This window comes from Bos taurus, chromosome 23 (genome assembly GCF_002263795.3).
Source record: "Bos taurus isolate L1 Dominette 01449 registration number 42190680 breed Hereford chromosome 23, ARS-UCD2.0, whole genome shotgun sequence".
NCBI classification, from domain to species: domain Eukaryota; kingdom Metazoa; phylum Chordata; class Mammalia; order Artiodactyla; family Bovidae; genus Bos; species Bos taurus.
The window spans coordinates 22,171,822-22,294,275 of record NC_037350.1 but is presented as its reverse complement, the minus strand read 5'-3'; the positions used below and the strand labels follow the sequence as shown (position 1 = coordinate 22,294,275).

At 38.4% G+C, this 122,454-nt stretch overlaps 2 protein-coding genes across 5 annotated transcripts; one reads left to right on the top strand and one right to left on the bottom strand.

Annotated features, from left to right (window-relative positions):
- Positions 1–13,531: 13,531 nt before the first annotated feature.
- Positions 13,532–31,185, bottom strand: CENPQ (centromere protein Q). Of its 2 annotated transcripts, NM_001078065.2 has the most exons (9): positions 31,101–31,169; positions 26,345–26,484; positions 25,488–25,542; positions 24,026–24,152; positions 20,619–20,687; positions 18,745–18,874; positions 15,748–15,867; positions 15,510–15,584; positions 13,532–14,456 (listed from the first exon to the last, which is right to left on the bottom strand). In NM_001078065.2, the coding sequence occupies exons 2-9, from the start codon at positions 26,444–26,446 to the stop codon at positions 14,325–14,327; spliced, it is 810 nt and encodes a 269-aa protein (NP_001071533.1). In that variant the 5' UTR covers positions 26,447–26,484; positions 31,101–31,169; the 3' UTR covers positions 13,532–14,324. The 2 variants fall into 2 exon arrangements, with proteins under 2 accessions (NP_001071533.1, XP_024839499.1); XM_024983731.2 differs by lacking the exon at positions 25,488–25,542 and having other exon boundaries at positions 24,026–24,117; positions 31,101–31,185.
- Positions 31,186–31,327: 142 nt separating this feature from the next.
- On the top strand, positions 31,328–72,592 carry MMUT (methylmalonyl-CoA mutase). Of its 3 annotated transcripts, none has more exons than NM_173939.2 (13): positions 31,328–31,472; positions 38,505–38,929; positions 39,765–40,132; positions 43,182–43,339; positions 44,082–44,253; positions 46,267–46,515; positions 57,062–57,173; positions 57,846–57,961; positions 60,631–60,746; positions 62,471–62,602; positions 63,982–64,129; positions 66,373–66,540; positions 72,131–72,588. In NM_173939.2, the coding sequence occupies exons 2-13, from the start codon at positions 38,545–38,547 to the stop codon at positions 72,257–72,259; spliced, it is 2,253 nt and encodes a 750-aa protein (NP_776364.2). In that variant the 5' UTR covers positions 31,328–31,472; positions 38,505–38,544; the 3' UTR covers positions 72,260–72,588. The 3 variants fall into 3 exon arrangements, with proteins under 3 accessions (NP_776364.2, XP_005223430.1, XP_024839143.1); XM_005223373.4 differs by having other exon boundaries at positions 31,342–31,448; positions 72,131–72,592; XM_024983375.2 differs by having other exon boundaries at positions 31,342–31,452; positions 72,131–72,592.
- Positions 72,593–122,454: the final 49,862 nt, after the last annotated feature.

The window sequence follows — 122,454 nt, the reverse complement described above, 5'->3', positions numbered from 1 at the left end:
TTCAATCTTTGGTCAGATAAATATGACTCAGCAAGTGCATCCAAAAAAAAAAAGGGAAAGTTGCCCATGGAGGCAGTACAGCCCCTGGCAGAGGTACAGAAAGTCACCAGTTCAAGCTATTGTCAGTAACTTCTTAGATACAGGGGCTGGGATGATGTTAGTGCCATTGGAGACAGGGATGTGGCGCTCCAGGACAAAGCCAGAGCAGCCAGTCACCTTGCAAGGGTTGGGTATGGGGCTTGTCAGTCTCCCCAGTAGCCTCACTGCATAGGGATAAGGGTGTAATTCTTTTTTTTTTTTTTAATTAGAGTGTAATTGGTTTACAATGTTGTGTTAGCTTCTGCCATATAATGAAGTGAATCAGCTGTATGTATACATTATCCCCTCCCTCTTGGACCTCCCACCCACCCCCTCAATCGCACCCATTTGGGTCGTCACACAGCACCAAGCTGAGCTCCCTCTGCCCTACCTCAGGTTCCCAGTAGTTATCTATTTACATATGGTAGTGTATATATGTTGGGCTTCTCTGGTAGCTCAGCTGGTAAAGAATCCGCCTGCAACTGCAGGAGACCCCAGTTCTATTGTTAGGTCAGGAAGATCCCCTGGAGAAGGGATAGGCTACCCATCCCAGTATTCTTGGGCTTCCCTGGTGGCTCAGATGGTAAAGCATTTGCCTGCAATGTGGGAGATCTGGGTTCAATCCCTGGGTTGGGAAGATCCTCTGAGGGAGGGCATGGCAACCCACTCCAGTATTCTTGCCTAAAGAATCCCCAGAGACAGAGGAGCCTGGCGGCCTACAGTCCATGGGGTCACAAAGAGTCAGACACCACTGAGCAACTAAGCACAGCACAGTGTATATATGTCAATCCTAATCTTCCAAATCATCTCATCCTTCCCTTCCCCGCACTGTGTCCCCATGTCTTTTTTCTACCTTTGGGTCACTAGTCCTGCCCTGCAAACAGGCTCATCTGTACCATTGTTCCTTTTTAAGATTAATTCTGAATGCCAACTTCCCCTGAAGAGGGAAGAAAGAAAGAGAGAAGGAGGCCCTGGAATGTGTCAATCAGAACCACTGGAAATGGGAAGTTCACAAAACTGGATCCTGGGGAGATGTGAGTGTCTACACTGGGTTAAGCCCTCCATTACACATGTTCACTGTACTCTGAATTCTTCCTTCAGGACATGCCAGCAGTTGTAACTTTATATTTATTTGTGTTTTCTTTGGTATAAGCCTGTCTTAAGTAGCCTGTGAGCTGCATGAAGAAAGGCCCATGTCTGCTCTGTGCTCCACTGTATCCCCAGCACCTACCACAGGGCCTGGCATACAGTAAGGGTCACTGAAAGTAGTTGTTGAATGCATGGTATGAAGCTCAGAGGAAAGTCTTAGGTTAAGTAGGGAAACTTCTTTTCACAATGTGGGGCAAAGACAAGAGAAAAACTTGAGTGGGTCAGGTGGTTAAGAGGAGAGAAATACCTAGCTTAAAGATGAATCAGATGTGAGCAAAGGCTGAGGCTCATTTTAGTCCGATAAAATTAAGAGATGTAAAGGGCCTAAACATAATGTATGCAACTCCATGCATTCTTATATAATTGCATTTTGTAGATTTTGAGGGCTCTGTCCCATGGCTTTTTGTTTCCAAGAAATTTCCCACCCCCCATATTTACAGTCAGGTCTTGACTGAATTAGAGAAAAAAAATTTTTTTAATTTTAATTTTTAAAATTTAAAAATAGTGTGATAGAGCTTATCCAACTTATTCTTGTTCCCTACCCTGAGCAGCCAGGCACTTGGATGCAAAGATAAATAAACATTGAGAACCTGGGCTTCTGCTGGATTATGTCTTTACATTTTCCAGACAGAGAAAGCTACTTGACTTCTCTATGTGGCATCTCTGTGTGGCTATGAGATACTCAGAATGTATGATTGTGGATTTATTTAAAATCCATTGTCATAAAACTCTGTCATATAGTTTATGTGAGTCTGAACTTCTAAGAAGCATGTTTCTTATAGTCCAGCCCCCTGGGCTCCAGTCCACTGAGTGGTATGTCTGAAGTGTTTGCATTCCCAGCAAGAGTCGGAAGAGATATGAAGGATTAGACTTCCCTGGTGGCTCAGACGGTAAAGCGTCTGCCTGCAATGCGGGAGACCTGGGTTTGATCCCTGGGTTGGGAAGATCCCCTGGAGAAGGAAATGAGAATCCACTCCAGTACTATTGCCTGGAAAATCGCATGGACAGAGGAGCCTGGTAGGCTGCAGTCCATGGGGTCTCAAAGAGTCGGATACGACTGAGCCAATTCATTTCACTTCACTTCACTTCAATGCAGTCAGCAAATCAGGCTTCTGGGCCTTAATACTCGTAGTCTGAGCCAATATTAGAAACTGAAAAGAGGAAGTTTTCAGAGTTGAGGTTGAACAGAGCAAGAAGTATAGCCACTATCTCATCCTTGTATCTGCTTGACTTTTCATTCACTCACCTCATCTCTAAATGCAATCTTAAGTTCTTAGTAAATCCTTAGGTTAAACACATTCACTATTTCTAATTCAGTGTCTTTTGCGAGAAAATGAAATGATTTTAAAAGGAAGTTGATCATATTTCTCTCACTAGGTTTGATGTTCAGAGATCTTTTTGTATACAAATATGTAGTAAGGTCGCTAGTGCAAAGAAGAGGAATTCTAAATATTTGTAGCTGATTTGCTTATTAATTGCTTGGTTTGTTTCCCGAAGGATTCAAAACCACTTATACACACAGGAAAAACACATAAAAAATTAAAATAAAATAAAAATTCAGGCTACCGGAAACACAAAGTTACAAAAGAAGTATGGAGTTACAAGTGAAGTAGGCAGGCAAGGCATATAGAGTACAGTCTTGCATGTAGGGTTGATCCTCTTTATTCATGGGTTTCATATTTGTGAATTCACCTACTTGTTAAAATTTATTTGTAACTTCAAATCCGTACTGACAGTGATCCTGAAGTCATTTGTGGGCATGGACAGGGCAGTGAAAAATTGGAGTCTCCCAATGCAGCCGTGAAGAGATACCCCACGCCCAAGGTAAGAGAAACCTAAGTAAGACGGTAGGTGTTGCAAGAGGGCATCAGAGGGCAAACACACTGAAACCATACTCACAGAAATCTAGTCAATCTAATCACACTAGGACCACAGCCTTGTCTAACTCAATGAAACTAAGCCATGCCCGTGGGGCAACACAAGATGGGCGGGTCATGGTGGAGAGATCTGACAGAATGTGGTCCACTGGAGAAGGGAATGGCAAACCACTTCAGTATTCTTGCCTTGAGAACCCCATGAACAGTAAGAAAAGGCAAAATGATAGGATACTGAAAGAGAAACTCCCCAGGTCAGTAGGTGCCCAATATACTTTCATTGGAAAAGACTCTGATGCTGGGAGGGATTGGGGGCAGGAGGAGAAGGGGATGACAGAGGATGAGATGGCTGGATAGCATCACTGACTCGATGGACGTGAGTCTGAGTGAACTCCGGGAGTTGGTGATGGACAGGGAGGCCTGGCGTGCTGCGATTCATGGGGTCGCAAGGAGTCGACATGACTAAGTGACTGATCTGATCTGATCTGATCTGAATGCCCACATTTTCAATCAGTTGGAGCTGAAGAAGCTGACTTCTTGCTCAAGCTCTCCTACTGCAAACAAGTCCTTTATACGTCTAGTTAGTGTCGTTTTTTGTTTTTTGTTTTTTTGTTTTTTTTCCAGTTAGTCTTAGTTGGGATTTAGTTCCCGCACCAGGGATGGAAGCTGCAACCCCCTGCATTGGAAGCATGGAATCTTAACCATTGGACCACCAGGGAAGTCCCAGTGCCGAGTTCTTTTGCATTTTTTGCTTTTTGTTGGCCATTTCATTGTTTAGAGTGGCCCCCAGGCATAGTGCTTAAGTGCTGTTTAGTGTTCCTAAGTGCAAAAAGGCAGTCATGTGCCTTCCTAAAGAAAACACGTATTGGATAAGTTTCTTTTAGGTATGGGTTATAATGCTCTTGATTGTATGTTCAGTGATAATCTACAAGATACATTAAGCAATGTGTCTAAATGAAAATACACGTATAACAAGGTTATGTATTGATCTGCCGATAAAAACCTTGTGACCAGAGGCTTGCAGGAAAATAATCTTGAATTTTCCTTAGGAGTAATGGTTCAAAAATAATTAAGACAGGTGACTTTTTGAACCTTACCACGAACAATGAAAATCAACTATACTTGCAGGTATGGGTCCGTATCGTACTCTAAGCTTTCTAGCAGCTAACACAAAGAGAAATCAACATGATTAGTTACATGATTCAGACTGCCCATAAAATCATCCTTATACTTTTTACCAGAGCATTTGCTCAAATTTCACTTATTCATTTCTAAATTAAGTCCAGTTCTCTAACTTCTATATAATCAAAACCTACCTTGATCTGGCTTCAGTTTGTCTTTCTAGGCTAAGCAGCTCTTTTGATTCACAAATTTTGCAGGGTCACAGATTGGTGACATTAAAATCAGAGAGACAGTTCTCCCATAGGTTCACACAACAAGGATGCTGTAATTAATATACAACACTAGACAATATCCTTTAGTGAAAACAGTGATAAATTTCATAAGGATCTTCCTTTTGTTAAAGACGAAGATAAATTTTAAGGCTCACAAAAAAGAAAACAGAAATTCTCAGAGAATGAGAATGAAAAATAGTCTCATAAAATATTTTTTAACATTTGGAATCCCATTAGAAAGTCATAATGACAACTATTAACTCTGAAAAGTGTAAGATCAGAATGTTATATCCTCATGACTCAATTATAAATTCCCTATAATAAGCAAATGTTCTTTAAAAAATTATTTTATTGAAGTATAGTTGATTTATAATGTGCTAAATTCTGCTGTACAGCAAAGTGATTCATTATACATATATGTACAGTATTTTTCACTATAGTTTATCACAGGATGTTCAGTATAGTTCCCTGTGCTATACAGCAGGATTTTTATCTGTTCTATATACGATAGCTTGCATCTACTAATCCCCAACTACCAATCCATCCCTCCCACCGCCACCTCTTGGCAATCACAAGTCTGTTCTCTATGTTTGTGAGTTTGTTTCTGAATAAACACCTGTTCTTGAATAGGAAAGTAAAGGTTTGTACCTCCTGTAGCCAAAATTTTATCACTAGCAGAGTCACTGTCTCAAGGAAAATAATTATACTCACATAAGTTTTAGGAACTGAGGTTTCTTAAGGCATTTAGGTGCCCATCAGGACACAGCAAGCAGCTAAAATAAGTTATTAGTATTAATCAGACAAGGAAGGCATGACACGCTCCTAGAATTCATTCTTATCAATAAATAAAACATAAGGTCTCTGTTTTTATGATGTAATATGCCATTTATGGGCTTCCCTGGTGGCTCAGACGGTAAAGAATCTGCCCGCAATGCGGGAGACTGGGTTTAATCCCTGGGTTGGGAAGATCTGGAGAAGGGAATGGCAACCCACTCTAGTATTCTTACCTGGAGAATCCTATGGACAGAGGATCCTGGGATGCTACAGTCCGTGGGGTCACAAAGAGTCGGACATGACTGAGCGGCTAGCACAGCACACACCATTTATAATACAATAGTGAATGTTTGTTTGTTAAGGAGGAAATAAAGAACTTTTTACAGTACTTGTAATCCAATATACTGATTATTTTTCAGATGATAGGTTTTCTGTTTAGGCTTGTCTGTTTCTCTAGTGTGCCCATGTCAAAATGCAAATACTTTTATATTTTGTAGGGCTTTTTTTCCTCCATAGCAAAACTTAAGAGAGCAAAGAAACAAAAGCACCCCCAAACCCCAAAACAACAGCAAGAAATTATCTTTTCCTGTAAACTTAAATATAGTTTGGTCTTCCTATACAATGTTGAATTTCATCTCTCCTCTTTCTATGTCTCCCATTTCTGCTTGTAGTTATAACCAGTGACTTGATACTTGTTGTTTTAATGAATAAATGCTTACCTAATGTTGAGAGTTCAGTCTGCAACTGAAGTCTTAAACTGTGTGGCAGTGCAGTGTCTCCTTCTCCGTCCAAGGCTGGTTAATTCTTCAACCCTATCTTCCCTAATTAGTTCTACGCGGAAAGAGGAGGGCAAGAGGAAGACAGGGTATCCACAACAGGAGGAAGGGAGGAGTTTATGACGTCAGGTGAAAAAAATCACCACGAGTGTTTTCATTCCTCCTCTTTCTACCACATTTAGTTTTATGGTGTGAAAGGCACTGAATACTCATCTTGATTGAGAGATGGATGTTTTCTAGACACAAAACCTATCTTTCTGACATATCGGATACAATGGAAAAGAATAAAAAGGAATGGGACCCAGACAAATAGGATACAATAGGAAGACAGTACTGACTTTATATATTTTTATCTATTCTGAAGAAAATTATTTTGCAGCTCTCAACTTCCAAGTCCGAAAGAGCGTGATCTCTAAGGAGGCCCCTCATGGAACAGAGTGTTTTTTGAGAATTTTAATTCCTTTGCCTTGGTCTTTCAAATGAAAATTCATTCAGAATTTACTTGGCTCCATTGGCTGCAATTTCAAGCACCATGGGCATCTCAGCACACAATACCTGAGCCTTAGGATAATAAACAGTACGAATGTCTCAGTGGTTTAGAGAGAGAACGTCAATGTGGTCGCTTGGGAGGATACTGTTTACCATGTTTAAGTCTGACAAGGTCAAGATCAAACCTAGAGACGTTAGGGCATTCTTATTTGAAGATGTTGGTTTAAGTAATACAATGGGTAGTTGGTAGTTGAAAGTGACCGGAGGAAATTGTTTTAGAGGACAATTCCTGGATGTCAAAGTAAGAGCATTTTTGATCCTACTATACTGATAACTTTAAAAAACAATGTTACCCAGGGCAACCTATACCCATGCATGGTCCTAAGGGACCTATATAAATCTAATCTTTCCTGTACATTATTCGAGGAAAATGGATTTTAAAAAATGAACAGAAGCTGTTATAGAACAGAAACCAATTTAGGTATGAAGTATAGTATCAGAGAAAACCTTAAAAAGTCAGGGGCCAAGTTATTTATGGACTTGGAGGGACATATACCTGTCTTCCCAGGTTTAGAGTACATGTTCCAGAACAGAAACTTCTATTCTTTTTACAAAGTTCTTTGCTCTCTATTAAACATATGAACTAACTAGAATAGTAGCTTTTTGCCATAGGAAAAATAGCTAAAAAGGAAAAATATATCTTTTCCAGGAAAACTGCATTGGATGAAGATAATTAAACCTGAAATAGGTTCATCAAGTTAATCTAAACTTTTTTTTTTTTTTACTTTATTTCTGTACAGTCATTAAACAAGTAGAACATTAAAGACAAATTTTAATGCAGGTTATCTGAAGCAGAAGCTAAGTGATGCAATCAGAAACAAGAATGGGTAAAACAAGATAAAAAAAAATAAAAATGAAACATTGATCATAAAATCCCACAAAATGTGAGAATTTGGGTAAATATATATATATGTGTGTATATATATATATATATTTGGATGTAAAGAAAATTTTTTTCAAATACATTTAATTCTACAGTGGAATGATAGGTTACCATATATCCATTGCCAAGTGAAATAAATTTTTTTAGATTAATTGGAGGCTAATTACTTTACAATATTGTAATGGTTCTTGCCATACATTGACATGAAATCAGTCATGGGTACACATGTGTCCCCCCATCCTGAAACCCTGACCCACCCTAACCTAAACTTTTGACTCTTGAAATTAAAAGGAAAAAAAGAAAAAAAGGGGGCAAAAGGTTTCTAATGTAAATTTAAGATTTTCTTCTAGAAATCCAACTGAACAAATTCATAATACATATTATCAAATATTTGTACATTGCTGTATTGGGATTCACTCACTAGCTTCAGAACTACCTTTTATTTGTAGCTTATCAGCAAATTCCTAAGAAGTCAAAATTATATATTTTTTTCACGTTCTAGCTCTATCACTTACTATTTGAGTGATCTCAGTTACTTAGCTTCCTTTGCCTCAGATTATGCAGGATGTGAATAATGCTGATTACTATGGGGTTTGATCCCCATCAGATCACATTAAATCAGATCAGTCACTCAGTCATGTCTGACTCTTTGCGACCCCATGAATCGCAGCACGCCAGGCCTCCCTGTCCATCACCAACTCCCAGAGTTCACTCAGACTCATATCCATCGAGTCAGTGATGCCATCCAGCCATTTCATCCTCTGTTGTCCCCTTCTCCTCTTGCCCCCAATCCCTCCCAGCATCAGAGTCTTTTCCAATGAGTCAACTCTTCGCACGAGGTAGCCAAAGTACTGGAGTTTCAGCTTTAGCATCATTCCTTCCAAAGAAATCCCAGGGCTGATCTCCTTGCAGTCCAAGGGACTCTCAAGAGTCTTCTCCAACACCACAGTTCAAAAGCATCAATTCTTCAGCACTCAGCTTTCTTCACAGTCCAACTCTCACATCCATACATGACCACAGGAAAAACCATAGCCTTGACTAGACAAACCTTTGTTGGCAAAGTAATGTCTCTGCTTTTTAATATGCTATCTAGGTTGGTCATAACTTTCCTTCCAAGGAGTAAGCGTCTTTTAATTTCATGGCTGCAGTCACCATCTGCAGTGATTTTGGAGCCCAGAAAAATAAAGTCTGACACTGTTTCCACATCTATTTCCCATGAAGTGATGGGACCGGAAGCCATGATCTTCGTTTTCTGAATATTGAGCTTTAAGCCAACTTTTTCACTCTTCACTTTCACTTTCATCAAGAGGCTTTTGAGTTCCTCTTCACTTTCTGCCATAAGGGTGGTGTCATCTGCGTATCTGAGATTATTGATATTTCTCCCGGCAATCTTGATTCCAGCTTGTGTTTCTTCCAGTCCAGCATTTCTCATGGTGTGCTCTGCATATAAGTTAAATAAACAGGGTGACAATATTGGTATAAATACATGTATACATGTAATGGGCTTAAAACAGTGCCTGGCATGCAGTACAGATCAATAAATATCAGCCACTTTATCACTGTTATTTTTGTTATATAGCTTTCATTCCATTTGAAAATCTACCTTAATTTTAAGGAACTCCTTAGGGGTGGAAATGATTAAAACTGATTTTAAGGCACATTTGTTTCTATTAGTTAAGAAAAAGTTCATTAAAAAAAAATAATAGTTTTATTGTTTATTTTTTGGCCTCGCCATGCAGCTTGTGGTAGCTTAAACCCCTGAGACGTGGAATGGAATCTGGGCCCTCGGCTGTGAAAGCACCAAGTCTTAACCACTGGACTACCAAGGAATTCCCACTTTGTTGTATTTGGAAAATGTCCCTCCTTTATGTTCCTCTTTGTCCAATTTTAACAAATATGACCAGTGTTTGGATATGGTTTCTACAAGCAGCAGCCACTTTAATGAAAGTGGTTGTGTGGTGGTGAATGGCAAGAAATATATTCAAGGACAGCAACTTTTTGATGTTTTAATTTTTATTAGGGTATAGTTGCTTTGCAATGTTCTGTTAGTTTTTCCTGTATGATAAACTGAATCAATCAGGTATATGTATACATATATCCCCTCTCTTCTGCATTTCCTTCCCATTTTGGTCACCACAGAGCACACCCCAAAGTTCACTGCATTACTATTTACAATAGCCAGAACATGGAAGCAATCTGAACATCCATCAACAGAAGAATGGGTAAAGAAGATGTCATACATATATACAATGGAATATCACTCAACCACAAAAAGGAACGAAATTGGGTCATTTGTAAAGATGTGGATGGACCCAGAGACTGTCCTACAGAGTGAAGTTACTCAGAAAGAAAGGGCAGCAACTCTTAAGAAGAAAACTAGTTAGGACAGAAAAATCTATCAGTCACTTTAGAAAGAATACAGTGCACATGGGAACTGTGAATTTCTCTGTTTTTGCTTTCCTTCTTTCTTCCTTAAAGCTGAATATTTCTTGACAGTGAATGAAATCTGAGAGGATTTAGGAGACTTCTGTTTGGAAACCACGCCAATTTGAATGACTCAAGTATTAATTTTGACAGGTGCACCTGCATTTATTTTCAGCAAACAATGCCAAGATATTCTATCCAACCAAATAAAAGAAAGCAAATACTTTAATTTTAGGTCACTGAGCAGGTGTCTCATATTTAGGCAAAACCTGTTTGTTAAACATATGCCCCACTGAAAGTTGTAAGAATGGATGAATTAATATAAAATAATGACTTTAAATGACTGACAGTAAACTGTGTTTCTGTTAACGTATCTGTACAGGTTGCACTCCCCCTGGCCCCCACCAAATGACATCATTTGCCCTCCTTCCTTCAGCAGCAATACTGGGTACCCATTTTCCTATATGTTTGGCAACTTTCCTTTTCAGTCTTTTTCAATCTTTTCCAACCCAATAGTTGAAAAGTTTTGTCTTCATTTGCATTTACATGATTTTTAAGGTTGAAAAATCTTCCAAGTATTGATACTTATTGACTACTTATTTCCTTTGAGAATTGCCCATTTTCCTATTGGTATTTAACCTGTTACTGGATTTTAGAGCTTTATGACTAAAAATACTATGTTTTATATATGTTGCAGATATTTTTCAGTCTGTGTTGTCCCTTTGGCTTATTTTTAAAAAAATTTTATCTTAAAAAGTTCAGTCTTATGTAGTGATCTACTGATTTTTTTTCCTTTATGGTTTTATCTTTGTTTATATGTATAATACAGCTGCTGCTAAGCCGCTAAGTCACTTCAGTCGTGTCTGACTCTGTGCGACCCCAAAGACAGTAGCCCACCAGGCTCCCCCGTCCCTGGGATTCTCCAGGCAAGAGTACTGGAGTGGGTTGCCATTTCCTTCTCCAATGCAGGAAAGTGAAAAGTAAAAGTGAAGTCGCTCAGTCGTGTCTGACTCTTAGCGAACCCATGGACTGCAGCCTACCAGGCTCCTCCACCCATGGGATTTTCCAGGCAAGAATACTGGAGTGGGGTGCCATTGTCTTCTCCGTGCATAATACAGGCATAACTCATAGATTCTGCAAGCCCAGTTCCAGATCACTACAATAAAGCAAATTTCACCACAAAGTCACACCAATTTACTTTACAGCGAATATAAAAGTTCCATTTGCAGTATACTATAAGTCTATTAACTGTACAACAGTATTATATCTTAAAAAACAATGTAGACACCTTAATTTAAAAATAACGGTATTCGGAAAATGGCATCAATATTGCTCGATACAGGATGGCCACAAACGTTTGTAAAAAATGCAGTATCTGCAAAATGCAATAAAGTACTATAAGAGGAGTATGCCTATAGGGGTTTAGACACACTAACATCAGTTATTCATTCATAAATCCTTTTTAGTTTCTATTTTTTTCATTTAATTTTATTTACTTTGAATCTATCCTGTCATAAAGTAGGAATATTTACCACCACCACCCCTCCACCCCCTGGGCTTTCCAGGTGGTGCTAGTGGTAAAGAATCCCCGACCCCCCCGTCAATGCAGGGGATGTAAAGAGACATGCGTTCGATCCCTGGGTTGAGAAGATCCCCTGAAGGAGGGCAAGGAAACCACTCCGGTATTCTTGCCTGAAGAATCCTTTGACAGAGGAGTCTGATGGGCTACAGTCCATATGTTGCACAGTCAGACACAACTGAAGTGACTTAGTACGTATGTACCCGTGCTCCAGCTCTCTCCCCAGTGGAGTTAGCTAGTTTCTTCAAGATCATTTACTGAATATTTTCTCTACATTTTATTTGATATGCTATCTTTGTCACAGGCTATATTTTTATACCATATATCCTTTGTTCCAAAATATTTATCTTTTAGAATTTAAAGTTTCTGCCATTGGTACTCATCAGTCACTGAAGAGAACGTGTATCATAGTTGGCATGGCCTTTGTATGTGAGAATTTAGACAGATAATATTTCAAGAGGATGACCATCTGCATTACTGGGACCTTGTGTAGCTGAATTTCAATTTTACTTGGGTCTGTTACTAACTCTTAAATTCTTCACAAGAGTACACACCAAAATTCAGCCTTTGAAGAAAATACTGTATATTTTGCCTACCTGCCAGAAGATATTGTAGATATCTCAAAATTAGATCATGTACTTTTTTAAGCTATGCATGCATGCACGCAAAATAGCTTCAGTCATGTCTGGCCCTGTGCGACCCCATAGATCGCAGCCCACCATGCTCCTCTGTCCCTGGGATTCTCCAGGGAAGAATACTGGAGTGGGTTGCCATTTCCTTCTCCAATGCATGCATGCATGCTAAGTCGCCTCAGTCATGTCCGACCCTGTGCGACACCATGGACGGCAGCCCACCAGGTTCCTCTGTCCACAGGATTCTCTAGCCAAGAATACTGGAGTGAGTTGCCATTTCCTTCTCCATTTCTAAGCTATAAGAGGGTAATCTAGTCAAGGCTATGGTTTTTCCTGTGGTCATGTATGGATGTGAGAGTTGGACTGTGAAGAAGGCTGAGCGTCGAAGAATTGATGCTTTTGAACTGCGGTGATGGAGAAGACTCTTGAGAGTCCCTTGGACTGCAAAGAGATACAACCAGTCCATTCTAAAGGAGATCAGTCCTGAGTGTTCTTTGGAAGGACTGATTCTAAAGCTGAAACTCCAGTACTTTGGCCATCTCATGCGAAGAGCTGACTCACTGGAAAAGACTCTGATGCTGGGAGGGATTGGGGGCAGAAGGAGAAGGGGATGACAGAGGATGAGATGGCTCGATGGCATCACGGACTCAATGGACATGATTTTGGGTGAATTCTGGGAGTTGGTGATAGACAGGGAGGCCTGGAGTGCTGTGATTCATGGGGTCGCAAAGAGTCGGACACGACTGAGTGACTGAACTGAACTGAACTGACTGATGACCAGTTTATGTGTGATAAAGAACTACCCCTTAGCAACAATGGTGAACTGAAATTCTTGTTGACTTTCAATCACCGGTTAAACAGACATTCTGACAGAACAGTAGACTTAGTAACTCCTTCATCCCACCAAAAACTATTATAAACATCACGACTAATGACAAAAATCAGTGAGTTGGGGCTCTCCTAGCATTCTAAGAAACACAAGATTATTTCCCAGGTTTTTGAAATTTTAAGACATTTTGTAAAATCTTTTTCTTTTGGTTGCTTTTCCTAGCACGTAGTAGACCGTCCAAAGCATATACAACCATGTTCTCTTTAAATGCTGCACTACAGGTTTCCTTTCTCGAAGACCTTCCTTCCCTTAAAATCTATTAATGTCCTTCCTGACCATTATTTCCTAAGAGGATATCGCTTCTGACCCTTTTGCTGAGCTGTCCAAGGTTCCCAATGACTACAGGGAGCACTAAATCCAACTTGTTTAACCCAAGCTGTCTTCCTGGTGGTCTCAGCCTGGAGGGCATTACCAGAATTATTGCACCTTCTAAATTAACTAACTAAACATCCTAGGTTAGACAGAAAGGTAATTAAATGAGTTATTTTATTCTACAAATACTTAAAAGCAACCCAGACGATATCCTGTGATTGGTTAAAAATGATTTTTAATGTATTTAAGTGATAATTTCTTCACATGTATATGCATATTATCATGAGGAAAGGTTTAGAAAGAATGGATTTTTTGTTGTTGTTGTTTGTTTTGGCATTTATTTTAAGGGAGTAAATGAGCTTGGGTTTCTTTTTAACAATTTTGTGAAGTAAAGTTACGCTCTGATGAGAGTAGAAAATAAATTTTCAGCATCTATTCACTAACCTAAACAAAGAAACAAAACTTTCATGCTGCCTTTAAAGTTAAACACACCTGACAAGTGATAATGATGCCACAAAAATTCTAGAGTGTTGTGTAAAAGAGCAAAGGCATTTGGGGATGTTGTGAGTTCCACATGACCAGACAGAAAATGCAAGTCATCAGCTAAAGAACAATAAGGATAGCAAATGCTTATGTTTTTATGTGCTAGGCACTATAAACAATTTATATATATTAAATCATAGTATCATACTTGCTTTGCATTAAACAATAAACAAGCTCTATCCAACCATTAAAAACCATCAGATTGTGGCTATTCTCACTTTATGGTTATGGGCACATAACTGGAGATACAGTAACATAAATGTGAGTTCCTAGACTGGTGAACTAATAAAAACAGTCTTTAAGGCCTACATTAGATGCTAACGGTAGATCTATAGAGGTTAATTTTAAAGTGCGTATCTGAAGAAGCCTCAGCCTCTGCAATATCACATAGATTAATATTTTTACAAGTTCATAAACATTAAATTAATATGGGACAATCTACAAAAAAACAAAAACAAAAACAGCTCTTTAAGAGGCATCCAGTCTTTTATAGACTTCTTCAATGAAGGTGAACATGTGCTTCATCTGGGATGAATTATGGAGAACTTCCAAGTCCTTCAGAAGACTGTTTTGATTTGGAATTAGCGTCAGAATTTCTCCCTGTGGGCATGATAGAATAATTCATTTTTTAAATTTTATTTTTTTATTGATATGTAACTGACATGAACATTATATTAGCTTCAGGCATACAACATAATGATTTGATATTTGTATACACTGCAAATGATCACCACAGTTAAGTCTAGTTAACATCTATCACCAAACATGTTACAAATTTTTTTTTCCTTGTGATGAGAACTTTTAGATCTACTTTCTTAGCAACTTCCAAATATACAATACAGTATTAACTCTAGTCACCAGCTTATACATTACCTCCCCATTACTTATTTATAAGTAACTGGAAGTGTGTACCTTTTGACTTTACCCATGTAATTAGTTTTTAACCTTTCACTATGAAAAATGTTATATGTATTGATATGTTATTTAGAGAGAATGATATAATAATAATCTTATATAATCACTCAACTGCAATCATCAACTAATTGCCATTCTTCTTTTAAATCTATATTATTCTGTTTCCTCTCTGCCCATTCCCATTCCTCTCACCCTACGTAGATTTTAGATAGGAAAATTTTTGTTACTTTTTGAGAAAACATACAGACTTTCTACTAGGGTAAACAATGACACTACAGTATCTATTGGGGTCCTTTGAAAAAAGATAAGTTATCAGTGTGCGGCCTACTACAAATAGGACATAGTATACTATTTTAGGAAAGGTTACATGCAATTATTAGAAGCATAAACAAAGCAACTGTCAGAATTTACTTCCAGAAATCTACTCTACAGCCATTGACTATACAAACGTGTAATAATGCATATACAAAGGTGTACATAGCATTACCTGTACTAGAAAAATTATTTATTTCCAAAATCTCCACAAATTATATTATGGCACATCTATATAATGGGATGTTATACAGCAACTGACAAGCATGAGATGTTCAAACTATACCATCATATGAGAAACATAATTTTCCCTTACAGTGTATATCATAGATTTCATTTGTTTAAAAGAAGTAGCATATAATGTTTTTACATATATGAAATTTATAACTGGTGATGCAATTAATATGGTAAACTGTAAGTACTTACCTGAAGGATGGGTGCTCTGAGACTCTTTTGAGAAAGTTCAGGAAGAGAGAGTACCCCATTATCTATTTGAAACATCTAAAGTAGAAAAATAAAGCTATAGATTATTTTGTAAAGCTAGACTGTTTCAAAAAGTTGATTTCTCTTATTACACTCAAAAGCTGTCTGGGTAAAATCTAATAATGAAAAATTATATCCATATTCTAGTAATAACTGTTTTTATTTTTTTTGGAACAATTACCTGTTTTATCTTCTTTTCTTCTTCTTCTACCTCACTTGTCAGAACATGAACTTTGTTCTTTAGGCTGTGAATATCCCCAGTCATTGATTCTATGGTCGCTACCATTTTATCTATTTCTTCCTGCATCAGAAAGAGAAAGCTAATCTTTTAAATTAAATATACTATTAAGTGAAACCCAAACATTTTTAAAAACATCTTACATATTGAAACACTTCTGGAAGAAACTGGTAATTTTCATTTTTCTTTCAAAAAAGTCTCCCTAGAGATTGATTTACCAATGGAACAAAGATGTACATGAACCTTTCCTCAAAAACTTACTAAAGCTGCTGGTATCAGAGATCCTGGAAGACCTATGTGAATTTAGCAGAACCCAAGGATTCACAGCAGCAGGTATAGCAGCATTCCTTAAGCAGTATGTAATAGCAGAGAAACTCTAATTTAGGAACATCTGAGTGCTATTTTCATTTGCCAAAAGAAGAAGTGCTGAACATTAGGGCAAAGATAATAACAGAAAATGAATGGCAGTTTCTCACATAGAAAGAACATAAAACGTACTGAGGAAAGCAAAAGAGAAAATAAGTGAATGAAATAAATACGGGAATACCAGGGGTGTACTGACTGCAGGCCACATATGGAGTTAGCCAGCTTCTGGGTTTCTAAATGGTATTAAATACTGCATTGCTTTCAAATCTAGTCCTAGCAACAGCAAAGGACAGGGCAGCCTCTGGGGATCAGGGAACAAGTAAAGAAGCCACACAGAAGCCACACGAAAGTAATGAAGTAATAACTCTGAAATCCTGATGAGCAATATGGTTGGTATTTACATTTAACATCATTTTCCAAATACTGAAAGCAGAGCTGTTACTGTCAATTATAGTAATCTTCCTTAACAAATATATTATGGCTTCTAGAAACCATTAGAAAGGGTACCTGCAGAGGTCTGCAACTGCTCATGGGCTGTTTTTGATTGGTTCAAGAGCTATGAATGATTTTTACATTTCTAAAAGATGTTAAAAAAAAACAAAAAAGATCGTGCAATGAAAACCAATGTGACTTATACAGAGCAAGATGTTTATCATCTGACCCTTCAGAAAGGTGCTGATTCCTGAGTACCCAAAACCCTAGGTCTGTGAGCTCAATTTACTAGGCCAAACAAGGTCACAGGATCTGACACAAAACATGGAGAACAATGTATTATATAACTGAAATCTGTATTATATAACTGAAAGTAGAACTTAAATGTCCTTACCAAAAAAAACAAAACAGTGAGGTGACAGATGCATTAATTAATAAGATGGGGGAAATCCTTTCACAATGTATATATATATTAAATCACCATGATGTACACTTTAGATATCTTACCATTTTGCTACTTATATCTCAAACAAAGCTGAAATTAAAAAAAAAAAAGCCATATTATGCTGCCCAACTGTTCATTAAGTGGGGGAGCTAGTGACAGTACTGAAATATACTCTTGCAAAGTAACACTGTAATGAAAGTTAAATATAATCTCACACTATGAAGAAAGTGAGAAAACCACTAAAAAATACCACTCTATAAATTTACAGTAGTCATGTATGGATGTGAAAGTGGGCAATAAAGAAGGCAGAGCTTTTGAACTGTGGTGTTGGAGAAGACTCTTGAAAGTCCCTTGGAAAGCAAGGAGATCAAACGAAATCAACCCTGAATACTCTTTGGAAGGACTGATGCTGAAACTGAAGCTCCAGTATTTGGCTGCCTGACGCAAACAGCTGACTCACTGGAAAAGACTGTGGTGCTGGGAAAGACTGAAGGCAGAAGGAGAGGAATGAGATGGTTGATGGTATCACCGGGCAAATTCCGGGAGATGGTAAGGGACAGGGAAGCCTGGCGTGCTACAGTCCATGAGGTCTCTAAGAGTCAGACATGACTTGGCGACTGAACAACAACAACGTAAATTTACAGTATATATAAATTTACAAAATATATTAAGTTTACAATATATTTACAGTATATAAATTACAAATTTATAAATCTGTAATTTATAGATCTACAAGTAGATCTGCTGCTTAAAAATAAACCCTTCCATTTTTATTCTCAATCACATGGAAAAGCTGGAATGACCTATTTGTGAATGCTGACTCATTGGGGATGCAACCCCTGTTTAAACTACCACCACCTTGTAACAGATTAACAGACTTATTACTTTACAAAGTTGAACTGCTGACAAAGACCAGATCTACAATCTACTTCAAAACAGCAAAGGGATATATGGTCCAATCTGTTTTAGTTTTAATAATTATTTAATAAGCCCCTTAAGATTGCTTTTCTTAATTGCTAAAGTATCCACTAATTAAAAGCCTGTTGTTTATCCTAACAGCAAATATTATCTCTCACTACCTTCCACAGGATAAAGATAAAAAATCACATGCCCTAAAGTTGGACTAATAGGACTGCATCACAGCTGTGAGCAGTTTGTCTAAGGTTCAGCTAAAAGTGCCAATATTTCTCTTTTTCACATTTATAAAACATGAAATATAGTGCAAGCCTCTTTAAGTCATTAATGGCTATAACTGAAAAGTGCTTAGAACAGTGACTAGAAGAACACAGAAGGCTCTTCTTACATGTTATCTATAATGATTATAAAAATAATGATGATGATTGTGTTCTTCTTGTCAATAAATAGCACTGAAGGACAGAAAAACTCATGTTTTGAAATTCTATAGCATTTAGTGATGAATTCCTATAACTTGCTAATCAAAAATAAGACAGTTCACTATATTTAAAGTCTGATAAAAAAAATAAGGCTGCTACTTAATTACAAATATATTAGACATAGTCTTAACTTTAGAGGACCAAAATTGAAAGGTTTTGCTTTGATTAAAAAAAAAAAAGTTAATAAAAAACCTTGTCCAAGATGTAGTACTAGTTACTAGAAGAATTACATAATTTTTAAAACTTTAAATTAAATCTCTTCCCCTTTCCCCTAATAATGAATTCCCTTTTCAAACTTCATACCTGCAATGATGCCAGACCTTCCTCATTAGCTCTGTGCTGTGCCCTTTCCATTTTCAGTAGACTTGACACACGAGATAAATCTTGCAGCTTTTTGGGAGGGACTTTCAGGGTTTCACACAGTTGCAGCAATCTTTGGGACAGAATAAAAACATAACTGCTTATTTTTGAGTACCATTAGTATTGTTTCTGATTTAAAATACTGTAGTCCCCTTTTTCTTTCCCTCATATTTCTAAAGGCTGAAATATTCTTTTATTAACAGCAGCTAATCTTAGCAGTAAGCCCCCCCCCACCCCACCAAAAGCCCTGACAAATCCTCATTAAGTCTTTTGATTGATTAACATTTACCACAAATCATGGGGTACCTAGGTTGCTTTATAAAAGGAAAAGTTTCTATTTTACACATTTAACAATTGATTGTTTATACACAGTTTAAAATATACTAAAAATTTCCTTGTATCTTCTGAATATGTTTCCTGGACTATTACAGTACATAAGTCTATCATTTAATGTGAATTTCTGGTAAGAGATGAAACATTATTCTGTTAGTCTTAACTATGACTCTGAACTTTAAATCTCAGTTGTTTCACAGAATGTGACCAATAAAAGAGAATGCCTGTATTAGTTACTCTAGTGATTTTTTCCTAACTAAAAAAAAATCCCCTTCAAATCTTATGACTAACCTCACTTCCAGCAGACAGCAATACAGCTTTCCCAGGTTTGATTCTTGAGTTCCATGAGGAAGAAATCAAGAAGCAAAATCTAAATTTGGTTCCTTCTGTCTAGTAACAGTGTATCTGGATCCTAAAAAAAATCCTACTACTTGAGATTTGCAGGCAATTAGAAGAATAGTGGAACCCAAGATTTGTCTTCCAGGTATCTTACTCAAAATATTAATTTTTATAAAGAAAAAAGTAGGTTGTTTAAACTCTATCAATCATACTTTTCACTAAACTGTCAGGATAAACTTCAGCTATTCCCCAAATCATCATTAGCCCATAAGAACAAAACCTGTCTGAATGTTTGGTTTAAGTAAAATAAAGATTCCCTTTATAAACAGTTTTTTTCTAAAACTTTATCAAACCTGTTTTGCATAAAGGTCATTTACCATTCCAAATGTTCTAAATTTGTAGGTTATTCTACAAAATCTTATTAAACTAAAAATATAACCAGTGTTTATCATGTTACAATATACCTATCATAATACTATGTCAACAACATCTAAGCACCATTTACAACATTGTATATCTATAAGTCAGAATTCCCCAAAATATGTTCCTTTAGAAAGTGTAGTGGCTAATTTTTATTGACTAGCAACTCTATTGTTTCATGACAAGGAAAAGCATATATGATTCAATCTATATCAATCATAACAGCTCTTGTCACAAAATCAGTACAAGAAGCAAATCACCCAAGCCAATCAGAATCCATCACCCAGAATATTCTAACTGAAGCTAAGAGGCTAAGAGCTTTCTTTTGCCTCTTTCTAAACAGGAAGATATCTATATATACAGTTCTAATCTACTGAGGACAACTTGTCTAAAAGAATGAAGACAACATGCAGACAGAAGCAGAGACGAGACTAATTACAAAATAAAGAGTTCCTGTGGTAAACACTAACTTGGAAGATGCTAGGTTGGGAAGATCTCTGGAGAAGGAAATGGCAACCCACTCCAGAATTCCATGCAGCAGCAGCTTAGGGTAGAATACATATTCCCAAACCATTCATCTTCTTAAAATGACAACAACAAAAGAATGAAAACCCCAAATAAAAAACTTTTATATTCCATAAATATCTGTTTTGGTAACACAAGAACAGACTGGATTTTAACCAATTATGTTTCAACTGTTTTTTTTAATTGTGTGACTATATTACCTTTTCTTTAGGAAATTCAGATGATATTGAATTTGTTTATTTTCTCTAATACTGTTACTCAGAATTGATCTAGAAAAGAAAAAATAGGGATTGAATAAATATTGGGATTGAATAAATATTAGTTTGAAAATTACTAATATAATCTGTTTACTTTTTCTAATTTCTTTCAAGTGCCCCTTCTTACTAACCAGGCAGAAGCAATCACTTTATTTTATGTCAAGGGCATTTAAAGCAGAGGAATAATCTAAGTGAACTAAGATGGACTGGAACGGGTGAATTTAACTCATGACCATTATATCTACTACCGTGAGCAGGAATCCCTTAGAAGAAATGGAGTAGCCATCATAGTCAACAAAAGAGTCCGAAATGTAGTACTTGGATGCAATCTCAAAAATGACAAAATGATCTCTTCGTTTCCAAGCAAACCATTCAATATCATGGTAATCCAAGTCTATGCCCCGACCGGTAACGCTGAAGAAGCTGAAGCTGAACGGTTCTATGAAGACCTACAAGACCTTCTAGACCTAACATCCTCAAAAAAACGTCCTTTTCATTATAGGGGACTGGAATGCAAAAGTAGGAAGTCAAGATACACCTGGAGTAATAGGCATATCTGGCCTGGGAGTACAGAATGAAGCAGGGCAAAGGCTAATAGAGTTTTGCCAGGAGAATGCACTGGTCGTAACAAACACCCTCTTCCAACAACACAAGAGAAGACACTACACATAGACATTACCAGATGGGCAACACCGAAATCAGATTGATTACATTCTTTGTAGCCAAAGATGGAGAAGCTCTATATAGTCAGCAAAAACAAGACCGGGAGCTGACCGTGGCTTGGATCATGAATTCATTATTGCCAAATTCAGAGTTAAATTGAAGAAAGTAGGGAAAACCACTAGACCATTCAGGTATGGTCTAAATCAAATCTCTTATGATTATATAGTAGAAGTGAGAAATAGATTTAAGGGACTAGATCTGATAGAGTGCCTGATGAACTATGGACAGAGGTTTGTGACACTATACAGGAGACAGTGATCAAGACCATCCTCAAGAAAAAGAAATGCAAAAAAGCAAAATGGCTGTCTCAGGAGGCCTACGAATAGCTGTGAAAAGAAGGGAAGTGAAAAGCAAAGGAGAAAAGGAAAGATATACCCATTTGAATGCAGAGTTCCAAAGAATAGCAAGGAGAGATAAGAAAGCTTTCCTCAAGTGATCAAAGCAAAGAAATAGAGGAAAATAATAGAATGGGACAGACTAGAGATCTCTTCAACAAAATTAGAGATACCAAGGGAACATTTCATGCAAAGATGGGCTCGATAAAGACAGAAATGGTATGGACCTAACAGAAGCAGAAGATATTAAGAAGAGGTATCAAGAATACACAGAAGAACTATACAAAAAAGATCTTCACAACCAAGATAATCACGATGGTGTGATCACTCACCCGGAGCCAGACATCCTGGAATGAGAAGTCAAGTGGGCCTTAGGAAGCATCATTACAAACAAAGCTAGTGGAGGTGATGGAATTCCAGTTGAGCTATTTCAAATCCTGAAAGATGATGCTGTGAAAGTGCTGCACTCAATATGCCAGCAAATTTGGAAAACTCAGCAGTGGCCACAGGACTGAAAAAGGTCAGTTTTCATTCTAATCCCAAAGAAAGGCAATGCCAAAGAATGCTCAAACTACCTCACACTTGCACTCATCTCACATGCTATTAAAGTAATGCTTCAAATTCTCCAAGCTAGGCTTCAGCAATATGTGAACCGTGAACTTCAGATGTTCAAGCTGTTTTTAGACAAGGCCAAGGAACCAGAGATCAAATTGCCAACATCCCCTGGATCATGGAAAAAGCAAGAGAGTTCCAGAAAAACATCTATTTCTGCTTTATTGACTATGCCAAAGCCTTTGACTGTGTGGATCACAATAAACTGTGGAAAATTCTGAAAGAGATGGGAATAACCAGACCACCTGATCTGCCTCTTGAGAAATCTGTATGCAGGTCAGGAAGCAACAGTTACAACTGGACATGGAACAACAGACTGGTTCCAAATAGGAAAAGGAGTACATCAAGGCTGTATATTGTCACCCTGCTTATTTAACTTATATGTAGAGTAAATCATCAGAAACACTGGGCTGGAGGAAGCACAAGCTATAATTAAGGTTGCCAGGAGAAATATCAATAACCTAAGATATGCAGATAACACCACCCTTATGGCAAAAAGTGAAAAAGAACTAAAGAGCCTCTTGAGGAAAATGAAAGAGGAGAGTGAAAAAGTTGGCTCAAAGCTCAACATTCAGAAAACTAAGATCATGGCATCCAGTCCCATCACTTCATGGCAAATAGTTGGGAGACAGTGGAAAAAGTGGCTGACTTTATTTTTCTGGGCTTCAAAATCACTGCAGATGGTGACTGCAGCCATGAAATTAAAGGATGCTTACTCCTTGGAAGGAAAGTTATGACCAACCTAGATAGCATATTGAAAAGTAGAGACATTGCTTTGCCTACAAAGGTCCATCTAGTCAAGGCTACGGTTTTTCCAGTGATCGTGTATGGATGTGAGAATTGGACTATAAAGAAAGCTAAGCGCCGAAGAATCGATGCTTTTGAACTGTGGTGTTGGAGAAGACTCTTGAGAGTCCCTTGGACTGCAAGGAGATCCAACTAGTCCATCCTAAAGGAGATCAGTCCTGGGTGTTCATTGGAAGGGCTGATGTTGAAGCTGAAACTCCAATACTTTGACCACCTGATATGAAGAGCTGACTCATTTGAAAAAACCGTGATGCTGGGAAGGATTGAGGGCAGGAGGAGAAGGGGATGACAGAAAATGAGATGGCTGGATGGCATCACCAACTCGATGGACATGGGTTTGGGTGAACTCTGGGAGCTGGTGATGGACAGGGAGGCCTGGTGTGCTACAGTTCATGGGGTTGCAAAGAGTCATACACGACTGAGCAACTGAACTGAATTGAATAATCTAAGTTCTTTTTATCACATTATATCATTGTAACTAATTTATATGCCTCTTCTCATGGATTTCAGTGCCTTGATGCCCGAGTCTTATCTCTGTATTCCTGCTAGCACTGCTTCCATATAAAGTTCAATTTGAGCAAACTTCTTCCTGAAGTATCCCTTTTGACAGAAAAAAGTTTTAAGTTTACAGACAGCAGATTAGGCCATGTAGATTTCATTTTTATTTCAGCGATAAAATTTCAAGTTTCTGACATTAATAAAGGCTTTTTTTAACTGAAGGCTAAGGCCATCAAAAGACATTAAAAAAACCTTCTCGCGAAAGAGAAAAACACCGTATCACCATAAAGTAGACAACAATATTTAAAAGGATACTGTTTGTAGGAAACATAAGTAGAAATGAAAACAGTGAAATGGAAAATATTTCATACTCACATTACTACAGATTCCATCATAGTTTGCAAATGCTCTCTGCTACTCTTCGAAAGAGGCTGCCAGGTTTGTCTCTTGTTGGATGCTATCTTTACCTGTTTTAGAGTAGTATGCTTTGTTTGTCTTGTCACTGGTCAAAGAAGAGACTGTGGTTAATCTAGAAATGTGTATATTTTTATTTATAAAGTTATTCAAGGACAAGTTTATCTAAAAAGAGCCAATGGAATTGTGAGAACCACAATACTATAAAGCTGTATTAGCTGTTTAATTTCTTTTTTTACTGCATAGTCATAAAATGCCAGGTGTTGAATATGTTGTTATTGTGTTAACTTAAATACTATTAGCTGATACTGCAGACAGAAACGCCAAGACAATTTTAAATGAAGAACCAAGCTGCAATTATTAGGATTCAGCATAAAAGTCTGGTTCTCAGAAATGACCTGAATTAAAGGACTTATTCGGAGAAGGCAATGGCACCCCACTCCAGTACTCTTGCCTGGAGAATCCCATGGATGGAGGAGCCTGGTAGGCGGCAGTCCATGGGGTCGCACAGAGTCGGACACAACTGAGTGACTTCACTTTCACTTTTCCCTTTCATGCATTGGAGAAGGAAATGGCAACCCACTCCAGTGTTCTTGCCTGGAGAATCCCAGGGACGGGGAAGCCTGGTGGGCTGCTGTCTATGGGTCGCACAGAGTCAGACACGACTAAAGTGACTTAGCAGCAGTAGCAGCAAAGGACTTATTGAGAAGACTAGGAAAACGCTTTTTGTCATATGTTGGATGGCAACTGGAACAAAGGAAATTAACCAAACCAAGAACAGATACTGAGTGTCTGGTAGGTTACTGACATTGTTCTGCTTGTAATAAATAAACAAAAGAGATACACTATTGGCTTACATGAAAATTCACTTTGGAGAGAAGGGAGATTAAATAATTACAGTTACAGGTATGCAAAGCATTACAAAAGAAAAAACACTGTTCATTATGTAAGTACAAAACCAGAGGACCTAACCTGTTCCTGGGTGAGGAGGTAGAAAATTCTTCCATGATGAAGTGATATTTAAGTAAAGATGTTCACTCCAAACTAATTTACTCTAGACAAACTTAGCTCCAATCTAATCTAAACAGTGGTAGCAGAACAGGGTATTTGTCTCAAAGAGAAATCAGTAGGTGTGTCTCTATATCACAAATCAGAGTAAGTCAGACTGTTGTATACTTTGAATTTCTCTAGTTCCTTTCAATTTAGAAACCCACACAGTATTTTGCTAGTGGTGGCAAGTAAAATTTTAGCTGACCTAGGTATCTGACTAACCAGCACTACGTATTCTTGCAAAAATGAGAATGCTACCATTTATTACTATGTTTCGCTTATGCAGAATTCATAAGCAAGATGCTGAGAACTTTTTCATAAATAGGTATAGCTTGAGAAAGATATGGTGAAACAAAACATAGAAAAGAAATACCTTCAGAAGAGAGATGTTTTGGATGATTTTTATTTTTTTTCACTGTGTTTCTAACCTAGAGAGAAAAACACACAAACATGCACGCACAATTAAGCACTAGATAAAAAGATACTGCTTTTGCAATAGATTTGTCATGCATGTTGGAGGGAATTCATACACCTTCTGGAAAGATGAAAAAAAGTATATTGCTATTTCTACAGCAAAAGGTGTGCATTTATCACAAGTGGAGGATATACTAAAGCAACTTCTGAACAATGGTGATAATGTATAACAGAATTTCATATGGTGCTAAAGAATGTTTTAAAGAAATCATTACTTATTTTGCCTGGGAAATAGTGTTAAATACGTTTCCTGCAAAACAGAAAAATATAGGCATTACCTAATACAGAGAAAAAAATGCTGATTATTTCTTTTATAAGAGAGGGACAAAATTATGGCAGGAAGAAGCTAATTCCTCTCTGACTAATTTTTCTCTATGTTAATAAAAATCTCTTCCACCTACTGACAGATTCTCTTGTCTTTTAATATATGAATGCCATATTCACTTTATTACACTTTATTACCAGTATTCCCATTTGAACACCTTAGCGATGTCCCATAGCATCTTCCCCAAAGAATTTTCTGATTAATATTTTAGAAAAGAAGTAAAAAATCTTTATCTGCAAGTTTTTATAAATCATGTTGCAGCAGCTCCCACATAACCATATATATGGAATTTGTAGTATAATATATATAGTATATATATAATTTGTAGTAAAGCTGACCTTTAGTCTTCACATTCTCCTTTATACAGAACAGATGATATTTTTACCAGAGTCCTGAATGATAAACTCTTTGAATAAGTCCTGAATGATTACCTTTTTCCCTGGTAATTCTGCTTCTTCATCATCAGTTTTTCTTTTTGGATTTCTTTTTAACTGTTGAGACTTTTTCTTGGAATTATTTGCTTTGCTAGACATCTTGATTTAAACAGAACAAATGTAACAGTTTTTCAAATCTGTAAAGATGAAAAGGACACAGAAAAATGCTTAAGACTTGTTTTATTACAAATATTTTGTTAAAAGGACTACCTATAAATGTTCCAAGTTTGCCTTTAAAAAATCAGAATGAAAGTTTTGGGATAGTATTGTGTGTTTTTAAAGCATTTAAACATATTTTAAAATAAATAATGCTGGTTCTCATTAAAGATGTCTAATTCAATTTCATTAAAAAATTTCTGCCATTTGTATGGCCTTAAAAAGTCATATAAAACCACTTTCACATTTCTTTATACTCCCCCATACAATAATGTTATCTCCATGCTGAAATCCAAGAAAAGGGAAATATAAAGTGCTGAATTGTTTTTTTCTGGTCACAGATTATGTCAACTCAGAGTAACATTTAGGTCTTACTTTAGGCTTAACGGATTCATCATTCTACGTGACTCAGCACACACACAGACAGATTTTTGCCAAAGATGGGAGGAGGTAACTTGTAGGATTATACCATGAGTCTACACTGTAGAAATTCATGTGGTAAATTCCCTCTTAAGGATTTAGGCTATAATTCTTGCTAGGTTGCAAGAATTATAACAAAGATTCTTCACACCAAACTCATCTCTGCTAAAAGAAACAGAAGAATAAAATACTCATTTCTGCATTAGACCATAAGGAGTAGACAGTTTAGAGTTAGGTACAGTATGTGGACATGCACACACACCCCCCCCCCCCAAATATGTGCGGTATGTACATTACACACACACACACACACAATTAGATATATAAATAAATCAGTCACAATTTCTTTTCTAAAAATTCAAAGTTAATTACATTAACACAGTTATATATGCAGATTTAGAGACAGACAAAGAAGTTACTCTGAATAAATCTATTCCCTCAAATTTTAAAAGGAAAAGTTCAAGCTTTCCCCCCACCCTCAAAATGGTGGGAAAGAATCAACTGAAAGATCATGAACTATACTTAGGGACTACATATCAAATCAGTTACAAAATACAGTTCTTCAGTTGCTCAGTCGTGTCTGACTCTTTGCGACCCCATGGACTGCAGAACGCCAGGCTTCCCTGTCCTTCACCATCTCCCGGAGCTTGCTGAAACTCATGTCCCTTGAGTTGGTGATGCCATCCAAGCATCTAGTCCTCTGCTGTGCCCTTCTCCTTCTACCTTCAATCTTTCCCAGTATCAGGTCTTATACAATGAGTCAGCTCTTTGCATCAAGTGATCAAAGTATCAGAGCTTCAGACTCAGCATCAGTCTCTCCAATGAATATTCAGGATTGATTTCCTTTAGGATTGACTGGTTTGATCTCCCTGCAGTCCAAGGGACTCTCAAGAGTCTTCTACAACACCACAGTTCAAAAGCATCAACACTTCAGTGCTCAGCCTTCTTTATGGTCCAACTCTCACATTCACAAAACACAGTGGAAGCTAAAATACACTTTACTCTGCTCTTGAACAATGTGGTACCTTATACTATACCAGTCTCCTCTGCTTCATTCTTGAAATGTCTAATTCTCTTAACTGAACACTCATGCCCTTTACTTCCCCTACTTGGAAACCAATCTATATTTGCTCCAGGACCTCTCCTGGAAGGGCTGCCATGTACAGGAGTTCAGGCTGTTCACTAGAGAAAAGCATCCAGGTGAAGGAACCATTGAGGGCAAAGATTTACTCCTCATTCCATTCCATTCAGGAGACTAAAAATGGTACAAATTCCTTCTCACTCCTGTTATTGAGAGGTGTAGTCTATGTCTCCTTGTCTTAAATCTCATAGACCCTGCAGTAGTTTAAGTGGTAGAATATGGTGGAAATGATGCTGTACCAGTTTCCCGGCCAAACATGAACAGATTAGTAGCTGCCACTACCCCTTGCTTGGAATATTTGCTCTTGAAACCCAGCTAACACTCTATGAGGAAAGTCAACATAGAGAGGAACTGAGGACCTAGCCAAAAGCCCCAGCTAAATTTCCAACCAATAGCTAGCATCAACTTGCCAGCCTCGTGCGTGTACCTGAGCCAACAGGCTGCAGCTGATACTGCATGGAAAAGTAAAAAATCAACCCTACTAGCTGTTTCCAATTCTAAATTCAGTAAGAAAATAAGTGATTTCTTTTTAAATTAAAAAATAAAAACCCTTAAATAATACCCACCTCATAATACCAAACTCTTTACCATGACATTTGCAGTCCTCAACAACCTAGCCTTGCCAAGCTTTCCATACTTCTCTCCCACGACTCCTCAAATGAATCTCCCTCTCCAGCTAGACTTGATTTTCTGAACACACTGTGAATAATGCACTAGTTCTACCTGAGCTCCACTCTGGTGTCTGTGCCCACCCTCCTCTCAGACTGTGGGCCATCTGCTTCTGAAAACCTTCCTAACCACTTTCCCTCATTGCTCTCTAAAGTCTGTAGGCTCTTATGGTCTCTCTCATTTGGCACTTGTTTATAGTTTGGTTTTGTTAATCATTTTTCTTGATATTCTTTATTCAATAACATGTAATTCAGTGCTACAGTCCTTTTAAGTACAGAAATTAAAAATGTTCATTTAGAAACTTTTATAGCAACTTGACAACAATTTTAAGAATGTTCGGTCTGGTCAAAAAATAACTGGCTTTATTTTTTTAAAGTTTAATTTTTCTGGTAATTCATTTAAAGAGAGACTTTTTAAGATAAGTTTTAGAGAAACTAAGCAGAATTTGAATATAAAATTTGAATATATCCACCCCACCTTCCCTACTATCAAATCCCTTACCAGAGCGGTGCATTTACTACAATCCATGAACCAACAATGATACATATCACCCCAAATTTATGGCTTACACTGGGGTTCTTCCTTGTATGTTTCATGGATTTGACTAGTAATTTTTTTTTATTGTATTTTACAAAAGTAGCAGTTGTGGTGACGGATTAAAAATTAAAGCAACAATAACAAAAAAATTGGTCATTTACCACAGACCATCTGGAAAGCTCTATTTTCATTGATACATACTTGAAGCAATAAGCCATATAGCAAAGAAACTAAAGAGGTTCCTGATGAGGATAAAAGAGGAGAGTGAAAAAGTTGGTTTGAAACTTAACATACAAAAAACTAAGATCATGGCTTCCAGTCCCATCACTTTATGGCAAACAGAGGGAAAAAAATGGAAGCAGTGACAGATTTTATTTTTTTGGGCTTCAAAATCACTGAGGATGATGTCTCCAGCCACGACATTAAAAGATGCTTGCTCCTTGGAAGAAAAGCTATGATAAACAGCCTATTAAAAAGCAGAGACATCACTTTGCTGACAAAGGTCCGTACAGTCAAGCTATGGTTTTTCTGGTAGTCACATATGGATGTGAGAGTTGGACCATAAAAAAGGTTGAGCTCTTTAGAATTGATGCTTTTGAACTGTGGTGTTGGAGAAGACTTTTGAGAGTCCCTTGAACTGAAAGGAGGTCAAACCAGTCAATGCTAAAGAAAATCAACCCTAATATTCATTGGAAGGACTGATGCTGAAGCTAAAGCTCCAGTACTTTGGCCAACTGATGTCAAGAGCTGATTCACTGGAAAAGACCCTGATGCTGGGCAAGACTGAAGGCAAAAGAAGAAAGGGGAGGCAGAGGATGAGACGGCTGGATAGCATCACTGACTCAACAGACACAAATTTGAGCAAACTCCAGGAGACAGTGAAGGACAGGGGAGCCTGGTGTGCTGCAGTCCACGGGGCATCAAAGAATTGGATGGTCACGACTTAGTGACCTAATAACAACCACAAGTGGTAGTAGGCAGAGACAGATATGAAAACAGTTTCCGTGTATAGTCAATTATACACAGTGCAACAAATGTTAGACGAGTGCATATCTCAAACTGGTGTGTGCATGGGGGGATATACGGTACTCAGAGAAAAAAAATAGTATATGAATTACACTTTGAAATATTTAGCCAGAAGAAAGGGAAGTAAAGTAGCTGAGAGGAAAAAAGGCCCATTGGCAGGTCAAAAGAAGTCAGTCTGTTCAGGGAAAATTCAGAGAGGCTTTGACATGTGCAGAGGCAACGGGCAGAAGACTCGAACTGTAGTTTGCGGCCAGACTACGTACTGCAGTAAAGAATGTATTCTTTACCCTGTAGGAAACAGGGAAGCATTCTAGGTTGTCTTGTTTTTCTTTGTCAGCTTGCTGAAACTCGTGGAAACCACCAACCTAATTCTCTAAGGTACAATAGGTGAACACGACATCTGCCAAAACTTGCAAATACGCAGTGTTTACTTTTTGCAACTGATGCCTCGGGGTAGCGACAGTGCCAACCGCAGTTTCCTTAAGGCGCAAAGGCACTCATCACTAACGCTGCACTTCGCTCCACGACTGACTGCGGGCAAGAGTAAGGAAGCAGGACGAAGATGAGGATGATTCGGGGAAGGGAGGGTGGAAACATGCGTGGCTTCACTCCCTGTTTGCGAATCAAACAGTACTTTGTTGATCCCTGGCTGCGAAAGGCAAACCTGTTCGGATCTCCCCCTCTCCTTTTGAAACACCTGAAACTCCTCAAACACAACCCGCCAAGTTTGCCACAAACGTGTTGGCCGCAAAACTTATCTCCCAAACTGGAGCCACCGGCGAGCGAAGCGCTTTGACTACTCACCAAAAACTGATCCTGGAATCCTTTCAGGAGCTGTGCTCAGAGCATTTCGCGCCCAAACCATCCAAAGCTGCGGAAGCCCGGAAGTGAGCACATAGAAACCGGAAACGCCTGGGGGGAGTGGCGGGCATCTGTCCACGCCCCCAACGTCATCAGGAGCGCGCCCTCGAGAGCGTGACGGGATTGGTTGGAAAGAGGGCGGTCGGCCGACGCCCCCATCCCATCCCATCCCGTTGGCCTTTGCACTTGCTTGGTCCTGGGCCCTGCTTTGGGGACTTTTGATTTGCAGAGCTCGGGGTGCCTAGGTCCAGCCGTCTTCTTCCAAGGCTTCGGTCTGAGACAGGCCGACCCGTGAGTAAGACCGTGCACCTCGAGGCACGTCTGCCTTTCAGATCCCTCCATTTTTCAGGCTCCTCCCCACCCTTAGTTGTCCCCGGAGAAAGTTGTCCTTTCTCTCTTCCCAACTCCCAACTTCCTCCTTCTTTACTGCTGAGAAGGGATCCCACGCTGCTCTACCCTCTTCTTAGGTTTAGATGCTCCACTGTCCTCTCTCTTTCAGTGAGGTCCGTGAAAGTTCGGAGGTACTGCAGAAAAGAAGGTGCTTTTAATGTCCCAGAGGCCATATTGCCGTCTTCCCTGGTTACCCAGGAACCCCGGAGTTCCTCTGGGCAGAGAGCGATTATAGGGTTCTAGAGGGATATGCTCTCTCCAGAGCTGCCTCCTTCGAGGCCGCGGTGGTTGTGAGGGTTTTTTTTTGTGTGTGTGTGAGAGGTGGCGGAATTGGAAGTTTCTTTCAGTGTACAGATGTAGGTGATGGGGAGAAGTGGAAAGACAGGTCTAAACGTACACGAAAGTGTAAATTGCTAACTTGTTCTCGTTTTTATCTGGAAAGAGAGCAATCTTTTATACGCACCAAACTCTGAGTAATATATTTGTGTGTGTTAAATTTTAAATCACTTGTTGATTTTTCTCCCAGTATTTTATGTTTAAAGACTTATTTATGCTGATACTAAATTTAATTTGCATGCTCTGTGTTGTCCTCTCTCACCTAAGTTGGCCCAACATTGGAGGCGGCTAGCTGTTAAAGTAGAATCCCGTGTAAACAAATTTGAAAGGGATTTGATTCAGAACTGTATGTAGGTGTTTTACCCGTATTTTTTGAGGGTGTAGCAGATGTTGCTTCATCATTAGGGCAAATGTTGCTTCACTGTTGATCTTTCACACATTTTAATCACTTGTAACTTATTATATTTGCTTTGCATATTATTTCTTTGGTTGCTTAAAGTGTCTGTTGATGGATCTTTTGAGAAAATTTCAGAAATCCTGTTTCCATCAGCCAAAGTTGTGTTCTTATCTAAAAATGATGTCTATTTCCAGTCTTTACCAATTTGCCATGCAATTTTCAGGAACTCACCTACATAGGGCTGTTTCCTATCATTTATCCAGGTTTAGGAAAGCCCTACCTGCATTTTGTAAAGCTCTACCTGCAACAGTGTAAAGAGCAATATTGCATAGAAACCTGGAATGTTAGGTCCATGAATCAAGGTAAATTCATCTCTGTTCAGTTCAGCCACTCAGTCGTGTCCGACTCCTTGTGACCCCATGAATTGCAGCATGCCAGGCCTCCCTGTCCATCACCAACTCCCGGAGTTTACTCAAACTCGTGTCCATCAAGTCGGTGATGCCATCCAGCCATCTCATCCTCCGTTGTCCCCTTCTCCTTCCGCCTTCAATCTTTCCTAGCATCAAGGTCTTTTCCAATGAGTCAACTCTTCGCACGAGGTGGCCAAAGTATTGGAGTTTCAGCTTTAGCATTAGTCCTTCCAATGAACACCCAGGACTGATTTCCTTTAGGATGGACTGGTTGTAAACTGGAAGTGGTCAAAAAGGAGATGGCAAGAGTGAACATCAACATTTTAGGAATCAGTGAACTAAAATGGACTGGAATGGGTGAATTTAACTCAGATGACCACTGTATCTACTACTGTGGGCAAGAATCCCTTAGAAGAAATGGAGTAGCCATCATCGTCAACAAAAGAGTCTGAAATTCAGTACTTGGATGCAATCTCAAAAACGACAGAATGATCTGTTATTTGTTTCCAAGGCAAACCATTCAATATCACAGTGATCCAAGTCTGTGCTCCAACCAATAAGCTGAAGAAGGTGAAGCTGAACGGTTCTATGAACACCTATAAGACCTTCTAGAACTAACACCCCCAAAAGATGTCCTTTTCATTATAGGGAACTGGAATGCAAAAGTAGGAAGTCAAGAAATACCTGGAGTAACGGGCAAATTTGGCCCTGGAGTACAGAATGAAGCAGGGCAGAGGCTAACAGAGTTTTGCCAAGAGAACGCACTGGTCATGGCAAACACCCTCTTCCAACAATATAAGGGATGACTCTACACATGGACATCACCAGATGGTCAACACTGAAATTAGGTTGATTATATTCTTTGCAGCCAAAGATGGAGAAGCTCTATACAGTCAGCAAAAACAAGACCGGGAGCTGACTGTAGCTCAAATCATGAACTCCTTATTGCCAAATTCAGAGTTAAATTGAAGAAAGTAGGGAAAACCATTAGACCATTCAGGTATGACCTAAATCAAATCCCTTACAGTGGAAGTGACAAATAGATTCAAGGGATTAGATCTGATAGACAAAGAGTTGCCTGAAGGACTATGGCCGGAGGTTCGGAGGTTTGTGACATTGTGCAGGAGACAGTGATCAAGACCATCTCCCCAAAAAAGAAATGCAAAAATGCAAAATGGTTGTCTGAAGAGGGCTTACAAACAGTTATGAAAAGAAGAGAAGCTAAAGGCAAAGGAGAAAAGGAAAGATATACTCATTTGAATGCAGAGTTCCAAAGAATAGCAAGGAGAGATAAGAAAGCCTTCCTCAAGTGATCAATGCAAAGAAATAGAGGAAAATAATAGAATGGGAAAGACTAGAGATCTCTTCAAGAAAATTAGAGATACCAAGGAAACATTTCATGCAAAGGTGGGCACAATAAAGGACAGAAATGGTAGGGACCTAACAGAAACAGAAGATATTAAGAAGAGGTGGCAAGAATACACAGAACTACACAAAACAGATCTTCTTGACCCAGATAACCACAATGGTGTGATCACTCACTTAGAGCCAGACATCCAGGAATGTGAAGTCAAGTGGGCCTTAGAAAGCATCACTACGAACAAAGCTAGTGGAGGTGATGGAATTCCAGTTGAGCTATTCCAATCCTGAAAGATGATGCTGTGAAAGTGCTGCACTCAATATGCCAGCAAATTTGGAAAACTCAGCAGTGGCCACAAGACTGGAAAAGGTCAGTTTTCATTCCAGTCCCAAAGAAAGGCAATGCCAAAGAATGCTCAAACTACTGCACAATTGCACTCATCTCACATGCATGCAAAGTAATGCTCAAAATTCTCCAAGCCAGGCTTTAGTATGTGAACTGTGAACTTCCATATATTCAAGCTGGATTGAGAAAAGGCAGAGGAGCCAGGTATCAAATTGCCAACATCCACTGGATCATCGAAAAAGCAAGAGAGTTCCAGAAAAACATCTGCCTCTGCTTTATTGACTATGCCAAAGCCTTTAACTGTGTGGATCACAACAAACGGCGGACAATTCTTCAAGAGATGGGAATACCAGACCACCTGACCTGCCTCCTGAGTAATCTATATGCAGGTCAGGAAGTAACAGTTAGAACTGGACATAGGACAACAGACTGGTTCCAAATCAGGAAAGGAGTATGTCGATGCTGTATATTGTCACCCTGCTTATTTAACTTATATGCAGAATACATCATGAGAAACACTGGGCTGGAAGAAGTACAAGCTGGAATCAAGATTGCTGGGAGAAATATCAATAACCACAGATATGCAGATGATATCACCCTTAAGGCAGAAAGTGAAGAAGAACTAAAGAGCCTCTTGATGAAAGTGGAAGAGGAGAGTGAAAAAGTTGGCTTAAAGCTCAACATTCAGAAAACTAAGATCATGGCATTCAGTCCCATCACTTCATGACAAATAGATGGGGCAACAGTGGAAACAGTGACAGACTTTATTTTTTTGGGCTCCAAAATCACTGCAGATGGTGACTTCAGCCATGAAATTTAGAGACGCTTGCTCCTTGGAAGAAAAGTTCTGACCAACCTAGACAGCTTTTAAAAAGCAAGACATTACTTTGCCAACAAAGGTCTGTCTAGTCAAAGCAATGGTTTTTCCAGTAGTCATGTATGGATGTGAGAGTTGGACTATAAAGAAAGCTGAGCATCGAAGAATTGATGCTTTTGAACTGTGGTGTTGGAGAAGACTCTTGAGAGTCCCTTGGACAACAAGGAGATCCAACCAGTCCATCCTAAGGGAAATCAGTCCTGAATATTCATTGGAAGGACTGATGCTGAATCTGAAATTTCAATACTTTGGCCACCTGTCGCGAAGAACTGACTCATTTGAAGAGACCCTGATGCTGGGAAAGATTGAAGGCCAGAGGAGAAGGAGACGACAGAGGATGAGATTGGATGGCATCACTGACTCAATGGACATGAGTTTGAGTAAACTCTGGGAGTTGGTGATGGACAGGGAGTCCTGGAGTGCTGTAGTCCATGGGGTCGCAAAGAGTTGGACACGACTAAGCGACTGAACTGAACCTGCACTTGGCATGAAATGATTGTGATATTATCTTCTGCAACGTACTCTCAGGCAGTTTTCAGATTACTTTTTTAAAAATGTATTTTTTATTGAAGTATAGTTGAATTACAATGTTATGTTAATTACTGTGTACTCTGCATGTGTGCTCAGTCATATCCTACTATTTGGGATGCCATGGACTGTTGCCCACTAGGCTCCTCTGTCCATGGGATTTCCCAGACAAGAATACTGGAGTGGGTTCCATTTCCTTCTCCAGGGATGAAACCCACATTTCTGTGTCTCCCACATTGGCAGGCAGATTTTTTACCACTAGGGTTACCCTGAGTGTTAATTACTGCTGTACAGTGAAGCCTCTCAGTTATACATACATGTACATTTTTTCATGTTCTTTTCATTATGGTTTATCACAGAATATTGAATATAGTCCCACATGCTATACAATAGGAGCTTGTTTTTTATCCATTTTATTAGATTACTTTTTATAACATTACTACCCTAGTAGTTCAGTTATAAATTATTTCTTCTCATCGGCCTTTTAAGCTAGTACCTGTAGTTTATGGCTCAGAAGAAGATGGAGGTCTAGGATCCCATGAGTTTAATAGAATAAAAGGCATACTAGTTTAAAAAAATAGGAATTGTTTTTGTTGTATTTGCAATTTTTACCTAGGACACATCTTTTAATGCTTCTTGAGCCTATCTCCTTTTTAAAGACACTGTGCATAACATTTTAAATTTTAACTTATGTATAGTATGTTGTGTATAATATACTTATAGGTAAATGCACATATCATATTTGTAAAATTTGATGAATTTCCACAAACTGAACACATCTATGTAATAGGAATTCAGATCAAGACCATCACCCTAGAGCTCCTTTCTTTCTTCCTGTCTTAACTAGTCACCACACATAACCACTCTTCTGACATCAAAGATTAGTTTTGCCCAATTCCTAAACATATTTTTACAGCTACATAAAATTCTATAATTTTTAAATACTGAATTTATTTATTTCTTCATTGATAATGTTTCTTAGTTTTCCTAACTATAAGTAAAACCACTAGGGAATGTGTATTTTGTCTAATAATTTTCCCAGGAGTAATGATCCTCAGTGGAATGGCATGATCATTCAGAGATTGTGCATGTTACCAATTCGCTTTTTTACATAGTTTATCTCAGTTAATACTCCCACCAATTGGATTCCTTTTTGTTTTATAATTCCCTAACAAATGTTGGGTATTCTTATTTTTGTTTAAAATTCACTAAATTGATAGATGAAAAATGGTATGGAAAATAGAATTTTGAACTCACTTTACTTGTTTTATGTATTGTAGGGAATCATGAATATATTAATAAAAATTTCCACTCAAAATCCTTTTAAATACTAGGCTCTACATGTTGAGACTGTATGACTCTGATAAGCATTAAATAATTCAGAAATTTCAGTACTGCTTTTCTGTATGGAATTTTGATAAGCTACTTTATTTCTGTATTTCTTTGGACTTTAATTTCTACGTCTGTAAAATGATGAAATTGGACTTAGTTATGTAGTATAAGACTCTGGGTAATTATCAAGAATATATAGCTCTGATATTAGATCAGTTTATGGAATAGAAGAGAATATATATATATATATATATATATATATGAAATTTTATATACATATATTTTGTATGAAACAAAACATAGAAATATATCTTATATGAACATAAAAAGCAGTGTTCTAATCTATTGAAGTGTGTTATAAAGAGGGAAACAGAGCTCTGTGGTATGGAATACTGAAGAGGCCATTTAATCCAGCTTGTAGTTTCAGGGACAGGCTGTGAATGTATTAGTTAAATACTTTGCTTTCCAGGATTAAATACTAGCTCTTCTGTGCCTGAGTTTCCTCATCTGTAAAATGGGGATAATATTAGTATAAATTCCTATTTCTTGGTGGTGTTTTGAGGATTAAAATTGCTGCTCTACATAAAGTCCTTAAACAGTACCTGTCACATAGAAAGCCCTGCATACCAGAGGTTATGCCGTAGCCAAAGTAGTGCATTCTAGGTCAATGGAAGAGCAGGGGCAAGTCACGGAACTTTGACACATGCAGGGCACTGTAGGTAATCCAGAACTTCTAGAAAACAAAATGTGTAGAGGTCAAAGAAGTGAAGTGAAGTCACTCAGTTGTGTCTGACTCTTTGTGACCCCATGGACTGTAGCCCACCAGGCTCCTCCATCCATGGAATTTTCTAGGCAAGAGTACTGGAGTGGGTCAAAGGCAGAGGTAATTCTGAAAGATAAGCAGGGATCAGGGCATAGGGGGCTTAAATGTCTGTTTTATTCACCCCTGTTTTCTCCAGCATCCAGTACAATGTCTGTCATAATATACATGTTAAATAAAAACCTTCTGAGTGAAAAATTAATTAGGAGGCTATGCTGCATCCTCTACATGATGGAAAATCTTTGGAAAATGTTCAGAGAAGTGTGACATGATCATCTCTGCATTGGTGTCAGTGTGCAGAATGGATGAGAGGGGCCTAAGACTGGTCAACACAACCACCTGAGAGGCTCTTGAGGAAGAGGACTAGACTAGAACAATGATAGTAGTTGTGGACACGAGGGACCAAAGTTATAAAATATTACGTGTAGGGAACAGAAAAGGAGAAGAGATGAAATCATACTCATATACTCTTTTTTCTCTTTTTCTTTCTCACCAGTAAGCTCCTGTTTTGCCAGTCTTGCAAATACATATGCACTGTGCTTCTTTTTCTAGGTCAGTTCTTGTTCTTGTTTGGCGTGTTCCATGTTCCATCATGTTGAGGGCTAAGACTCGGCTTTTTTTGCTTTCACCTAATCACCTGAGGCAGCTGAAAGGGTCATCAGGCTCCAGGCTTATCTGGCAACGACTTCTGCATCAGCAACAGCCCCTTCATCCAGAATGGGCTGCCCTGGCTAAAAAGCAGTTGAAAGGCAAAAACCCAGAAGAACTAATATGGCACACCCCAGAGGGGATCTCCATAAAGCCCTTATATTCCAGCCGGGATACCAAGGACTTCCCTGAAGAACTTCCAGGCATGAAGCCATTCACACGCGGACCGTATCCCACCATGTACACTTTCAGGCCCTGGACCATCCGCCAGTATGCTGGTTTCAGTACTGTGGAAGAGAGCAACAAGTTCTATAAGGACAATATCAAGGGTGAGATTTTAATTTGAGACATAGTATTTATGGTCAAACATAACACTTCCTCATCTTGGCTTTTTGAAGGGAGGCTAGTTAATCTCTATAGAGCTAATAATCACTGTATAATCTAGAGGTCAAGGCTATACTCTCAAAGAAAAAATGTTTTTCAATTTACATGGTCAAAAAAATAGATAACCCAGAATAAAGTGCTCAATTCTTGAAAGAAAACAATACCTAAATGCACGTTGTATAAAAGGAATTAGGTGAAGTTATATGAAGAAAACTCTGAGATATTGGCTTTGCCTTTGAAAAGCTTTTAATTAAAACTGTCAGGATAGGAATGGGAGGGGAAAATGGTTTATGAGATGACCAAAGAAAGGAATAAACAAATAATGTGGTACAGATTTTAGTTTTTTGAGTGGTTTTTATAATTCTATTTCCCATTAAGTTTCAACGGCCAAGACAAGAGCAAAAATAAATGAGCATACAAGTACTAAATAATGTTAACTGTATATAAACAGCCATATCTTCCCGTGAATCTTAAAAATATTTCTATCACGAATTGTTAAGATAAAAAAATCCTCAGATGGACATGAGATCAATCTGTTTTATTCCTTCTATTCTTTATTATAGTGAAGTCTGGAATTCACTTTGTGTGTTTTTTAGTACATGGGAAACAACAGACTCTTAGGAGCTAAAGTCTCTTTATGTAAGTTTGTTTTGAGCATAAAGATTGTTTATTATCAAAGTAGACTGTGATGAGATGAGTCAGGACTTTTAGTAGTGTTAAAATCAGTTTACTTTGATGCCAGACTGTTTAATCCTACCTTATTTTTCTTTATATATTTAGCTGGTCAACAAGGATTATCAGTTGCCTTTGATCTGGCAACACATCGTGGCTATGATTCAGACAACCCTCGAGTTCGTGGTGATGTTGGAATGGCTGGAGTTGCTATTGACACTGTGGAAGACACCAAAATTCTTTTTGATGGAATTCCTTTAGAAAAAATGTCAGTTTCCATGACCATGAATGGAGCAGTTATTCCAGTTCTTGCAACTTTTATAGTAACTGGAGAAGAGCAAGGCGTACCTAAAGAGAAACTTACTGGTACAATCCAAAATGATATACTAAAGGAATTTATGGTCAGAAATACTTATATTTTTCCTCCAGAACCATCCATGAAAATTATTGCTGACATCTTCCAATATACAGCAAAGGTATCCTTTGTTATTATAGGTTTTACTATAGTTCTTAGAATGTAGGAATTTTTATAAAATGCCATAACCTAATTTGAATTTGGTAATTGAGTCTGAGTAGTAGTTATAGTATAGTCAGGATGTGGGATTTGTGTTTGTATGTATATTGTTAGTTTTTATTTTTTAGTCTTTAATGTACTAGTTTTATGGTCTGTCATTACCTATAGGAGTCTGAACAGTAGGCCTTTATTGTAGTTTCTTTATTGTTAAAATTTTTATTCTCTGATAATTGTTAGAATCAGGGAGGGCTCATTATTTACATTTCTTTATTTCTCTCCAGATTTCAGAATCAATTGTGAATAGACACTGGTGTCAGATAGATGAGAATCAAAATAGCAACTTTGTTTCTGCAAGAAAACGGGATTAGAAGATATCACTTGTATCTGCAACCACAATAAGATCCCTAATATTTCACCCCTGAAGTAGGTTCATTTTCCCCAGAGTGGTAGGAAAAGAAGGTTCTTATAGTATTTCTATATTGGCAGCAATCCTTCCACAGGGAAACATAAAGCTTCATTTCTTCTAAGTAATTCATTTATACTTTCCCCCGTCATTCACACTTTACTTTTTGGTGACAGTGCTCTTTTCTTATCTACCTTAAAATTAGACCATTATTTCACAGTAAAGGGCAAATTATTATGTCATCAAATGTTTTTTATTTAAATCTCTTTACTTCTTATAATTGCCATTCTCTCAGTACCCTTGCTAGTATTGCCTACTCTCATTTGATATTTAGCCTTTACACTTTTCCATTTTGTTTTTTTTTTCATAGATTCCATCTGCCCATGTGAATTGTTTAGAATTATACATGCCTATCACCTTTTTCAATTTCACAGACATGCACAGGAGGATTTAGTTGAGCAGTATATGACAAACACACACACAAATAGCAGTACCTTTAAGTAAATGAAGATACTAAGAGAAGTTCTCTTTCATCTAAGAGAAGTTGGAAGGTAGGCTGTCAAGGTCTTGGTTATATGGAAGCTCCACAGCCATAAGGATTCCTGTATCCTTTCATTTGGCTTTCTCCTCTATTTTTAGTGTGCCAACTCATGATTAAGGAAGTAGGGAGGTGGACTTTGTTTGAGGAGAGGGACTCCACCCCTCTGGTTAAAGGTGAACTTCCAGAAGGAAAAAACCAAACTTCTATTTACATCTCAGTGGACACACAGAGAGGAGATTGGAAATGTAGAACACATTGGCACTCTGACTGCATGGTTCATATACAAGAGGAAAGTGGAGAATGGTTCTTGGGGTAGATAGTAGCAATCTGCTATCATGGACTTGGACTTTTAACCTTGTGAAAGATTCTAATGTCACCTGCAAGTTCAAGATTGCTTTATATAATTCTTCATGTAAGTGATAAATGTGCTAGTTTCAGATATTGATGAAATATGTTATATTGAAGTACTTTGTAAACTTTTATGTTATTCCTGTAAAAAAATTTACTTGTGGCAAGACACATATAACATAAAATTTACCATCTGAGTCATTTCCAAATAAACCATTCAGTGGCTTTAACTCCATTCACTTTGTTGTGTAACCATCACCATCATCTATCTCCAGGATTGTTTTCATCTTGCAAAAGTGAATCTCTGTCTGTTAAATACTTTCCATTCTGCCCTCCCTTCGGCCCCTGGCAAATACCATTCTACTTTCTGTTTGTACTTGTAAGTGGAATCATAGAGTATCTTTTTGTGTCTGGCTTATTTCACTTAGCATACTGTCCTTCAGGTTCATCTACATTGTAGCTTGTGTCAGAATTTGCTTCCTTTTTAAGACTGAATAATATTCCGGTATTCTAATATTTCTGTTATTCTTAAAGAAATTCTATTAAACTGCTCTCAGTAGGGAAGCACCTGTTGGTTTCCTTGCTGCTTTCTTTGTAACTCTAAATATACTCAAGTAGTCTGTCAAGGCCATGTAATTCAGTCCCCTTATTACTTTGTGATGAACGTTTTTTCAAGAGCTGTTGGTTATAAAAAGTATTTGCAAGTATAAAATACAGATAATCCATACCATACCAACAACTAACTTTTTTTGAATACTTTATATATAGGCATAATACTAAGTGGTTTTGGTGAGTCATTTCTTTTAATCCTACAACTCCATGAGAAAGGTAGAATTATGATATCTGTTTTATACTTTAGGAAGGCACAGGATAACAAGATTGAGAAACTAGCTTACAGTCCCCTGGCTAGTTAAGTGGTATGACTAGAATTTGAGTACTCTGACTTGAGTTCATATTCTGAACCCACTGTAATGAGTGTCTGTGATTTAGTATTTATTATTTATTTTTGATTAATTCTTGGAAGGATAATAGTTTTTTTTTTTTTTTTGGTTCTGCAGGTCCTGTGTGATATGTACCCTATCTAACATGACATTTTAGGGGAATAGTGGATTAGTGATTGTGATAGAAGGAACCTGTCTGAGATATCCTAAGCATTAAATGTCATAGTAAATCAAACTGAAATCTTTGAATTTTAAGTCATGCGTTTTTCCTGTTTAGTTTTCACATACAGTACTAGCACTGAATCGTTTTCTTTTTTCCCCCCACTGTGTACTTATTCATGTTCGGATAATTAATAACTAGTTAACAATAATTAAATTTATACATCTTCAGCACATATGCCCAAAGACTTGAAGTCTTAGGACCTCATATGAGGTCAGAGGCATCAATTTCTAATTAAAGATGTTATCATTCAGTTCTTGAGCCAAAGGTTACATTCCTAATCTCAGCCAACTAATTCAATGTTTAACTTTTGGTGCTGATCAATGGTTGATGATTCCTTTTCACTAGGAAATAAAACAGGTACACGTAGTCCTTTGTGGTTCATTGGATGAGCCATTTAAATTGAAAAATGAATGTAACTAAACATTAAATATTTTCAGTTAATATTATATCTGAATTGAACATCATTTTCAAGTAGTATTGTCTCATACAAAATAAATTTAATAGAACCTTTTTTATATTTTTATTTAAAGTTGTGTTTTTTATTATTTTATATAGCACATGCCAAAATTTAATTCAATTTCAATTAGTGGATACCATATGCAGGAAGCAGGGGCTGATGCCATTCTGGAACTGGCCTATACTATAGCAGATGGTTTGGAGTACTGCAGAACTGGACTCCAAGCTGGCTTGACCATTGATGAATTTGCACCAAGGTGAGTAAATTAAACTCAAATATTACCTCAACGTTAAAAAGTTTATAGGACTATTTTATGAGTGTATAGCAAAATATATTGATAAAATGAATTTGTGTGTATAAATATACCAGATTCTTTTAGGGAATAAGCCAGTAGTCTTTATAATTATTAATAAAATGCAGAGTTAAGCTTGACCATGCTGCTGCTGCTGCTAAGTCGCTTCAGTCGTGTCCGACTCTGTGTGACCCCATAGACAGCAGCCCACCAGCCTTCCCCGTCCCTGGGATTCTCCAGGCAAGAGTACTGGATCGGGGTGCCATTGCCTTCTCCAGTACATGAAAGTGAAAAGTGAAAGTGAAGTCGCTCAGTAGTGTCCTACTCTTCGAGACCCCATGGACTGCAGCCTACCAGGCTCATCCGTCCATGGGATTTTCTAGGCAAAAGTACTGGAGTGGGGTGCCATACTTCTTTGTAAATTAGAGGAATTTCGTTCTCTGCTATTCTGAAAATAATTAACTGACACATTTTGAAAAATAATTCAAAAATGTAAATATAATTTTCAAGACAGATTTGTCTTTTTTCTTTTAAAAGACAAGTCTTCTATTATAGGTTTAAGGTTATTGAAGTATATATGCTTTGATTTTAATTCAAATTAAGTTATTTGAAATTAAAATCTGAGCTTTTGTGTATGTCTGTGTGATGCATTTAGTTTTATTTTCCATTTTATAATCAGATTTTGGACTTAACATTACTATTTTAGGTTGTCTTTCTTCTGGGGAATTGGAATGAACTTTTATATGGAAATAGCAAAAATGAGAGCTGGGAGAAGACTCTGGGCTCACTTAATAGAGAAAATGTTTCAGCCTAAAAACTCTAAATCTCTTCTCCTAAGAGCACATTGTCAGACGTCAGGATGGTCACTTACTGAGCAAGTATGTATGAATTTTAAGAAGTCATTTATTTTCTTCTAAGCAACTTGGCCTAGGCAAGAAATGCATTTAAGAACTTTTCTGCTAATATTTGAAAATCACAATTGTTCTGAAGTGAAAGTGAAGTCGCTCAGTTGTGTCCAACTCTTAGCAACCCCATGGACTGCAGCCTACCAGGGTCCTCTGTCCATGATTTTCCAGGCAAGAATACTGGAGTGGGGTGCCATTGCCTTCTCCATAAGACCCAGCACAGCTAGCTAAATAAAAAAAGTGCAGTAACTAAAAACTGGTCACAATTTGTTAAGTGTCTGACTAAAGTTGAGAAGGTGACACCTCCCTGTGCAGACATCATGCTGCTGCTGCTGCTAAGTCGTTTCAGTCGTGTCCAACTCTGTGCGACCCCATAGACGGCAGCCCACCAGGCTCCCCCGTCCCTGGGATTCTCCAGGCAAGGACACTGGAGTAGGTTGCCATTTCCTTCTCCAATGCATGAAAGTGAAAGTGAAGTCACTCAGTAGTGTCCAACTCTTCATCACCCCATGGACTGCAGCCTACCAGGCTCCTCCGTTCATGGGATTTTCCAGGCAAGAGTGCTGGAGTGGTGTGCCATTGCCTTCTCTGAGTTTTTCTGAAGCATAATGCATATTTAATGTTTTATACAAATTATAATAAAATTTGCTCCCTCTAGTGGTTAACAATATAAAATCATTTAAATCTTAGCTTGTATGGCTGTGTGTTTTACTTTTTTAACAGTAAAAAATAAGTGATGATGAGGAAGAAGTACAGTTATAATTTAATATCATCTTAAGTAATTTTAATGATTAAAATTCTTAACACAAAACTTCCTCATTAAAGTTGGTGTTATACATACTTTTTATGTATGTGTTATATGTTTAAGTAAGCATCCATGCAAATAAACCACTTAAAAACTATTGTCACTTGGATAATCTATTTTCATTTCACTTAATTAAAAAATTATATAGTGGTGATCTTTTTAACATGCATTTTCTTAATATATTGAATTATTTTGATATATCAAAAATAAGTTATAACTTTAAAGTTACATTGCTTTTATACATTTAAAAGCAAATAAAAACTAGAAGTATCCATATTACATATGACTTCAGGTACTTATAAATGGAAAAATACAGATTTCAGTTTTGGAAGGAATTTCAGTAATCTTTTTTGCTTAATCCCCTCATTTTTACAGCTAAGTAAACTAAAGTTCTGGAGAAGGCAATGGCAACCCACTCCAGTCCTCTTGCCTGGAAAATCCCATGGGCGGAGGAGCCTGGTAGGCTGCAGTCCATGGGGTCGTGAAGAGTCGGACACGACTGAGTGACTTCCCTTTCACTTTTCACTTTCATGCGTTGGAGAAGGAAATGGCAACCCACTCCAGTGTTCTTGCCTGGAGAATCCCAGGGACGGGGGAGCCTGGTGGGCTGCTGTCTATGGGGTCGCACAGAGTCGGACACGACTGAAGAGACTTAGCAGCAGCAGCAGCAGCAAACTAAAGTTCAGAAAGGTCTAGTGACTTGCCAAGATCACAGTTAGGAACAGAATAAACTAGAAGTCATATTTCCTGTCTCATAGTCCATTCTTTATCTGTTTTATTAATAAATCATCACCAGTTTTGGCCACCTCATTAGAGTAGATACTTAAGGTAATTAGGAAATAGTGAATTATGAGATGAAGGATATTAATAATCTAAGTAGACAATGTATTGCATTCATGATGCTCATATAGAAGATTATTTAGGCGATAAAAAATAAGCACAACAAATATTTAGTATTTCAAATGATTATAAGAGGCAATGTTTTATTGCTTAAGCACAGACTAGGCACCTGGGCTCTTAATTCTAAGTCTAGTTTGTTTCCTTATTTGTTTATTTGATAGTCTGAAGACTAAGGCAGATTTTGGCAAAGAAAGTATGCATCAGGCACTCCTAATCGTATCATCATTTACAGCTGCAGTATATATCAATTGGCTTGTTTTGCTTTTTACTAAATGTTTTAGGACCCTTACAATAACATCATTCGTACCACAATAGAAGCAATGGCAGCAGTGTTCGGAGGTACTCAGTCTTTGCACACAAATTCTTTTGATGAAGCCCTGGGTTTGCCAACTGTGAAAAGTGCTCGAATTGCCAGGAACACACAAATCATTATTCAAGAAGAATCTGGGATTCCCAAAGTGGCTGATCCTTGGGGAGGTTCATATATGATGGAATCTCTCACAAATGATATTTATGATGCTGCCTTGAAGGTGAGTTTCTCCTCTTTGAAACTTTGCTGTCAAGATTTACAGATTTATGAAGATTTATAGATTTTTGATTTATAAATGAGATCATTTATAGATTTGTATCAGAATTTATAAAGTGAGAGAAAAGGGGAATTTTAGATTTGACTTTATTTAGAACTGAAATTTAATTTAAAAATATATTTTTATTTATATTATTCAAAGAGTTAAAAAAACAACTAAGGTTAAAAGGCTATAATAAAATAAGCAGTCCTTCGTCCTCCACTTGCTTGTTTTCATGCTTCCTTGAGTGAGCTACATTTTTTGTTTGTTTCTGTCTCCATATTTTAAAATTACACGTGTGTACTGTTTGTCCTGACTCAGTCCGTTTTAGACCTTATCTATTGCTCTGCTAGTGTGGTGGTGTGGTATTTTAGCTGGATCTTGCCCCTTCTTTCCCATCATACCATAGTACTCATGTATTATAATTATATCTCAGTGTAAAACCTTCCTGAAGCCCCCTAAATTCTCATTCAATTTAGACTGGTTTCTCTCTGGACCATTACTATCCTTGGACTTCCCTTTGTCATTACTCTGGGAATTCTTTTCACCTCTGCTATGTTGAATCTGTATCCTGAGTCCTGTCTCTTTGTTGATTATCCCTTGTTGTTCTGAAGCACATCTTATGAGAACCTCCTAAAAATGGTGCATGGGAAATGCATTATTTGAAACTTTGGACGCTTGAAATGTCTTTATTCTACTTTCATATTTGATAGTCTGGGTTTGGAATTTTTCATTTGAGAGTTTGTAAGCAAATATGTAAGTTTTCACCTACTTTTTATTCCAGCTTCCAGTATTTCTGCTCAGAAATCTGATGTCATTCTCACCCAGGCTCTTTCTTTCTGAAAGCTTTAGGATCTCTTCTTTATTTTTGTATTGATATATCTTTGGTATGTGTATTTTTCCCTACATTGTCCTTGACCTTTGGTGGACATTTTTTCACCTGGCCGCTTTTTCATGTTTTCTTGGCTCTGGGAAATTGTCATATATTATTTCTTTGGTAATTTCTTTCCTGTCATTTTTCTGTGGTTTCTCTTTTTTAGAACTTTAGAGATCATGTTCTGACATTCTTATAATGCATCTTTGAGGGGTTTTTTCCTGTTTTTTTTTTTTTTTTTAAGAGTCCTCAGCTTTATCTTTCTACTTACATACTTTAAAATTCACATATGTTTTTAATTTCTAAGAGGTCACTTTTATATCCTGCTTTTTCTGCTTGCATATCATACTATTTGTTTCATTAATACAGAATCTCTTCTTCTTTTTCTGAGGATAATTATATCTTTTGGAGTCTTCTCATATATCCTGTGTTGTCACTGTTTCCTCAGTGCACCGTTTTGTTTGAGTTTTATTCAGAATGCAGGGTTTCGTTTCATACACATCTTATCCTTGCCTCTTCCGGCACTTGAGGTTTCACAGTCCAGTGCTTCTCTAGTCTAGTAAGTTTTGGTTTTCCTGACAGAAACGGAAAAGGTAGTTACAAACTCTCAAGTAGTTTCCATCTTTTTAGCTTCCTAAAAGATTGTCGGCTTCTGTTGAATCTAGTGTAGGTTTCTCTTTCTTAAATTCGTCAGGGGAAAGCCAGTTTGACCTTGCTCCTTTCTGAAAAGTCATATCCCATTCCACCATCCATCTTCTACTATCTCATGTATATATGAGGCTGTGATTGAAGGTGTAGATGTTTCTTGATGTCAGTAAAGATAGAGTTGTATCATTACTCTATTTCTCAAATCAAAAATAAAATGGCATTTTGAAATTGTTTTTTAGAGTCTTTATTTATGTAACCAAGGAGATTTTATTTATATAACTAAAATTAAAGACTACACAGTTAGTGTTATCTTTAGTTGGCTTCTAAAACAAGTGAGAGGTGTTGTGTTTTCCAAAATGGACTTGTTAGTTCTTTGTTGTCTTTTTTGTTTTGTTGTTTTCTTGATTTTGTTTTTGTTTTGGTTTTTTAAATTAATTAATTTATTTTAATTGAAGGCTAATTACAATATTGTGGTGGTTTTTGCCATACATTGACATGAATCAGCCACTGTTGTACATGTGTCCCCATCCTAAACCCCCTCCCATCTCCTTCCCCATCCCATCTCTCTGGGTTGTCCCAGTGCACCAGCTTTGAGTACCCTGTTTCACACATCAAACTTGGACTGGTCATCTATTTCACGTATGGTAATATACATGTTTCAATGTTATTCTCTCAAATCATCCCACCCTCTCCTTCTCCCAAAAGGTCCAAAAGTCTGTTCTTTATATCTGTGTCTCTTTTGCTGTCTCACGTATAGGGTTATTGTTACCATCTTTCTAAATATCATATATATATATGCTAATACTGTATTGGTGTTTTTCTTTCTGACTTACTTCACTCTGTATAATAGGCTCCAGTTTTATCCACCTCATTAGAACTGATTCACATGCATTCTTTTTAATAGCTGAGTAATATTCCATTTTGTATATGTACCACAGATTTCTTAACCATTTGTCTGCCGATGGACATCTAGGTTGCTTCCGTGTCCTGCTGCTGCTGCTGCTGATGCTAAGTTGCTTCAGGCGTGTCTGGCTTCCATGTCCTAGCTATTGTAAACATTGCTGCGATGAACATTGGGGTATACGTGTCTCTTTCAGTTCTGGTTTCCTCAGTGTGTATGCCCAGCAGTAGGATGGCTGGGTTGTATGGCAGTTCTGTTTGCAGTTTTTTAAGGAATCTCCACACTGTTCTCCATAGTGGCTGTACTAGTTTGCATTCTCACCAACAGTGTAAGAGGGTTCCCTTTTCTCCACACCCTCTCCAGTGTTTATTGTTTGTAGACTTTGATAGCAGCCATTGCTGACTGGCATGAGATGGTACCTCATTGTGGTTTTGATTTGCATTTCTCTGATAAGGAATGATGTTGAGCATCTTTTCATGTGTTTGTTAGCCATCTATATGTCTTCTTTGGACAAATATCTGTTTAGTTCTTTGGCCCATTTTTTGATTGGGTCATTTATTTTTCTGGTATTGAGCTGCATGAGCTGCTTTTGCGATTAGTTCTTGTCAGTTGCTTCATTTGCTATTATTTTCTCCCATTCTGAAGGCTGTCTTTTCACCTTGCTTATAGTTTCCTTCATTATGCAAAAGCTTTTAAGTTTAATTAGGTCTCATTTGTTTATTTTTGCGTTTATTTTCATTACTTTGGGAGGTGGGTCATAGAGGATCTTCCTGTGATTTATGTCAGAGAGTGTTTTGCCTATGTTTTCTTCTAGGAGTTTTATAGTTTCTGGTCTTACATTTAGGTCTTTAAGTTAATTTTTGTGTTAATTAACTTAACATTTTGAGTTAATTTTTGTGTATGGTGTTAGAAAGTGTTCTAGTTTCATTCTTTTACAGGTGGTTGACCAGTTTTCCCAGCACCACTTGTTAAAGAGATTATCTTTTCTCCATTGTATGTTTTTGCTTCCTTTGTCAAAGATAAGGTGTCCATAGGTGCGTGGATTTATTTCTGGGCTTTCTATTTTGTTCCATTGGTCTATATTTCTGTCTTTGTGCCAGTACCATACTATCTTGATGACTGTGGCTTTGTAGTAGAGCCTGAAGTCAGGCAGGTTGATTCCTCCAGTTCCATTCTTCATTCTCAAAATTGCTTTGGCTATTTGAGATTTTTTTTTGTATTTCCATACAAATTGTGAAATTATTTGTTCTAGTTCTGTGAAAAATACCATTGGTAGCTTGATAGGGATTGCACTGAATCGATAGATTGCTTTGGATAGTATGCTCGTTTTCATTATGTTGATTCTTCTGATCCATGAACATGGTATATTTCTCCATCTATTTGTGTCATCTTTGATTTCTTTCATCAGTGTTTTGTAGTTTTTTATATATAGGTCTTTTGTTTCTTTAGGTAGGTTTATTCCTAAGTATTTTATTCTTTTTATTGCAATGGTGAATGGGATTGTTTCCTTAATTTCTCTTTCTGTTTTTTCATTGTTAGTGTATAGGAGTGCAAGGGATTTCTGTGTATTAATTTCATATCCTGCAACTTTACTATATTCATTGATTATCTCTAGTAATTTTCTGGTGGTGTCTTTAGGATTTTCTATGTAGAGGATCATGTCATCTGCAAACAGAGTTTTACTTCTTTTTTTTCCATCTGGATTCCTTTTATTTCTTTTTCTTCTCTGATTGCTATAGCTAGGACTTCCAAAACTGTGTTGAATAGTAGTGAAAGTGGGCACCCTTGTCTTGTTCCTGACTTGAGGGGAAATGCTTTCAGTTTTTCACCATTGTGGATAATATTTGCTGTGGTTTATCATATATGGCTTTTATTATGTTGAGGTATGTTCCTTCTATGCCTGCTTTCTGAAGAGTTTTTTGTATCATAAATGGGTATTGAATTTTGTCAAAGGCTTTCTCTGCATATATTGAGATAATCATATGGTTTTTATCTTTCAATTTGTTAATGTGGTGTATCACATTGATTGATTTGCAAATATTGAAGAAACCTTGCATCCCTGGGATAAAGCCCACTTGGTCATGATGTATGATCTTTTTAATATGTTGTTGGATTCTATTTGCTAGAATTTTGTTGAGGATTTTTGCATCTATCTTCGTCAGTGATATTGGCCTATAGTTTTCTTTTTTTGTGGCATCTTTTCTGATTTTGGTATTAGGGTGATGGTGGCCTCATAGAATGAGTTTGGGAGTTCATCTTTCTCTGCAATTTTCTGGAAGAGTTTAAGTAGGATGGGTGTTAGCTCTTCTTTAAATTTTTGGTAGAATTCACCTGTGAAGCCATCTGGTCCTGGGCTTTTGTTTGTTGGAAGATTTTTGATTAGTTTCAATTTCCGTATTTGTGATGGGTCTGTTAAGATTTTCTGTTTCTTCCTGGTTCAGTTTTGGAAGGTTTTACTTTTCTAAGAATTCGTCCATTTCTTCCAAGTTGTCCATTTTATTGGCATATAGTTGTGATAGTAGTCTCTTAGGATCCTTTGTATTTCTGTGTTGTCTGTTGTGATTTCTCCATTTTCATTTCTAATTTTGTTGATTTGATTCTTCTCCCTTTGTTTCTTGATGAATCTGGCTAATGGTTTGTTTATTTTATTTATCTTTTCAAAGAACCAGCTTTTAGTTTTGTTGATTTTTGCTAAAGCCTCCTTTGTTTCTTTTTCATTTATTTCTGCTCTAATTTTTATGATTCCTTTCCTTCTACTAACCCTGGGGTTCTTCATTTCTTCTTTTTCTATTTGCTTTAGGTGTAAAGTTAGGTTATTTATTTGATTTTTCTTTTGTTTCTTGAAGTAAGCTTGTATTGCCATGAACCTTCCCCTTAGCACTGCTTTTACTGAATCCCATAGGTTTTGGGTTGCCGTGTTTTCATTTTTGTTTGTTTCTATGCATATTTTGATTTCCTTTTTTATTTCTTCCGTGATTTATTGGTTATTCAGAAGCATGTTGTTTAGCCTCCATATGTTTGTATTTTTAATAGTTTTTTTTTTTTTTCCTGTAGTTGCCATCTAATCTTACCACATTGTGATCAGAAAAGATGCTTGAAATGATTTCAATTTTTTTGAATTTACCAAGGCTAGATTTATAGGCCAGGATGTGGTCTATACTGGAGAATGTTTTGTGTGTACTTGAGAAAAAGGTGAAATTTATTGTTTTGGGGTGAAATGTCCTATAGATATCAATTAGGTCTAACTGGCCCATTATATCATTTAAAGTTTATGTTTCCTTGCTCATTTTATGTTTGGTTGATCTATCCTTCAGTGTGAGTGGGATATAGTCTCCCATTATTATTGTGTTACTGTTAATTTCCTCTTTCATACTTGTTAACATTTGCCTTACATATTGAGGTACTCCTATGTTGGATGCATATATATTTATAATTGTTATATCTTCTTGGATTGATCCTTTGATCATTATGTAGTGTCCTTCTTTTCATGGCCTTTATTTCAAAGTCTGTTTTATCTGATATGAGTATTGCTACTCCTGCTTTCTTTTGGTCTCCATTTGCATTAAATATCTTTTTCCAGCCCTTCACTTTCAGTCTGTATGTGTCCCTTGGTTTCAGGTGGGTCTCTTGTAGACAGCATATATAGGGGTCTTGTTTTTGTATCCATTCAGCCAGTCTTTGTCTTTTGGTTGGGGCATTCAACCCATTTACGTTCAAGGTAATTATTGATAAGTAGATCCCATTGCCATTTACTTTGTTGTTTTGGGTTCAAGTTTATCCTTTTCTGTGTTTTCTGTCTAGAGAAGGTCCTTTAGCATTTGTTGAAGAATTGGTTTGGTGGTGCTGCATTCTCTCAGCTTTTGCTTGTCTGTAAAGCTTTTGATTTCTCCTTTATATTTGAATGGGATCATTGCTGGGTATAGTAATCTGGGTTGTAGATTTTTCTCTTTCATTACTTTAAATATGTCCTGCCATTCCCTTATGGCCTGAAGAGTTTCTATTGAGAGATCAGCTGTTATCCTTATGGGGATCCTCTTGTGTGTTATTGTGCTTTTTTCCTTTGCTGCTTTTAATATTTGCTCTTTCTGTTTGATCTTCGTTAGTTTGATTAATGTGTGTCTTGGGGTGCTTCACCTTGGGTTTATCCTGTTTGGGACTCTATGGGTTTCTTGGACTTAGGTGGCTATTTCCTTCGCCATTTTAGGGACATTTTCAACTATTATCTCCTCAGGTATTTTCTCATGCCCTTTCTTTTTGTCTATTTCTCCTGGGACTCCTATGATTCGAATACTGGGGCATTTAACATTGTCCCAGAGGTCTCTGAGGTTGTTCTCACTTCTTTTAATTCTTCTTTTCTTTTTCCCTCTCTCCTTCATTTATTTCCAACATTGTATCTTCCACCTCACTTATCCTGTCTTCTGCCTCAGTTATTCTACTGTTGGTTCCCGCCAGACTGCTTTTGATCTCAGTTATTGCATTATTCCTTATCAATTGACTCTTCTTTATTTCTTCTAGGTCCTTGTTAAACATTTCTTACATCTTCTCAATCCTTGTCTCTAGTCTGTTTATCTGTAACTCCATTTTGTTTTCAAGACTTTCCATCATCTTTACTATCATTATTCTGAATTATTTTTCAGGTAGACTCCCTGTCTCCTCTTTGGTTTGGTTTGGTGGGCATTTGTCATGTTCCTTTACCTGCTGAATATTTCTCTGCCTTTTCATTTTGTTTAGATTGCTGTGTTTGCGGTGCCCTTTCTGTAGGCTGGAAGTGTGTGGTTCCTTTTTATTGTGGAGCCTGCTCCCTGTGGGTGGGGTTGGACTAGTGGCTTGTCAAGGTTTCCTGGTTAGGAGAGCTTGTGTCTGTGTTCTGGTGGGTGGAGCTGGATCTCTTCTCTCTGAAGTGCAATGAAGTGTCCAGTAGTGAGTTTTGGAGTGTCTATGGGTTTGGTGTGACTTTGGGCAGCCTGTATATTAATGCTCAGGGCTATGTTCCTGCATTGCTGGAGAATTAGTGTGGTATGTCTTGCTCTGGAATTGTTGGCTCTTGGGTGGAGTTTGGTTTCAGTGTAGGTATGGAGGCTTTTGGGTGAGTTCTTGTCTATTAGTATTCCCTGGAGTCGGAAGTTCTCTGATGTTGTCAGTTTTGGATTTAAGCCTCCTGCCTCTGGCTTTCAGTCTTATTCTTACAGTAGCCTCAAGATGTCTCTATCCATACAGCACATGATAAAACATCCTAGATGATAAAACATCTTCGTTGATGGTGAAACAATTCTCCACAGTGAGGGACACCCAGAGAGATTCACAGAGCTACGTGGAGAAGAGAGGAGGGAGGAGGGAGATAGAGGTGACCAGGAGGAGAAAGGGGGAGTCAAAAGGGGAGAGAGCAAGCTAGCCAATAATCAGTTCCCTAAGTGTTCTCCACAGTCTGGAGCACCTGGAGAGATTCACAGAGTTACATAGAGAAGAGAAGAGGGAGGAGGGAGATGGAGGTGATCTGGAGGAGAAAGGGGGAGTCAAAAGAGGAGAGAGCAATCTAGCCAGTAAGCAGTTCCCTAAGTGTTCTCCACAGCCCAGAACACCTAGAGAGATTCATGGAGTTAAGTAGAGAAGAGAAGGGGAACGGAGGAGATAGAGGTGACCTGGGGGAGAAAAGGTAGAGTTAAAAGGGGAGAGAGCAATCAAGCCAGTAATCACACCCCTAAGTGAAAATGGGTACTGAAGATTAGATTCTTTTTTTTTTTTTGAGGATTAGATTCTTAAAGGTACAAAACTGATAACAAATACCAAAAAGCAAAGATTAAAACTCTAGAGTAGAGGTTAGATTCTCAAAAATACATATTAAAAATACAAAACCAATCGTTATAAAATATATATATATGAAATTTGCTTTAAAAATAGGGTCTTTTTATTTTTTTGCAAGGTAATTGTAGGTTATAAAAATGAAAATTAGAGGAGTAATTAATAACTTAATTAAAAAAATTAAAAAGTGATCATAGTAAAAATATATCTAGGAATTTCTTTGGAGCTGTTGAGAGCAGTGTGGGGTCATTTCAGTTTCAGATAGTTCCTTGTTCCAGCTTGTACTTGTTCTCAAGTTCTATAGGCTGCCTCCAGTGCTTAGTAAATGTTAACGACAGGGTTTTAATCTGTTTCACCTGTCACTTCAGAGTGGTTCCCTCTTGTTTATTTTGGCTTCCTCTGTTTGCAAGTTTCTTCAGTGTCTAAATTCCATCCTGACACAAGGGTGCAAAGGTGGTTACTTGTTTAGGCTCACTTGTTCAGTTGTGTTATGGGGAGGCAGGGTACTGCAAACAGACATCGCTGGCATGTGTGGGGAGTGCTTGCTGTGGATGGACCACACTGGGTTTGCTCCAGCTCAAGGCAGTGTGTGCTTCCCAGGGCTAAGCTGCTCAGGTTCTGGGGTACTCTGCAAGTGCACAGACTTGGTTAGGCATGCGTTTTGTGCCCTTCCCAGGTCTGAGCAGATCAGGCGACCAGGTGCTTGGTGAGTGCACTGTCCCAGGTGGGCTGTGCGTCTTAATCATCTCCCTGGTCTTGGCTGCTTGGTTTCCTGGGTGCGCCACGAGAGCATTATCTCAGGTGTGCTGGGTGTCTCCCTGGGGAGCTGATCTCAGGCTGTGACCCTCCTGGCCGATGTCAACTGTTCCAGGATCCCAGGAAGATGTGGTTAGCAGCTGGGAGCCTGCTCACAGTTTGGTGGAGAATGCCGGTCTCTGGGGCCGAGATTGCAGCAGCCCCTTGCCTTTTGGTTCAGGCTGTCACAGGCCTGCCTCTCTGCCTCCGGCAAGGGATAGGGGCCTGTATGCAGCCGACTAGCTATCCTTTGGTATTCGCTCAATCCTTTGCTGTGTGAACGGGCCAGTCTGCACGTTAGAGCCTTTCGCAGTAAAGTTCTCTTTTTTTTTCCTCTCTGGCTATCCCACAGTTTGGGTTGCTATCTCATGTTAGCTCCCTCAGATTGTCCTCAGGGCATTCATGTCCTGTCCTTAACCTAAGCACCAATTATGCAGCCCATGCCTCCCTGTCCAGCCCCCACTTGCTGGTGGCAGATACAAGTGTCTGGGCTACTTCTCCACTGGCAGTTGCGGTTAGGCGTGTATTCTGTGGGCTTTTTTTTTCTTCTCCCTGTTATGTTGCCCTCTGAGATTCCAAAACTCCCCACAGACCCACCTGTGAGAGAGTTTCTTACTGTTTGGAAATTTCTCCTTCACGCCACCTCCCCAGGACGGGTCTCTGTCCCTAACTCTTGTCTCACTTTTTGTCCTTTATATTTTGTCCTGCCTCCTTTCGAAGAGAACAGGCTGCCTTTCTGGGTGCCTGGTGTCCTCTGCCAGCATTCAGAAGTTGTTTTGTGGAAGTTGCTCAGCGTTCAAATGATCTTTTGATGAATTTGTGGGGGAGCAAGTGGCCTCCCCGTCCTCCGCCATCTTAGGTCGTCTCTCCCCTTCTGTTGTCTTTTTAAATGATTTTAAACACAGAATGTCCTTTTTAATTGATGTAATTTGCATATTTACATTGTGTTAGTTTAAAGTGTACAGTGTAAGGATTTAATATTTGTATATATTGTTAAAAAATTATCTGAATAAGTTTGGTTAACATCCATTACTACACATAGTTACAGATAGTTTTGCTTGTAATGAGAACTTTTTAAGGTTTACGCTCTTCTGAAGTGAAGTCGCTCAGTCATGTCTGACTCTTTGCGACCCCATGGATGGAGTAGCCTGCACCAGGCTACTCCATCCATGCGATTTTCTAGGCAAGAGTACTAGAGTGAGTTGCCATTTCCTTCTCCAGGGAATCTTCCCGGCCCAGAGATTAAACCCAGGTCTCCTGGATTGTAGACAGACTCTTTACCGTCTGAGCCACCTATCACACAATATTGTTAGCTCTGCAGAATTTCTAATCAATGCTCTTATTACTTCTTTTCTCAAGAAACATTAAATTTACCACTAAAATAATTTATAATTTTATTAACTTTAGTATTTACATAGCATAACATGTTTGTACTATTTATTAAAATATTTTCATATTCTCTTCTAATTTTATTAATGTATTTTTCTTATTAGCTCATTAATGAAATTGAGGAGATGGGTGGAATGGCCAAAGCTGTAGCAGAGGGAATACCTAAGCTTCGAATTGAAGAATGTGCTGCCCGAAGACAAGCTAGAATAGATTCTGGTAAGACAAAGTAGAAAAGGTTTTATGTGAAATGAAGTATTTAAAAAGAAATATTAATTTCTATTTGAAGATAGCGCATATAGTTAATAGAACAAAAGTTATGGATAAGTGAAACTTGGATAAAATGTTTCTCATGAATCTATATGTATCTATCTCTGTGTTGTATTTTTGCATGCCTGGATACACATGGGAAAACATGTATAAAGTATATTTGGAGGCATTATAAAGCAGAGTTTGTAATTCTAGTTTATCATTTATGAATTTTTAAAGGCTTTTTTGTTGTTGTTGTTTAAAAGTGGTTGGCTGTAAGGGAATTAAACTACCAGAAAAGCTCTTGCACATTTGTCTTCTACCTTATAAATCTTAGATGGTAGCTGCTGCTACTGTCTTAATTTTGTAGTGTTAGAAGAGAGTTTATCAGAAGCTCTGGGAAAGTTTGAGAGAATAATAAAAGCCCTCCCTTTCAGATATTTTGATATATACTTGTCTTTTCCCCTTCTACCCCTATTCCATATTGGTATTTGCTGATCTTTATTGATGTCTATTAGGAGTTAAGAATACTACTTAAAAATATCAAACTTATAAGAAAAGTATGTGGTGATCAGAGCATTACTGTTAGACAATTATTTGTGAATAGAATATACATATTATTTTCCTCTGGGAAATTGACAGGTTCTGAAGTAATTGTTGGAGTAAATAAGTACCAGTTGGAAAAAGAAGAATCTGTGGATGTTTTGGCAATTGATAATACTTCAGTGCGTAATAAGCAGATTGAAAAACTTAAGAAGGTAATAACAGGTATCATATTTGAGTGTTTTTTTTGGTATGCTGGGCACTGTCCAAGCCCTCATGTGTCCTGCTCTATTGTTACAACAACCATGTGAGGTATGTATTATTTCCCAACATTTTAGAGAGAAAGGAACTAAAGATAAGGGAGATTGAGAAACTTGCTCAGGATAAATAATTAAGCAAGACTCAAATCTAAGTCTGTTGATATTAAACATTCACCCTTTTAATCATAATGTCTGCCTCTGTGAAACTTGTATGTTCTTATTAGAAACTGCTCCATAATAATAACAAATCAATAATTTATTGATTTGAGCTCAAAGTTGAAAACAAGATTGAATTCAGAGTCCATGTTTGAACCCAGGTCTTCTCACTGTAATTTATTTTTGTGTTCCTGATACTACTATGAAATAATTATTTGCTTTCATTTTTTTTTTAATTCAAATATATTTGAATAGTGTTTCAGTAAGATATAATTTAGAATGAAAGATGTTTATTTTGATTGAAACTAGAGTACTGGTATAATTTTTTATTTCCAGTTTCTTACTGAGAGGAACCAAAGTATACAAAGTACTAAAATAGATAAAACATATTAATTCTTATTGTTGTAACTATATATTTCTATTATATGGAGCTACTTTGTCTCATAATCTCTGGCTTTAGTAATCACTGCTATTTCTAAGGTGGGAAAGTTGAAGTTCCTTAATGATTTTCTCTGTTTACTATCCTTGTGATTAAGATAGGACTTTCCCCCCCTTAGTTTAAGTATTCTTTTAAGAATCTAATAGACTTTGTCCAGTTAGAGTATATGCACAACATTCATCTTCCATTTGTTTTTTCTATTAGAGTTAATGGCAGATGTTTAATGATATTATTTCTTTTTATACCCTCATTCAGGAGTTTATTGTTCCTCTCCCACATTTTTGCCTTTTTTTAAAAAGAGTTTTATTTAGGATGTAGCATTATATTTCTAATGACCACAAAAGTCTCAATATTTATTATATTTGGAAAACTCCTTGTTTCCTCTCTTTTACTTAAACTTTCTTAAACTTACAGCTTGAGGGCACACAGTTACCATAAATGATAATATAACTTATTTTTAGGTAAGAGAGAAATTCAGTAATGATAATGGATGTGGTTTGTTCTTTGCCTTTAATATGAATTTCCTAATCCCCCTCTGCTTATAAATATGTTAAAATTTTAGTGGCATCTTCAGATCAGATCAGATCAGTCGCTCAGTCGTGTCCAGCTCTTTGCGACCCCATGAATCGCAGCACGCCAGGCCTCCCTGTCCATCACCAACTCCCAGAGTTCACTCAGACTCACGTCCATCGAGTCAGTGATGCCATCCAGCCATCTCATCCTCTGTCGTCCCCTTCTCCTCCTGCCCCCAATCCCTCCCAGCATCCGAGTCTTTTCCAGTGAGTCAACTCTTCGCATGAGGTGGCCAAAGTACTGGAGTTTCAGCTTTAGCATCATTCCTTCCAAAGAAATCCCAGGGCTGATCTCCTTCAGAATGGACTGGTTGGATCTCCTTGCAGTCCAAGGGACTCTCAAGAGTCTTCTCCAACACCACAGTTCAAAAGCATCAATTCTTCGGTGCTCAGCCTTCTTCACAGTCCAACTCTCATATCCATACATGACCACAGGAAAAACCATAGCCTTGACTAGGCGGACCTTTGTTGGCAAAGTAATGTCTCTGCTTTCGAATATGCCATCTAGGTTGGGCATAACTTTCCTTCCAAGGAGTAAGCGTCTTTTAATTTCATGGCTGCAGTCACCATCTGTAGTGATTTTGGAGCCCAGAAAAATAAAGTCTGACACTGTTTCCACTGTTTCCCCATCTATTTCCCATGAAGTGGTGGGACCGGATGCCATGATCTTCGTTTTCTGAATGTTGAGCCTTAAGCCAACTTTTTCACTCTCCACTTTCACTTTCATCAAGAGGCTTTTGAGTTCCTCTTCACTTTCTGCCATAAGGGTGGTGTCATCTGCATATCTGAGGTTATTGATATTTCTCCTGGCAATCTTGATTCCCGCTTGTGTTTCTTCCAGTCCAGCGTCTCTCATGATGTACTCTGCATATAAGTGAAATAAACAGGGTGACAATATACAGCCTTGACGAACTCCTTTTCCTATTTGGAACCAGTCTGTTGTTCCATGTCCAGTTCTAACTGTTGCTTCCTGACCTGCATACTTAAGCAGCATCATATTTTAGACTCATACAGATGTGAAAACTTTTAAAAAGTTGAATTTTAGGTAACTTTGTTTAGGCATGTGGTTGGGTCCAGAGCTAATAAAGTATTATATAACTAAGATATTTCTAAGTTTGATCTCTTAAGTACTTGGGAGGGTCAGCACTATTGTTTATTATTGCCCTGCTTGTTTCTGAATTATCAGTGTTAGACAGAATTTGGCATTACTTTAGGAGGTTCTTAAACGTTGAAGGAGTGAATAAATGAAATGAATACCAAATGTAGGATATATGTTATCTCTTTCTCTTTTTTTTCTTTTGCTTTTAAAGTTAGGATTTTGGAACAGTTTCCATATGAAACGTGTGTGTATATATATGTGTATATGTGTGTGTGTGTGTGTGTGTGTGTGTATAATCTGATCTCTATTTTATTTTATAATCACACAAACTGTCCCTTTCCTTACCTGTTTCTGTAAGGTCAAATCCAGTAGGGATCAGGCTTTGGCTGAACGGTGTCTGGATGCTCTGACTGCATGTGCTGCCAGTGGAGATGGGAATATTCTCGCTCTTGCTGTAGATGCAACTCGAGCAAGGTAAAGGATATATAAGTTGGAAGTTTTCCAAATACTAAAAGTTGACCAGTTTAGTTTTTCAGAATCAGTCTTAAATAAGAGATTGATTCTATAAACCATGTGAACCTCAAAGAAAATAATTGGAAACCAAAATAAAATTAATTCTTCTTTTTTTTTTTTTTTTAAATATCTGTGCTTTAAAAACATTCATCCATTTTGCATGGAGTATATTAATAGCTGTATTTCCCTGTGGCTCAGGACATTTGAAGCTCTTGTAATATCACTGATTTACAGGTTCAAATTTGATGTTCTCTCAAGTATAGGAAGACATTATTATGCTCACAGTAAGCAAACCTGCCCTTTGTCAAAGGTGGACAGTATCTCTTTCTTTCTGAGCTATGTACTATGTAGACATCTTTGCCTTATAGAACATGCAGAAAAGCAAGTGACCCGCAAAATCTTTTCTCCCAATATATGATAAAGTCACTAAAGAAATTGGTTTTGCTTTTATTGTTTATTGCTTAATATAATTAATATAATGAACTTTTAAGTTGTTTCAGCTGCTTAAGGGATAGAATGAATAGTATGTTACTTTTTTGTTTGTTTTTCAGTTTTAATTTCTTAAAAGAAATAAGAAGACTTCTCTGCTTAAAATCCTTCAATGTTCTCCCATTTCTTTTAAATTAAAACCTAATCTTACTATGACTTGTAAGACGGCTGAATGTAACTCTTGCCTACTTCTCTGACCTTGTCTTATCCTGCTTCCTTTATTAGTGTCCCCAATTACCTTCTTTCTATTTTTAGCCCATAAAATATATTTTCCTACTTCTCAGAGTCATTCATTTGGCATTTCCTTTTTCAAACACTTTTCCCTCTTATGTTCCCTTGAGTTTCTCTTTCTCATCATTTAGATCTTAGTTCAAAAGCTGTATCTTCATGTCTTCAACTGCTTTAAAACAGCTTTCCCAAGCACCTCATTCTATTTTTCCTATTTTAATGTCTTCATAGTACTTATTACCATATGAAATTAATTTATTTGTTTGTTAGTGTACTGTGTGTATATTCTGACTGGATGATATGCTCTGCAAGGGTCAGTCAGTTAGTCAGTCAGTCAGTCATTTCAGTTGCTCAGTCGTGTTCAACTCTCTGCGACCCCATGAATCGCAGCACGCCAGGCCTCCCTGTCCATCACCAACTCCCGGAGTTCACTCAGACTCACGTCCATTGAGTCAGTGATGCCGTCCAGTGTTTTTTTTTTTTTTTTTTTTTTGGTTGTATTTATCACTATATCCTAGCACTTACCAGTGCTTGCCCCATATTAGGTACTCAGTACATGTTGAATGAATTAATAAACAAAAATGGAATATGCTATTAATAAAAGATTTACTTTTTGTCAAAAAAATCTCACTGGGAATATTGCTCTTTGCCTATTTATATTGCTAAGCAGTGAATTGCTCAGTAATCTTTAGATACTTGTCTATTAGTAGTTTTTAGGTCATTTGGTCATTTTTCAGTTGACAAATGTTGAAAGAGATCACATTGTATAAAGGCATCCAGAGTATTTTTTTTTAATAAGTATTCTGAGGAAAGATGCAGTCATGAATGCGGTAAAGAGCATTCAGATTTAGGTTTTTGACAGCCTATTTTTGACAGAGGTAATAAAATATGTCTAAGTATATTGAATATTAAGATAAATATTATATCCCAAATAGTGATGTTATCAGAACCTCCATTTAATATTTTAGATGTACAGTTGGAGAAATCACATATGCCATGAAAAAGGTATTTGGTGAACATAAAGCTAATGACCGTATGGTGAGTGGAGCCTATCGCCAGGAATTTGGAGAAAGTAAAGAGATAGCATTTGCTATCAAAAGGTAATGTGTGAGATTTCTTAAACCAGAATGTCATCTTTTCTGTTAACACAATCCTCATGTATCTACTGTGGGCTTAATTTTCTCACATACAACTGGAAATTATTGGTATTTGACTTATACTTTGCTCCTTAATCTGTAGCTTTACTATAATAATATTTTGAACTTTGACCATAGTCCCCTTTAAGAGTTTCTCATTTAAAGCAAATGTTTGTTTAATGTTGATATTGCTTCACATCCTCCAGGGACTTAGATTTCAATCTCCTTAAGATGGTACACTTTTATATTTGCTTAAATTTTATTTATATTGTTTAATCACTCAAATAATTATAAAATCTTTACTTTTCCTATTTGAAAGTAAATATTTGGTTGCCATCTATGAATAAGTTAAAATCAGTCATTACTGAACTGATAGTAAGTAACATGGTCCAACATGAGTTGGAAATATGAATTAATATAAATTGATCATGTTTCTGTAGTGTGAGTAGTACCTTCCTGATGATTGGTTTTCTCAACCTCTGTAATAAATTTTCCACAATTATGTCTCTACTCATATATGAGGTAAATATCAGAACAAGCAAGGTGAAAGTCATCAAAATGGCACGTGTTTTTTTCTTTTAACAAAAGTAAATTTGTTTCTTAGTGCTTTTTCATCTGGGGTGTACATTTATTGACTTAAGCAAGAAACTATTTTGATTATACATTATCATAACATATCACATTGAGGCCACTTGGAGGAGTTCACACTTGTGAGTGGTAAGTGAGATATGGACAGTCCAAAACAGCTAGTGAGTCAAGTATATGTATAAATAATTCTGAAGGCGTTTTTTAGTCAATATTTTACTATTTCTGCATATTGTACTCTGGAGACTGTCTTAAGAAGTTGTAAAGTTGTTTTCTCATATTGCTTCACTGTGATGTTCTCAGTGTTACAGGCTTAGAGTCTTTCAAATTTTCTTCTAGGGTGGCAGATGGTAAACATACTCAGGCTTTAATTGAGTTCTTGATGTAAAACAAAGATATTAATAAAATATGAATAAACAGATTAGTTGTTTTTATATAAACTTGAAAGATATGCTGCAAATAAATTATAGTTTTATATCTTACCTTTGGGCAATTATTATATAACTGTTATATTTTATTTTATTTAATTTTTTGGTATCTAATGCCTTTATTCTCATTTTTATTTGCTAGCCCCTTAAATATAACTCTTCTACAACATCATAATCTTGAAGGTCTGTGATGCTATTTCTTTACTGACTTCCTGTCCTAAAGGTTTCTTTCTAGAAGTGATACTCACACCTGCTAACACTAAACTGTCTTTTCTTTTTTTTTTTTTTAGGACTCTTAAGCCTTAAAATATATTTTAAAATGTTCCTTAGGGTTGAGAAGTTCATGGAACGTGAAGGTCGCAGACCTCGTCTTCTTGTGGCAAAAATGGGACAAGATGGACATGACAGAGGAGCCAAAGTTATTGCTACAGGATTTGCTGATCTTGGTTTTGATGTGGATATTGGTCCTCTTTTTCAGGTATTGAAAACTGTTGGGAGGAGTTTCAAGTCCTGTTGTTATATGCTGCAGATAGGCCAACTGGAATGAAGACTACAGAGTATTCATTGAATTTTTACTGGGAAAGAAGTGCACCTTACTCAAGAGACTCAGCCTTTAAGTCTCCCATTAGAGTTTCCCCATTTGGGATTTTAAGATATTACTCAGAAAAGCTAGAAAAAATTTTTACGATAGTTAGCCCAGACTTCTGGGTATGTGTTCTTAAACTGTATTGCTAGATAAATATGTAAATGTGTTTAGAGTCTCACACGTTTAAGGTGAGTTTTGTTAGGAATCTCAACTATATTTAAGATTAAATGAATCGTATACAATGTATTTAGTTTGCTTTCAGTCTTCTAAGTTGAATACTTTTCCATTCTTCTTTCTTACTCACAATTTGCTATCTCTTTGCTTTAGTTTGTTTGCTTATTTTAAATCACAATCAAATATAATGCAAATATTTAGTGGTTAGCTTTCAGGAAATGTTTTTTTCATAAAATAAAATAATTTTTAAAAATTGTTGTCAGCCATTGGAACCTAAAGGAATTTTACAAATAATTGAAAGTTCATTTCCCCATTAAATACCATCTCTAAAAATTTAATTTGTCTTTTAGTACCATCAGCTTTGTTGCCATAATTCTGCATCATTTAAAAAAATAGTTATAGTTATCTGTGGCTAAAGGTACAATCATGTAGTACTCTGATGACTGATTTAATAAAAATAATAGATTTGATGTTTTTAAAATTGCAACATTTGATAATTTCCAGTTTGACTTATATAAACATAAGGCCTGGAACTGAATTATTCAAATGGAGTTTTAATCTAATAAATTTTGGTAGCATGGATGATATGAATAACAAATTATGCTTAAATTAAATGCCTTATCTTTAAGAAATGAATAGCAAGAATATGCACATTTTTAAAAGGTTTTAATTTCATGTTAATATTTTTTGCAGACTCAAGGTTTTACCAATATATGACTTTCCTCAGGATCTTCTTAAGTGTAGTTCTATTCATGAGTATAGAATCATTTGTTTTTGCACTAAAACTACAAGTCTTAAAATCTTGCCAAACTCCAAGAAAATTCACAAATTTTTATAGTATTTTTTCTGCTTATAATTATGCAGTGGTTTCTCAGATGGCCTTATTCTTCCCAATTGTCTTGATTTACATTATATGTATGAGAGACATGTAGATAACTTTTTTTTAATATGAAATGATTTAAATTCATGTACATTGTCAAAGCAATGTCATGAACTCATAACAAAGGAGATATGATCTTTGTTAATTCATAATTGAATGTTTGAAAACATCCTTTATAATTTTATATCCCAGTAGTAAACTAAGATAATAAATAAGAGACATGGCCTCACCTGAACCATCCCTTCTCTTGTTTATGCACTTCCCTGGTTGCTATAGCTCCTTAACTAGTTTCTACAGTTCTCCTGTTATTTTGCTCCATGAAATAAAAATGAGATTGTCAGTTGCTCAGATGTGTCTGACTCCATGTGTCTTGACCCCATGGATGTGTCTTGACCCCATGGACTGTAGCTTGCCTGGCTCCTCTGTCCATGGAATTCTCCAGGAAGAATACTAGAGTGAGTAGCCATTCCCTTCTCCAGGAGATCTTCCTGACCCAGGGATTGAATGTGCATCTCCTGCATTGCAGGCAGATTCTTTTACTCTCTGAGCCACCAGGGAAGCCCTATTTTGCTCCATATATTACCGTTAATTTCATATTTCCATGGGAGAACAAGGTCCTGGTGCTTCGTAGTCCACAATCTTCTGTCTTCTCATTCAGTTTTAATCCTAAGGTTCACTTTTTTATGTTGCATTTTAAGTTCAGTCTTTAATTCTTTAGATCCTATCACATGTTACCCCTCTTTAATGTTGGTAATGAAGACAACAGATGTATTTTTTAAAAAATTATGATGACGAGATAATATAGTTTGCCTATATCTCCCCTTTATCTTAAAGATTTTGCAGGGAACTTCATCTTGATATAACTTAACTGGTAAATGGTAGAGCTGGAAGCAGACACAGCACTGGTGTTTATACAACAATGGGATGAGGTGGTATTTGAGAATGGTGAAATATGAAGTTATATTCACATCAAGATTTTTAATGAGCACAATTTTGGAATGTCCACCGAAGTAGTTGTAACACTTTAGAAACACTTTTTGGGATTAATAATGATTTGCGTCTTTACTTTGTAACTGTTCAGACTCCCCGGGAGGTGGCCCAGCAGGCTGTGGATGCAGATGTGCACACTGTGGGTGTGAGCACCCTCGCTGCTGGGCACAAGACCCTAGTTCCTGAGCTCATCAAGGAACTCAACGCCCTTGGACGGCCAGATATTCTTGTCATGTGTGGGGGAGTGATACCACCGCAGGTATTTTCATCTCCTACATTTTCTGGTACTGTACTGGGACTGCTGAGTAACAGTAGTTTGTATGTAATTATTTAATTTACTGTATATTTTCTCTAAAAATGTGTTGCAGAGTTAGAGCCAAATTTGAACCAAATTATTTCCTAGTGCTTCTACTAAGTAAATTCTATAAAAGTGGTCAATGTTGTTTTCTCTTTAGACTGTATTATAATTCAGTATGCATACATGCATGCTAAGTTGCTTCAGTCGTATCCAACTCTTTGTGACCCCATGGACTGTAGTCTGTCCTCTGTCTATGGGATTCTCTAGGCAAGAACACTGGAGTGGTTGCCATTACCTCCTTCAGGGAATCTTCCCGACCCAGGGATCAAACCTTCGTCTCTTAGGTCTACCTGCGTTGGCAGGCGGGTTCTTCACCACTAGCATCACCTGGGAAGCCCTCAGTAAGCATAATTTAATAATATATAATGCTTCTGTGAGAGAGTTGCCTCCCTACAAATTAGTCACCTAGATAGAGATCTGTCTTCTTCATATTCAGTAAGCACCGATGGAAAAGGAACAGGCTGAAAGTAATAACATCTCACAACTGGGAATAGAGAAGAATGGTGAACACACAGTGAGGATATCAGCCCTCCCCAGGGAAGGAGTGAACACCCCTCGTCCTGGCAGTGGAGTCAGTCCCTTAGTTGATCAGTCTGTAGCACTTAGCTTCTGTTGTTTCAGAGTTGCTACCTTGTTCTTTTCCTCCATATCCCCATCCCTGAATGCTGCCCTAACTTAGCACTGTATCAGTTACATGGTCCTATAAAACCCCCTTTTTCATGAAGCTAATTCAATTGGGATATAGTTTTCTGAGAGCCAAAAACACCTAATTCACACATAAATGGAATCAGCCTGTCCTGAAAATTATGGCTGAATAGAGATGTGGATTCTAGAACAAGAATGTGGATCCTCTTAGGAAAAGATAAATGGATGCTAGGTAACAATAATGTTAATTAATTTATTAAGGAGACAGGGAGCTGTCCACATATGACCTTGTGCTGTGAGGGCTTAGTTGCTTAGTCATGTCCCACTCTTTGTGACCCTATGGACTGTAGCCCACCAGACTCCTCTGTCCATGGGGATTCTCCAGGCAAGAATACTGGAGTGAGTTGCCATGTCCTCCTTCCGGGGATCTTCCCAACCCAGGGATCAAACCCAGGTCTCCCACATTGCAGGTAGATTTCTTCACCATCTGAGTCACCAGGGAAGCCTGTGAATACTGGAGTGGGTAGCCTATCCCTTTTCCAGGGGATCTTCCCGACCCAAATATATGACCTTACCAATCAGTTAAAATAGTTAAGATATAACCTGGGTCTATTTCCAATCCAGTTTTTAATGATATCAAATTGTGTTTTTACTGAGAATGGAAAAAATATTGAGTTACAAGAACTATAAATGAGATTGCTCCTAAGTAAATGACTGTACGTACTACAAAGACCCAACCATTATATAGCAGGAATCTGTCAGTGAAGTGTGACCTTGTGCCCATGTTTTCAGTTTTTCTCCTGTTACAATTCAGAATATAAAATAATGAATGTATACACTACTTATGAAATGAGAAAATACATATGTATGAGCTTGTGAGGTTGGTTATAATGTGGGACTGGCAACCCAGCTGTATATTACTTCTTTCTAACAACACAGTACTTAATGTGGTATAGTCAACACAAAAGTGATTTTGTTCCCTGGTGGCTCAGATGGTAAAGGATCTGCCTCCAGTGCAGGAGACCCACCCAGGTTTAGTCCCTGGATGGGGAAGATCCCCTGGAGAAGAGAATGCCTACCCACTCTAGTATTTCTGGAGAAGAGAATGCCTACCCTCTCTAGTATTCTTGAGAATTCCATGGACAGACGAGCCTGGTGGGTACAGTCCATGGGGTCACAGAGTCAGATACGACTGAGTGACTATTTAATTTTTATTAGTCAACACAAAACTATTTTTGTTAGCACCTTTGCCTCTTATTTTGACAAGTATAGTTTATTATTTGAGAATATAAAGGGCTTTAATTCTTTATTACTGTCTGACTATGGAACACTTGATCTGTATTGCAGTTTTAGAGCCCATAATATTAATACCTAAGCTCTTAGGCATGATATTAAAATGTAAGACTCAAAATAATTAGGCAGTACAAAGTAGTGGCATTGAAATACAAATTTATGCCAGCCTGGATGGTAGGGGTTTTGGGGGAGAATGGATATATGTATATGCATGGCTGAGTCCCTTTGCTATTCATCTGAAGCTACCACAACATTCTTAATTGGTTATACCCCAAATACAAAACGTTTTTGATGTTAAAAAAAACAAATTGAGAAGAAATGCAGGCCTGTAATACAAGGGGCTGACACTTTCAAGACGTATATATCATAGAAGTCTCTGGATATTTAAATTACCTAGAACATCTGTGGAGAAGGCAATGGCACCCCACTCCAGTACTCTTGCCTGGAAAATCCCATGGATAGAGGAGCCTGGTAGGCTGCAGTCCATGAGGTCGCTAAGAGTCGGGCACGACTGAGCGACTTCCCTTTCACTTTCCACTTTCATGCATTGGAGAAGGAAATGGCAACTCACTCCATTATTCTTGCCTGGAGAATCCCAGGGACAGAGGAGCCTTAGCGGGCTGCTGTCTATGGGGTCACACAGAGTTGGACACGACTGACGAGACTTAGCAGCAGCAGCAGCAGAACATCTGTAGGTGTTTGCCATGCTTTTTCCTCTTGAGTTTAAAGACGAAGGATCATTTTTTATAATGACACACTTGTGTGTTAATATGGGCATCTTTTTTTAATATAATGATATCAGTTAACACCCATGCATTTTTCTCATTACTTGTTTTCAGTAAATATATAAAATATTGCTATTATTCAGCTGAAAGTCTCTTAGCTTTTAAATTAGAGAGCACTAATGTATGGCTGTTAATCAAAATGATTTAACCATTGCCATTGTGGAGCTTATAGCAATAAGACATGTAAAGTGCCAATGCAGACTTATGGTATTATAAGAATATTACAAGGAAATAATAGAGACAGAAAAGAAGTAGTTAGGGGATAATTGGCATGACCATGTAATCTATCATCTCATGTGATCAATTTTGAGAATGAAAAATGGATACTACTGAAAAGGGTGTTGCAAAAACAAATAATTCAATTAAAAACTGGGCAGAGGATCTGAATAGACATTTTTTCAAAGAAGACAAATGGTCAACAGGTACATGAAAAGATGCTCAGCATTACTAATTATCAAGGATGTGCAAATCAAAACCACAATGAGATATCACCTCATATCTATTAGAATAGCTGTCATAAAAAAGACAAGAAATAACAGGTGTTGTCAAGGATATGTAGAAAAGGGAACTCTTATGCACTGTTGGTGGGAATGTAAATTGGTGCAGCCACTATGGTGAACAGTACAGAGATTTTTCAAAAAGTTAAAAATAGAGCTACATATGATCCAGCAATCCTAATGCTGGATATTTATCTGAAGAAAACAAAAACACTAGCTTGATATATATTCACCCCCTCCCATGTTCATAGCAGCATTATTTACAGTAGCCAAGACATGGAAATAACCTAAATGTCCATCAGTGGATGAATAAGTAAAGAAAATGTGACACATACACATACACAGAAGAATATCATTCAGCCATAAAAGAATTCTTGCCATTTATGACAACGTGGGTGGACCTTGAGGGCTTTATACTAAGTGAAATAAGTCAGACAGAAATACAAATACGGCATGATCTTATATGAAAGAACGGTTGCTAGAGGCAGCAGGTAGAGGGTGGGTGAAACGAGCAAAGGGGGCCAAAATTACAGACTTTCAGTTATAAAATAAATAAGTTCTGGGAATATATGTACAGTGTGGTGACCATGGTTAATAGTACTACTAAGTCACTTCAGTCGTGTCCGACTCTGTGCGACCCCATAGACGGCAGCCCACCAGGCTCCCTGTCCCTGGGATTCTCCAGGCAAGAGCACTGGAGTGGGTTGCCATTTCCTTCTCCAATGCGTGAAAGTGAAAAGTGAAAGTGAAGTCGCTCAGTCGTGTCCGACCCTCAGCGACCCCGTGGACTACAGCCTTCCAGGCTCCTCCGTTCATGGGATTTTCCAGGCAAGAGCACTGGAGTGGGGTGCCACTTCCTTCTTCGGGTTAATAGTACTGTACTGCGTATTTGAAAGTTACTAAGAAAGTAGTATGTAACTAAGTAGTAACTTAGAGACCAAGGACTAAGGACATTGTTGTTGTTGTTTGGTTGCTAGGTAGCGTCCGATTCTTTTGCTACCCCATGACTTTAGACTTCCAGGCTCCTCTGTCCATGAGATTTCTCAGGCAGGAATACTGGAGTGGGTTGCCATTTCCTTCTCCAAGAGATCTTCCCAACCCAGGGATTGAACCCACGTCTCTTGCATTGGCAGAGGGATTCTTTACCACTGAGCCACCAGGGAAACGCTTAAGGACATAGTACTAAGAAACGAAGAGAGTTACTAAGAGCTCACAGTGTTACACGGTTTTCAGTAAATCTTAAAAGTTCTAAACTCATATGTGCACACACAAAATTTTTTTACTTATTTATGGTAATAGACGTTAACTAGATCTACCACGGTGATCATCTTACAGTGTATGCACATACTGAATCATTAGATTGTACACCTGAAACTAATGTCCATTATAGCTAAAAAAAACCCACAAAAAACAACAGAAAAAAAACTCATGGAAAAAAAGTATTGCAATAGAAAGCACAAGCCAGGATGTCCTGGAAATATGATCACCCTAGTGAATGAGGATTGGGGCTTTAAAGCATCTCCTCAACTTGATATTATAGCTACAAATACTCTGATGTTGAAACAGTCTAAAGCCTGGAACAGTACTTGTGCCCTGGGAATCTTTTCACTCAAACTTTGTCTTTAAAACAAACAAACAGCAGCAACAACAACAGAGAATTTTTTTCAAATGAGTTAACATGAGTTTGAACAAACTCCAGGAGATAGTCAAGGATAGGGAAGCCTGACGTGCTGCAGCCCATGGGGTCACGAAGAGTTGGACACAGCTGAGTGACTGAACAACAACAACAATTTTCATTTATAGAAAATCTAATTCCAGCATGAAGCCAAATTCAAAGTACTGCCATTCCCTAACTGCAGACAAAGCACCTTGGAGGAAATAAGTAGCCTTGTAAATCTGAACCTATAATGTGATACTGAATTTAACACAAATAATGGCAAGTGGTAAAAATTTAGGTAAGGTAATATGGTGTAGGGTCCAGAAGTTTTCACCTGGTGGACCATGCAGCTTCCCACCACGAACAAAACACTGAGGTTTTGGAAAATGAGCAGAATGTCTTTTATTCTTTTAATGTCTTGGAGGGTAAGGGTCAGGGTTAGGCAGGCCCAGTCATGGAGGATTTTTCAGCCCCAAATGCCAGTAGTGTATCACATAACAAAGTTTGAGGCACTGAGGATAAAGAAGAAAGGACAGCATTCATTGTCCTTTTGTTTCACTTTCTTGAAATAGAAATATTGTCTCTTCTATTAATAAAATAAATTCTTTCAACAGGATTATGAATTTCTGTTTGAAGTTGGTGTTTCCAATGTATTTGGTCCTGGGACTCGAATTCCAAAGGCTGCCGTTCAAGTGCTTGATGATATTGAAAAGTGTTTGGAAAAGAAGCAACAGTCTATATAACATCCTGTTTTGGGGTTAGCTTTTTTCTGATCTATTCTTTCAGTAATGATCAAAGAGGCCATGTTCTTCAAATTATTCAACACCTAATATGTGCTTTCCTGAAAGCTTTACATGAAAATACCTGACTTATAAGAATGCTGTCATGCTATGTGTATAGTTTCATTTTAATTTTAAAAATTAAAATTATCCTTAAAAACTCTGTAATACATGCTGAGTACTTTGTCAGACACTTGAAAGAAAGGTATTATTTTTAACAGTTGTGATATTTCTTTGAAATATTTCTTATAAATCTGCTTACTTTCTATTTTAAGAATTAAACAATACCTGAAGCAATCTGACTAGTCCTATTCTTTCAGTGTAGTTCAGTTTAGTCGCTGAGTCATGTCCGACTCTTTGCGACCCCATGAACCGCAGCACGCCAGGCCTCCCTGTCCATCACCAACTCCCGGAGTCCACCCAGACTCATGTCCATTGAGTCGGTGATGCCATCCAACCATCTCATCCTCTGTCATCCCCTTCTCCTCCCACCTTCAATCTTTCCTAGCATCAGGGTCTTTTCCAAGGAGTCAGCACTTCACATCAGGTGGCCAAAGTATTGGAGTTTCAGCTTCAACATCAGTCCTTCCAGTGAACACCCAGGACTGATCTCCTTTAGGATGGACTGGTTGGATCTCCTTGCACTCCAAGGGACTCGTAAGAGTCTACTCAACACCACAGTTCAAAAGCATCAATTCTTGGGCGCTCAGCTTTCTTTATAGTCCAACTCTCACATGCATACATGACTACTGGAAAAACCGTAGCCTTGACTAGTCATATTCTTTAATTTAGTTTTAACTGACTTAAAAACCAGAATATATAATCCATATGTAAATACAGTAATTATACCTATTCTTGGCAAAAATAGTAGGAATATTTATGATGGGAATATATTGTGATTGTGGCCCTCAGTCAAATTCTACCAGAATTACTTTGATACAGGTATTAAGTCAGACCCAAAGTTGGAATGGGGAGGCAGAAAAGAAATGGCAGAAATTCTTTAGGTGACTTTGCTTTTATCTTAGACATGAACATGTGACCCTGTTATTTCTGGGCTTGGCTTAAGACCCAGGAGAGTGGATCTTCTTGAGTAGTCCCTAAAATGAAAGTTCTTAGGCTCTTAGGATGACTTCCTCCAGAATGATGATATGAGCTAAGAGTGTAGAAGGGCTATTGTGTATGCAATGTCTCAGCTCAAATTAGTAAGATGGGAAAAAAGTGGTGAATTCCTTCTTTCCCTACCTTTTGTTTTTGTTCAGGCCTTTAGCAGATTTCATGGTGCTTACTCACATTGGGGAGGGCAGTCTACTTTGCCAAGTCCACTAACTCAAATGCTAATCTTATCTAGAAACACACTCACAGACACACCTAGAAGTAATGTTTAATCTGGGTACCCCATTGAGTTAACATGTAAAATTAACTATCACAGAGCTCTTTGACACTGCCGAGGGAGATGCACAATTATGCAGCTACTATGGAGGAGGAAATGGCAGATCACTCCAGTATTTTTGCCTGGAGAATCCCATGGACAGAGGAGCCTGTTGGGCTACAGTCCATGGGGTTGCTAAGAGTTAGACACAACTTAGCAACTAACCACCACCATCGAAGATGACAGTGCTCAAAAAAATTAAACAGAATTACCATATCACCCAGCAGTTCTACTTCTGGGTATATATCCAAAAGAATTCAGAGCAGGGACTCAAACAGATACTTGTACATTAATATGTGTGTATTAATGTTCATGGCAGCATTATTTACAGTAGCCAAAAGGTGGAAGCAACCAAGTGACCACTGACAGATGAATGAATAAGCAAAATGTGATAAATACATACAATAGAATACTATTCAACCTTAAAAAGGGAATTCTGACACATAACAGATGAATCTTGAAAACATTATGCTAAATGAAATACTTCAGTCACAAAAGGACAAATATTGAATGATTTCATTTACGTATGCATGCACGCTAAATCACTTCAGTCCTGTCCAAATCTTTGCAACTCTATGGACTATAGCCTGCCAGGCTCCCCTGTCCATGGGATTCTCCAGGCAAGAATACTGGAGTGGGTTGCCATGCCCTCTTTCAAGGGATCTTCCCGACCCAGGGATTGAACCTGTGTCTCTTATATCTCCTGCATTGGCAGGCAGGTTCTTTACCACTAGCGCCACCTGGGAAGCCCAATTTCACTTATATGAGGTATTATACCTAGAAGAGTCAAATACATACAGCCAGAAAGTAGAATGGTACTTGCTAGGGCCTGGAGAGAACAGGGAATGGGGAATTAATGTTTAATGAGTATAGAGGTTCAGTTAGGGAAGATAAAAAAGTTCCAGAGATGAATTGTGATAATTGCACAATATAAATGTATTTAAAGCCACAGAAATATATGCTTAAAAATGGTTAACATGGTAAACTTTATATTGTGTATGTGTGCTGCATGCTAAGTCGCCTCAGTCATGTCCAACTCTGTGACCCTATGGGCTGTAGCCCACCAGGCTCCTCTCTCCCTGGGGTTTTCCAGGCAGGAATACTGGAGTGGGTTGCCATGCCCTCCTCCAGGGGATCTTCCCAGCCCCGGGATCAAACCCACATTGACAGGTGGGATCTTTACCGCTAGTGCTACCTGGGAAGTGCTTATGTGGTATGTTTTTACCACCATTAAAAATATTTAGGATAACCCTGGCATATGGCATCTGTTTTATAAATGTTAGGGTTATTATTTTAAAAGGAATGAATGCTAAGGCATGAAACTGGAAAGATAGGCAGGGGCTGAACTCATACAGCGGCTTGTACAGTTAAGGGTTTCAGACTTTATCCTGAAGATAAAGATAATCATATAAGGATTTTTACCAGGGAAATAATCTGATGAGATTTGAATTTTAGCATAGCAGCTGTGTGAAGGATGCCTTTTAATGGAGGTAAGACTGGAGATAAGAGACTGTTACAATAATATACCAGAGAAATTCTAAGTATCTAAGCTTATCTGCTTAGGTGCTGTTTGGAGATGGGAAAGATGGAGAGGCTATGATCTTATATTGGAATATTGAATTGACAGAATCTGACTTTTATCTAAAAAAAAAAAAGGTAGGCTCTTGATCCTTAGGTATTTGCTGTGTGGAATCTGCTGTTCATCACTCATTTTAGTTGTTCTTTTGTGGGCTCTTTTTTAATGTGCAATGATTTCACAATTGGATACACAGACCTAATGCCAACATTAGGAAAAGGTTGAATTATAGGATTTGTTTTCTAATGATTTTTTGGGTCAATATCAGAGCTTTAGAAGCTTTTCTTTCTTTGGAAGTGTGTCGGGCTTTAGAATGATGTCTAAATTCTTTCCCTGCAATTTAATGGAAATTTGTGTTATATAAATATTATAGTAGTAATATCAAGCGGAGGAGAGGTTTGAAGAGGAAACCTTCAAACTTTCTGATTAAAACCTGCATGGAATCAGGAGAGATAAAGTAACATGAACAAAGGATGAATTCCCCCTCTGATTTCTGTTTCAGGGAGTGGGGAGTTTTGTAATGGAGGTAGGGGGGGAGGGTTGTTAACAGTTCTATATTCACAGACAAGACTATGTTAGATGTAACTACCACCCTCTACTAGTATCTGTACATTCCTATCCACTTTATACTATTAAACAATCCTTTTTAAAAAACAGGTCCTGGTGGCTGGTGGTTTAGTTGGTAAGTCATATCCGACTCTGCGATCCCGTGAACTATTGCCCACTAGACTCCTCTCCATGGGATTTCCCAGGCAAGAATACTGGCATGGTTGCCTTTTCCTTCTCCAGAGAATTTTCCCAACCCAGGGATTGAACCCATGTCTCCAGCGTTGCAGGTGGATTCTTTACTGACTGAGCCACCAGGGAAGCCTATGTTAAGGCGTAAATATGCTAGCATAGACCATGTTTGTTCTACCAGAATTATTTTTATTTTAAATAGGGGAAAAAACTTACCAAAGTGAGGAATACCTAAATAAACTTGTTGCTATTTGATAGATACTCAGTAAAAATGATGAAGATGATGATGATGACAGCAACTAATGTTATTTCTACCAATCAATAAATCCTGACCCATTTTCAACAATTATGGACCATGCTTTAGACCATTTGACAAAGTTTGATTTTTATAACTAGCCTGAAGTTGAGAGATAATATATATACACACATTTGTTACTAAGATATTCTTGTCTAATTTGTGCTTATTATAAAAAATGTTCTCAGCATTCAAAAGTATTTTCAAAGAAGATTATTTTGGTTTTCCTGATTAAATATTATTTTCTGACTCTCGGATCCTCCTTTTTATTTTATTTTATCAACTGTGCCTGTAGGTGTCTCCCTAAGTTCAGGATTATTCTATTTCTCTGAAACAATATTTGAAATGATGCCCATTCTGGCAACCCATAGGTGCTATAAACACTCTCAGAAAATCTCTTTGATTATCTATTTAGATACACCTAATGTCATCCTTGGTGATTGAGATCTGTGATAAAACTAAATGTTGGTGATCGTTTATGAACTGTGCTGCATTTGTGCTAACATGATTAGTTCATTAGTAGAAGCTAGAATATGACCTTGAATATGAGATTATTATTGACTTCTATTCAGTAAATCCATCCCTAATTCACACTAACTCATTTTAAGTTACTAATTCTTCATGACCTGTTTCCTCCCTCTGCATTCAAACCTCTTATTGTTATATTGACCTTCTCTTACTATTTACCATGAGATAGGAGAGTGATGATAATAACAGCATTCACACACAACAGAGTATACAAATTCCTTTAAAAAAGAGAAATGCAGACATTAATAACTTCTCTCAGGATTATTCGAATATCCTTTTGATTCTGAGATCATGGACAAAATATCAATTTGGATAAATGCTGTGAATTTGTGTAATGTATGGTTCTATTGGTTGACTTTCAATTGTTCTAATATGATATTACTTAAAAAAAAATGTGCAAGATTTTCTGTGAAATAATCAAGCACTAAAATAGCCTCGAGTGTGTAGTAGAGTAACTGATGATATTCTCAGGTTTTCTGGCCTATCTTTACTTCAAACAGCCTGTCCTATTAGTCTCCTTTAGTTTTCTCATTCTCATTAGACCATATGGTCATCAGAGCAATGCTAGTGACAATTTTCTGTCAGATTAAATGGTTACCTGGACAATAAGTTTTGAAGGACACTAAGCAGATGGCTGTCTTTGCCTATAACATGTTCTTTGGTTCAAGGCATCAAGACCTCTAAAAATATTCTTCAAAATTGCCAATACATCTGATCAGATCAGGTCAGATCAGATCAGTCGCTCAGTCGTGTCCGACTCTTTGCGACCCCATGAATCACAGCACGCCAGGCCTCCCTGTCCATCACCAACTCCCAGAGTTCACTCAGACTCACGTCCATCGAGTCAGTGATGCCATCCAGCCATCTGATCCTCTGTATTCATTTTATTGTGACTGGAGGAGCCTGATAGGCTGCAGTCCTATGGGGTCGTGAAGAGTCGGACACGACTGAGCAACTTCACTTTCACTTTTCACCTTCATGCATTGGAGAAGGAAATGGCAACTCACTCCAGTGTTCTTGCCTGGAGAATCCCAGGGACGGGGGAGCCTGGTGGGCTGCCGTCTATGGGGTCACACAGAGTCGGACATGACTGAAGCGACTTAGCAGCAGCAGCAGCAGCACCCCTCCTATTGTCTTGTGGCTTCTTCGTCGTCTTTGGATGTAGGGCATCTTTTTTGGTAGGTTCCGGCAGGTTTTTGTTGTTGTTGATGGTTGTTCAGCAGTTGGTTGTGATTTTGGTGTTTTTGTAAGGAGTCAGCTCATGTCTTTCTACTCTGCCATCTTGTGGTCAATCCTCGAAAGCCTAATATTCAGTTGACCATTATATTTGTTTCTGAAAGCATTGACTGAGAAGACTGCTACTAATTCTGCATGGGTTGTGGCACTGCCCAACTCCAGGGAGAGGCTTCTTTGTAGCCATGAGTTTTCATAGCCTTGCATACTTGGTATTGCTGTTTTCCACCTTGAAGGGGCGATAATGGCAAAGCCCATGTCAAATGTTTGTCTTAAGGATTAAGTGAGATAATGTGTGTAACTTGCTTTGAACTGTGCAGCTCACAGTGAAACACCAATGAGTGTTTTTCTATAGTAATTATTATACTTTATGCTAGCCTCAGTTCTAGCTCTTGGAAATAAAAATAATGTCTACATATGACATGGCTCTTCTCAAGGAGATGGTAGCCAGTTTGCAGGAGACAAACTCATAGGAAGATTGTAACTGCATGATGTCAAGGAGATCTCACGTCATTTGTCTGAGAACACAAAATTTCTGACTCTCATCAAAGTCAGTATTCAGTTGGACAATTACTTTGTAGACCAAGAGAAGAAATAATCAACTAGTATGATTTCACAGATGCCACCCCCAAATACACTTTCTTGCATGGTTAGTAGTGCTAGAAATGCCTATAAAAGTAGGCCACATCTTTAATTCTAGTTAGAACTGAGAATAACTGTAAATAACTCTGGGAAACGTGTTGATAATTCATATTAGATGCTTTTACACACATGCATTTTGATCTGGGAGAGATTATAAAGAAACTAAGAGTAAAATGGGTATTTGTGTGGGTAGTAGAATGCGGGGAGTAGACAGAGAAGAAGGGAAAATTGAGGCACATCCTTTTTTTTTTTTCAAATTCAATCTCAGTCTCCACCAGAGAACAAACTCAGGCTTGGAGCAGTGAAAATGCAGTCTTAATCATTGGACCACCAGGGAATTCCCAAGCCACATTCTTGCAATTGGTTCCCCTAGACAATGGGAAATTGGCAAAGTTTTTTGTTTTGTTTTTTCAGTTACCTGTGTATAACTTACGCTCTCATCCACTTTGCTATTCCACTATTCCCAATGGGTTTGCTGAGGCCAAATTTGATTCAAGAATCAGGAGACCCCAACATATATATGTCCAAAAGGATGCTTTCCTAAAGAGAATGTCAACAAGAACTGTGTGCTCCATAGAGAAAGAAAATATGTATGCTAGAGAATGCTGTATGTACATCTCCTCAATATAGATACATTTCCTTTGTCAAACTCTTTATTTTCACTAAATAGTTTGAATATTTTTAACATGTATGTGTGCATGCATACGCGTGCGTGTGTACGTGTGTGTGTGTACACGTGTGTGTGTGTGTACACGTGTGTGCATGCACACACAAGGGTGAAAAAACCTCTTTTACTTCTTATCTTTGCTGAGCGTCCACTAAATGGTACTGACCTACGTGCAGGTGATGTGGAAGCAAACTAATTGTGGGTACTGATGGGTATAAAGCTTTCTGTTTAAAAATTTTTTTTTAAATTCAATAGTACACATTGAGCAGCTTGGGTGTGCCTGCAGCCTCTTCAGGGTCCCTGGGAAATGGGTGATGATAAGAGAACAGAATCTAAGCTCCTTTGACCTGTGTGCCCCGGGACGTTAGGTCAGGGCCGTTTGGGTCCCCACTGGGCCCCTAAGTAGAGCTCTCCACGTGGTTCCAGAAAAAGCACGGGAACCGAAGTGCCACGCCCCGCCAGGTGGAAACAGACCCGGCATGGCCAACGCGTCTCAGGGCTTCCGGAATCCCCACCTGTAGTGCGGGAGGCCTGGAGGAGACTCTAAAATAGGCTGTACCCATGTCCTGGTGTTCTCCCCGGGGCCATCGCAGCTCAAAAGACTGATTGAGGAGAGTGAGCTGGGTTGGGGTCCCTGCCACTAGCCCTGAAGCTCTCTCACCCCGCCCCTGCGCCTTCCACGCTTTTGGCTCCGACTTCTGGCACCTTCCAGATTCCACCTGCCTGCCATCTTCTCCATCTCCTGGTCTCCCCTCTTTTCCATCTTCGATTCCCGCTGCCTTTTGGAACCTTTAGCTCGCCTTCCCATATCTGGGCACTCCGTCCCAGGCGGGCCGGCAGGGACTTCTGAATCCTTGTAGCCTATCCTGCGAACCTGGAGCATCCCTCCCTGTGTTGCTCAAACCTTGCCAGATTCCTGGACAGCAATACGGTAGAAATGAGAATCTTCCACAAGGCTCTTATACAAGCACAGAATTTTATTAAAAGAGATAGCCTGTGCACAAGGGAGAAGAAAGCAGGGGGAAGAGAAGTGCCAGCTCCTTAGGGCAAGTTGCTTTTATAACACATGGAAGGATTTGTCTCATAGTCACTGGTAATTTCCAGAAATCGTCATACTTCTTTGATCAGCCTCAAGGGCCTCCAGGGTGGCTATCAGGAATGGGGAGTGCTTCTGTGAGGGGAAAGAAATGCAGGAGAATTTTCTGCAAGAAAGCACAGGAAGAGATAAGGTTAAAATCTATGGTTGAGCTTTTTGTCTTGGGGCAGCTAGGTATACTCATTAGTGTAACAGAGATAAAGTTAATCTTTTAAGCCTGTTTTTCCCTCCTCTGCGACTCAAGCCCCCCAGCGTCTTTATTCTTTAGCTTGCAAGGCCTCTTTTGCCCACGATCTTTTCTGGTGCTTTCCCCAAATATCTGTGCTCTTGTCTTTCTGTCTCAGATGCAATCAGCGACTCCACTAGAGCCTGGGAAAGCGCTCCCCAACCCCACTCTGGGGACTTGGGCTGGGGAGGGGTGGCACCAGGGCAGAGGTCACCATCTGGGGTCCTCAGTTTCTAAGATTCAGATTCCAATATGAAAATGCATTTCTCTTTTTCTTTTCCTTCTGATGACCAAAGGGCTTCTCTAGATGTGTGGCATTTAAAAAAAAAAGTATTTACTTTTTTTTGAACTGTAGTTGACAGACAATGTTGTGTTAGTTTCTGGTGTAAACTGATTATATATATATATATATATATATGTACATAAATTCTTTTTCAGACTTTTTTCCATTAAAGGTTACTGAAAGAAAGTGAAAGTGAAAGGTGCTCAGTTGTGTCCGACTTTTTGCAACCCCATGGACTATACAGTCCATGGAATTCTCTAGGCCAGAATACTGGAGTGGGTAGCCTTTTCCTTCTCTAGGAGATCTTCCCAACCCAGAGATCGAACCCAGGTCTCCTGTACTGCAGGTGAATTCTTTACCAGCTGAGCCACAAGGGAAGCCCAAGAATACTGGAGTGGGTAGCCTTTCCCTTCTCCAGCAGATCTTCCCAATCCAGGAATCAAACCAGGGTCTCCTGCATTACAGGCAGATTCTTTACCAACTGAGTTGTCAGGGAAGCCCTTATAGGTTACTGTAAGATATTGAAGATAGTCCCTGTGTTACACAGTAGGTCCTTAATTGTTTATTTACTTTATATATAGTATAAAAAAGTTTATTTACTTTATACTATATAAAGTTTATTTACTTAATACTATATAAAGTTTATTTACTTTATATATAGTATAGTGCTTGTGCTTAGTCACCCAGTTGTGCCTGATTCTTTGTGATCTCATGAACAGTAGCCCACTAGGCTCCTCTGTCCATGAGATTTTTCAGGCAAGAACACTGGAGTGAGTTGCCATTTCCTTCTCTAATATATAGTAGTATGTATATGTTAATCCCAAATTCCTAATTTATCCCTCCCCTCATCCCCTTTGGTAATCACAAGTTTATTTTCTATGTCTGTCTATTTCTGTTTTGTAAATTCATTTGTATGATTTTTTTAGATTCCACATATAAGTGATATCATATAATATTTGTATTTCTCTGTCTGACTTACTGCACTTCATATGGTCACCTTTAGGTCTGTCCATGTTGCTGCAAATGGCATTATTTCATTCCTTTTTAATGACTGAGTAATATTCCATCACACACACACACACACACACACACACACACACACACACACACACACCCTCTTGAGGCTTTTATGATTGTGTACTCAGGAGGTAGTCTCAGATCACGCTCAGTTAATCATGTCCAGCTGCGGAAAGAACATGGACTTGGACATTAGACTGACCCAGGTTCTAGTTTATTGTCGTTCCCGATGTCGGGTGGTAGGTAACTTCATCTACTTGTCCTGCTGAGCCTCAGTTTTCTGTATACTTTAATGCCCTCTTTGAATGTTTTGTATATGAACACAGGTCTCAAAGTAAACACTGAAGAATGTCAGTTTTACTTTCTTCAGGGAGAGGGAGAAAGCACAGTGTGGGTTGTCCAAGAAGACAATGGACACAATTTTTCATTCATTAAGACTGGAAGGAAAAAAAATCAGATTTTCTACTTCATCTTGACTACTAAAGATATCAAAAGACATTGTTACATAAGATATGATATTTATTTAGTCTGTTTCCAAGCTGTGGATTTGTGATATATAGAAATCTACAGCAACTAAACTGAAGTAGGTTCTAAAATTGGATTTGATTTGTCTCCTTGTCAGTTTAGAAACAATATTATGAATATAAGTGACAAAGTTTGAGGGAAAGGCAACAACATGCCATTATGCTAGCTTTCACAAAACCTAATTTTCCATGCAATCTCTAGTGCATTAAAAAATGAAATGTAACATCAGTGTTGAAGGGTGTTTCCAGATGGCCTTTTATTAGCTTCTGAGAAGGCTGCTTTTATTCTCCATGAACTGTACACGTTGCTCAACAATTCTCACCTTTATATACAATAAGCCATCACTCTTGTACAAAATACTAAATGCCAGTTGGAGGGCTGGTCCCTGAAATATTTTTTGAAAGGCCATGTGCAAGGCAGAGTTCGCATGATCCCAAATCTGGATTTGCTTTATTTATTTGAAGGTCAGATAATGTTGGTTTGCAACCTTGGGAACTTGGTGGGTGGAATCTGAAATTGGCTCTTATACACAGAGGGCAAAGAGAGAATGCAGAAAGAGGTAGATCACTTCAGATTGGTAGGTGGCAGTTTTAATAAGGTAAGGAACTTACATATGAGACTTGTCTTGGAAGAATGCAAGATAAGTAGATCTTCACACGCATCTATCAGAGTCTTCCAAATTTATAGAGGCCTTGATTAAGGAGGAGAGTGACAAAGTTGGCTTAAACTCAACATTCAGAAAACTAAGATCATGGCATCCGGTCCCATCACTTCATGGGAAATAGATGGGGAGAAGTGGAAACAGTATCAGATTTTATTTTGGGGGGCTCCAAAATCACTGCAGATGGTGATTGCAGCCATGAAATTAAAAGACGCTTACTCCTTGGAAGGAAAGTTATGACCAACCTAGATAGCATATTTAAAAGCAGAGACATTACTTTGCCAACAAAGTTCGTCTAGTCAAGGCTATGGTTTTTCCTGTGGTCGTGTATGGATGAGAGAACTGGACTGTGAAGAAGGCTGAGCACCGAAGAATTGATGCTTTTGAACTGTGGTGTTGGAGAAGACTCTTGAGAGTCCCTTGGACTGCAAGGAGATCCAACCAGTCCATCCTAAAGGAGACCAGTCCTGAATGTTCATTGGAAGGACTGATGTTGAAGCTGAAACTCCAATACTTTGGCCACCTTATGTGAAGAGCTAACTCATTGGAAAAGACCCTGATGCTAGGAAAGATTGAGGGCAGGAGGAGAAGGGGATGAAAGAGGGTGAGATGGTTGGATGGCATCACTGACTTGATGGACATGGGTTTGGGTAAACTCTGGGAGTTGGTGATGGACAGGGAGGCCTGGCGTGCTGCGGTTCATGGGGTCACAAAGAGTCAGACACGACTGAGCGACTGAACTGAACTGAACTGAACTGAAGACCTGAATGGAGATCAGCTCTGTGGTTCCTGGGCAATATTTAACTCTCTGATTGCAAGAAACGCATGGAAATAAAATTTCCGGTTTTCTGCCTGGATCTCTGATGGTTATCCTGCCACTCCAAGGAGAAATGTCAAAAATGAGAGCCAGTAATTTAAGGGTGGCACAGTGGAAAGCTGTATGGAACACAGGTCTCTTATTATATTGACGAGTGACCACACTGACCCTGGAACTGCCTGGCCTCCAGGACTTTCATTATGGGGAAGAATAACTGTTCTGACCTATTAAACCCGTTTTAGCTGCATATTCTGTTTCTTGCACCAAACACATTTCACCCAAGATATATTTCTCTTGTATCTTTGATAGTGCCAAGACCAAGTTTAGGTTCTTTTTCAAAAACTTTTTTATTGAGGTATAATTGATATATAATGTTATATAAATTCCAAGTGTATAACATTGTGATTCACAATTTTTGAAGGTTATATTCCATTTATAGTTATTATAAAATATTGGTGATAATTCTTGTACTGTACAATGTATCCTTGGTGGCTTATTTTTTTTTCTAATATTTATATTTTTGGCTGCAACGGGTCTTAGTGCAGCACCTGGGATCTAGTTTCTGCCCTAGGGATTAAATCCACACCCCTGTCTCAGCCACTGAACCACCAGGGAAGTCTCCTTGGTGGCTTATTTTATACACAATAATTGTACCTATGAATTCTCTATCCTGTATTGCCCCTCCTGCTCCCCACTGGTAACCACTAGTTTGTTCTCTATATCTGTGAAAGTTTAGGTTCTTAAATACTTCATGTTTGATTATAATTATATTTCTCTTTATCGCATGTTTTTGCATAATGGGTACTTGTGTTCCCAGGCTCCTTGCAAAGGCAAAGAAATTGCACCCCAGGAAAACAAAGATTGTTCAGATTATACAACCCTGTCATTAGTAGGACTCCACAGGCCAGAGGCCTGAAATAAACTAGACTTAAATTGAAAGCAGACATGCCGTAGGCAAGATACAAAGATTCAGTGGAAATGGAAACCATGATCGAGGACAGTGCTTCCAACTGTGACTCTGAAGACTGGAAACACAAAGCTTCACAGCTTCTTGCTTAAACAGCCCCACACTTGCTTCATTATGGTGATGCCTGTTTCTTCTCCACTTCTCCCTTCTCCTCTTTCTCACTCCTGGGGTGAAATGTTTGTCATTAAATGGGCTCTATCACAATTTAAATTCAGAAAGACTGGCCATAAATTTGCTCAGGAATGCTCAAAAATTGTGTACACGCTTTCTAAGGGAGTGACCCTTAGAAAATCCCAAGGCAATCACGGAATATCTGTGCTACCTAAAATAATCCATCCAAAATTGTTTGTCAGGCTATGACCATAATATAAATGGCATCAGATGCATTTTACCAGTTGGATAGTTTTCACTGTTAAAGCTTTGCTTTCTAATTCTATCCTAGCCAGCTATTAACTCTCAGCATGAAGAGAAAATACTGCTGGTATGACTGACAAATGCCCTTATCAAGTGATTGTATTGGGCTGGTTGTGTTGCTGGCAAGAAAGCTGGCTGGCCATTAGTGGCTACAATAGTGTTATTACCCATGAAATTGCTTGGTAGTGGAGTGATGTCCATAAGGACTGACCAATGCAAGGTTCTGTTTCCCACCACAGCTGAAGACCTTTGGAGCCTCCTTTTAGATGTTAGGACATAGCCCCCTTACATTGAGAGCTCCCTGGAGTGACAGATGGAATTTCAGTCATCCAAGGGCCCAGCCTTCCTTCTCTCATAACTGATATTGCTGCCAAATTCGTCTGGTGTGGAGACTCATAATGATCAAAGCCAGCTGTGCTGTTCAATTAGGCAGAAAGGGGACAGAGATGAGAACAGAAAGGCACAAAACCAGGGAACACAGATGAGAGTGAGAAAATTCAAATCAGTGATGGAAACCCTGTCTGGAAAAAAACTCCCTGAGTCTAAAAATGTCTACAGCAGAGAAGTCTCCAGTGCCCACAGCTAGGTGATGAACGAGCTCTTGAGAATGCCTGTGCATGGTGAACTTGGACTTGGATAGTGGCAAGACTGATACTAAGGACACTGAGGATTATTGGTGGTGGGTCTCTAGCAGCGTTAGCCTCTCAGGCACCTCTGGTCGTCTCAGTTCATCTGCGTCATGTGAAGAGACAACAGGTTGATTGCTATCTCGACGATTAAGTGTCTCCAAGGGAAGAGGTGCAATATCAAAAATGGCCAGAAGAGGTCAGCATTCAGGAAGCTATAGGAGGATCTGGCTATTTGGAGAAGCCAGAAGGTATTTGGAGAAGCCAGAGGCAATTCAAAAGTGATGGGAATCTCCGACCCTGAAAGGAAAGGTTTGGCTCTCTCAGGAACTTGAGCACACAATAGGTTTTTGGTGAGTATCGCGTGATGACACTGCATGGCTCCAGTAGTTTCAAGGCCCAAGACTGGAGCTATTTATTGTCTTTATAATTGCCTACCTCCTGCTACTCCTATTTCTTCTCAAAATGTATACTGTTTTCCCTTCTTATCTTTCTGCTATGAATGTTTAGCACTTTATATCTGTCTAATACATAACACATATATAAAGAGACACATGCATGTCTATATATCGCACAGTTGGATTTGTTTCTGACAGTGTTTATTCTGAAATTTTCAACTAATATTGTCATGTCATTAAATACTTTTGAAAACATAGCTGTTGATGACTGCTTCCTATTCCATTGACTGCATGTAAGTAATTCATGTAACTATTTCTTTAACTGTTGAGTTTTTATGTTGTTTAGTGTGGGTTCTACTTGACCTCAGTGCCATTCTCCTTAGGGAGAGGCAAGCTGACACACTTCCTGTGCTTTGAGGACAGGAAATCAAGGAAACAGCTTATTATAGTAGAACTTGCTCAGGGTCCATGCTCAGCAGATCTAGATTTCCATCTGAGGTCTATCCTCTCTTAGACAATCATTTAACTTCTTTTAACTCAGATGGTAAAGAATCTGCCTGCAATGCAGGACGCCCAGGTTTGACCCCTGGGTCAGGAAGATTCCGTGGAGAAGGGAAAGGCTGCCCACTCCAGTATTCTTGCCTGGAGAATTCCATGGACAGAGGAGCCTGGTGGGCTACAGTTTATGAGGTTGCAAAGAATCAGACGTGGCTGAGTGACTAACACTTTTATCACATATAAAAATAGGATTAACAATATGTGTCTTCTAAGGTTATTATTAAGTTATATGGTTAAATTATGAAGATGAATTAAACATTGGGAGAGCAGTAGCACTTAGAAATGGTTAAAAATATGTATTTATTTTAGGAATTATAAAGACTTTTCCTTTCTTAAGCAAAAATCATTAGGAGAGGAGGAAAAGTAAACAGCAATAATACCAGTACCAGTCAGGATTCTTGGTTACCAAAAAATAGACACCAATTCTGCCTACATGGGATTGACTGAGAGGGTAATACAGATCACTGGATTTCAGGGAGGACTGAAGAAATAGACTAATAAAGTGGACCAAAATTTGAAACTATGTCAAAACCAAAATTTCATCCTGCACATAGGAGCATTCTTTGTTCTGCTGTCACTGGACTGACCTCTAGGATGTCAATAACCTCAGATATGCAGATGACACCACCCTTATGGCAGAAAGTGAAGAAGAACTAAAGAGCCTTTTGATGAAAGTGAAAGAGGAGAGTGAAAAAGCTGGCTTAAGACTCAACATTCCAAAATCTAAGATCTGGTCCCATCACTTAATGGCAAATAGGAGAAAAAGTGGAAGCAGTGACAGATTTTATTTTCTTGGGCTCCAAAATCTTTGGGATTGGTGACTACGGACATGAGATTAAAAGATACTTGCTCCTTGGAAGGAAAGCTATGATAAACCTGGACAACACATTAAAAAACAAAGACATCGATTTGCTGACAATATCTGCATAGACAAAGCTATGGTCATTTCCATAGTTATATGTGGATGTGAGAGTTGAACCATAAAGAAAGCTGAGTGCTGAAGAATTGATGCTTTCAAATTGTGGTGCTGGAGAGTTCCTTGGACTGCAAGGAGGTCAAACCAGTCAGTCCTAAAGGAAATCAACCCTGAGTATTCACTGAAAGGACTGATGCTGAAGCTGAAGCTCCAATACTTTGGCCACATGATGGGAAGAGCTGACTCATTGGAAAAACCCTGATGCTGGGAAAGATAGAAGAGAAAAGGAGAAGGGGTGGCAGAGGATGAGATGGTTAGATGGTTAGATGCCCAACTCAATGGGCATGAGTTTGAGCAAACTCTGAGAGATGGTAGAGAACAGAGGAGCCCAGTGAGCTGCAGTCCATGGGGTTGCAAAGAGTTAGACCCTGCTTAGCTGCTGAACAACAACATATGCAATATCATGTTATTTGAAAAGGGGACAGTTTTTTTTTTTTCCAATCTTGTTCCCCTGTATTTAATTTTTCTTGCCTACTTACCATGGCTACAATCTCAGTATGATGTCGAATAGAAGTGGCCAGAGTGCACATCTTCATCTTATTTCTGATTCTTAGGGGAAAGGAATTAAGTCTTTCATGGTTAGGTCAGTTTTTCCATGATTCCATTTATCAGCTTGATATAGTTTCCTTCCATTCCTAGTTTGTGGAATTTTTTTTTTTTTTTATGAGGTGGTATTGGATTTTGTGAAATACTCCTATTATGCAACTGTTGGGATGATCATGTGGCTTTTGTCCTTTATTGTACTGATATGGTGTATTACACTGATTGATTTTCAGATGTTAGGCTAGTTGATCATGGTGTACAATTCTTCTCATATATTGTAGATTCTCTTTTCCAGTGTCTTCAGATCAGATCAGTCTCTCAGTTGTGTCCGACTCTTTGCGACCTCATAAATTGCAGCATGCCAGGCCTCCCTGTCCATCACCAACTTCCGGAGTTCACTGAGACTCATGTCCATCAAGTCAGTGAAGCCATCCAGCCATCTCATCCTCTGTTGTCCCCTTCTCCTCCTGCCCCCAATCCCTCCCAGCATCAGAGTCTTTTCCAATGAGTCAACTCTTCGCATGACGTGGCCAAAGTACTGGAGTTTCAGCTTTAGCATCATTCCTTCCAAAGAAATCCCAGGGCTGATCTCCTTCAGAATGGACTGGTTGGATCTCCTTGCAGTCCAAGGGACTCTCAAGAGTCTTCTCCAACACCACTGTTCAAAAGCATCAATTCTTTGGCGCTCAGCCTTCTTCACAGTCCAACTCTCACATCCATACATGACCTGAGATCTTAATTTCCTCTGAAGTTTTTTGTATTACTTTCTCAAGGTTCAAAAATTCAGCTGGGACTTGTACTGCTTAAGGTTATGTCTGACACCCATGCCCAACTTCCAGAGGGCTGGGAAGGTAAGTTTTTTCCTTTTTTTAAAATGAGAGATGGAATCCCACCTCTACTTTGAGATCCCCCTCAAACAGAAAAAATGTTTGCATATTAGATATCTCCAAAATGACAAATATTCATTTTAACATTCCATAAAACAACCACATTTTGGGAGTCATTATTTTGTGTTGTATATTCACATTTATAAGTGTATACAGAATTACATTATGAAAGGGGAAAGGTTTTTGATTTCATAAGGTGAACTGAATCACACCCTGTCTTGCATTTTCACTTTGGTGTGCAGCCTCTTCTGTGCCTCTGGGCTAATGATGTAGGCACGAAGACAGGTTTACAGCCTAAATTATGGGATGCCAGTGCTAGCACTGAGGGTGACTTTTGGTGGCATGAATATATTTCTAGTGCTAAAGAGCTTCTCTTTCTACTTTTCTTTTCAAAGCCATTGCCTGCTGCTGGGTGAAGATAGTTACAATCCATCTCAGGAGAGTCAGAGAGTCACCCTTTTATCCCCACTGAGTTTCCATGCTTCTGTATTAATTCTTCCTCTTTACAGTATCTTTCCACTCTCAATCCACATACCCACGTGGAGTGGGGAAGGGAGTGTGGAGACCCTCGCTAGCTCCAGTGAGGGATTTGGAAGGCGAGTCAGACGGAGGTACAAACCTAAGCTCTTCCAGCACAAGGAAAAATCAGCAATCGAGGTATCAGCGCATGCCTGTGAATGGACTGCCTTAAGCATCGTGATTTAACACAGTGAAGCCTTCCCGGAGCAATAGCAAGAAAGATGGACGTCTTATATTGGGCTGAGCAGAATTCACTTTTGAGTTTTAGGTCCCAAAACCCTGGCCCTGGAGCTAAGGAGCTCTCGTCTGTTACCTTTCAGTTTATACTCTACCGAGGGCAAAGCGCCACTGATAATTGGACACATTCATCTTTTGGTGACAGGATGATGCTATTTAACATCCAGCCTGACTCCTGGTGTGCTGTTCAGAGTGAATGAGCTCATTCTCTGATTACAGAGGAATGTAGGATAATCGTGTCTCATATTTTAAATCAAGCCCTGCATTTGTTTTTCTTGGAAATTTAAAATGATTGGATATGTGTTTAACAGAGGAAATGCGTCTGATTCTTGCTGGAAAAGCATTGAATGAGGATTCCATTATTAAGATGGAACAGGAAGATCTTGAATTGGTCCAGGAAGCTGCTAGTGAGAGCTGGGAGATGTTGATCAAAACTCCCTCAGAGGACAAATGCCAGCATTTATGGGTACCATCACATTTTGACATGAAGAATAGGGAAGCAGGAGACTGTGACAAAAATCTCCTAAGGTCATTTACAGGTTTTTTTTGGTCTTTTACAAAGAGAGCCATTTATGTTCAGGCCAATAGGAGGAGCCTGTTTATGGAATGGAATTTGAAAAAAGAGAAAAGTGGTTTGTGAACTCTGTGAGACCGCATTAGCTTATCAGGCATAACTCTTCAGTGATACTCTTTTCAGTTCAAATATTCCTGGGAAAGGAAACATGTGAAATCTTAGCTTTTCTCCACTTCACTTGAGACAGTTTCCTTTTTCCCTCCTCATTTATTTAAGAGACATTGTTTGACATCAACTGCATAGGATTTCTTGGTGTGTGTGTGTGTGTGGGTACACAAAAAAATGTAGAATTTTTCCTCTTTAGGGTATAAAGTCTAGTTACAAAATAACACATATGATAAATAACTTTCATATAACCACATGGTGACATATACCTTGAACAAAGTAAAGATAAATTTTAGAAAGGAGAAAATTTCCTTTATTCTTATATGCATTTATTAATTTTAAAACTTCATTCAGTTGATATGTATTAGGCTGTACTATGTACCAGGCTGTGGAAACTGGTGAGACAGTGCTAGAACACTCTTAACACCTGTATGTGCTTTGCACGTCGTCTCCCCTCACCCATGGGGGAAGAAAAAGAATGGTGAAACTGATTCAGTAAGAGCTCAGGAAGCTTAAATATCAGGTATGGTGCAGAGGGACTGCTGCTCTGATTCTGTAAGAAAAAAATACACATGCAAGTTATCATATGCTACAGCCAAGGTTACTGGAGCGAAAGTGTTCTCTAGGTTACATATGTAAGCATTCCTGAGGTGGCTGAAAATATTTTCAGACAGAAAACCGTGAAAAGGGAAAGAATACAGGTTTGTCAGCAGGTGGACCTGGGTATTTCTCCCTGAGGGAGCTGGGGGTAGTGCAATCTGGGGCAGAAGCATGGGATACACTCTGTGGTTGATCATTTCCGTACTTCAGAGCATTCGGTCTCTAGAGAGGAAAGACAGCGCCTCCTCAGGGTTGAAATGTCACTTTCAATCAATGTCAGGAGTGCTCTTTGGAGATGTTCAATTTGTAAGTCTGTCAAGGGATTGGGTATTTATCTGAGCCCACTGTTGTTGCCAACTAGTGGTGACACTAGTTTGCAAGTCAGGAACGTGAGTTTTATGTTGGGTTCTGCCTTTAATTAGCTGGTCATCTGGACTCCCTGGTCTTCCTTCATCACTAACTAGTTACAGATCCTTGGATAAATTCTGAAGCTTCTTTGGTTTACTTTTTGTGAAACATATAATAAAAATGTATCACAGAGATGTTGTGAGGATTGAATGAGTAGTATATTTAGGACAGTGTGTGGAATATACACAAAAGATCTCAAGTGAGTCTACACAGTACCCCCTTAAGGTATGATTTTGGGGTAAGAAAAATATATGTGAACATTTCTTATTATGAGACTTCTTACTAGTGAAGAATCCAAAATCTAATGATCTTCAGCCTCTGCAATATCACCCCCAAGGACGAAGCAGGTGCCATTGTGAAGTAAGATTTATTTGGATTATCTTCCTAAGAAGGATGTAGCAGTCAGTATTCACAGCATCAGAGTCTAGGCTGAGCAGTAAGAGATTGGAACATCTGTGGAAAGAACATTTGAATATAGAAATGGTGCATTTCATCATATATGATTTAGATTTATCTGTATTCTGTGTGTGCATTGTGGTGTCTTTGGAGCTTTCTGTATCTTGTAACTGAATGAAAGTGTGAGATATCTGGAGGGATGAAAAAGTGCTAGGAATGTAATAAAATCATTATTTCTTAAAAAAGCTAGAGAACAAGAGCAAATGTAAAGTCATAATTATTACCCCTGAAACTAACATGATATTGTACATAAACTATATTTCAATATAGTTAAATAAGTAAATAAAAGAAATTCAGGTTTGGTAATACCACTTGGGCTTCTCAGGTGGTGCTGGTGGTAAAGAACCTGCCTGCCAAGACAGGTAGATATCAGAGACACAGGTTTGATCCCTGGGTGGGGAAGATCTCCTGGAGGAGGTCATGGCAACCCATTCCAGTATTCTTGCCTGGAGAATCCCATGGACAGATGAGCCTGGAGGGCTGTAGTCCATAGGGTTGCATAGACTCAGACACAATTGAAGTGACCTAGCATGTACAATACCACTTGATTGCTTTAAACCTTTCAGTAACTCCCCAAGGATTTGAAATTAAAATATTCTTGCTCCTTGGAAGAAAAACTATGAAAAACCTAAACAGCATATTAAAAAGTAGAGACATTACTTTGCCAACAAAGGTCTGTATAGGCAAAGCTAAGGTTTTTCCAGTAGTCATGTATGGACCATAAAGAAGGCTGAGCACTGAAGAATTGATGCTTTTGAACTGTGGTCTTGGAGAAGACTTTTGAGAGTCCCTTGGACTGCAAGGAGATCAAACCATCAGTCCTAAAAGAAATCAATCCTGAATATTCTTTGGAAGGACTGATGCTAAAGCTGAAGCTCCAATACTTTGGCCACTTGATACAAAGAGCTGATTCATTAGAAAATACCCTAATTCTGGGAAAGATTGAAGGCAAGAGGAGAAGGGGACTACAGAAGATGAGATTGTTGAATGGTATCACTGACTCAATGGGCATGAGTTTGAGCAAGATTTGGAAGATGGTGATGGACAGGGAGGCCTGGTGTGCTGCAGTCCCTGGGGTCTCAAAGAGTCAGACATGACTGAGTGACTGAATAACAACAACTCCCCAAGGATTAACTCATTCATGTACCAATATTCTCATCTATCGTCTACCCATTGCCTGACTATATCCTCTTCATATCTCTTCTTTCTCTGCTCTATAATTTATTGTCTGTCATTTTAAAGTTTTTCATAGTTCACCATTGCATTTTCTCACTGTTTTGTTTTCATTCATATCACCCCTTCTCTCCAGCATGTATTTCCCACCTCTCCTTCTCTCTACACCCACCCCTTTGCTTCGTTAAAACCTATAGAACTTGACCTCAGCTCCAGTAGATACTCAGGAAGCCCTTCCAGTACCCCAGGATCCTGAGTTAGCAGTCACTTCCTACTGAACATAGAATACATGTGCATATCTCCATCAGCATACCTATCTCAAAATTTTATTTTTGTCTGTTATGGTCTGTATTCTCCATAGACCATAGGTTTCTCTGAGAAGAAGCTGTTTATTATCTTTGATACCCTGAGCCCAGCAGAGTGCTTAGAATATCAGTTTAGTTCATGCTTTATTAGTGTCTCACGAAAAAAGATTTCTTAGGAGAAATCACCTCTCTTTGTCTCATTCTGGTAGACCTTTTTGATCTTGTGTGTTTTCGCAGAAGCTCAGTCATGTCTGACTCTTTATGACCCTATGGACTGTAGCCTGCCAGATTCCTCTGTCCTTGGGATTCTCCAGGCAAGACTACTGGAGTGGGGTGCCATTTCCTCTTCCAGGGGATCTTCCTGATCCAGGGATAGAACTTAATATTTATCAAGTTCTACCACACACATTTATTTTGCACTGCTTGTAAGGATTAAAGGTTTTGAAGATATAGATAAGAAATGAGAGATTTGGTAAAAAATAAAAGAAGTGAAAAGGTGTACTCTTTGGTGTAGATACATAAGAATCCAAGATATTTGTTTTACTCTGAAATGTCTGTCATGACATCATGCCATTTCCATTTGTTAAATACTATAGGTGGTACTTCTAATGTCACTGTCCATGCAATTCATGATGTAGGAAAAAATTTCAAGTTCCATTCTTTGAATGGAACAGTTTTATTTACCCTGTACTGGAAAAACATTCAGGGAAGGAATAACCTGGATTCTCTCACTTTTCATCCCAACCTTAATAATTTATGACTTATTTCAAAGTCAGGGCAGGGACTTCCCTGGTGGTCCAATGGTTAGACTCTGAGCTTCCACGGCAGGGGGCATGGGTTCAATACCTGGTTGGGGAACTAGGATTCTACATGGTATGCAGTGTGACCAAAAACTAAAATGAAGAGCCATAAATTAAAAAAAATACAAACTTGAAGACAGGCTTCCTCGCTTAGAATCCTAGGATGCTAATGTATCTGTTTGGTTCATTTCAGCTGCTCAGTCATGTCCGACTCTTTGCGACCCCATGGACTGCAGCACGCCAGGTTTCCCTATATATCACCAATTCCCAGAGCTTGCTCAAACTCATGTCCATTGAGTCAGTGATGCCATCCTATCATCTCATCCTCTGTAATCTCCTCCTCCTGCCTTCAATCTTTCCCAGCATAAGGGTCTTTTCCAATGAGTCAGTTCTTCGAATTAGGTGGCCAAAGTATTGGAGTTTCAGCTTTAGCATCAGTCCTTCCAATGAATATTCAGAACTGATTTCCTTTAGAATTGACTGGCTTGATCTCCTTGCAGTCCAAGGGACTCTGAAGAGTCTTCCCCAACACCACAGTTCAAAAGCATCAATTCTTTGATGCTCAGCCTTCTTTATGGTTCAACTTTCACATCCATACATGACTACTGGAAAAACCGTATCTTTGACTGGATGGACCTTTGTTGGCAAAATAATGTCTCTGCTTTTTATATGCTCTCTAGGTTGGTCATAGTTTTTCTTCCAAGGAGCAAGTGTCTTTTAATTTCATGGCTGCAGTCACCATCTGCAATGATTTTGGAGCCCCCCCAAAATGAAGTCTCTCACTGTTTCCATTGTTTCTCCATCTGTTTGCCATGAAGTGATGGGACTGGATGCCATGGTCTTCGTTTTTTGAATGTTGAATTTTAAGCCAATTTTTTCATTCTCCTCTTTCACTTTCATCAAAAAGTTCTTTAGTTCTTCTTTGGTTTGTGCCATAAAGGTGGTGTCATCTGCATATCTGAGGTTATTGATATTTCTCCTGGCAATCTTGATTCCAGCTTGTGCTTCGTCCAGCCTGGCATTTCACATGAGGTACTCTGTATATAAGTTAAATAAGCAGGGTGACAATGTATAGCCTTGACATATTCCTTTCCCAATTTGGACCGATCCGTTGTTCTATGTCCAGTTCTAACTTTTGCTTCTTGACCTGCATACAGATTTCTTAGGAGGCGGGTCAGGTGGTCTGGTATTCCCATCTCTTTAAGAATTTTCCACAGTTTGTTGTGATCCACACAGTCAAAGGCTTTGGCGTAGTCAATAAAGTGAAGTAGATGTTTTTCTGGAACTCTTCACTTTTTCAATGATCCAGAGGATGTTGGCAATTTGATCTCTGATTCCTCTGTCTTCTAAATCCGGCTTGAACATCTGGAAGTTCATGGTTCACGTACTGCTGAAGCCTGGCTTGGAGAATTTTGAGCATTACTTTGCTAGCGTGTGAGATGAGTGCCGTTCTGCGGTAGTTTGAACATTATTTGTATACCCTTGCACAAATTATGGAATCTCCTTGTCTTGGATTTCTCATCTGTAAAATGGGCATAATACAACGTCTTTCACAATCCCTCATCCAGAAAAGAAGAGCCAACTTCCAATGAAAATCAGATTCTATCGTCAGCCAAGACATGTTGGTCAAAGACGAAAAAAAAAAGTCAGAGCATATTTAGGACTATCTGCTTAGATAGTAGGAAGCTGTAAATTGCAATACTGTTAGAGCTCTTTAATTCATAGCCACATTCTTGAGTAATAGGGTAACTGGTATTATAAAATTTATTCTAAGTCCCAAAGAGAAAATCAACTACTTCCTCTCTGCTTTTGGATAACCTTAGCCTGACCTACTTTCTGAGTATATCCCAGCATTTACGAATGAGTGTATTTTTTTTGATTAAAGCTATCATAAAATTCAGGCATAATGCCCCAGAGATAACACTAATGTAATAACTTTGAATTATTAAGAAACTTCAGAAAACCTGGGGGACTGCTTTACATCCATGATTTTTGCTAATGCATTGAAACAAAGGGCCTGTCTCTTGTGATTCATTAGAATCATCATGAATCTCCTCTGATTGCTATTTCTTTCACGCACCACTGGGGTGCATTGCTGCCAAATGAAAGGACGTAAGATGAAAGAAAGGTTTCTATCCCTAAAAAATCACCTGGGACCGTCATTAAAAAATTGAGATACTAACCTTAATAAAATACAGGGGAACCAAGATGAATAAGCCTGGATATTACCTAAAAGTATCTGCCCTTAAGGCAGCAGTCTCTATGACAGTTCTCTTTAGTGGTAATAATTCAGTTCCCACCTGGATATATCAGCCAGGGAGAACATTCTTGCTCCTAAGATGCATATTTTTTAAACCCTTGCTTATTGTGTATTTTATATTATCTTCTTTTTATTTGCTTTATATTAGTAACTTTAAACTTCCAGGTTTAGCTGGCTTACACCTTTCCCTTTATCTCTTCCGTTTAACAGGTTTGAAATTGTAACACCAAGATGAGTTCGGGATCAGACAGATGTGCATCTGAATCTTGTGCTCTTAACTGAAGAACATGAACTGTACTACCTAATATCTTTAAGCTTCAATTTCTCACCTGTAAAATCGGGGAGAGTGACAATTATGGAGTTGTTATAAGAATTAAGCTTGATTACTACTTCCATGTTATTAAAGACATACACTTCTTTATTTAGAATTGGGTACCCAGAAGTATCTGACCCCTCTACCTGACCTCAAGTTGCTCAGAGTTTACTGAGGAGAAGCGATGATAAGCGTTGATTGGTATAATGCTGTGTGTTACTAGAGCTGTGCACGGTGCAAGCCTTTATGTCCGTGTGCCAGTTCATCAGCCTATCCGTAATTGTTTAAACGCAACTTTGAAAATTTCAAAAGTTCTATCTATATTTATATATCATAAATCTTTGAAATTAAAGATAATCAGAAAGACGGAAAGGAGAATCAAGCTCTTCTCAAAGCATTATTTTGTATTTATTTTCAGACTTTTCTTCTGTGTGTTATATAGATATATTATACCTATTCCTAGGTATTATATATTTGTAAATAAATGGGTTCACATTAAATACTGCATTTTGTGAACTTGCTTTCCCCCTCAACAAGGGACTTGCTTTCCAGTACCACGGTTTATTTTTTATTTTAAAATAATTAATTAATTAATTAATTTTTGGCTATGCTGGGTCTTCTCTGTTGTGCGGGCTTTTCTCTAGTTGTGGCAAACAGGGGCTGCTCTCTTGCTGTGGTGTGCAGGCTTCTCACTGCTGTGGCTTCTCTTGCTGTGGGGCATGGGCTCTAGGGAGTGCGGGCTTCAGTAGTTGCAGCTCCTGGGCTCTAGGGCACGGGCTCAATTGTTGTGACGTATGGGTCTGGTTGCTCCGTAGCATGTGGGGTCTTCCTGGGTCAGGGATCTGACCCGTGTTTCCGGTATTGGGAGGTGGATTCTTTACCACTGAGCCCCAAGTTCCCAGAGCCACAATTTTTAAATGCCCTTTTGTTTGGCATTTAAATGCTATCTTGAGGATAACTCTCATCCTCTACTTCACTGTTTCCTTTTTCAAGGTTTCCCAGGGGGAATTCAGTGATCTCTCTACAAAGGTAATTGCTGCCAGGGCTTGGTTATAGCAGATTGTTGTGGCATTGTACTGGTGAAGTTTGATTCCCAGATTTCTAAATGTTACTTTTAATCTCTGCTCTGTGGTTGGACCTTTGCCAAAAAAGGATTAAATACTGGACCAGGTTGCTCTTCATCATCCCCCCTTACCCTCTTCAACACTGTAGCACTTAGAACACAGTGAAGAATAATTTCAGCTCTACAGTTTTATAAAATCTAACTGACTTCACTGGCTTGTATTCCAAACTAATTCAGAAACAAGGCTGAAATTTTCTTTTTCATAGTCTACACAAAAATGTTTTTTACACAGAATACTAAGTAATAGATTCTTGAAAAGAAAATTATTTTCATGTCTTCTGGGTGCATTATTTAGTCACAAATATCATTTATACACATATATTTTGGACACTTCAGCTTCCCACTTCATGTGTCTACTTTCAAGAAATTCTCGCTGATTCCCATTCAGAGTGAGCTGGAAAAAGGAATGTCTAGATCTGTGCAGCTTGGTATCCAGGTCTTTGTTTTTCCTTCCACCTATAGCTGTGGAAAAATAAGGACTAGTTTTTACATGTTATCTGCACAGTTGGTTAGCAGGGTTGGTTCTGAAAATAGTCAAAGAAGTTCTTTAAATGGGTAGTGTTTTGGGTTGTGCCTTTGGTTATTTACTTCAAGTTGGAAGAGAGCTTGAGGTACAAATCTACAGTGATTCAAGGGCGGAAACTAATAGGTTGGTCAAATGGTCATGGAAAGAATAGGTTGTAAAATTGACAAGAGTGTTTGGGTGTGGGGTTTATAGTATGGGTACAGAGTATGATGAGAAACATATCTCATAAAAGTGCTTCCCAGAAGTCTTCAACTCATGACAAGGTCCCAGAGGTTGACTGTCCAGTTCCTCCTTCAAGTCAATATACACATGCCCCTGATTAAGGTGAGTGTTGGCTGCTTCTTTTCCTCAGAATTACCATGGGTGTGTGAGTGCTAAGTCCCTTCAGTCATGTCCAACTCTTTGTGACTCTATGCTCCTCTGCCCATGGGATTCTCCAGGCAAGAATACTGGAGTGGGTTGCCATGCTCTCCTCCAGGAGATCTTCCCAATCCAGGGAATGAACCTGGGTCTCCTGCATTGCAGGCAGATTTTTTACCTTCTGAGCCACCAGGAAAACCCCAGAATTATCATAGTTGATGGCAAATGACTCATTCAAGAATAATTTCCCTCTTCAGGGGCAACCCACTTCCAGTTACTATTAATAATTATTAATAATAGAAAATGCATTAGTAAAGCCTTACGCTTTACCTCAATTTGAGAAAACTTTAAAGGTCTCCAAATACAGAAATTCCTGTATAGTTGGCCGAGACCTCCATTTAAACTGTGCTGTTTCTTTTTTTAGAATCTTCAAAGCAAAGAACTTACAGATAAAATGACTCAAATAGTTCCTAAGTTCATTTGATATTTTAATTGATTATATGAATATGTGCATCTCTGAGTTTGGGTAAGGCTGACTTAATGGTTCAGAAGAGATGTGCCTACCTATAAATGGTTAGGTTTTTGTTTATGAAGTGAAACAGTTTCTAAGCATCGACTTTGCAGAACTGACAGAATTAGGGACGTTTTAAAAAAGACTTAAAGGACGTTGTTTGTAAACGCAGTTAAGATTTGTCAATTCCAATCCAGCTGAGAAACAGAGCTCGTAACAGATCCATCTGACTATTTGGAAAGTTGAGCTACTTTTCTCTAGAGCTGTCATCGACTATGACCATTCCTAGAACTTTCGAGAAGCACGTGTATTATTAATGTTAGGACAGACTTTCAGAGCTTCTGAGATACACATGGTTGTCATGTGTTTGTTGAGAAGGAGTATATAATTAACCGAAGAGTCATTTTATGAAAAAGAAGGGGAAGAAGGTAAGCCAAGATCATTTAAGTTGCTTCATCAGGAAGTCTCTTCTTTGACTCTGTAGCAAATGTGTCTTAGACATTGGCTGAGTGACATTTTAAATTTTACATTCACTTATCCTATTTTATTTATTGCATAATAGATTCTCTCACATTCTGTACAGAAATCAGAGGAGAATACCGTTTTAGAAGCTCATAATTTTTTAGGTGTAGTTTTCTTCTACCAGTATCACTTAAGAATCATGATAAATGCTCAAATAAACAGCTATCCTCATTCAAGAAGTTTATTACAATATTTTTTTGGTAGTTACATTATATATGATTGTGCACTAGGGATTGCATTTGGCATGATGTAACAGAAACCTGACTACCATTGTTCTTGTTCAGTCGCTCGGTTGTGTCTGACTCGTTGAGACCCCATGGACTACAGCACTTCAGGCTTCCCTGTCCTTCACTATCTCCTGGAGTTTTTCAAACTCATGTCCATTGAGTTGGTCATGCTATCTAACCATCTCATTCTCTGCTGCCCCCTTCTAGTTTTACCTTCACTCTTTCCCATCATCAGGGTCTTTTCCAGTTAATTGGATCTTTGAATCAGGTGGCCAGAATATTGGAGCTTCAGCATCAGTCCTTCCAATGAATATTCGGGGTTGATTTCCTTTGGGATTGGTTTGATCTCCTTGCTGTCCGAGGGACTCTCAAGAAGCTTCTCCAGTAATGCAGTTCAAAACCATCAAATTTTCAGCACTCAGCCTTCTTTATGGTCCAACTCTCACATCTGTACCTGACTACTGGAAAAGCTGTAGCTTTGATTAAATGGATCTTTGTCAGCAAAGTGATGTCTCTGCTTTTTAATATGCTTTCTAGATTTGTCATAACTTTCCTTGCAAGGAACAAGCATCCTTTAATTTCCTGGCTGTGGTCACTGTCTGCAGTGATTTTGGAACCCAAGAAAGTAAAATCTGTCACTGATTCTACTTTTCCCCCTTCTGTTTGCCATGAAGTCATGGGACCAGATGCTAGTGGCTTAGCCAAAAAGGGATGAATTTTTTGTATAATATAAGAAGTATTGAGGCTACTGGTTGTTGAGGTCTGAGGTAGCAGCCCCTTGAGATCACTCATGCACGTCTCAGTCATCCTATATTTTTATGCCCCATCATCTTGGGTGTGTGGCCCTTGTACTTTTGCTTCCACGACGTGTGTGTGAGTGCACATGTTCAGTCATACCCGACTCTTTGCGACCCCATGGACTGTAGCCAGCCAGGCTCCTTTGTCAATGGAATTTTCTAGGCAAGAACACTGGAATGGGTTGCCATTTTCTACTCTGAGGGGAATCTTCCCAACCCAGGGATCAAAGTTTCCGTCCCTTGCATATCCTGCGTTGGCAGTCAGATTCTTCACTACTAGTGCCACCGGGGATAGCTGCTTCAGGTCCAGACCACATTACAAGCATAAAAAGGAAGGAACAAAACATTGCTTATCTCAGTAATACAAAGCATTTCTAGAAGCCTCCGGCAGAGTACGGCTTATATATGATTGTCCAGAAATGTGTCACCATCATTGCTGCAAGGCAGGCTGAAAAATATTGATTTTAGTTGGCAAATTGCCTCTACAACATCCGTCAGAATGAAGGGGAGAATGGATTCTAGATAGGTAAACAGTGGTTCTAACAAAATGGACTTCTACTGTATTTTACCTTTCTTCCTTAAACTCTGCCTGCCATGGCTAGATTTTATTGACTTAGAGCATTGTCTCCTCCAACACTGAAAAGTTAATGATATATTTCTCTAGAGTAATTCTTTGCATATAAATGAAATTTGAATATGCATAAAAATCTTATGAGGTTTTCATGAGAGCCATTTTCAGTGAAGAGGTCGCCAAATTATCCTCTTAATAGTACTGCCAAATATATAATAATGTTTCACTGCTAATAAAATTATTGTATTAAGCATGATTCCTGATTAACTAACTTTGAAAACTCACCTTTTGATGAGTGCCATGTAAATGAAATTTTTCCTTGGACCCGAGAAATCATCTTTACCCTATACGACTGTATGCCTATTTTAAAAAATGGATAAAGTGGGTTTTTCTTGCACCTGATAATCCTCAGATTGGTAAGGGCAATTTTAATTTTCCTGTGGCTTAGTCACAAAAGTGATATCTCTAGCTTTGTTGGCAATAGAATGACTTGCTTCCTTAAGGGAAGACTTAATTCCTTCCTAAATTTCACTGGTGCACTCTTCCAAAGGAGGAAGTCTTCAAAGGACAAACTTTCCAGATTGCTAAATTTCATTAAAAAAAAAAAAAAAAGTCCTTTGGGAAGGAGACACTTGAAAAGAAGTTCAATATTTGCTTACTGCCATCATCAACTCTGCCTGTCACAGGTGGAATTGTAAAAAAAAAAATCAAACAGAAGCTCAAAGCCTTTCAGATCCAAAGATGAGAGCATGGTTGATTAGTTATTTGCCAAAGGAAAAAAATATAGGGCCAAAATATTGTTGCAACTGAAATAATAGAGCTTTTAAATTGGTTTGTCATTATTAATTCAGTGGTAAAGTTTTGGATGAGTCCTGAGGGACATTTTAGCTGTAGAATGTTGATGTTTTTTCTTAAAGAAAGGCATTAGAACTGTTGTTAAGTAAAGTGGTATTTAAAAGTACAGAGGAATAGTAGACACAAGAAATGCAGTGGGAGATAAAGGCAGAAGAAAAAAGACATCCTGGGTAAATTTTTATTTGATTTGTGTTTAATAAGCTATCTAAATTCACTCAGCTTCCTTTTTCCCCTCACAGTTATTTCTTGATAGTGAATAGCTATATATTTAACTGAGGAGAAAGACTGATATTAAGTTTAGCATGTTGTTCTCAGTATGGAAAAAAAATTAAGGGATAACCTAGAAATTCACATTTCCTAGGGAATGAAGAATTAACACGGATAATTAAATAAAATTAACCATTTATTTATTATCTTCTCTCAACAGTTATTTAATTCGTTTCTGGTCCAATAGAGCTTTAATTAAGGGCATTAAAGTAACTTGTCAAGAGTTTTTGGAGGTCTTGCTGGAGGTACAGTGTTTATTGTCAAAAAAAAATGTAAGTAATTGAAATAGCTCTTGAGATAATTAACACAGACACACAGACAGTAACCGGAGAAGGCAATGGCACCCCACTCCAGTACTCTTGCCTGGAAAATCCCATGGATGGAGGAGCCTGCTGGGCTGCAGTCCATGGGGTCGCTAGAGTCGGACACGACTGAGCGACTTCACTTTCACTTTTCACTTTCCTGCATTGGAGAAGGAAATGGCAACCCACTCCAGTGTTCTTGCCTGGAGAATCCCAGGGACAGGGGAGCCTGGTGGGCTGCCGTCTATGGGGTCACACAGAGTCGGACACGACTGAAGCGACTTAGCAGCAGCAGCAGCAGCAGCAACAGACAGTAACGGGGGCTGAACACGTCCCCAGCCTCTTCGTGTAGCACCTGTGACTCTTCGCAGCAGGGTAGACTGTTGTGTGCTCAGTCTGCCAGGCTGGGAGTTCTGGGCAGCAAGGCCCCTAGAAGCAGCCTTCCTCAATGATGATGGGAATGGGAGGGTAAAAACCTTGGCTTCCTTGGGTGGGATAAATATGAGGTGATTTCATAGCTCCTCCCAGAGGTCCCTAACGGAGTTGACACCCAGCCACCGAGAGCACTAACTGGTTCATTGGCACATCCTTTATTGTCTGCCTTTCCTTCCTGTTTTGCTTTGCCTTGCCTGTACTGGGGCTTCCTAAGGTCACCTTACAAATAAACTACTTACCTTCAAGTTCTTGTCACAGGGTCTGCTTGTGGGACAATCTCTCTTAAGATACATCATCGCAAATGAAATTACTTGACTTTTATAGGAAAAATAGTGAGTTTTAAAACTTTTTCTAATTGCCATGCTTATATTTGTTTTTACAAGAATTACGTAGTTATATTAATTATTTGCTTTTCTTTTAGAGTCCCAAAGTACAATATTTGTTTTTATATTCCTTTTCTACTCAGTGGGGAAAAAAGAGAGCTTCATAGCTTCAAATACCTATGAAGAAGCAAGAAATCTCTACTATTTTTGTTTTTTTTTTCTATTTGCCATTTTGTCTAAGAATTTTCAGAGAAGGCAATGGCACCCCACTCCAGTACTCTTGCCTGGAAAACCCCATGGACAGAGGAGCCTGGTGGGCTGCAGTCCATGGGGTCGCTGGGAGTCGGACACGACTGAGCGACTTCACTTTCACTTTTCACTTTCATGCATTGGAGAAGGAAATGGCAACCCACTCCAGTGTTCTTGCCTGGAGAATCCCAGGGACGGGAGAGCCTGGTGGGCTGCCGTCTATGGGGTCACACAGAGTCGGACATGACTGTTTTACTAGCAATAGCTACAAAAATGCTACTGTGGAATAAATTGATGTGATTATGTTCACTTAAAAGATATAAATATTCCCACTAATGGTTTATCACTCAATTTTCTGCCATGCAAATCAGGTGATCAGAATTTTTCCTTACAAAGTCAAACATTTTATAAAGTTTGGGTTCAGTGCTTCTCTTATGCTTTTGTTTCCTAAATTAATACTGCTATAAGAAAGTGTGGAGAAAAGGGAAACCCCTGCACTGTTAATGGGAATGTAATTTGGTGTACCCACTATGGAAAGAAGGTTTGAAGAGTCCTGAAAAACTAAAACTAGAGCTGCCATATGATCCAGCAATCCCACTCCTGGGCATGTATCTGGAGAAGACTAATCCAAAAAGATCCATGCACCTCTATGTTCATAACAGCATTATTTATACTAGCCAAGATGTGGAAGCAACATAAATGTCCACTGACAGATGGATGGATAAAGAACATGTGGTATAAATACACAGTGGAATACTATTCAGCCATGAAAAGAACGAAATAGTGCCATTTGCAGCAAAATGGGGGGACCTAGAGAGTATCATACCAAGTGGAGTCAGACAAATACCATATGATACCACTTATCTGTGGGATCTAAAATATGACACAGTTCAGTTCAGTCAATTCAGTCACTCAGTCGTGTCCGACTCTTTGCAACCCCATGGACTGCAGCACGCCAGGCCTCCCTGTCCATCACCAGTTCCCGGAGTTCACTCAGACTCATGTCCACTGAGTCGATGATGCCATCCAGCCATCTCATCCTCTGTCGTCCCCTTCTCCTTCTGCTTTCACTCTTTCCCAGCAATCACTTTATGAAACAGAAACAGATTTACAGGCACAGAAAATAAAAGTATGGTTACCAAAGGGGAAAGGAGGTGGAGGGGGAATAAATTAGAAGTTTGGGATTAGCAGATACAAACTACTGTATATATAATAGATAAACAAAGCTCCACTGTATAGCACAGGGAACAATATTTGGTATCCTATAATAAAACATAATGGGAAAAAATATTAAAAATATGTATATATATACACACACACACACACACGTGTGTGTGCACGTATAAATGAATCACTTTGCTGTACACCAAAAATGAACATGACATTGTAAATCAACTATACTTCAATAAAAAAAGAAATACTCCCATATTTTTTGGTTTCTATTACATTATAATCTTTTTCATCCTTCTGTCTACCCAGTGAGAGGGTAATAGGAAGGCCAGGGGTTTCTAAACAGGAAATAGGCTGGAAGCATCAGACATTTTTTATCTCTCTCTTAAGCGGCAGGAGGAAACAAACAAGTGTTAGATTTTTTTCCCCCCTTCTCTATACAAATTAAGAAAGAGGTTTCTTTTAAAATTCTGTGTTGCCATGATGACACCTGGCTCCACCTGAACTTAACTTTTCTCAAACTTTGAGCTAACCAATGTGTTTTTCTTATGGAAATGTTTGTCTTAAGTTATGTTAATGAACTATGTATTTGCCCTAGACTCTGTCTTTCTTCAAGTTCTGCTTAAGACTCAGAACCGCTAAGGGCTCAACAAACCTATGTGTTTGACTCATACCTTGTTCTCCTAATCTATGTTAATGAAACTATATATTTACTTGGAAACTTGCTTTCTTCAAGATTCATGTCAATCGTTTTATGGCCCAGGATGACTCACCTGGTGCCAATGTTATCTCAAAATGCATGTTGTGGGTGAGGAGCCTGATGCCATTCTGAGTTTTGAGACATCTCCTTTCTCTAATTAACAGCTTGCTGATAGGTATATCAGAGGATGAGATGGTTGGATGGCCCACTGACTCAATGGACATGAGTTTGAGTAAACTCCAGGAGTTGGTGACGGACAGGGAGGCCTGGCGTGTTGCAGTCCATGGGGTTGCAAAGATTCGGACACGACTCAGTGACTGAAATGACTGATAGGTATATAACATACTGCTAAAGGCTAGCAGAGGGGCACTCTTTCTGCCCCCTTCTGATGTCTATGTCAGAAGCTTTCGCTATCTCTTTTTTACCATAATAAAACTTTATTACACAAAAGCTCTGAGCGATCAAGCCTTGTCACTGGCCCTGGATTGAATTCTTCACCTCTGGAGGCCAAGAATCCCAGCCTCTTTTGTGGTTCAGCAACTTTTCACCAGTGATGGCAAAGAAGAGTCTTTCTCTAATAGATACTTTATAAATATTCTCTGAATAGCTTATTGTGGGGGTAGCTTCTTGATCTTCTGTTGTAGCAGGATTGTGCAAACTTGAATCCAGAAGCTGCCTGATTGTGGCCGGATTTTCCTGGAAATACTTTCTGAAAGTGTACCACAGAGTACTATTCTAATCCTCATAACAATTTGTGAACACCTTCTTCCCTATATTAAACTTATTGCTATTTAAAATGGGCTTTCCCCTTGGCTCAGTGGTAAAAGAATCTGCCTGCAATGCAGGAGTTGCAGAAGATACAGATTTGATCCCTGGGCTAGGAAGATCTCCTGGAGGAGGGCATGGCAACCCACTGCAGTATTCTTGCCTGCAGAACCCCATGGACAGAGGAGCCTGACGGGCTGCAATCCACAGAGTTGCAGAATCAGAAACAACTGAAGTGACTAAGCACACATTCACTATTTAAAATACCCAGAGTGTTTTCTGTTTGAGTGAACCAATACAGCGTCTGGTACCAGAGTACGCTGCAAGCAACAGACCTCAAGATTGGTAATTAGGAATTCATTATTTGACCGAGTTGGATTTGAAGGCAATGTGGAGCAGGTTACCATTAGAAAATGACCCATTATTCCATGACATCAACTATTAAAATAGACCAAGTGATGGTTGCCATAGCATATTATGATGAGCATAAATTACACAAGGACTGTGGCATGGAGATGGTTTCTGCACACTCTCAGTTCAGTTCACTTCTCAGTCGTGTCTGACTCTTTGCAACCCCATGGATTGCAGCATGCCAGGCTTCTCTGTCCATCACCAACTCTCAGAGCTTGTGCAAATTCATGTCCATTGAGTCGGTGATGCCATCCAACCATCTCATCTTCTGTCATCCCCTTCTCCTGCCTTCAATCTTTCCCAGCATCAGGGTCTTTTCCAATGAATCAGTCCTTCACATCAGGTGGCTGAAGTATTGGAGCTTCAGGTTTGGCATCTTCACTCTCTGCTAGAGAGAAAATGATGGAATCAGGCAGTATCATCTGAGTCAGAGGGTTTCAGTGATGACCCTAAAAAAAAAAACCTTTTATATCTTGTAGTCACAGGGTTTAGGTAAGTAATTCTCAGGTACAGGATCTGATTGTGTAATTTCTTAAATTTCAACAGATTTATTTTACATTCTCAACATACCACTTGTGGAAGTTAAGATTTATTTGGAAGAAGGGAAGTTGGGATATGGAATGGAGGCATTTTGGAGGATTCAGAGACATCTGAGTACCTCAAACTCCAGAATTTCACAGAACTTCCCATATCAGCAGAAATTGCTCTTCTTCATATGTCTAAAGGTCTGGTCTACACTGCTTGAAAACCTTGTGTTAAACACACGTGAGCTTGCTATCTGGCAGGTAGACACCATTTCTGGTTTTCAATCCCTCTCAATTCCTCATTGCCTTCTCCTGTAACGAGAACCAGAATGCTTGCTGGTTGGCAATCTGTCCCCAGTGCACAAAGGCAAGGAGACACTGAAGGAAAAGGCAGATTACTCCAGAGTGGTGGGTGTCGGAAGTGGCAACTTAGGTATCCTTTTCTTGTGCACGCTCAATCGCTAAGTCGTGTCTGACTCTGTGACTCCATGGACGGTAGCCCGCCAGGCTCCTCTGTCCATGGGATCTCTCAGGCCATAATATGGTGAAAGTGAAAGTGAAACTGGAATGAGTTGCTCTTTCCTTCTCCAGGGGATCTTCCTGACCCAGGAATCAAACCTGCATCTCCTGAGACTCCTGCATTCGCAGGTAGTCTTTATCACTGAACCATCTAGGAAGCCCCAGCTTTCTTGTACTGTTTCCTGTATTTTCATATTTTCTCCTTGTATTGACTTTCAGAAAATTCTCTTTGCTCCTACGAAACAAAACATATAAATGAATTGTGAGAATGAAGTGTTTCTTTTCTCAGGATACTTTCACTATTGCATGATTGAAACCTCAAGTTATGAATGTATGATAATCAAACTTCAGGAATCAGAGAGAATTTTGAGAAAAAATTCACTCTAAAAATTCACCTGAGATTGTGGTGCGATGCAAACGGTATGGGTTTCAGATTCCAAATTGTGAGGTTGATTTGGCGAAAAGGTTTAGATGGGGAAAGGCTGCTATTTTCTATTATACTTGGAGGTTAGCAGTACATTTTTAGTTCCTTAATAGAAGCCAATGATGTAAATGTGATTTACAAGTAGCGTATTTCAGGAATGGTGAAATACATAAAGACAGCATTATTCACGCAACTCCATCATAACAATATGACTCCCTTTGGCAAAATTTCTTTCAAAGGCTTATGAGCCTGATAATTCTTCAGTGAAAAGATTCTACCAGACAGGGGCTTAGGTATCTCTAGAAGGCCCAAAGAGGCAAGTGCTGAATAAGATGTAATCTTAGGGTTTTAAATTAAGTTTAACAAAGCCTGTAGGATAATTGAGTCCAAAATTCTCTGCAAGATTAATGTTTGTGGCTCTAAGAAAAGATTTCTGTAGAGATTAGGCTCTCTTTGGGGCAGAATGTCATTACAACAGTAAATACATAGCTGGAGAGAAACCGAAGTTCATGGGCGTGTTTCAGTCCCATAGGTTGAGTTATTGCTGTAACTCTTCTGTCTTGCATTCTCTGTATGGAGGCCTGGAATTCTTTGATTTCCTGAGTAAAAGGTCTGATACTGACAAATACAAACTCTCCCTATACTCGGAGGATGAAATTATCTGAGTTGTTAAGAGCAAACGTCACAGACCACTCTGCTGTTTGGATTATAGAAAATTATCAGAGCAAAGAAATGATATGGATATAGAGCAAAGTAGACACTGTTAGGTCTAAAGTAATGATGATCACGCCTGTACTGGACATGTCACATTGTCACTGTTGACCCAGTTTTGTTTGATCGGGGGATGCAGCCAGCCTTGGGCTTGGATAGGTCTTTGCTGTGTATTTTAGAATGAGGTCTGCAAGTTGCCATGGAACGCGGCTTCAGTGATTGTGAGGCTTGGTTTGTTTGGCTTCCCTTAAGCTGTAGTAATAAACATGCATGGCATGTTGAAAAATCTCCTTTAGGTTTCCTCACTAGTCAGACTAGAGATGTAAACATTGCACAAAGCCTGCTGTGATCTTCATAAGACTCAGTTGTCAATCATATGCATTCCTCTCCCCCAGTCAATCAAACTGTTCAAGCATCTCTCCCACAGGCCCCTACTGAAATAAGTCATCTACAGAATGAGATAGCTGCTCACCTCCTGTCTCTCCTAGTAGATGTGGGGAGTTCAAACTGTTTGTAGCATGACCGTATCTGCATCTACATGGCATCGTGTCTGCTGGCACTCTAACTTCTGGTCTTTCAAATGATACTCAATTAATACGCTATGGTAGTTGCATGATAAGAGCTTCATAAAATGGTGTCTGGTATCTGTTCAGTGCCAGAGTCTCAAGTTGAGGAAGTAAAACATGGTTATTACCTGACATCTGCTCTTACCAAATGTTTCCTATTTCTTTATCTTATACCTACTCTCTATTTATAGGTCACAAAGAAGAGATTGTGGTCCCACATTTTACAGTAATTTGACTGGGGCTGTGCAACTGAAATTGGACAATTGAAATGCTTTCTTTTTGTTACCTCATACCTACATTCCCTGGTGGCTTAAATGGCATAGAATTTGCCTGAAGTGCAGGAGAACCAGGTTCAATCCCTGGGTCAGGAAGATCCCCTGGAGATGGGAATGGCTACACACTCCAGTATTCTTGCCTGGAGAATTCCATGGACAGAGGAGCGTGGTGGGTCACAGGCCATGGGGTAGAGTCCTCATGACTAAGTGACTAACACTTTCTGTTTCACACTCTAGCTAGAGGCTCAGAGCAGAGGTTATATACCCCAAATTACCCTTTGCTGCTCTTCTTTCTGCGTTTAATCTAAAGAGGAACGTTGAAAGGAAACACGCACTAAGTAGTGAATGAAGGTGTGGCAGATAGATCTTATGGTGTCCCCCGCTATTATTCTCCTGAAACTCTTGCCTTTTTATAATCTGTGGGCTGGACCTGTGCCTTGCTGCTAATCAATAACATAAGGCAACCATGATGGGATGTCATGCCCTTGATTGTTACGTTAAAAGGCAAAGGTGAAAAGACTTTGCATATATGTTGCAGGTCCCAAATCCGTGATTTTGAAATAATCAATAGGGAGCTTATCAGGTGAAATGAGGTGAAAACCCTCAAAAAAGAAACTGGGCCTTCCCAGAGTAACAACTCTCCTGCTGGCCTTGCAGAAGCGTGCATTGGGATGGGATTGCCAGTAGGGAGGGCCATGTGGTGGTGAGCTGGCAGCACCTTCCGTGAGCTGAGGTTCTCAACGTTGAGACTATGAGGAACTGAATTCTGCCAGCAACCTCATGGACTCGGAAAAGGACCCCTCATCTCAGATGAGAAGGTGGCTATGGCTGCCACCCTGGTTATAGCCAGTGAGACCCTCAGCAGAGGACCCAGGTAAGACTCCTGACCCATGGAAAAAGGGAGATAATAAATGTGTGTTTGAAACTGCTAGTTTTGTTATGTCCTAACAAACAAAACCAAAAAACTTCATTCAGAGGTAATGTATGAGGTTTAAAATTTTTATGACTGTAGATTCAAGTGAGAGGGGAGCACAGACTTTCTGATCACATAAAACAAGTAAAAGATGAAGGACACCCTTTTTCACATTTGCACCTGTGATGGGAGACTTGCAGCCAGGTAGGCCCAAGTTATTAATCTGCCATTTAGTAAAGGATTAGCCAAATGATTTGGAGCAAGTTCTCTAACTTTTTTAAACTTGTCTCCTCACTAGAAAGGGAGAATAACAACAACAACAACTTTGTAATATTGTTTTGGAGGGTAAAAGTAGTATTTGTAAAATGCCTAGCCTATAGTTTATTAAAAATAAAAATTCTATCTTGAAATTCACCAAGCTGTTCTTTACATTTGCAATGCTCCTCTTTCTTTTGTGTATATCTTCACATCTCACATATACTTTTAGACAGCTCACATTGCTTTGTGATTACATTTTGCCAGTCCCTGAACTAGACTGAAAGCTCCTGGAAGGCAGGAACATGTCATATTCTTTGTGTTCCTAGCATGTAGCCCAAGCCTTGGCATCATGGAGATGCTCCTGAAACACTGCAGCTCACCTGGATCTTCCCTTCTGAACACAGATGTGTTTGTTGTCTGTATCACTCATTTGGTAATTAAGGACTATCTTTCCTATTTTTCAAATGTTAATTATACTCTTGTTATTGAATTTTCACACTCAAAGTTCAGTTAGCAAACAGATTATAAACACCTTCAGGTGAAAAATGACACATATTATATCTTTATATCTCATACTTCGCCTATAACAATGAAAGCACATGGTCCATTTGTTAAAAGAATAAAAGGCTGAGGAATTTGGGTAGGGATATTAAATTAAATGGACCTAAATTAAATATCTCTGGGTTAAAATAATGTGAATTTTTACTTAGAGTCTAAATACTTTGAAGGTATGATATTTGCTATATCAGGTAGGTTTATTTTTTTTTTTTATGGTTTTTTAAAAAAATTTTATTTAATTTTTAAACTTTACATAATTGTATTAGTTTTGCCAAATATCAAAATGAATCCACCACAGGTATACATGTGTTCCCCATCCTGAACCCTCCTCCCTCCTCCCTCCCCATACCCTCCCTCTGGGTCATCCCAGTGCTCTAGCCCCAAGCATCCAGTATCGTGCATCGAACCTGGACTGGCATCTCGTTTCATACATGATATTTTACATGTTTCAATGCCATTCTCCCAAATCTTCCCACCCTCTCCCTCTCCCACAGAGTCCATAAGACTGTTCTATACATCACTGTCTCTTTTGCTGTCTCATACACAGGGTTATTGTTACCATCTTTCTAAATTCCATATATATGCGTTAGTATACTGTATTGGTGTTTTTCCTTCTGGCTTACTTCACTCTGTATAATAGGCTCCAGTTTCATCCACCTCATTAGAACTGATTCAAATGTATTCTTTTTAATAGCTGAGTAATACTCCATTGTGTATATGTACCACAGCTTTCTCATCCATTCATCTGCTGATGGACATCTAGGTTGCTTCCATGTCCTGGCTATTATAAACAGTGCTGTGATGAACATTGGGGTACATGTGTCTCTTTCCCTTCTGGTTTCCTCAGTGTGTATGCCCAGCAGTGGGATTGCTGGATCATAAGGCAGTTCTATTTCCAGTTTTTTAAGGAATCTCCACACTGTTCTCCATAGTGGCTGTACTAGTTTGCATTCCCACCAACAGTGTAAGAGGGTTCCCTTTTCTCCACACCCTCTCCAGCATTTATTATTTGTAATCTTTTGGATCGCAGCCATTCTGACTGGTGTGAAATGGTACCTCATAGTGGTTTTGATTTGCATTTCTCTGATAATGAGTGATGTTGAGCATCTTTTCATGTGTTTGTTAGCCATCTGTATGTCTTCTTTGGAGAAATGTCTATTTAGTTCTTTGGCTCATTTTTTGATTGGGTCATTTATTTTTCTGGACTTGAGCTGTAGGAGTTGCTTGTATATTTTTGAGATTAGTTGTTTGTCAGTTGCTTCAAATAAAAGCAAAAATAAACAAATGGGACCTAATTAAACTTAAAAGCTTCTGCACATCAAAGGAAACTATTAGCAAGGTGAAAAGACAGCCTTCAGAATGGGAGAAAATAATAGCAAATGAAGCAACTGACAAACAACTAATCTCAGGTAGGTTTATTGATGTCCCCTTTTTTGATACACTGAAGTATCAGTGTATCATTTCACTTCAGTGTATTGTACCAAACAGTTTTGTGGTATTATGAGGTGTGAAATCTAGCCTGGGAATTTTAATGAAAAATTAGTCCTGAAGAGCTTTTTGAATTTGATTTTTAGTTGGAACTCATCTTATTTGCATTTTATTGCAGATTAATTTTGAACTAATTTAAGATTAAATGAATGAGAATAATTTTAAAATTAAGAAACTAACTTAACCATAGGAAGTAGTTACTTCTCAGTGTGAAATAAAATATTATTTTCATCTCAGAGGTCATTCTATTAGCTAAGAAAAAAATTTTTTTAAAGGCTTCCTGAAGGAAATTAATTTATATTAAAGAACATATGTTAATTTAACATATTAACATATGTTAATATAACTATTAGATAACTAATTTAACATATTAAAGAACATATTTTAATTTAACTATTGATGATAACTAGTTAACTATTAACTAATTTAACTGTTGAAAACTTGTCACTTGGATTTACTAACTGAAGAAATGTAACCAAATATCTCTTTGTCTTCATGATTTGTCTTCATGATTTATCTCCAATTATTGTCCAGTCTGTTTTCATATTTTCTAATTGTCATGCATTTAGGCTTCTTTAGAAATATTCTATCATTATTTATTAGATATATAGAAAGCTATTAAGATGTCATGAAGTTTTCTCTTTGTTAATTTTATATAATAATATCTTTTTACATGCTAAACTGTTGAGTTATCAGCTATCTATTTAACTTTTTTTGGTTTTATTATTTTGTTTGTATATTGATCTTGTATACTGGGATTTTGATGGATACACTGTTTCAAAAGATTTTTTTTAATTTATGGTAATTCCTGGGCGTCCAGTGGCAGTGCTTTCGCTGCTGGGCCTGGGGTCAGTCCCTGGTCATGGAACTAAGATCCCTCAAGCTGCAAGGTGCAGCCAATAAGTAAATAAACACATGAATCAATAAAATAAAATTCCTTTGGATTTTCTGCCTAGACAGTCAAGTCATGCCAAAGAGATATATTTGCCTTCCTCTCCAATAGGCATGTCTTTTATTTTTCTTGCCTTTATGCACTGGTCAGGACTGATGATAACTGGGAGGGTTGAGGACAGATATCCTTGTCTCACTCCCAGTCTTAGGAAGGAATCATTTAATATTGGATTCCTAGCTTGCTGAGACTTTCTCTAATGAATGGATTTTGACTTCTGTAGTATACCTTTTCTGCTTCTTGCTCATTATGAGAATGGTTGCCTGGCTCCCCTCAACCTATGTAAACAGAAATTCCCATTATTTATATTTGAATCCCCTTAGGAAACATGTGCCTCGCCTAGAAGAAAGTATAATTTTTCCATTTTCAAAACCAGAACATGAGAGAAAAGAAAATTTAATTGTTACTCACTCACTGACAATGAGTAAATTGCTTACTTCATCTACAAAAATACTGAACTAGCTATCTTGTAAGGTTCTTTTCAATTGTTGTACTTTACAGTGCTAAGAAGGTAGAGTGCTTCTATGTTTGCAATTGGAAATCAGAAAGTTTTGAAGCAAGCTAGAACTGCTCTGAAAATATAGGTCTAGGTAGGGCAATAGAACAAGAGGAAGTAGGCAGTGTTGGACAGCATGAAGGTACTAGGTGCTTAAGAAACCGTATGTGTACAAAACTGGAATGCTCAAAAGACAGACAAAGGAGCATTAAAAGAAACACTAAATTTCATGAATGACTAGGACAATTATCTAGCTTATCTATGTCATAACAGTTATAATCACTCAAATATATCGTATGTTTGAAAACATCAATTACATTAATGCAAAGACATAAATTCTTATTGTTAAGGTATTCTGTAAGAAGTTAATGGAATATATTTTTACATGAAAAGAAGACAGATTTTCTACACTGAGAGAGATACATTATTCTATATTATTCAGCCTTTTGGAAGAAATTTTGTCTTACTTCCAAAAGGTCCAGGTAAATTCCCAACTTCACTTTCCAAATTTGATAAATTACACAAAAGTTTCCTGGACTTTATCTTGGTCATTCATTTTTTTTTTTATCTGAAGATTTCCTAAAGATGCTTTTGCTTTATAGATCTTGGTGGATTTATTATTAGGTAAAGTAATTTCCCTGGACAAGGAAATGGCAACCCACTCCAGTATTCTTGCCTGGAAAATTCCATGGACAGAGGAGCCTAGCAGGCCACAATCTATGGGGTTGCAAAGTCATACACAACTGAGTATACACACAAAGTAGTTTACCAACTCATTTATCATTCCATGGCGATTTGTTGTGTTTCTTCGTTTGTTAACAGTTAAACTAAAATCAGTGATTTTCACTGCAGCAAACAGGCTTAGATTCCAGTATTTTATCAATAGCCAGATTTATCTCTTGAGTTGTAGCTTACTACCTTGTCAGGCAGTCCAAATGGCCTCCTGGTAAAATGTATTGTGTTATAATGATTTTAAGAGTTAACCATATCCTGGGTCTGAGATATTTTGAGTATCTAGTATCTTTTTAAATTTTTAGTCAGTTGCTTGAGAAATTTTAAAAGTTGGATAGATAGGTATTGACTGCTTGATATACCATCTATGAGGAATTTGGAAAATGTCTCTTAAAGAAAATGCTTTATTGAAAAACTCCTTTATGGTATCTATACATTTTTAAGAAGAACCACAAGTGATAAGAGTTACTTTTAGTTGTTAAATGACTTTTTAAGCATTAACCAAAACTTAAAAGATATGTACTGTGGGTCTGTAAGATGGTAAAAAACGTGTTTTGCTGCATAGTCTATTAATAGCTTTGATATGTCTTAGTGAAACAATTCTGGGAAGTGGAAACTTAATTAGCTGGCTGACTCAATTTAAAAGAGATTTTTCAAGTGCTATCCCCCAAAGCATTAACTTCAGAAAATTCCAGCTGGAACCCAGGATTTAGCCGAGGTACATATTTTATGACAATTATCCCATAATAAATTTGCAAAACCACAGTTCATAGATGCTTTCTGCTGCTAGTTTCTATACTCTGCTGTAGTTGCTTAGCCCTGAAAATCTGAAATGATGTGGGATTGTGTTTAAGTCTACTGGTTTGAAGAGATGTAGCCCTTTGCAAAGTGAGGCCCTCACAGATGGTCCAGCCTCGGGAAGGGTCAGTGATTTCTCCCTGATCAATATTTTCTACAGTTTTGTTTTGGGAAGGCCTGGAGCTACTGGGGAGATTGACTCCTGAGAAATAAAGGTTTCCTCATCCAGGCTGGATCAGAAAGTTGAATGTATGCCAACGAACTTGGGTAAACGCATATCATGGGAAGTTGAGGCCATTTTTAAAAAAAAACTACTAAGGACAGAAATGTTTTTTCATCTAAGAAAATAGGTTCATTTGAAAAGTACAGTAACAGTGGTAGTAGTAATGTGGGCTCATTTCTTTCTTCCTCCTGATGTTTCTGAGGGGGCTGAACTTGTGAAACACTGTGTTCCTCCCCACCTCTTAGCTACCTACCTTACTCCAGTTGAAAGGGGTGCTTATGTCTGGCGAATTTATGAAGACATTAAGCCAGGAGTGAATACCCTCTGCTCCTTTACTCAGGAAGTATGAACATAGTCAAGTTCTTTTTGTGGAAAGGCCATTTAGTTCTTACATTAAGTTCTCCACTCCAATTTAGTCTTTATGAATTATTACAGTGATATTTTGGTCTTCCCTTTCTTTTATTTCTAAATGCATCCAGAATCTGGACACAGAAGTATATCCTATTTCTTGGGCCTCCTGGGAGACCCCAGCAATAACATCAACTTACATGTACAGGGTGGTTCATGGGCATCCAGTCCCAAGTAGTCCTCGTTACTCCTGTCAAGATAGAGATCTTCCTCACACTTGAAATGTGCCCAATGCCTTTATCCTGCTGCTGCTGCTGCTGCTGAGTCGCTTCAGTCGTGTCCGACTCTGTGCGAGCCCATAGACGGCAGCCCACCAGGCTCCCCCGTCCCTGGGATTCTCCAGGCAAGAACACTGGAGTGGGTTGCCATTTCCTTCTCCAATGCATGAACGTGAAAAGTGAAAGTGAAGTCGCTCAGTCGTGTCCAACTCTTCGTGACCCCATGGACTGCATCCTACCAGGCTCCTCTGTCCGTGGGGTTTTCCAAGCAAGAGTACTGGAGTGGGTCGCCATTGCCTTCTCTGGCCTTTATTCTAGGTAACTGTAATTTTATAACCTTAATATTTTAATTTTAATAAGGGCAAAATCTCCATAGTTAGAATAGAATTATAGAGTTCTAAGGAATAGGTACATGTTTTAAGGAAATACCTTTTTATGCAGAATTTTCTATAATGCATAATTCTCCCCAAACCCAAATCTCCCACATAGTTCACACATTGAACAAACACGATTCTTTTTGTTAATATTTCCCAAAGCCACAACATCAATTCCATGTGGATTGCTTTCTTGGAACTCAGGGCATTATTTCTTTTGCTGAGAAATGGAGTAATCTGTGAACACTTATTTTTTTGGTGGCTTAAAATTATTTTTTTCTGTTTTTCCTTTTTGAGAGATCCATTAATTTTTCGAGGTTCAACAAGGACAAAGTCTAGGTTGCGGCCATGTACATGGTACTTTCTGCCTATCTGCTGGGACTGGCTGCTGGGTAGTTTTGGCTTAGAGTCTCCCATAATGTTGCAGTCCAGTTGCCTACCACCTATAGTCCTCCGAAGGCTTGGCTGGTCTTAGAGGATCTGCTTTTAAGATCACTTACATGTTTGTTGGCAGAAGGCCCCTCAGTTCTTCACAACATGGGCCTCTGCATTGGGATTTTTATGATGCGACTTTTGGCTTCTTCTGAAGCAAATGATCCAGGAGATAGAAGAAGCAAGATGGTAGCTGTGATGTCTTTCATAACCTAATATCAGAAGCTAAATGTCATCACTTCTGCCATGTTCTGTCGATCACATAGAACAACACTAGTATAACACGAGTAGGAATTACACAGGGACTTGAATACAAAGAGGCAGCTGTCATTGGGGTCATTTTAGAAGAGGCTATCATATGGATTTAGGATTAAGATAACTAGTTTTCAGTTTTAGCTCTCCCATTAACTATAGCTCATATGATTGTTTGTATATATGCCCTTACAAAGAGGTCATTTTTACCTCTTGGCTTCTCAGCCATGATTTCTAGGAATGCCCTTTCTAAAACATTTGTCACCAGGCTTCCATTCTTCTACTGTTTTGTCTTTGGCCTAAAAAGAATCACATTATAGCAACAGTGGCCGTCATTGACTGTGGGGACAGGTCAGGAACAACACTCAGAAACAGAAGATATTTGAAACCTAAAATGAGTTGCAAAAGCTGATCATGTGCATTCTATATATTAGTCTTGAAACTAATAAGATCATTGCCCTAGAGTTGAATTTCAGCTTAGGAATTTTCTCTTGTAAATTTTCAAAAATAGTTTTATAAACATTGTCCCTTAACTCAAATTTTATTCAGTACATAAATTTTGCTGAGTCCAGACCTCTTTTGAAAATTGCCCTCATATTTATCAAAGTGCAGAACATCCTAGATATTAATGGCAGTTAATAGTTAATGAAGTTAAAACAAGAAAATCATTATCTTTTCACTTTAACTTTATTTTATTATCTTTTATTCATGGTTTGGTACATTTGCTGGACATTTTTGATATGAAAATCTGCTCAGCCTGTTATTTTTCCTGTACAGCAAATTCTCTGATTATGCCTCCCCCCTTCAATGAGGCCCAGGAGATTTTCTTTAACATACAAATGGAAGAGCAATTTAGCTCTAAATTATAATCACTAATTTCATGAAAATTTGAGATAATGAATTTTTAGGATTTTTTAATGGGTAATAATAACAAGTAGAAATTGTAGAATACTCCATGCCTTGTTAGTGTTCTCTTCTTAATTATATTTAGCACTCTGAAGTCTTATTGCTAAAACACACATATGAACCAAACTAATTCAATTAATTTGTACATATTTTAGGAACTGCATCTATTAAGCCAAACAATGCCAAGACTCTGATAGAGTTTAAATGGCTGTGCTTAGAAGATAACAGCATTTCTTTAACTATAATTATTCCTAAGGCTTGAAAGTGATGTATATATAGCAAGCCATTTCTTCCTTTCTGTAAATGTTTATGTGGAGGAAGATAAATATGATTAAGAAGTAAAATAATGAAATGTCACTTGGTTTTTATTTATGGCCATTTTATACTAAATTTTGATCTGAAATATCTCTGAGAGTTTAACATGTAAAATTTGGTATCATTAAGAATGGGGGCATCCCAGGTGGCACAGAGGTAAAGAGTCTGTCTGCCAATGCAGGAGATGCAAGAGACCTGGGTTCAGTCCTTGGATCGGGAAGATCCCCTGGAGGAGGAAATGGCAACCCACTCCAGTATTCTTGCCTAGAAAGTTACATGGACTGAGGAGCCTGGTTGGCTGCAGCCCATGGAGTTGTAAAGAGTTGGACACGACTGAGCAGCCATGCATACACTCACAGTGAACATAATATGTAGAACATACTAAGTGCTTTGTGAAATAATGAGTCAGGGAAACTATCTATGACCCTGCCTCAAAATAAACAGAGATACATAGCCTATAAATAGTAAATAACTTAACTGAAATGTATAGTATTAATATTGGAAAGTGGGGAGTTGAGTTTAACAATGGGTGTTAAAAACGTATGTCAGATAAGAGGTAGAGGATCTTTCATTTGGCCTTGGGAGGGCAAATGAAATGTGTGGCCATATTTCTATTTATAGGAGGTAGCTGAGTGTTTGGAGGTGGGTGGTACCAGGTCTAAATGTCCTCTAGTTTCTCCTACCTTTGAATAGACTTGTCCTAGAAGACAATGGCAAGCCACTCCAGTACTCTGGCCTAGAAAATCCCATGGGCGGAGGAGCCTGGTAGGCTGCAGTCCATGGGGTAACTACGAGTCGGACGTGACTGAGCGACTTCACTTTCACTTTTCACTTTCACGCATTGGAGAAGGAAATGGCAACCCACTCCCGCGTTCTTGCCTGGAGAATCTCAGGGATGGGGGAGCCTGGTGGGCTGCCGCCTATGGGGTTGCACAGAGTTGGATACGACTGAAGCGACTTAGCAGCAGCAGCAGCAGCAGTGATATTAAACATGTCCAACCCTGTGTGTTGGAAAGACCTCATATAGGCACTTCCAGTAAGCATGAAGATTGGTAAAACTAAATGTGTTTGGTAAGATTTCAGTAATATTCTTCTATTTACTGGTTATATGACCTTAAAAAGAGGTAATTTCCCCTGGTTTGCTACTTAGTCTCTTCATTTGTATAATGAAGATTTTATTGCTTGTTGTGAAGAACAAGAATAGGCTTTTATTACTAGGAACAGTGTTTGAAAGGTCAAAAAATGTTAAAGATAGAAGAAAAAGGACCTTTTTGAAGATGTGATCTGTAAAGAGGAACCTCTGATCCATCTGGGGGTAGGAAACAGAAGTTGCAGGGAGAAAGAGAGAGAGAATGAATCACAGAATGAAAATAAACTTTTTAATGTTTTTATAGCAATCAATGGGCAATATAGTTAAGATATTTTTTAAATAGCCTAAAATGAAATTATCTGTAAGTTGTCATCTAAAAAAATTAATTTAGGTTAATTTCTCCAAGGAACAAGTGAAGCAATATGTTATATAATTATCTAGTGAATATTATTTTTATTATAAATTATATGTATTAATACCATATTGTTTCTCACCTATTTAATTTATTCTTAAATTATTTTCCTAAGCTTTAGGTTTACATATTATTGTACTCTGAGGTACTAATAATAGTACTTTTCTTTCTTTCTCCTACTCTAAATTTATGTCTGGTTTATTTCATCTAGCTTCTTTGACTGTGCCCATGAACTGATGTCACAGTATCAATATATGCAATCTCCATGACAACTAGTCTAGGAAGTTTCTACTGACATACCTTTAAGCAATCTGATTCTTTCTTTGGCTCTGTTCAGTCTACTGATGAGCACATCAAAGCATTCTTCATTTCTCTTACAGTATTTTTGATTTCTGTCATTTTCTTTCTATTCTTTCATAGAATTTCCATCTTTCTGCCTATATGATTTATCTTTTCTTGGATACTGTTTACTCTTTCCATTAGGAACCTTAGCATATGAATCTTGCGGTTTCAGAGTCCCTATATGATAATTCCCACATTTGTGTCATATCTGAGTTGGTTCTGAAGATGGCTTTGTTTTTTCAGATTGTTTTTTCTTGCCTTTTAGCACACATCTGTTTCATTCCCTGTTGTCAGGGTACAGCCCTTCAGGGACTTCAGCTGATCATCTGGTATGGTTATAGGAGCCTGTTCCTTGGAAGGCTCCTGGTGCCTTTCATCTTAATGCTGAGAGACTGTAGAAAATTCCATCCTGCTGTCAGAGGCGGGTTTCTGTTTTCTTTCGCTCATTAAAGTTGGTGGTAAGAGAAATAAAAATGGTTTATGAATGGAAAAAGACCTTTAAAAATCACATAAATGCCTTCAATAAGTCATTCAGTTTAGTTCAGTTGTTCAGTCGTGTCTGACTCTCTGCGACCCCATGGACTACAGCTCGCCAGGCTTCCCTGTCCATCACCAACTCCTGGAGCTTGCTAAAACTCATGTCCATTGAGTCAGTGATGCCATCCTATCATCTCATCCTCTGTAATCTCCTCCTCCTGCCTTCAATCTTTCCCAGCATCAGGGTCTTTTCCAATGAGTCAGTTCTTCAAATCAGGTAGCCAAAGTATTGGAACTTCAGCTTCAGCATCAGTCCTTCCAATAAATATTCAGGACTAATCTCCTTTAGGATAGACTGGTTGGATCTCCTTGCAGTCCAAGGGACTCTCAAGAGTCTTCTCCAACACCACAGTTCAAAAGCATCAATTTTTCGGCACTCAGCTTTCTTTATAGTCCAGCTCTCACATCCATACATGACTACTGGAAAAACCATATCTTTGACTAGACGGACATTTGTTGGCAAAGTAATTTCT

Excerpts from the sequence above, each read along its gene's own strand:
- CENPQ (NM_001078065.2), bottom strand. The coding sequence starts at position 26,446 with ATGTCTAGCAAAGCAAATAATTCCAAGAAAAAGTCTCAACAGTTAAAA. Across the intron at positions 18,875-20,618 it reads CTGAATTTCCTAAAGAAAAG|ATTGCTGCAACTGTGTGAAA; the intron begins GTAATATAGTCA and ends TCTGTCCCAAAG. Across the intron at positions 15,585-15,747 it reads AAGAAAAGAAGATAAAACAG|ATGTTTCAAATAGATAATGG; the intron begins GTAATTGTTCCA and ends TTTCTACTTTAG.
- MMUT (XM_005223373.4), top strand. The coding sequence starts at position 38,545 with ATGTTGAGGGCTAAGACTCGGCTTTTTTTGCTTTCACCTAATCACCTG. Across the intron at positions 40,133-43,181 it reads TCTTCCAATATACAGCAAAG|CACATGCCAAAATTTAATTC; the intron begins GTATCCTTTGTT and ends TATTTTATATAG. Across the intron at positions 60,747-62,470 it reads GTAGATGCAACTCGAGCAAG|ATGTACAGTTGGAGAAATCA; the intron begins GTAAAGGATATA and ends TTAATATTTTAG.